This window comes from Lampetra planeri, chromosome 3 (genome assembly GCF_965212315.1).
Source record: "Lampetra planeri chromosome 3, kcLamPlan1.2.h2, whole genome shotgun sequence".
In the NCBI taxonomy this organism is placed as follows: domain Eukaryota; kingdom Metazoa; phylum Chordata; class Hyperoartia; order Petromyzontiformes; family Petromyzontidae; genus Lampetra; species Lampetra planeri.
Genome location: NC_136109.1, coordinates 2,858,774 through 2,982,950, shown reverse-complemented (window position 1 = coordinate 2,982,950; position 124,177 = coordinate 2,858,774). Strand labels below are relative to the sequence as shown.

General features: G+C 42.5%; 2 protein-coding genes across 3 annotated transcripts; both read left to right on the top strand.

Annotated features, from left to right (window-relative positions):
* The first annotated feature begins 19,769 nt into the window (after positions 1–19,769).
* LOC144736445 (WD repeat-containing protein 7-like) lies at positions 19,770–96,807 on the top strand. Its single transcript, XM_078619025.1, has 29 exons — positions 19,770–19,891; positions 38,728–38,898; positions 44,927–45,033; positions 46,357–46,435; positions 47,285–47,459; positions 50,504–50,580; positions 51,162–51,281; positions 54,917–55,062; positions 56,921–57,023; positions 59,100–59,238; positions 60,154–60,402; positions 62,329–62,549; positions 63,629–63,824; positions 65,082–65,296; positions 66,392–66,680; positions 68,677–68,976; positions 70,127–70,280; positions 72,935–73,023; positions 77,745–77,863; positions 80,026–80,149; positions 80,235–80,348; positions 82,742–82,978; positions 84,114–84,297; positions 85,260–85,377; positions 87,588–87,734; positions 91,253–91,335; positions 91,648–91,747; positions 93,662–93,766; positions 94,548–96,807. Exons 2-29 carry the CDS (start codon positions 38,740–38,742, stop codon positions 94,749–94,751), a joined length of 4,353 nt encoding a protein of 1,450 aa, XP_078475151.1. The 5' UTR covers positions 19,770–19,891; positions 38,728–38,739; the 3' UTR covers positions 94,752–96,807.
* Positions 96,808–99,669: 2,862 nt separating this feature from the next.
* On the top strand, positions 99,670–118,433 carry LOC144736419 (meiosis-specific nuclear structural protein 1-like). Of its 2 annotated transcripts, none has more exons than XM_078619023.1 (10): positions 99,670–99,722; positions 102,550–102,767; positions 106,270–106,397; positions 107,933–108,035; positions 110,090–110,319; positions 111,310–111,526; positions 113,683–113,790; positions 114,330–114,587; positions 115,797–115,922; positions 118,021–118,433. In XM_078619023.1, the coding sequence occupies exons 2-10, from the start codon at positions 102,552–102,554 to the stop codon at positions 118,126–118,128; spliced, it is 1,494 nt and encodes a 497-aa protein (XP_078475149.1). In that variant the 5' UTR covers positions 99,670–99,722; positions 102,550–102,551; the 3' UTR covers positions 118,129–118,433. The 2 variants fall into 2 exon arrangements, with proteins under 2 accessions (XP_078475149.1, XP_078475150.1); XM_078619024.1 differs by having other exon boundaries at positions 99,712–99,797.
* Positions 118,434–124,177: the final 5,744 nt, after the last annotated feature.

Genomic DNA, 124,177 nt, shown 5'->3' with positions numbered 1-124,177 from the left:
ATAGCCTTAGCAGTCTATTGCAATTTGTGCAATAGACATGAAAGCAAACATGGTTACATGAGGGGTTGGTGTGGCTATAACCAAGCCCAGCCGCCTTTGTCTCCCCACTGCTGATGCGTACGTTCTTTGACACACGCACACTGAGATGAGAGACGGTGTGTTCTTATTCGGAGCCATTCCACATTCACCTTGGGGTGTGATAGGGATGTCCTCTGGCTCCTACATTATGTAACAGTGCACATGTGGTGTTTAGCATTTGTTGACAATGTACCTCTCAAGGAAATGGCGTTTAGTCTTCGTTTACAACTGGAGGCATTTGTGGGATACTTGTTGAAGAGATGCTCAGAAGGGGTCCATGAATAAGAGAGGGTCCAGCAGGAGCAAGAGCCCGGGGAGCCATCCCTAGTGGAAGGGCATCACGGATAGAGGAGGACCAACAGCTGCAAGAACACATCGACTGGGTTGAGCCACTCCCGACCGACAGTTTCAACGGCGGAGACGTTGCTCAGCTTGAGGGGAGGCTTAGCCAGGTGGCAGAGGCTCTGGCGGAGCAAGAACAACAACGTGTGATGAGTTTCTGCAGAAATTGAAGGTCCAGGCAGTTCAACCACTGCCATCATTCCGGGAGCGAGGCTGAGCCACCGGGCGCTACAGCCCACCGAGTGGAGCGAGGCGAGAACACCTCCATGGCTACTGAGCTCAGCGGAGACCTCCACAACTCCGAGAGCCGCTGGAGCAGGGATGACTCATCCCGCAGCAGCCAATTCGCCTTTGAGCAGAAGCAGAGGAGACCAGATTAAAGGCAGCTATGTCGCCTTAGGCTGGCTGAGAAGTTCACAGCCGTGGTTCCGGTGGTAGTCTTCTGGGAGTGGACGATGGAGAAAGCCATGCGAGCTCTTCCCAAGCTCTGGGAACCTTCGCTATTGCCAAGGAGAATCAAACCACCCTCTTAAGCGGTGTATCTGGTTTTGGCGGAGGTTAACGATCCACCGTCCGGCGCAGTGCAGAGGCTCAAAGATCGAGGCGTGCTGTTAATGTGAGGAAGAAGCGCTTTCCCGAAACTGGATGCGGAGGCATGCTGGTGACTCAGCGACTCGCCACTTAAGCTTGTCTGGGTGAGATTGTGCTACTAGTGGTGGAAGGGGGTGCGCAAACTTTTCTGCGGGTCGCGTGAAGCATCCCTTGCGTATGAAGAGTTTCAGGGCCCAGCATGGATCATGGCACGGGTGATCGAACAGACGAAAGAGTCAGCTGAACCACAGACATCCACGGGGGCATGTGCTGATGGTGACAGAGACACCGAAGGCAACACTCAACCATGTCGTTTTGGCCATCCAGGGGCTGATGAAGGTACGTCTGGGGGGTGCAACATTTTGGGGTCCCCCCGAGATGTGCCTTCCTCACACGACTGTGTTCTGCCACTGCTGTGGACAGGAGGGCCACATCACGCAAGGATGCTGCAAAGGATGGAGCATGCCTCATCCGGGGTTCTGAACTTCAGCTTCCAGCAACAGGCAGGCGAACGAGCAGACCCCAGTCACCAAAGTGGCGAGACCCTTTGTCTCACTGCATCCTCACCTCTTCCTCACCACCTCCTGTCTATGCATCCCAAGGCAAATCACGCATTTTCTTATACTTGTTTGCTACTGCTCACCGAGTCACTGCCTGATTAGTGACCCAACTCGACGGCACTGTGGTGCAAATTAGCTAGGCAGGTGGTAGATGTCGCATCGGGCATCGGTGCTGATGGGGACGACCGGGGACATCAAGGCAAGGGTTTTAGTCAACATGGGGTTCCTCGGCTAATATCATTTCCCATACTCTGCACAATAATTTTCAGAAACAATACCGCTGCTTTCTCTCAATGTTCGTTACGTGGCAGAAATAGTGTTCACCGACCTTCAGTGGGAGAATAAAAAAAAAATCTGAATGTCATTATTTTCGGCCAAACTTTTGAGGAGCATTGGGGTTGCTTGCAATTCATCCTCTTGCGGTTGCAGAAGGCAAATTTTAAACTGAAGTCCGCAAAGTCCCGTTGATTGCAGTCTGCGGTGTGTTATCTGGGGCACGTGGTCTCTGAATTAGGTGTAGCCACGGATCACAAAAAAACGCAGTGTGTACGGACGTTGCCTGCCCCTATGAATGTGTCCGAGGTCTTCCTAATGTAACGACCGTAATTCTGGAGCAACTTCATCTAAAGCAAATGTGCTGCCAAACAGACTTCCAGGAGGTAGGCGAAGGCCTCCTATTGGTCGGGGGGGGGGGGGGCAAAGCTTGAAGGAATTGGAGAAGAGGTTCAACTCAAATAAGGTGGGAAGCGGAGGTTGAACGTTGAGGCGACAGTTGAGAACCATTGAGGTGATGAGGAAGACATTAATTTGGGTCTTTCGGTAAAGTCACGTAGATAGGTTCAAAACTAATCAAATCAACAACAAAACTACGACGTTTCGATAGTCGAAGTTTGTTTTTCACCTGATGACGGTCGCTTGTGTTGCGATCGAAACGTCGTAGTTTGTATTTCAATCCTTTTTTACATATCTACGTGACTTTACCTAAAGACCCAAAGACATGAATTCCTGCAATCACGAAAGCTTTAAGTCAAGATGTGAGGAGGAGGACGGGGATTGGCCTGAGAAAAGACAAGAGAATGTTTGAGAGAAATGGCTCTAAAGGGTTAAAAGGGGGAGAGCAACAAGGGGAGGACGCGGGACGTTCGGGAGAGGGTTACGAGCGTCAAGCCACAAGCAAGAAGCCGGGCCTTGTCTTGGTGCTGTTTCAAAATAAAGACGCTCCGAGTACAGCGCGTGTCGGTGTCGTTACACGACTGCCAGTTCATCACAGATGTTGCGTCCATTGTAAAGTCATTGCACATTGTCGTGGGGGATTAAATTCAAGAGAAGCTCCTTTCGTTCTAGATTTGAAGCTTTTGTGACTGCAATAATTCATACTCTTTGGTTTTTTCGGTAAAGTCACGTAGGTAAAAAATAAATAAAAACAACTAAATAAAATCACGACGTTTCGGAGGCAACACAAGTCAATACAAGTCAAGTGACTTGATACAGCAATTTTGCTGTGACGGTTTCCACCTGAAGACGGAAGCTTGTGTTGCCTCCGAAACGTCGTGATTTAATTTAGTTGTTTTTATTTATTTTTTACCTACGTGACTTTACCTAAAAAAAACAAAGAGTATAGCTCCTTTCGTGTCGCTGCGTTCACGTCTTAACTGGCATATCCTGAATTCATATTTACGTTTACGGACGCTAACGACGTTGGAATAGGTCGCGTGCTATCACAGGTTCAGCAAGGACGAGACGTGGTCGTCGCCTGTGGCAGGCAGGCGGTGGCTTTCCTCGACAGAAGTGTTCCTAAATTGAAAACTAATTTCTTTAGAACTGCTCTTTTTGTCATTTAGTTTGTCCTCCCCCCTCACTTCCGATTAACACGGTTGGCTAAGTACGGTGCGAAAGAAGTTTAACATACATACCGTGTGATCTGCAGAGAGCTATTGGCCATAAATCAGTTTGTGGGGGCGATATACTCGCAAATAGGAGCAAATGTGCCGCGCACCATTGCGAGTGTGACCTACATTTAAGGACAGGAACACAACTGTGGAGATGGCAGCTGCCCTAGCTTCTCATGCCACCCGGAGCTCATTCACCTGTCATGCGGGGGGGGCGTCCGTGCCGTACAGCAGAACACCGATTTGAGTATCGTGCCCAAGTAGCGAGCCCAGTGTTATGTGTGTTGAACTCAAGGCCGTAATTATAATGTATATTGAGGGGGGGGCACATCCCCCCAATATATTGCTCTAAAATAGATTTCTGTTGATATTATTGTGGCTATGGTTGTACTTTATTAATCCCTAATATCTGCCATTACATACAATGAAACAAGAAAAGGTTAAAAAGAGAAAACAGAGAAAACAATACACTAATAGACATTATTGTAAAAAATAAATAAAGTCCATCCGGTGTGTTAGCGAATTTTTTTATATTTAGGCAGGAAATTCTTTTCAAATCTAGATATTTTTTCTGGGGGGGGGGACCCCAGACCCCCTGGAAGATTTGGTCCCCCCAATGTTGACTCCATGGCTACGGCCTTGGTTGAACTTATTTCGCGTGTTCTCAACAAGGGGAAAATCACTGTCAGCTGAACCCATTTCGCTGTGGCGCTTCACTGTTCCGCCTGGCTGCTGCCGATTTTCATAAACTGACTTTCATTATTTTGTGTCTCGCTGAAATAATTATTAAAGTGTCACGCAGTATTTAAAATTATTTTAAGTCTATAAAATTACGATTTACAAATCGCTATGTCATTTACTGACAGTTGATGTAGTAAAAATGAATAATACCTTAATATACCTTTAGTTTAGCACGTGATTTATCAATGCAACGTGGCTTCAAAAGCCAGGCGAATGTAAACCTCGTGCATAGTTGACACACCCACGTCACTCTCCCTCTTGCATCTCACCCCTCTCCTCCTGCTGTGTGTGTGTACTCCCCTCTTCTCTCGCGTTCGGATTTCTGCTCGACTCTCCCAGAGGAGGAGGGGGAGGCTTTGGTGGGGGGGGGTGCTGAAATTGGAGAGAGGTGATGGATGGGAATGGACGTAGGGGGGGTTTATTGGGAGGCGAGAGGTGGGGGAATAGTTGGAAGGGGGGAAACGAGGGGATGAGAGAGGGGGCAAGAAGAGAGGCTTTGATTGGGGGTGGGAGTAGAGAGCAGGAGGAAGTCTTGTGTGTAGAGGAGGATGAATGGTGATGGAAAAGTAATATTTAAAAATACTTTTTTTTTAAACACACTTTAATGAAATGTACCGTACTCGTAATGGCAAAACTCCACGACTCCAGGAAGTGGCCCCGAAGCTTGCCATAACGTAAGGGGCCGTGGCCAATTATAGCCAACGTTAGTTGACCGTGGACAATTAGACCCAAGCCGAAAAATAACATATAAAATAGAATGTTAAAATTTTTTTATTTTGTATGATAGAATATAGTATTGTCATCACTAAGACATAAGTATACCAAGTTTGCAGTCGATACCACATTGAGAAGTGGGTTAAAATTGAGTTACAAGATTTGAGGATACGACAACAACAACAGAGTGAGTTAATAGAAAGCGTGTAAAGTGAGGAAGTTGAGTAACATTCGGGGTAAGTTGTAAAGGAGGCAGGGAAGATAGTTTCAATGGGAGGTGTTTACAATTAAACAAGGAGGGTGGGCAAAGACAGCTGATGGGGGAGGGCAGATGAGCAGGGAGGCTCGTTAAGATAGGAGGGATATTGAGTGACGGAATATTTGGGCGGAGGATGGAAGATTGGTGGGGGGGGGGGCACGGGGCGAGAGGAAAGTGATACAAGATGGGATGTGAATACGTGCACACACACGGGCACACAACGACACCCTATGTCAATTGACAAGAGCAAGTAGAGATACAACACGCAGAGAGAACACGTACCAGTGTGATCGTATGCTGTACAGCCCCTTGTAATTCACTGCTGGATGAATGACTCCCCAAAATAGATCAGCAGATAATTATTGATTCTGTTGCGGATGTGCTGCATAAAAAAGTAGCTTGACTCGAAAATGTAGAGGGAGTTGGACGTGGTGGGGTGGCTTGATGAGGATCTGATACAGCTGGAACAACAAACGAGTTGAGGAAGAGGCCAATGAAACGATGACACCGCCACAAATATGCATTTGCATTCACCGCTACAAGGAGCTGTACCAGCAGAATAAAGAAAATGTTGTCCAGCTAGAAGGTCCAGAGTCGAGTCAAGAATGGGAGCCAGCTTCTTCTTGTGAATATCCCTGTGGCTTTAGCTTCATTGTTAGATGAGGGGGGGCAGTTGATCCAAACTCCACCACCGCTGCTCACCCATATTATTACAAATTCATGTTATTTTATAATCGGATGCATTTTTGTACACTCCATGACATTTAGTCACATTTCCCCCCCCATAAATGTTGGTTAAGAATGCAACCCCTGATTTTAACATGACGATTATGGGAAATTAAAGTTCGCTTTAAGTCATTTCGAGTTAAGTATAATTTCTCAGGAAGGCATCCCCTTACGTATAGCGGGGGATTCCTGTAGGGGGAGAGGTTTTTTTCCACAGTGATTAGTGCACTGCGCTGTGAACCCAATCACCTCGGATAGATTTCTGTCCATGGCTAACATCAGAGGTGAATGATATCCAACCCGGTCCTGAACCCCCCCTCCCTCCCTTTCATCAACCTGCACTGACGAACGTGGTGATGTATAGTTAAATAACCTCTATGACCAACAGAGCATAGGGCATCATTCATCAAAGTAGTGGATTGTTTTATTTTCATCATTATGTGCACGCATCTCGAAGACTTTTGCAGCAGGATTCTCAATCGGTGCGTTTTGGCAATTCAATGTGAATGAGTGTTTGGGCATGTAGGAGGGAATCAAGAGAGTACACAGAGAAAACGCACACGTACAATCGATAACACTCGAGGCAGCTCTGCAGACACATTCCTGGATCGTACGCTGTATTGTCATCTCGGGCCTACAACACCTGGTGTCTGCGGGTGGTGTCCCATCCAACTACTAACCAGGCGCGTGACTGCTTAGCTTTCTGAGTTGTGACGGGATCCGGAACATGCAGGGTTATTTGGTCACAGTCAAATTCGACGGAATCATCTTAAACGCGGGTTTACATTGCCCAAGTACCACGCCCAAGTGTGAACAGTGTTGAAAATAAAAGTGGCATTGAATACAAGTCAGGAATTAGCCATCAGTCTTCCCATACTCGATTAAATCCTACCCTCTGCAGCATACGTTTGGATTTGTTGACACCTTAAAACTCAAAGATCTGTGTATGATTTGTTGTTCATTATCAACGTCAGGGCCGGATTAAGGTTATGAGTCGCCTAAGACGAAAAGGAGGGAAGGGCCAAAGTATGTATTACATATTGCAAAAAAATGTATGAAGTCATTAAACATGTATTCACCTATTTAAAATTAAAAAATGTATTCGACTCAAGGTAAATTCATTAAACATATTATTCATTTTCCCCATTTCTTCAAACAAACATTTTCCCCCTTATTTTAGCCTTCTGGCAAAGTTGTGAATTATTTAATCGTAATTCAAGATATACACGTGTCCCATGGTGCATCGTACTTTCTCATTATGTACTGAAAACTGAAATTATCTCTATGAATACTCACTGCAGTATATTAATAAAAGGAAGCTATCTCGATTTAATGATTGTAGGTATTGCTCGCAAATATATTTTAAATTATGTACACAAAATAAGTTGAAACAATCAAATGTTAAGTCATGGGCGATACAGGTGTTATGCACAGAGCTATGAAAAAATGTTTTGAAAAATGTTATTCCGACAAAAATATTAAATATCGTCAAAAATAAAAGTTCACAAAATCCCCAACTTTTGTTCATAGCATTTTCTGGCAATTTTGTTGTTAGAAAATAATGTAAATTTTATTTATATTTTTTAAAAATCATGACACTAAAAATAAAAAATGGTTTATAATAGTAATGTTGACTTTTGACATAAATTAATCGAAAATATTAAAATACACAACATAAAAACGCGTAAATTGACCTTGCTTTCCGAAGAAATCGATTCGTCTGGCTACAAGGTAAAATAATTATTAACACAAATACTGTATGGTTAAATAAAATCTTTAGAATGTATACTGTACAAACAATAAACTCTGAATATCAGCACTATATACAGTGGACAATGAGGCAAGCAGTCGCGATTGCTAAAATGAAAAAAATATGCAGGATTCGAGATTTTATTTACTTGAAAAATGGGTTTCTGCCTCAGAGACGGTGTTCATCTAAGGAAGGCTGAAGACGAGATGGTGCTACAATTCGTGTTGCTAATGCCAATTTTTGACTAAGCAGCATCTAATGAGACAAAACATTTTTGATGGCTGCGCTACCAACTCCCAGCTGTTACTACAATATGGAATGGAAGGCCCAAAGCAGGGCCTACAAAATATGGGCTAATCCGGTCACGATAAGCGAAACGGAACATTTACAGTGACGATTGTGTTCAGGAAATGCTTTTATAATGCTGAATACGTGTGAACTTGTGAGCGTGCACAGATCCACCTCATGAGCTTGAAACCATTTCATGAGACCATGTTTCATTATAACATTGGTCCACATAAAGGAAAACTTGTGGCAGAAAAAGAGGCATTTCGTATTTTACTCAATGTGGCTCACAGTAAAGTTATGAAAGTACTATAAACAGCATTTCCTCTTGTCAACTGGACTATATCAGTATGGTATAAGTCATGTAAAGTATCGAATGAATCCCATAATATATTACCCATGGCACTCTTGCTTTCAACAAACAGGATATATAGATACTGTACATGATTAATTACACAATTGACTGTAATGCACAACTCTCCTGACTATGACACGTTAAAACAAACTAGGTTGAAGTATGCGCCTTGAAATCCATGCACTTAAATAATCCTCGTGTCCTCAAGGCTTAACAGCAGTGGTGCACCGACGCAGAGTCCCATCAGCGCCCGTATATCCCTTCCTTGTGCCGTCTTGTGTATAACACTCATTCGTTAAAATAAGCCACAGCCCAAACAACGCAGGTGCTTTGTCTTATTTAAATGTTACCTCAATGCTCAGTAAATGACATGGCGGTGGAACAGATTATTCCAGCTAAAAGAACAGCGACAATACAGTCAACCACCATGCACGACTTTGCAGTTCATGGTCGAGCTTTGAGTGGCTCCCACAATGCATTGCATTTCCCGACTTCACTGGAGTACAATAGATCTTGGTTTATGAGCCGAAGTTTCTCCCTGGGTTTCCACCATAGAACTGCACGGTTGAAATGTTTCAGAGTACTTTTATGCCAAAGTCTGTTAAACTGAAAAGCTCAAGTGATCTTCAACAGCACATAACAGACGCATTGGAATAAATCACTCGTGTGATGTAATCACACACCCGGGACTCTCTAAAGTCTTGATACGTGTGCCATTAATGCCATAGCAGACATGTGAACGTTAAAATGAATGCAACTCATGATAAAATATTCATACTATCGTAGTTGTATCGATAGAGCTCAAACTGCTAACTATAATCTCTCTATGGATGATACCTCTATGAGCACCCTGTATTTTTGTGTCACCCCACCTGTCAGAGTGTGTGGCGGTGACAAGGAGCCACCTGAGGACGTCTTGCTCAATCAACCGAGCTGGCAGATCGTCTGGAGAATCCAAGGACGGCCCAGCTTGAATCTATAACACATGAGCACACTCCCTCTCATCTGTGTGAATTGGAGCAGTTTAACTTTAATTTTGTGAAACTGCAAAGACGTTTATAGGGATAAAAGTGAGATTAAAGTATACATAAAATTGCACTTAAATAGCAAGAGGGTTAAATATGCTATTCTTGCATATAGCAATATGTTCTGGAGCTAAATGCGAATGTCAAGGTCATGTGGTTTTGACATTGCTCTTCCTCCACTGAAGGAGCACAGAATACAGTGGTTTACTATATAGTCCATAAATTGGCCACAATTGCACTGTGGCTTTTCTTTAATTTTCAATGTGTAGTGTAATTGCGCTGGCTGATGACCAGCAGCGGCAACTGCGGTAGACAAACAGTACACACGCCGGTGAGCATATACACGGGTGTGTCGGCAGGGCGGAGGAACTGGGGCAAGGATCATAGAGGGCTCCATCTGGAAGCCCCTGGAACCTGCTGTTGGGTTCAAGAAGGGAGGCGCGGCCAGGACATAGCCAGGCCACGCTGGTAGCATTAAAGGAGCCGAGAGCGGTAGTTCAAGGCTGCCGGTTTTGGGATTGTATCGTCTCGTCGCCATCGTCACTGCCGTCTTCGCTCGGTATTGCGCTGCTATATAGCCTGTTAGCTGTCTCCGTCAGCGGCGTCGGTGTTAGACGGCGAGTGTTGTGTCATAGGCTAGTGACTGTGGAGTGAGTGCAGGCGAGATCGTGTGTGTTCAATAAAGGTGACTCTACAAACCTCGTCTCCAAAGTCACTACACTACACATGTGTAGGGGAGTCCAACTGAGTCGCAGACGTTATTCTTTGGAGGCAACACATTTATTGTAACACGTATATACAAAGGGGTAACTGCCCCTTTACCAGATACAGCCTGGGGTGGTGACCACCCAGCTAACTACACTATATGTAGGAGTTACAGCTACGAAGGGTCGGACCCTCACTCAGGTCCTGGCCACGTTTTGATGCCTTGTAGGACATAGAGCTTCCAGCTTGTAGACGTGGAGCTTCCTGCTTGTAGAACGAAGCGACCCCGGTCCCTCTCAGGGACCCACCTTATATCCCCCTGGGTCGGGGCCTGCTCCTCCCTCGGCCCCGCCCGCCTTCTCGAGCCTTCTAGCTCCCTCCCGATCCCTCTCGAGAGCTCTCCCTGGACACGTGATCACCCCCTAGCCCCCCCCCCCACCTGGGGCCTCCTCTGTGGACACTCCAGATCACGTGTCTACGGGGTCAACCAGAGTGTCATGGCACGGGGCAACCCTGCCCTTGGGCTGACACTCTCCCGCTCCCCCTTGTGGGAGCCCGCACTACACGATATGCGTGGTGCTCGCGCTATCCCAGCACTCACCAAGCCCCGCCAGGGCTGGTACTACACCCACCTACGGGGTGTATGCGATGATGGTGCATCGCACGCCGTGCTGTGGTAGAGCCGGCCTCACACAGCAACCCACCCCGGTGCTGTTCGCGGCATAAGTCCATCGCACGCCACGGCCCTCCCGCGCCGGCACCATACAGTGACATCCCTGATGTCACTACACTTGTATGCAGGAGATGTGCACATCGACCTGTGGGAGACGGTAGCCTTCTTGCGGCCCACCTGTTACGTGCATTTACATTACCTTGAATATAATTAACGTCATCTAGACAACATTTATGTCGTTGATTCAAATCCACAGTTCGTATTACATTGCAGAGCCAGGAATTAGATGCAGGGATTAGAGGAAGATTTGAAAAATTATTCAAAAGTGGTCGATAATGTAATACGATACAAATACACGTTTCTTGAGTCAAATAAATCTGAGCAGTAATGTGCCAGATAATGCCGCAACTTATACTCATCTGTTCATACTCTTAATTGTCAAGGACCTCCTCTTCCGCCTCCTCCCCTTCTTTTTTTCTCTTCTTCCTCGACCCCGTCCTCGTCTGACGGAGCCTGCTTCTCATTCTGCTCCAAGATCTGGGAAGCAGCAAACCGAGTGACAAGCAAACACACTTAGCACAACGCAGTGGGGGCTACCTGCACTACACAATGAGCTTGAGGGTCCCAGAACTCCACCACAAACCCGGAATGTAGCGCCATCCTCCCCACTTGCAAACAAAATGACAGCCGCCTGCCTGTTCGTCTTGGCTTTGTCCTCAGTAAGAGGGATGAGGTTGAGCAGTCATCACTCCACAGATGTTTTTATTTTATTAATTCCTGAAACAATGTTCTGTATAATTTGGACTTGGGATGGCAAAGTGGTGCACCGATTTTCACACTGCGCTATTCTGAGTGTGATTTGGGGCCACGACTAACAACAGTGGTGAATGAGTTATCCCAGGGCCACCCCTTCACCAAGCTGCACTCACCAGTTTGGTGAAGTGTGGGCAAACAACCTCCACTACTTGCACAGGTTTGGAAAGCCATCAACCAACAGTGAATTAACAAGAGGCAGTAAATTATGATTATGAATACAGCTCTCATCTTGTAGACTTGCATGTCCCTAAGCTTCGTATCCTTAGGCTACCCAATTTGAATTTGGAGCTGCATGAATGAGATATGTTTAATTTTGTGGTCACGTGCACCACAATTTGGCCTACTCTTCTACACTGGCCAGATGTCTTGGAAAAAGGCGGGAGTGTATTCGTGTAAGTCATATCATATCGTCAAAGACAGCTTCTCAATCTGTTGGTTCCGATTGCCTGTTTAGGGCCAGTGGTTGTGCGCCTCCGTGATTATTGCTGCTATTGTAGAAACGTTGATGAGGAAGCATTATGTGCCTACTTCTGTGCCGCCCCCAATCACCGGACCAGTGGGGGAAGAGGAATGCTGTTAGAGCACACTTCCAAAACAAACCTGTGTTTTAACCTACACCCTATTGCTCAGCTCCAATAGATTATCCATGTCACATCAATCGCCCTTGAAACGGAAGGTTCGTGGATTTTGATTCCGATTTTTATGTGAGGTCACAATATATGACCCAAAATGTCGCCCAGATGAGATCAATTGCAATGCTACACAAAAAAGTTATTCTTTCTGGTAAGCCTTTTACTAAGTCAAAATATGTCATGTTTGTACCATTTAATATCACATTTTATTTTGACCACTCTCTGAAAATGCTCTTGAGCATTTGTGTGACTTCTTATGAAAGTTGCTGTAGCTCCTCGTGGGTAAACACAGATTACTGGTTGAGAACCGCTGATGTGTAACCACCAGGTGGGTTTCTGTAGAACGAACATTAACCCATGTTAGTGCATGTGGTAATCCTACGTTGCATTTCAAATCTATAATGTAGCAAATCCTATTCTATGACATCCATTGACCATATACAGAAAGTGCCATAACTGCAGGTAACTAAAACATTTGTGTTGGGTGCACGATTCCTTCGAGAGAAGATGAATGCAACAAGGAACCATTTTACTTATAAGCTGTGTGCGTTTTTGTTTTCTTTTGTGACTTGTTTAAGTCAAAGTGATTTTCTGCTTAAATTAGCATAGTACAGCCTTGAGCCAAAGGTGTAAATTCTATATTCATATGGTGGGGGAGAGTCTGTCCACAGGACCACTACTGTTGACTTTCCCACAAAATGATACTAATTTTTATCAGCCCCGGAGGGATGATGGGCTTAGTCAACCCCCAAATCAGAATTTGAATTTGCAACCGTCCAAATACATGGCACTTGCTCTACTTTTGTTGTCACCTGGGTGGAGACCTTTTGTAATCACTTAGAAATACATCTTTCTGATTTAAATAAGCAGCCATATTCAACTTAAGACAGGAATTGCCGTGAATGTAATGGATGCTATATCCACATTCTCTAGCATTCCCACATTTTCTGCTTCTGAGGATGTTAGAGAAAATAAAATCATGAGTATAAGTGCTGCAACCGTAATTTTCTCCACTATAATGTGAAAATATGTTAAAGGTTCTAGGGCATGTTTAATAAGGAATGGATACACATTTGGCAGGAGTTCTGTGATATGGAATATAAGATTACGGTACTTTTTGCTCAAAGTAGGTCCTTATATGAAAATAATTGGCTAATTTGGAAACTCAATAAATGACATTTTTGAAGATTAAAAAATGTGTTCTGCTAGGTAGAATCCCATCTGTAGGTCTACACAGCAGACTGGTCAGGATACAGCAAAAATCAACCTTGACCTCCACCAATTAAAGGAGGGAATTATTGCAGAATTATTGCAGAAGTTTCGGGCGCCTGCAAACTTCTTCTCCAATTGAAATTCCACTTTTATTTATTTATTGACATGGGGTGGAGCAGCGATGCAGCGGATAACGCACCATGCTCTCTACCCTGCAACCGAATTTGAGTCCAGTAAATGGCTAACCTCACTGGCAAATGATATCTGAGCTAGCAATGGGCCTTCCAACCTGCACTGAGCAGTGTGGTTAACTATGGCCAAACAACCCCACGTGCAACACGTTATGGGCTGGACTTCATTTGTAAATGCAGCGGATACCTGAACTTTCGTCCACTTGACTTTCGTCGCTTCGCTCTTGAGGCCGCTTTCAATTAAAACCACTTTTAAAAGTTCGTCCACGCGGCTTTCCTCTTTCGCCCGATCTCATCCGAGACCTTCCACGACGTTTGCGCCACGCGCCGTTTTTTTCGTTCAATCTTTGACTAGAAGTCGTTCAGTGAGCATCTCTGATATTTGTGTTTATTCATATATTGTTAATACTGTACTTATTTATGTGATTATATTGTAAACAATTCGTAGTTATTTTTGTGATAACATTATACTACATTGTTTATAGTTATTTTCGTGATTGTAAAACACGTGTACAGTATTCATACTGTGCTTATTTCTGTAATTACTGTAAAATACTTATTTTTGTGATTCAATATATTCATAATAGGTGTCGTGATAGTAAAGCTAAAAGAACCCATAAAGTTATCAATTTGCAAGAAAAGCTTGACGTAATCAAACTTAATGAGCCCAGGCATGTCCCATGCTGATAACACATTCCTGCGGAGGGAACTGGTAGGAACGTTGGGTTGCTCGGTCAATGGCCAGGGTCAACGGCGGCGTGGTGTATTCCGCAAATATGCCCGACTGTGAGGGTGGGCACAAGCCGGCGTGAGTAGGTTAAACGTTGAATTTCATAAGGGCACCACGGGGTGACCAGCCCCTCCCCACCCAGCCACACCCCCCCACCCAGCCCCACCCAGCCCCTCCCCACCCTCCCCTCCCCACCCAGCCCCTCCCTCTCCACCCAGCCCCTCCCCACCCTCCCCTTATCCACCCAGTCCCACCCCTCCCATTTTTGGATGCACGACGGACAGACGGACACAATAATCCCCTGTGGGCTGGTGGAACCAGGTGGTTCCTACCAGTATAAGTCGCAAGCTAGGCGTACCTCGCACAACAATTAGCACCGGACAAAATACATTTGCAAGCTAAATAAAGGCCCTGCTTTGACATTCGTCCATGCTCTGGTCCCCTAACCAGACGAAAGTGCAAGGTATTCCTGTGTATCGATTGCGCTGAAAATTATCCCCAATTATTATTACTAAAATAGAAATGAATGTCATATCTAGAACACTGGACTTACAATCCGCAGGTCGCTGGTTCAGTTTTCTAATATTAGTCGATTGGTAGGTGGGGTAAAGTGTGGGTACTACCACCTCTTCCAAAGTGTCTGGCCAGCGTGGAAGAGTAGGCCGAATTGCCCTCTAGGCCAGGAGTCGGCCACATGCGGCTTAACGTTATTCATTCAGGACCATCTTGCAATCACATGCATTGCAGCTCTTTAAATATTGAGTTTTTTTTACCGAATTCGAAAAAAAGGTCGCTTCTTGTTACTTTTATTGCCAACTCTGCATGAGGCGGATTTCTAAAGTTCCCTCTAGTAGAGGACCTTCCACCAGCAGTAGCGTGCAGGGCTGCACTTAAAAAAAATGCATGCGATGTCGCAGTAAATCATGTATCCGCTCAATGCAGGACACGTTTTGTCCGTGACAGGCACGTTGATGAGGACCAGGATAAGCAGCAATGGCTGGACAGTAATTGTATATTACATTGGGTGCAATGATCCCATGCACGCCGAAAAAAACAGCGACCAGGTGAGATTAGCTGAACATGCAGTGATGTGACGCAGCTTGCGTGGCACACAAACCACCTGCCGAGGAAGTGTGGTATTGCATGTATGAGTTGGCACGCAGTTGGTTTGTGAAAGACTGTTTTGAGTACTCTTAGTTCTTTCGGTAAAGTCACGTAGGTAAAAAATGAAATTAATAAAAATAAACAATAAAAATCACGACGTTTCGGAGGCAACACAAGTCTCCGACATCAGGTGGGACCGTCACAGCCAGATTTGCTGCATCAAGTGAGGCAAGGATTCAAGATGTAAGCCCTTAAAAGCAGGTTGAGGGGGGAGGAGAGGGGGAGCTAATCAGAATGTGGTAGCCAGTGAATGGAACGTATCGGGAGGGAGGGGGGCGGGGCCAAAAGAATGCACGAAGTGGTACGCGAGAGTCGACGACGTGGACGTGGTTGTGCGCAAGCAACTATTGTTGCACACGCCAACGTATTGGAAGGAGAGGGGGAGGGGGGGCCAAACGAGAGTGTGGGGTGCAAGTGTACGTGGACATGTGTAAGTACAAGCACCTGTTGATACACATGATAGAAAAGAACGGAAATGCCCACCAGTGCTGGCTGAACAATAAAGAGAGTACTGTTAAACACTGGGGATGGTAACACTCGGTAAAGTAAAGTAAAATAGTGCCTGTCAGATAAGATGGTCCAAAAATGTGTAATTCAGTCTTTTTTTTGCATGGTTGATAACATCTTTCCAATGATTACTAAGTTTGTACCCATCATCACGGTTGAAATTATGTCATCACGGTTGAAATTATCTGACATAATTTCAACCGTGATGATGGGTACAAACTTAGTAATCATTGGAAAGATGTTAACCAGGTAGAACCTTAGCTGCGTTATAGTTTGCCTTCATATCCGCATCTCCAGTTTCTTACGCCCAGCCCTCCTTACTCCCACCACTTGTAAACGTGCAGTGCATGTCGAGCTTGCAGCTTTCCACTCCCCCCCCACCCTCTCTATCCCTGGCTCCTCCCCCCTCCCTTATCTATATAACCCCTTGTTACAAGCAGCTCTTTTGTCTACTTCAGCGATTGTTTCTTGCTGTGGTTGTCCCACCTGATGATGGACGCTTGTGTTGCGCCTGAAACGTCGTGATTTAATTTATTTTATATTTGAAACCTACGTGATTTTACCAAAAGAACCAAAGAGTATGTTTGAGTGTTCCCTACATGCGGGCATGGGACGTGTCCTCTGACATGCAAAAATACTAATTTAGAAATTGGCAAAGTATTCCAACAAAGGATGCTACTAAACAGGAGTAGATACTCAGTGGAACTTTCATGGATAATGTATTAGAGAACTCAAGGCCGTAATTATAATATATATTTGGGGGGACACATCCCCCCAATAATTAAATATTCTCAAAATGTCCCCCCCAATATATTGCTATGAAATAGATTTCTGTGTATATGATTGTGGTTATGGTTGTACTTTATGAATCCCTAATCTCTGCCATTGCATACAATGAAACAAGAAAAGGTAAAAAAGAAAAAAACTGAGCAATGTGACTCAATACACTATTAGACATTATTGTACAAAATGAAGAAAAAGTCCATTCCTATGTGTTAGTGATTTTTTTTTATATTTTAGGCAGGAAATGGCAGGAAATGATTTAAAAAATGTAGATTTTTTTTTTGGGGGGGGGGGAACCCAGACCCCCTGGAAGATTTGGTCCCCCCCAATGTTGACTCCATGTCTGCGGCCTTGAGAGAACTATTCACGAGATTACTGGTAGTTAAATGTGATACATAGTTGGGCTTTGAATAGAGAATAAGGAGCATTAAGTTAGTTGCTAAATTGTCTACACGTTTACTGCCATAATCATCCCAATAATGCTAATAACAATAATCTTTATCCTGGGATATATGAATTATGATATACTTGTACATACTCCCCGGCTTATGATGGGAGTGATGTTAGTGATGTTTCAGACAAGCACACTTCAGGAAGTTACCACTATCCTTAATGTGGACATGACGCACAGGGACTTAATGCAACAACAGCAATGTTGTTGGTGTAGTCGGAGTGATGACAATCCATAGCAACCGCTGTACGGCTGTGATGCGCACAAATACTGTGCATTGTGCACGAAACATTTTGGTGTGTAGGCAAATGGCTGCCTGGTAGGAGGATTAACAGGGTTTTTGTTTGTGCTCGGGCTCAGATTATCACAGTGGAAGAGCTGTTGCACAACTGCGGACATGCAAGAAAGCGCGCCCCATATTGTTTGGGTAAAAACAAACAAAATCCAACGAGGTTTCTATTCAAGATTCCATAAGCTATTCTACAACACACAATAAGGGTATACACCGCTGCAAGATATCTGAATGGATACTTTGCCTACAAAATACATCTAAAGGCAGCGTAATCCGAATAACACTGAGAAAATAAATGTGCAAAAAAAAGTGGGATATTGACATGGGCCAGCGGTAGTGTGTTTGCTACTTGCTGCGGAGATTTGCAGTTCGAATTCAGCAGTTTAACACGTGTGAGGCTTTCGCGACCAATATTATTCATAATAAACGTTTTTTGGGTGAGATCGCGTTATTTATAAATGTGTCGTAACCCTCCACCACCCGATACGGCCAATCAGTAATAAATGTGTCACGTTGACAAAAGACAAATAGTTCACTACTTTAGTGAACTATTTGTCTTTTTAAATATTTTATATTAAGTTCACTTGCTTGCTTGCTTGCGCGCTTACGACCGTGCAAATCTTTCGGGAGTTTTTTAACCCACTTCCCGTGATCCAATCGAGCTGGCATTTTGCACACAGACTCGTTGTGCGTGACAATTTATGAATAATACAATAAAACCGATGCCACGCATATAAAGGATTTAAAGTGAAAAACTTTGTTTTTACGGGTTAATTTTTTTTTAGGACGACGTTTCGCTGGTAATCACATCCATCATCATCGGGCAAATTTGCCATAATGGTTGAAGCCCTCCACTTGCTCCCGGTCTTAAATAGAGCAGCAGCAGGGTGACGTCATCGTTTAACCCAGCAGACCGCCTTGGGTAATACTGCGAGTGTATCAATCAATCAATCAATGCGCGGCCTCTCCTACAGTGGATGCTAACGATCATGTGAAGTCATTTTAAGAAGAGTAGACCACGGTCCACATTTGAACATTTACTCTCAAATTACTTGATCGGGAAACATTGCGATCGTTGTGGAAAAAAGACAATTGGCAGGATCCTCCTCTTGGACACGTCTCGAGACTTCGTGAAGCTCTTCTCGATAAAAACAACTTCCAGTTTTACTTTTAATTAGAGTTTGGGGCCGTCCATAAATGACGTCACGCGATTTTGGACGATTTTTGACCCCCCCCCCCCCATTCGTCACACGGCGTCACAAAAGTCCGACCCCCCTCAAATAAGACGTCACAAAGCTCTGCCCCCCCCCCCAAATAAAAAAACATTGCTTCAAATCGCTTTAAACTATTGTCATTGTAGTGCATATTTAATGTGGCGCTGCACGCTGATGTTGTAGGAGAAAAGATGTATTAAAAAGTCTATTTAATTAAGTAGAACGTGTTGTTTATATCTATTGATATTTGCGCATTTTGATGTGACGTCACATTTCTCAACCCCCCCCCCCCCATCGTCACACATCGTCACAAATGTCTGACACCCCCCCCCCCAGGTGCGTGACGCCCCCCCCCCTTTCCCCCCACCCCCCCACAGCCCCCTCCCCCGCCTGCCCAACCCTCCGTTCCGCCCCCCCCTCCCCCGACCCCTCCCCGCTCATCCTCCCCCCCCCCACGGCTTGGCTGCTCGCACCGCGCATGCGCAGCCCGATCTCGTCCCTTGCGAGCCGGAACGTCTAGAGACGCATCGCCGGGTGACGCCACCGCGTTTTCTGACGTCACCGCGTTTTCTGACGTCAACGCGTTTTCTGACGCCACCGCGTTTTCCGACGTCACCGCGTTTTCTGACGTCAACGCGTTTTCGTACGTCACCGCGTTTTGTACGTCACCGCGTTTTCCGACGTCACCGCGTTTTAGTTCGTCACCGCGTTTATGTACGTCACCGCGTTTTCCGACGTCACCGTGTTTTCGTACGTCACCGCGTTTTCTGACGTCACCGCGTTTTCCAACGTCACCGCGTTTTTTGACGTCAACGCGTTTTCTGACGTCACCGCGTTTTCGTACGTCACCGCGTTTTTGACGTCACCGCGTTTTCTGACGTCACCGCGTTTTCTGACGCCACCGCGTTTTCTGACGTCACCGCGTTTTTGACGTCACCGCGTTTTCGGACGTCACCGCGTTTTCCGACGTCACCGCGTTTTCCGACGTCACCGCGTTTTCCGACGTCACCGCGTTTTCCGACGTCACCGCGTTTTCGTACGTCAGACGTCACCGCGTTTTCCTGACGTCACGCACCCGCGCAAGCATCGCGAGTTTTGATTGGCCAGCTGAGTTCGCTGCGGACCACAGGGAGCGCTGCTCTTGGGTGGCGCAGGAAGCGCAGGGGACGCGGTGAGGGAGACTCCGTCGCTGCGCTCGCGCACCCCGTGAGTAGCCCCCCCCCCAACCCGTGAGAGCCCCCCCCGTGAGAGCCCCCCCCAACCCACCCGTGAGAGTCTCACGTACGTGAGTGTCCCCACCCGTGAATGTCTCACGCTCGAATTTGCCCCCCACCCGTGAATGTCTCACGCCTTGAATGCCCCCCACCCCCGTGAATGCCCCCCACCCCCATGAATGCCCCCCACCCCCATGAATGCCCCCCACCCCCGTGAATGCCCCCCCAACCCCTGAGAGTCTCACCCCCGTGAGTGTCTCACGCCCTGAGTCTCTATTATTGCCCGTGAGCGACTTGCCCTCCAGAGTTGTCTTCTCGCCCGTGTATCCCACCCGTCTCGTCCCACCGCGTCTACCCCCCCCCCTCGTTTACCCCCCCCCCTCGTTTACCCCCCCTTGTCTCCCCCCCTTGTCTCCCCCCCTCGTCTACCCCCCCCTCGTCTACCCCCCCCTCTACCCCCCCCTCGTCTACCCCCCCCTCGTCTCCTCCCCCTCGTCTCCCCCCCCCTCTACCCCCCCTCGTCTACCCCCCCTCGTCTACCCCCCCTCGTCTACCCCCCCCCTCGTCTCCCCCCCCTCTACCCCCCCCTCTACCCCCCCCTCGTCTACCCCCCCTCGTCTACCCCCCCTCGTCTCCCCCCCCTCTACCCCCCCCCCCTCGTCTACCCCCCCCCTCGTCTCCCCCCCCCTCGTCTACCCCCCCTCGTCTCCCTTCCCTCGTCTCCCCCCCCTCTACCCCCCCTCTACCCCCCCTCTACCCCCCCTCGTCTACCCCCCCTCGTCCCCCCCCCCTCGTCTACCCCCCCTCGTCTACCCCCCCTCGTCTCACCCCCCTCGTCTACCCCCCCTTGTACCCCCCCCTCGTCTACCCCCCCTTGTACCCCCCCTTGTCTCCCCCCCCTCTACCCCCCCCCCCCTCGTCTACCCCCCCCTCGTCTACCCCCCCCTCGTCTCCCACCCCTCCGTGTGATGAGTGTTGGTTAGAGGCGCTCCAAGCGCCTCTGTCCTTGGGGCCCGTCGCCTCTTCCCCCCCACGACTGTCGTGTGGCTGTCTGTGCGGGTACCCGTCTCGCACTCCCACACACACAGTACAGATATTGTACACACAGTACATGCACTGTACACACAGCACAGGGACTGTACATACAGTACACGCACTGTACACAGCACAGGTACTGTACACACACAGCACAGCTACTGTACACACACACAGGTACTGTACACACACAGTACATGTACTGTACACACAGTACAGGTACTGTATATACAGTGCATGGACTGTGCACAGCACAGTACACATACACATGTACTGTACACACACATGTACTGTACACACAGTACAGGTACTGTACACACAGTACATGTACTGTGCACACAGCACAGGTACTGTACACATACACAGGCCCTGGTTCTCTCTCTCCCATGCATTCTCACCTCTTGGGTACCGCTGTACCTCAACGCTTACACGAAACATATTCAAATATCCGCTCTAGCCTTTAACAGACTTGAGGCAAGTGCTGTTAGCGATCATCTATTAGGGTTTTGCCTAAACGGTGCTGATGTTCACGTAATACTGTACTCATTTAAGGCTGAGTCAACCTAGGGAAGGGCCAGGACCCATTCAGACATTCGTTTGCCGATGTTGGCTGAGCGGAAATCCGAGTTGGGTTTGCTGGGTTCAGAGGGCAACGTGCTCACCATAACACTACCGCTCCCCATACTCTTATATCCTACACACTACACACATCCTACACACTACACATATGCTACACACTGCACGTATATCCTACACACCACATATGCTACACACTGCACGTGTATCCTACACAACACTGCTTACACTTTCTGGACCACAGGAACCATTTTACAATTTGATGATCAGTACTGTGCACTCCATGTGAGCACACAGTGCATTGTGCACTGCATAAGCACGATGTATAAATATGCACGTAAATTACGATATGCGTCAATGTTAAATACGTGCACGCGCGGAGAAATATCCATGTGTTGGAAAATAAATGCAGGGAATCCTCGCCGAACGTGTGGGGGCTACGTTGCCGTGTTGTGCAACACTGTCCGAGTAATAATAACAGACCTTATGGGTTTTAAATAATTATCACCACCTCCCTCTGTTTACTTCTAGATGCTTTACCCCTAATGGGTTTGACATAACAAATCAAAGATACGTAATACTGCACGTGTGAATTGAATGAAATATTAAGCCTTATAATTAAATAAGTGAAATATTTTTTTCGATGCATGATGATGGTTAAGATGGTGGGGTTGTTATTTTATTTTCGATTAATTTACACTTTAGTACCTTCCAATAGATGCAGCACTCGCCTCTCTGCTCGTCGAGCTAACAACTGCACTCCTACACAACAGTAGTAATCACTTTTCTCTGTTTATTCTCACTGCAATCACCACCAACCACTTAACTTACGCTTAGGGTTCATGATTATAAAGGGAGTCATTAGTGTTTGGGAGGGGAATATGGGAACGAGACATTCATCCTCGACATATACACTACTCTACAGTACAGGTAGTCTCTACTTACGATGGAGATGCGTTACGACGACCACATCATAAGTCAAAAATATCGTAAGTCGAAGATGGCCTAGCCTACCCAGGAGTCTTAAAGAATGGTGATAATTTAGCAAAACAGCGCAATTTACAGTACCGTACTGTATAAACGATATACTGTATGTATTTATTAATTACAATACTCTATTGCACAGTAAAATGTAATGTAAAAAAAACCAAGATTATTTCTCAGCCTAACTATATGAACTGCAATTTAATAGAAAGTTTTTTCAGGAAACAATCCCGGCAGCATCCTAACGCACAGTATCGTACCTCGTACGCTGCTGCGTTTGCTTGCTGCGCGAAATTTAAAATATTTAAGAATTTTGTCGTATCGCTATCGCCATCGTAAGATCGAAATATCGTAAATCGGACCATCGTACCGCGGGGACTATCTGTACAAGTGGGACCCTACAGCATAATCCAATACAAATGGACCATGCAGCGTAAACAATCCAAGCGGACCGTGCACGACATTTTGACGCAGGAGATGAGAATATTAGCAGGACAAAACTGTGTATCGCCAAAACACCCCCCCTCGTGTTTTGGAAAACAGGCCTCATTAAGTAAACCGTTTATACATGAAACACGCATTTGATAAAACCGCGTTTCGCGAGGTTTACCCATACACCAGATGGCAGCCCTTCTTTTGGATGGGGTGAATATTCCGCCATCAACCTCACTCCCTCCCCTGTTGGCCCTTCGCAGTTGGCCTGCCCTTCCACTGTCAATTCCACCTTTTCCGCGATCTTCCACTGTTGCTCACGTCACTCACCGGACACTCACCTTATGCGACCACCTGACACCAGCCAATATTCACACTTAAAGACTCACCTTGGCACCAATACAAAGTCACATGACACTCACCTGCCCCTCACCACCATATGACACTATCCCACAGTTATTTAGTAACACTCAACTATAGCACAGACTCACCACTCGCCCAACATTAATAACCGCTTACCACTCACCAGGCGCTTAACTGACACGTGTTACACACACACAGCAAACAGACTAAACAAGCACCACTCGTACAAACTCACCAGACATGCAAAAATTACTGTACAATTAAGAGTCGGCAGTACAGGTTGCACTGTGGTGCTGTAGATGCGCGTGTGCGTACTGCAAATAGAGCAATTATCCAGCACGGAGAGCATCAACAATTGCGATGAATGGTTTGTCATGGCTTTTTGACCTAGATCATAGGTCATATGTGCTCCGAATTCACTCGCATAGGTTACTTCGATTTTTACAATTCGTAAGAGTCCTCATTGTACGCTTTATAATGAGAATTACAGTCCTCGAGTGTATGCTGCGAAAACAGACTGACGGATGAATGAACGAATTAAGCTGCATATATTTTCCGATGCAATTGGCACTGAAATACACAGCATTGCTCTTAAAGATGGACCGAAATAAAATAATTAAATGAAGAGAAGGGGGGCACGTTGAAGTGTTTTGAAAGCTGAACTTGATGAGTAGAAGTAATATACCAACGTTCGTACTGATGAACCTTGTAATCAGTGCGCACTAATAGCTATGGAGTGTGGTTCAGAATTGTTTTCAATTAAATAATGGAGTACAAGCCCGAAGTAATCCTGATTTGAAGCTTTTTAAGATTTTATGGCCTTCCAAAAATCCATTAAGAAGGTACTCCACTCCATCCTATCGTATCCACCATGAACTCACCTGCCTACAAACTGGCCCGATTTCTATTTGAGACCCTGCTTCCATTCACAGGCAAGACCACCTCAGCTGTACTTAACTCAGCTCACTTGGTTTCTCTAATCAATGACATCTCACTATCTTCAGATGATTTGCTTGTCAGTTTCGATGTAGTCTCTCTGTTCACCAAGGTACCTGTGCCTGACACCATTGCAATCATTGAAGACTTGGTCCAACAGGGACTGAATCCTGATGTACCAACTTTGGTGAGGCACTGCCTTACTAACACTTACTTCACCTGGAATGGTACATTCTACAAACAAAATGAAGGTACCCCTATGGGTTCTCCCTTATCACCAGTGGTAGCGAATGCCTTCATAGAGAAATTTGAAACAGATGCCATCCTGACATCCACCCTACGTCCTTCCTTGTGGAAGAGATACGTGGATGACACGTTCGTCATCTGGCCACATGGCCTGTCAGCACTGAACCAATTTTTCAACCACATCAATTCCATACACCCATCCATCAAATTCACCATGGAAGTGGAAAATGATGGCAAGCTATCCTTCCTGGATGTTTTGATTGAGAAGAGACCTGATGGCTCGTTGGGACATTCTGTCTACAATAAAGCCACCCACATGGATTTCTATCTAAAGCTTGACTCCCACCACCATTCAGCCCAGAATAATTCCCTCATCAAAACATGACACCGACCAGCACCACTTAGCCAGTGAGCTTGAGCACGTACACCAAGCCCTCAAGATGAATGGATATTCAGACCGCACAATTCGCAAAGATGTATCCCCAACCATGGGGAGGCAACCATCTGAGGACCCAATCAAAATCATCACCTTGCCATACATAGCAGGTGTTACCAAAACGATTTCCAAAATCTTGAACAAACACAAGATCCAGGTTCGATTCAACACAGTACACAAAATCCGTGATTTGATCCCATCTGTGAAGGATGTGATTCTTGACATGCAATACCCTGGTGTCTACAAACTAAACTCTAGATTGTCTACAAACTAATTGTCTACAAATCTAGATAGTCTAAAAAACTAAGTTGTGTCTGTGGTAGCAGTTACATTGGGGAAACGAAGCGACATGTCTTGGACCGTGTCCGCGAACACAAGGCAGATTTGAAACACGGCAGAACCAACACCTCAGCCGTGGCTGATCACTGTTTTAACGCGGTGGGCTCACATGATATTGTTTTTTTTCGAGACCAAGGTACTCTGCAAACCTTCGGGCTACCATCAAAGATTTGTCCATGAAGCCATCCAGATATATAAAGACACAGACGCAATTTCAACTGAGCCTGATGACGGACACCTGTGTTGCGTCCAAAACGTCGTGACCTATTATTTTTTCTACCTACGTGACTTTACCAAAAGACCCAAAGAGTACTAAAATTCCAAGCGCTCAGGAACAAACAGCTTTGTTAAAGGTGTAATAGGAGTTAATAACTTCACAAATATGGTCATTAAGTAATTAAAAAAATGTGAAAACTGTTGAAAGAAGCATAGAGAGTTACATTGGGAGAAAGAAAAAGGAACATGGTTTAGAAGACATACACAGAATAATTACATAATGCAACATGTTCAAAACATAAGTTGGCTTGGGCAGGACATGTCAGTCAAGGAATGATAGCCAATGGTCAATAATAATCTTGGAGTGGTACCTAAGGAGTGGAATGCTTCCAACAGTAGGTCCTCAAATTAGATGGAGTGATGGAATTTACGAGTTTCTACTCTTGCGTATGTAATACGTTCAGGAGATAAATGTAAATGTTGAGGTCTGCTTGCCATGAGACGGCTTCAGGAGACAGTTGGAGTAGTTTTGCTATTCCTTCGTTAAAGGAACGCAGACTACAATGGTTTCTTATATGGTCTATAGTTCTGGCTTGCCTTTATATTTCCATTCATAAACTAGATGTGATTACACCATGGGCTTCGAGGAATGCCAAAGCCAGTAGGTGTGATTGTTCTTCCTCGAAAAAGGTGTTTATTCTGGATGGCTATATTCTTCCAGTGCGTTCATCCAAATTTGGGTTACATCCTAGAACGGTAACAGCACCATCCTAGAAGGGGGATCATGTGCGGATCGTGTGCGGGTGCTAATTAGATTATTACATTGCAGGTACACAAGAGGAAGTGCCAGGCTTTCATCCAGCAGTTATTGACCATGCCTGATCTATTAATACAATTAAAAATGTTTGTGGCTAAGAGGATTTGAGCAGTACATTACTACAAATATCCACATTGCCGAAGATAAGAGGAACTGTCCTGTATACTTTCTGAAAGCGGTAATACAATGCCCTGTGTATTCATACTCTTAGTTCTTTCGGTGTATTCGTTTTGATGACTTTGCAAATAGAAAATAACAATTACCTATTTAGCCAAAGCATTTTACTCAATTATGTCCAAACACGTAATTAGTAGTAAATGGCAGTTGCGGTTGACAGGTGCCTTCCTTGACAATAAATAAGCTCATGTGCTTCCCTTGGCAATCGCTTTGCTGCTGTTCGTGAGGCTGTGTGACAGCATGCCATGTCATAGCTACATGGAGCAGCATTCTGAGATCTTTATGTTTACGATTTCTTGACTTTGTGTGGTTTGCAAAGTCATCCTTATTTTTAAAAATATAATTTTTGTTATTAATCTTTTTTGTAAAGGGGTGGAAATTCATTTTGATGGTTCATATTTTGTCCCTTGTATGTTATAAGTTGATGCTGAATCTGATCAAGCTGCTTAAACACAAACATGACTAGATTTGAATAATTGTATTGGTGCCAGGCACAATAACAACTTCATGGCCTCCACACAGCTATGAGCCCTAAACACAAAAAGCAGTTTTAAAGAAAATTCGTCTTCAATGGAGATTTTAAAGTCCATAGCTTCAGTGGCTTCCTAATAGCAGTGTTTCAGACAGCCACACATTTGAAATGGCGAAATGCAGGACTCGTTTTTGTTTGATGGCTAGCCAAAAGCTTTTGCGAGGATGACCGGAGTTCACGTGATGGTGTTTATGCTTCTTGACGAGATGAGCAAGGTATTGTGGGTCATTTCTGGCAAGCACTTTATTTGTAATGAGTTATTAGTACATTCTATTCCACTCACCACTCTCTTTCGAGTTTGGTGATTAATGATGCTGCAATTTGAGAATTAAGTTGGTTTAACCAATGGGAAAAATAATATAATTTTAGAATGTTTTTTTTAGTGTTGCGTTTTCATTAGGCACAATAATACCAAGTAACAATCACCTTACCCAATAGACTGTATTGAATTAGTCATGTGTTTAAACTTTAGTGGTTTACGTTTTTATATAATTAGTTGTTATTAGGGTTTCAATATATTATATTTGTATTAAAACCTCTGCTCACCCTTATTATAGAGCCACGCCTGTGCCTCTATAACGCTTCAGTATCCCTGGGTGGAATCTCTGGGTTGTGAATTAACCTTGCGAAAAAAATAAGTGACATTGGTTATATGTGTGCTGGTTTAATGATTAGCTGATACAATAGTTTGGGTCCATGACTCTGTGCCCACATGACATCCCCAAGTAAAGCGATCGCTTAAAGGTGCACAACACATTCGACTCTGACATTCTTCACAGGTAAGCAGTAACACTAGGTTTTTGGTGTTTGTATTCATGTTTTTTTTTACCTTTGCCATCCCTGCCTCAATTACCCCAGACAATCAGGAGTTGACCAGATAGAGTTTTGTACATCTTTGTACAGTATTGAAAATGTAAATACATGATCCATGATCATGAAAATCAACATAACAGTATGCTTAAATAATAACAATTTTAAATTAATTAATATTACTTGCTGTGTGACATGGATCATAAATGTGAACTTTGAAAAACAAAATGCGATGAAAAAGTTTAAAGGAGCTTTTGTGGTGCTTGCATGGAATACATGGATTGGAGTGCATGCAAGTAAAAAACATCACATTGACTAAGAAAATTAAGTGAGTTTGAGCAGATCATGTTGCTTGTAGGAATGATGTCTGGTGGTTGAGACTAATGACAGAATAGCAGTCAAAGGGAGGAAAAGCTCGAGAGGATATCCACTACATAGGTGGTGGCGTGATGTCCTCAGCTCCTATGCAGGTGCTAAATGGCGTGTTGCATTCTTTGTTGGACAGTGATGGCTTTGGGAGGCATTTATCCGGCAGTGGTTTAATCATGGCTGATGATAAAAATTCACAAGTTGTATGCAATTGTATAATGCATCAATAAAATGTGACTTTTGTGCCAAACTATACATGCATTAAATCACCTGACACATGTACACGTAAAAAAAACATTTAAAAATATTACATTTTTTGCGAGGTATAGTTTTACAATGCACATCACACTGCAGTCTAACACTCAAATACATGCATAATTACTGTAATTAAATTTTCCAATTCGTATAAAATGTTATCTATCTATAATTGCAGTTGTGCGAATCACTTTTAATTAAAAACTTGAATGAGTTGAGCCTGGCGGCACATTTAATTGTCTGGTAGATCGTTCCATGTTAATGTAGCGCTGTGTCTGTGCAAGATTTTTCCTGTTCAAGTTTTATTCGAGGGACACTAAAACTTTAATGATTTTCGGACTGAAAAGCTAAGTTATTGTTGGAGTTAAATTGGTAGTTGAGTTAAAAAGTCCAGTGAGCCAATCTTCCATTGTCGAGGGAATGCCATGTCAAGCTCTTGTGCATGTGGCAGTCTTCCATTCTGTAATTGCGCTGCAAAATAGTTCTTTAGAGATATCTAGCTACGTACTCTTAGTTTTTTTCGGTCAAGTCACGTAGGTAAATTTTTTAAATTAAATAAATTAAATCACGACGTTTCGGGCACAACACAAGCATCCGTCATCAGGTGGGACAACCGCAGCAAGAAACATTTGCTTGTGTTGCGCCCGAAACGTCGTGATTTAATTTCTTTTATTTTCTACCTACGTGACTTTACCGAAAGAACCAAAGAGCATGGATCCCTGCAGTCACGAAAACTTCTAATCTAGACAGTATCTAGCTGTTTAAGGAAAGTCTGAGATGCAGTAGAATACGTTGAATCAGTTTTAAAGTTTAATTGGAAATGTAGTATCACCCCAACTCAAGTGGGTGATACTACATTGTACAAACAAATAAAAAAATCTGATAAAAATTGACTTAAGGGAAAGCAATGAGGAAGTAGTGATTCTTGCATTCCCTCAACACGCTACTGCAGCCGGCAAGGCATTCCAGGTCCTAGGAGCGGCACTCAAGAAGACCCAGCTTCCCAGCAACAGGGGCAAGTCTCGTGGCTAGGTAAATCGCCCCTCTTCGACGATTGCAGCACATAGCTCCCAGTCACAAAAGGGACCAACCAGCCAGCTGATACTGGATACAGAAGCATAATGGAAGCCAGCGCAGATCATAGAGAGTGGACGTAATATGCTCGAAATAGGCGCCACGGCTTTTGAGCCACCGCGTTCTGCATGCGCTGAAGCTTCTGCACCAGGACACGTGGAAGCTCTGCATATATGGGATTACCATAATCAAGATGCATCGATATAAACAAATGGGTCACAAACCCTATCGTTGGTAAAGATGAAAATAAACAGATTTGACTACAGCTGCCACCTGCGCATGTATGTTCAGGCTGCAGGTTGATGTTCACCAGCAGCTGCACATACACACAGAAAAGCAGTGGCGGCAATACAGACCCCTGCAGGACCCCAAAGGGGACAGGCCCCTTGAGTGAAAAGATACATTTTTAGAAGTTTCTGAAAGATATTTGAAATTTTCTCGGCACGCAGTTTGCTGGGAAGTGAGCTCCACGAATTCCTGCCAGCTCCTGCAGGCGCTGCAGCAAAACTTCACTATCAATTTTGTCGAAGTACACTGAGATGTCCAGCATGACAAGGACGGATGTTATAGCCCTTATCCCCTATCCATGGACTTAAGAAGATCGTATCTGCCACACACGAGAATGTTCTCCGTGTTTTGCCACACACGAGAATGTTCTCCGTGTTTTGTCCGGCTCGAAAACTGGATTTGGTGACCTCGAAGAATCTGCCGTTCTCAAGACAATCTTCCAGCTGGGATGTGACCAACTTCTCCAACAATTATAGGATGTTGGAGATTGGGAATACAGGCATTCCTCGATTACGGATAGGATCCACTCCTGAAGAATGGTGCATCAATTATAAGTTTGTTCATTTTGACCTTTATTATAGAGGTCAACATTTGTATCTTTGTTATGAACTTAAGGATACGTTCTCAATGCAAGATAAATTCTACTTTCCCTTTACAATAATGTAAACATAATCAATAATACTTTACTGTTCAAATACAACTCACAATTCCTATGAGCAGCGTAGCGTGTTTAGATGAGTGAGTGGGGAGGACGAGAAGTAACGGGTTACTGGCTATCTTGGGGCTGTGTTAGGATTCTTGGCTGGGTGATGGAGTTTGTGGCATAGATGATGGGTGAGGTTCAAAGGCGGAGTTTTCAGAAGTTCTTGCTATATGAGGCCTGAAGAAAGGGAAGAAGCACTCCTAACAAGCTTAATAAAGCACCCAATCTCAAGTAGACAAGTACTTTTGAAGGGAGAAAGTCCCTAGCCCTGACTCTTCCTGGTCTCTGAGGGATCAACAGGCAGGCTCACTCACCACCACAGCCAACTGGTGTGTTGTACAGCAGGCCTCTCTCACCAGAATAAATAACGCCTGCATATTCCAGAACAGGCAGCAAAAGCTGGACAACCTGTGGACCATAATTGAAACACAGTTACTATTTTGATATGCACCAAGTCTACATTCATTTATCACATATAGTCAGCCAAGGACCGTTGCACCAAACGTGTGACCTCTTTCGACAGCATTTGCATGAACTTCTCTGGCTGCCATACCAGTGTCTTGAGTAGTGTTTGATCTATGCATCACGGGGGTGGCCACGGGGAAGGCACAATCTCTTTGAGGGTAGCAGTCCACTTTGAACGTCAACCGCCAACTGAAGTGCACAATTTTCTGGAGTTTGCACATCAAGAAGGGCGACTTGTCCACAAAGTGGCAGCTGTCTCCCTCGAATTAAGCTCTCAATCTCTATGAGACAGGCCGTAGATGCAATGGTGACATCTCTGACGAAGTCGAACCATTGGATGCCAAGAAGGCTTCTTTGGCATCACATGTGGAACCGATCCAAATCAGCTTGAAGCAATGTCCAGGCCTCTGCACCATTCAACAAAACTGACAACACAGCACTGGAAGACTCAATTTGGTGCCCAGACACTTAAACGTTTCTCGGATTAAATGCCATTTAAGTCTAGAGGTGATATTTATATTAGTCTGTTTAATGTGGATACTAAAAGAGCTAAGGATTATTCCAGGCATGGATATTTAAGTCACTGATATTTTTGCGACGTGTAATGTTAATGAGTGAAATTCTGTATTGGCCACTCGCGGATGCCAGCCTTTGCCTTGTACCCAAAGACCATGCAGACGGTTTTCTTACCATTGAGAATTAGATTATCTGTTAGCCACTTTTGTATTTTATTCAAATCTGTTGTAGTTTAACCATCAAATTTCTAACTGTTTTTGCACTGTCGTAGAGGATTGCATCATCGGCATACAGATTAATATTTGAAAAGTTAGGCATTTAATTTATGAGAAGAGAGACCAAAATGGCCCCAGAATAAAGCACTTGAGGGAACTCCATTTATAATTTCAGAACATTACGAATGGGAACATTTTTTTGATTTAAGAGTTTTTTTCCTGTCAGTTTTTTTTACATTTTTGATTTATTTCACCCTTAAAAATCGTTGATTAAAGGAAAGTTCAGTGACTGAAACGAAACGTAGCAGAAAGGTCGTTAATCTATTCAGTCCAAATACGCCGAGCATTCTGAATAGAAGCAGTCCTCGACTTGAGAACACAATTTGTTCCTGAGACTCGTCGTGAAATTTGTTACGGTTCAACAAAAAAGGGAAGCAATTAAACTCAAATAATAATAAAAACATTGTACACTTGCATGTAATACTGCAATAAATACCGTATAGAAAATAAACAAAGTGACAAATAGAAAACAATTATGCTTTGTTTTAAGTGACCTAGAGTCTTGATGGAGCAATGAGTCCCCAAGATTGCACGCACACACACAGACACACCAAAGACAAAAATCGCCATATAGCCTTAACAGCCAGATTTGTGGCTGGCTGTCGCCTGAAAAAGCTGGCTGTAATTACTGGCAAAACCTTGTACTCGAATTGTGAATGTTGTGGGTTTACTCTGCAGCACACCGGGTGTGCTGTTCTAGTAACGAATTGGCAATTTTTGTTTACGTGACAAACCTTACTAATTGGAGGTGTCGGGTGGTGGCGGGTTTAACGACATATTTATATTTACGAGATCTAAGCTAAAAACCTCTTTTGAACTATTATTGTACTTTGTAAATGGTTGGTAGTTGATTAAATATGCTATTTGTATTCATATGTATAAAAGTTGCACGTCGGAGCCTTGGTCGGAAATGTAGCCCTCTATTATATCATTGTTTCTCTGGGGCAATCGGTCTCGACTTGCATCGTTTCGACTTACCTTTTTTTTGGAACATAACCTGACATAGGTCCGAGGACTGCCAGTATATATATATTTATGATGTGCTAGATTCAACAGGGTGGTTATTGTAAAATTCTTGAGGTGAAACCCAGACGGAAACTGCTTTTTAAATGAACGTTTAGCATAGAATAATGTACACTTCTCCCCAGCACACGAAGCTTGGTTAATAATTAAAAGTCGAAAATTTGTTTTATTTTTGTAAATAGGAAGAATAACCTTTGCAGTGTCCAGGCAGCTGGAAATGACTTAAGATTTCCATTGAAATTAGTAAATATTTAACCGAACGATTGTTTTATATCTTCCAAAGGTTGTCAAACACAGGTTGCTTATTCAGGCACATGATCTGCTTGGCCTCGTGACCTGGTCTTGAAATGAGTCGTGACATTTGAAGCATGTTGCGATATGATTGGGTGTAACAATATAGTAGATGTGTTTAGCTTTTTTGTCTCAATATTCCAATTGTGCAATTAACCTCATCCCATTCGTTTAGTTCCATTGGAAACTCTCACAGAGCACCCCCATGTGAGAGAATAGCCTCTGGTAGCTGCCCTGCTATAAAGGCGTTTATCATTTTTATGCTTGTTTACCCATGAAAACCTCAATTAGTTTCATGACTCTTTTTCAGGAGGGTCCTGCCAAGGTTTTTCCATGGGGGGGCAATTCTTTCTGTGTATATCCTTATAGAATAATTTTCAGATACATCTTGGAACTTGGCAGATGTGGACCCTGACGTGAGCACACAATGACCTCTTATAAATGATATCAGGGGATATTTAACGACCACTGGTGAAGCAGACCGCTTATGGATACGGTTATCACACCTGGAGTAATAGTCATGGTGACCACTAGATGCGGACCATGAACCTCTGCAACTAGCAGGGAACGTGCTACAACTGGGCCATGTTGGTTGATTGACAATCAAACTGAAATTATTTTAGTCTTGACAGCTGGCAATATACCAGATAAAAACAAAATGTTATAAGGGAAACAAATACCAATGAATAACAATGGAATGATTACCAAGCTATATAATTACAATACCCTCCCCCTCTTTGCCTCGAATCACTGCACCAGATTGAATTAAATGATGACGTCACCCTGATGCTGCTCTGTTTAAGACCAGGAGCAACAGGAGAGCTTCACCATTCTTGCCCGATGAAGCTGATTGTAATTACCAGCGAAACGTTGTACTCAAATTTTAAAATGCTGTTGATTCTCTCTTCAACACACCGGTGGGCTAAAGAAGTGCATTATTTTGTCCTTTCAAAAACGTGACACATTTTTTACTATTTGGCCGTGTCAGGTGGTGGAGGGTTACGACACATTTATAAATAACACGATCTGACTCAAATCTATATTATGAAAAACTAAATGTTATGGTTTTTTGCATCTTTTTTAATCTGAGCTGATGCTGGCATCTCACTACCTTTGAGAAACTCGTTTCATCACATGTATTCCAATGTATGATATTAGTGGTACTGCCTCTGTACTCTGACATAGTTATATCCCCCAGAGTTAGTAGGCTGCCTCCATTGCAAAATGCATTTTTTTCATGAGAATTCAAATATTGCAAATAGTGCAATTTTTCTCCAGTAAAAGCCCAGAATAGTTGTGGGGGCGGGGAAACTCATCAAGATAGCTGAATGGACCAGTTTGCCACAACTTAAATTACAACCAACGTAAAAACAACAGCAACCCCCTGTAATGTACATCATATGATATATTTGTGTTGTGTATGTATGTGTTAGTGCACAAACCAAATATCATCTTATAAAAAAAATACAGCTTGTGTGTACTGTGCACTGTGCTGTATGGAATATTAGATAATAGAAAGAATAGGGCCTGCTGATTTTAGATTTCATTGACCACACAGCTGCTGCGGATAATAGCAGTCGTGTATGATAGGGCCACCGATAAGTGTTCTATATATTTAAATATTTTTACTTGTTTTTTTTTACGATTTGTTTGTTCACATCGTCTTGAGCGGACCACATTTCCTTACCTAGATCCCTCCTGCTAATTCAAGTCAGCTTTGCAGGCGTAGTTGTGTAGTTTAGATGTCAGCAGGGTGTACGCTTTGACTATTCAAGTTTCTGCTGTATTGCTTAAAGATCTGAATGCTTTTAGTGGCTCAACAATATACAATAGTTTTGAAAAACACAAGTAATATAATTTCAGTGTTTAATAACATTTGCTTTCAGAAACACTTGAGGAATACAACAAAGGTGCTCCGTTTTTTAAATCCTTTATATTAAATTCGCGTGCTTGCTTGCTTACGACCGTGCAAATCTTTCGGTCGTTTTTTAACCCACTTCCCATGATCCAATCGAGCTGACATTTTGCACACAGACTCGTTGTGCGAGACAATTAATGTTCTTGAAAATTTTTTTCAAAAATTGTACACTTTTTAGGCAAAAATGTTTTATTTTACATTTATTCAAATAGAACTCATTCATGGCTTTGGCTGAACGTCACAGTGTAGGAGCCCAGAGTGTAACCCCTCCACAGGCCGTGGCGGAGTAGCGCAGTTGGTAGCGCCCTCGCTTCCCATGCCAAAGGTAGCGGGATCGATCCCCGCATCCTCCACAGGCGAATATATTTTTAAATCCTTTATATTAAGTTCGCTTGCTTGCTTAGGACTGTGCAAATCTTTCGCTCGTTTTTTAACCCACTTCCCGTGATCCAATCGAGCTGACATTTTCCACACAGACTCGTTGTGTGTGACAATTAATTTTCGTGAAAAATAATTTCCAAAATTTTACACTGTTTAGGGAAAACAAATTAAATATCTAATTACAAATTGCTTAATACTGGCAGACAATATAAAGGATTTAGAGTGAAACACTTTGTTTTTACGGGTTTACTTGTTTATCTATCGTGTTTTGGGATAAACATTATTCTATATATCAGAGTGGGTAGGAAAGTGCTGCTCCCTATTGTGTCGACATGAGGTCACTTGAAGTAATCTTTTGCTATGCAAGAGTTCTGAATGGATTTTGCTTCTCTTGAAACAACACCTATTGCACAATTCAAATATAATTGGGGAAAGGATAAAACAAAAACAAGTGATATTTCTTTTGGATATTTAATTTGTATTGTTTTAGCTTATACATATTGATCTCAATTTGTCTAAATGTTACATTGTTTGCAGGAAATTTGTATAAACCATAATAGATTATTACACTGGTCAACAACAAAAAAATTCTGGCCTGGACTTTTGCAGCTGTTCTAGACTAATTTCAGGGTGCTGATTCCAAATCTGATCTCAGATTTGCTCTATCACATCTCATTTTTATGCTATCGGCATACCCCATTTTCATTGAGTTTACCCAAAATTAACTGTCACTTATGATTGCAAGTTGTTGTGAGTCAGTGACTGCTTTAGTGTTAAAATATGGTGCTGTATTTTTAGGATAGTGTGTTTATAATATCATTTCATGTAGATATCCACATTTATTTAATATTTTTCTTCTGCAGTTTTTATTGAAAATGCAATATTTGATATCTCAAAAACCTGATGTGATAGACAAAAACTGATGCCAGATTTGGAATCAGCACCCCAAAATTACCTTAAAACCGTTGGAATACCGTATGCCAGAAAAAGTGTGTTGACCAGTGTTATCTACAACATTCAATGCATATGTAGGGGTGTTAGAGAGAGAGCCGTTATGCATGGCAGCTTATGGGAAACAAACACAGTGGGCGGGGCTACGTGAGTGCACGGGGGGGGGGGGTGCTCTCAACGACGTCCGCACCAGGCAGCCCGGGGCCCCACCCCTCAGCGGGGGTGGAGTATAAAGGGGGATGTGTCAGAGGGCTCGGGGCAGAATGTTAAAGCTAAACCAGTGAAGACCGAAGATCGTCTAGCTAGAGCACTGGACTCCCCTGGGACGCCGCCCTTGTCAGGGCCGCGCAGGACCGAGCCAGCGGCGTGGTCCCGAGAACCAGAGCTAGTGCTCTGGGACTCCGGGTACCGTAGCCCGACTTACCAGTGTCGGGCCAGACAGCCTCCCCTAGCCCGTTAGTGGAGGACTAGGAGGTAGGTCAGAGATAGCTAGCAGTGTATTCCCAGCTAGCCGGGTGAGGGGGCCGATACCCCCTCTAGTATTGTATGTCCACAGTTGTGACTACTTGTACGGAATAAATACGTGTGCCTCACCAACGGTGTCCAAGAGTCATCAACGGTACTTCACATATATTGAGTGAATTAATACATTTTAATTACATGTCTAATAGCCACAAAACTACTGAGCATCCTCTTCATACTGCTAATTCCTAATTTCTTTATGAACCCTGTTTTTTTATTTTCACCTTTTTATTGCTCCAGAACCTAGGCCTTCTTTTTGGATATTTCTACACACAGAATCTCTGGAAAACAATACATATTATGCCATACTAGTTTAGTGGCTATCCTGCTATTTATTTAAAATATGATGTTATCTGCATAAGGGGCCATCCATTAATGACGTCACGCACATAGAGGGGGGGGGGGGTTGAGAAATCTGACTTCACATCAAATCGCGCCACTTTAAATAAATATAGACAACGCGTTCTTCTACTTTATTAAATAGACTTTTTAATAAATGTTTTCTCCTACATCATCACTACAATTACAATAGTTGAAAGCGATTTGAAGCATGTTTTATTTTAGGGGGGGGGGCGGCAGAGCTTTGTGACGTCATATTTGAGGGGGGGGTCTGACTTTTTGTGTGACGAAAGGGGGGGGGGTCAAAAATTGTCCAAAATCGTGTGACGTCATTTATGGACGGCCCCTAACCTATTCATACCTCCAATGTAAAAAAACTTTTTATAGAGCTATACTAAATCTTGACATAAAGCTTGTGACCGCCTGATGATGATCAGTTTAACACACTACCGCTTGTGTTGTGATCGAAACGCCGTAGTTTTTTGTTTATTTTATTTTTTATTAATTCGAACCTATCTACGTAACTTTACCGAAAAACCCAAAGAATAGAGCTATACTGTTCTCCCAAGCTTTCAGAGCAGGTGTGTTGTACATTGGAGCAGATGTGCATGTAAAGCTGCAAACTGGTAATTTTAATTTTCTTTCTAAATACTCCCGATTAGGCATGCTTTTGGGTTATGCCATTATAATTGGATATGCCTTTATGAGAATGGTGGTAATGTCAGACTCCACTTTATCGGGTGATGGACTTTTGTCATTTGACAGCTGCTAAGGAAGATGATCCTTTTTCTACACTAGATCATGTGGCTTACACATGAATGGTAAGCCGTGACAAAGCATTTATTGTAAATTATACCATATGGATTCGCCAAGGTTCTATACCCCATAGTCTAATGATACAATTGTTCTGTTGTCACCTGCCTAAACTATACTTTAGTAATCGGAGGCCAAACCCTTATGTAAAATGGGTACCGCTGAAATGGTAGAACAAGGTGGGGCATTGAAGCTGAGGTTTCATGGGATGAAGAGTATTGTATTTTGGAAGTATCTTTGGAAGATTGTGGCTCAATGTGATTGTTTTGTGGTGATACGTGAGTCTCTCATCAACAAGGACCTGGGTTCAATTCCTGACTCTGAGTTTGAAGTTTGTATCTTCTTGTCCTTTCCTGCATGGGTCGTCTCCTTTGAGTTCTCTGGTTTCCTCCGATAGCTTAAAACATCAAATGTATACTCTTTGGTTCTTTCGGTAAAATCACGTAGGCGCAACACAAGCGTCCATCATCAGGTGGAAAAGCTTGACTTTACCGAAAGAACCAAAGAGTATGGATTCCTGCAGTCACAAAGCTTTAAATCAAGACATCAAATGTAATCGATGTTGGCCAGACATCCCAATGCAGGACCCTCCTGCAAAAAAGTATTTTCACTCTGTGTGGCTTTCCTGGGTAAATATGTAATTATTGTTAAAGTTATAACCTCTTCGCTTTCGTGTTGAGAAACGTATTATTATTTTCAGAATCGTGAATATTAATTTGGAATTTGTTTTTCTTTCTTTCCACCAGGCGGAGGCAGTAATGAGTGGACAAACCCTGGTGATTCCCATTGTGCTCTGGGGCAGACAGGCACCTACGCACTGCATCTCTACCCTTCTACTTACTGAAGACCACAAGACATTGGTCACAGGTTGCTATGATGGTCAGGTCTGCCTCTGGGATGTTACCCCAGACTTACAGGTATGTCTTTCAATCACTTGATAATGTAGTATGTCATGGGACCTCCTTTGCCAGTACCAAAATATGAGAATACGTTTTCCCCCTTTTTTTCTGGCAACAAAACAGATGTTAAGATGTTAAAACAATAAACTGAAACCTTATACAAGGAATCATGTCTGTATTAACCACAATACTTGTGGTCATTACTCTGATAGTGCATTGTCTTTGTGCTGTACGCCTTTTGGCGTCCTCTGGTCTAACACCTTTTGAGACTAGGCTCCAAAGAAAGCTGTCTCTGGTGTGGACCAATCAGTTTCAAAGCCAATGCATATGTTATCAGAGTGTTTTTTTGCATTCTGACCACAAGTATTGTGGTTAATGCAGACATGATTCCTTGTATAAGGTTTCAGTTTGGTGTTTTAACATCTTAACACCTGTTTTGTTGCCAGAAAAAAGGGGTAAACCTATTCTCAATGTAGTATGTATGTCAGCACTTAAGCTAATTCATTTGCAGGTATCAGTTTAATAATATGTATTTCAACATTCCTATAATACAGGGTTTTTTTGGGGTTAGGTCGCATAAATATATAAATGTGTCGTTTAACCGCCACCACCCGACACATCCAATTAGTAAGGTTTGTCACGTAAACAGAGCATTCAAATTCGTTACTAGTACAGCACACCAGTGTGTTGAAGAGCAAAGCCGCAACATTTACAATCTGAGAACGACGTTTCACCAGTAATTACAACTAGCTTCATCAGGCGAGGAAGCTAGTTGTTTCGTTCTCTAAATAGATGGGTAGATGTGATGGCATCACTTGTGAGCACTTCTTGAGCAATGTGGGGGGAGGGATTAATTAAGGCATATAAATGACAATGGGATATCCATTACCGGTTGGGTTATTTATATGGTACTCTTAGGTTTTTTCGGTAAAGTCATGTACGTGACTTTATATATATATATTTTTTTTTTACCTACGTGACTTTACCGAAAAAAACCTAAGAGTATGATTCCTTGCAGTCACGAAAGCTTCAAATATAGAATTATTTATATGGTAATCAACATACATTATGCATGCACATTATGCGAGCCCATTGTTCTTGTATCTCCTGTCGATTGTGTGTACTTAAAATATCCATACCAATGGTAATCCCTATTGAAGTATAGGGCATGCATTTAGACAATGCATTATTTGATGATTCGCTTCCAAGCAGCACTAAGTCTGTAGATATCCGAACGATTCAAATTATTTTTATTTCTCGGAATTTCAATAGATTATCTGATTATCCCTGGCCAGTAACAACTAGTTTTTCACAGAACTTCAACACTATCCAAATCAATTGAGTGTCCTTGTTGGCACGCATGTTTTGCCATTACTGACAGTTGTATTTGGAAGTATTTAATATTTATTTGGTGTTCTTTTAGTCTCGTGCTGATCATTCGTCCTGTTTGCCCCACATAGCATTTGCCAAAAGTGCAATTAATTTTCTATTTATAGCTTTGGTAATACATCTTTAGTACCAGTTATTTCTATATTTTATGTACCGTGCCAAATTTGACTCTGATGTTTTGTTTTTCCAAACATCTGGATGGTTTTATCACCCCAACCATGTACGGTATTTTAATAATTATTATTACTTGCTCAGTTTCAACCCTCGTGTTATTTGATTTGGTTTTGGCATTCAATGCTCTGTTGATTTGTGCATCATAACCATAAAATTGGAGCGCTTCTTTAACAGGTTTAATTTCACTTCTCAGACTATCACCATCTGACACTTTCTTAACCCGTTGTATGAGCATCTTGATGAGAGAGAATTTCTGTGCATTCCCATATAAGTGGGGATTTAAATTTAAAGGAATGTAATTACTACGCAGTCAATGTATGACCCATGTCTTCTATGTGAGCATTTTACATATGACATTTAAGTTGAAGCAAAATATATATTTAAGGTAACAATATTTTATATTTAGGACCAATGATAATGTAAATATCAGCCTGAAAGACTACATGTGGATTCATGCTTTTACCTTTAGTTTTGGACATTAATTCATATTTTACTTATTAGATTTATTTGAAGAAAATTAGTGAGATAAGGTTCCCTAACCCTAAGATCTAAATGCCCTCCCCCTAAAAAAACCTGATAGCTAGGTAAAAAAAAATGTTCTGGTAATATGAATAATTTTCTATTACTGGTATTTAAGGATAAGTGAGTACATTTAGTCACCAGAGATGGGGGACTGCGTGGTTCCCGGAAATGTTTGCATCGGCTGAGTCGTCTGCAGGCCAAAAAAGTTTGAGTAAAGCTGTCCTAGATGGATGCTGTACTATTTCTGTCTGCTACAGCAGTGGTTTAAGGATTTCAACATGATCTATATATTTACTTTATTGATCTGGTTAAGGCTTGGGATATAATTATGAGGCCAGAGTTTTTTTTATTGTTCTCCACGCTTTAGAGGTCCGTGATTTTCATATAATTATTAAGCACTCTTATGATGATGGACAGACCAGTTCAAACTGCATGGCCAGGCCTTGGAGCGATTTTTGTTCATCATGGGGTGCAACAGAGATGTCCAATTAAAAAAAATTTTGGCTGTGTAGTTTGCGAATCCTTCTTTGGCTTTAACAATTGAATATACATCTGGTAGAGATACAATATCAGTGTAATTCCTCCATCTCCTACCTGCCTACCAGGTAGGGTGCCCTCTAGCCAGTAGGGCATTGAGGCAGGAGGAGTGGGGTCCATGGGCATGAAGAAAGCTGCCACTGAGCACTGAGTGCTAGCAGGCACTGGTCTACATCAGGGTACCACTCTCACACAAACACTATGGTAAAAATGGAACTCAATCTTACCTAATTTATCCGTTTCTCTCTGCATCTATCCATTTATCTCAGCATTTCCTTTTTATCCATCTCCGTTTGTCTCTGTATCTCTGCTTTTTTCTTTAGCTCTGAAAGAGATGTGGAGCTCAGCATTAAATATTGCACATTAGCAATGTATTTCAAAAAGCGAATCCCCAGCTAAACTTAAGAGATGCAATCCTGGAAAAATTCTCCTTCACTGAAAATTACTTAAAACGATCTCTAATTTCCCGTATAAATAATGTCAAAATCAGGGGTTGCATTCCTAGCTGACATTTCTGGAAAAATGTTTTGTTACTAAATGTCATAAAGCGTACAGAAATGCATACGATAAAAAGTTGACGTACATTTTCACTTATAATAAGTAGAAATAATTGGATTAAACTTACCAGAGATGGTTTAAAAGCTTTCTGATCAAGGCCTCTCGGGGTTTAGCAGTGGTGGAGTTATGCAAACAAAGTGGCAGGATCAACTGCCTCTTCATCTGACAATGAAGCTGGAGCTTCAGGAATGTTCACCAGAGGAACCCGGCTTGCTTCTGGGCTCTTCGAACCTTCTGGCTTGATAGCAGAGCATTTCAAAAATCTGTCTTAAAGACACCTGGACATAATTTTTCTTATTCTTGGTTCTTTCGGTAAAGTCACATAGAAGGGAAACAATAAAATAATAAAAATATAAAACAATATTGTTTTATATATATATTTTTTATTGTTTCCCTTCTACGTGACTTTACCTAAAGAACCAAGAATATGAATCCCTGCAGTCACGAAAGCTTTAAATCAAAATATTTTTTTTTCTTCTTCTGCTGGTACAGCTCCTTGTAGCAGTAAATGCCAGGTATTTATTTTGGTATTGGTGACGGTGGTTGAGTTTTCATTTCATTGCCCTCTTCCTCTGCTCGTTGTTCTTCCAGCTGCATCGGATTCTCATTAGACAGGTCCTCACCATGGGACTCGAGCAACTCCACCACATTCGACTCCTCCACATTGTCAGTCCACTTATTTTGCAATGTAGTACTGTTTGTGAAATAACACAATGGCAACAACTTAGAGCTGGTCATTCATATAGAGCAAATCAAAGAGCTCTCGTATAGCCTACAATTTATTTAGAACATTTATTTCACTAATATTTAAATTTAAACCAGTTTAAATTGGGTTTTATCAAGTGTGTAACTGCAACTGAACCTTATGTGACCATTTTGAACTGATGGAACTGTCACCAGTTAAATTGGTGTTGGGGTAACCTAAACTATACCCGGAAATCAGTCGACTTTCTACTTCTGTGACTCTTGCACACACATGCGGTTCGCCCCCACAAATAGCCATCAACACCGAGACGGTACTCAGAAAATAATTTCAACGGCGACAGAGAAAGCCAGGAAAGACACTGTCGACTTTTTGTATGACCCGGCTAGCTCTGACCTGTCGGGTGTACAATGACCCAAGTGAAGCAGCAGTGGAGACCATAGTGGTGACGAGATGGGGGGGGGGCGTGGGTTAAATCCCGGCCCTGGCGCCTGCATATTTGGAGTTTGCATGTTCTCCCCATGGTCGCGTGGGTTTTTCTCCAGGTCCTCTGGTTTTTCCGTCCCCCTTTAGAATCATGCGTTTCGAGTATTTGGCTGCGATACAATTCCACATTATAAGCCACTTCGTTGAGTTATCATTTATTGCCAGGTCGCTTCTGAAAAAGAGCTATATAGCTCAATGGGCCTTACCTGGTTAAATAAAAAAGAGTTTAGTTGAGTAACTCCCCAGGTTGTGGAAGATCTGACTCTCGGAAATTTTCCCATAAATCATGTAAAAGAAAATGCATACATTTTTGTGTTATTTATGTAAGCGCAAATAGCGCAGCGCGGCGAGGTTGCGGATGAATACCGTGGCGAGAGACGTAAGGCAGGTCGCCTTACCCCTCGCTCCACCAAAACGCCGCCATCACCTAGCCCAAGCTTTACTAGGATTAAGCAATAAGAATTGTTTTGTAGCGTCACGTAATTCTCTTCATTTTGTAGCATTACGTAATTGTTTTCTATGCTTAGAACTATATATTTTTCCCCATGGCTCTGTTGCTAGTTTTCTAGCCTAATGCACGGTAAACGAACATTTGGAAGTAAAATTGGAATCATCAAGAGTATTTTATATGAATAAAGCGCTCTACCTAGCATTTACCTGTTATAAAAAATTTTCATGTGTAGTACCCCAGTAATTACCCTGTAATCGGGTAATTTTGTATGGGGTAAGGGTAAAAGGTAGGGTAAAGGTAGGCTCTTTGTTTTTACCTTTTACCTTACCTTGCCGAGGCCTACTGGGAGCACAGCAGCTCCTACAACCTCGTCTCCCACCGCTGCCTTATAGTGGTATATAATGACCCTCTGTGCGCTGGTTCGATTAGCGCTCACTTCTCCAGCAACGCATCTTGAGTGCTAATTAAGGTCTGCCTGTACTGGTCTGTGTTAAAGGATTTGTTGTACTTTTTAGAATATAAATCATGCTAAATCTTCCCTGCTGAAAAATTCAAACCAGCACATCTAGGCTGTTCTGATGCAAAACAAAAAATAAAAATTTCTACCACATTTCCCAGCAGTTCCGCATTAGCCCCACCCGATTCAGCGCATCGTGATTTGCAGACCACGATGCATTTTAAATCTGCCGCATTTCACCGAGCTTTCTGCAAACCCATTTATTTATTGATGAAAGTACTCTGTATTGCAAAGAGGCCCCATGGCTTCGCAATGCGAACCCTGTAAAATGTCAAAATAACGGTGCTGCATATAGAATCTCGCGGAGCTGCAAAGAGAAATGTGAAATGTCTGGGATTAAAAATCATTCTCAGACATTACACTTCCATTGGAGCTTCAGGAAACTGAGGTAAGATTTCTATTTTTGATTTTCTATTTTTTTTTTGCATCAGAATAGCTGTGTGCTGATCTGATTTGTTTCAGAAGAGAATAATTTAGCATTTTTTAGACATGTAAAAAAAGCGAATTTCAGGATCAACTGTCTCGCTGATTTGGGGGGAACTTCTGGTAAGTCTCGAGTTGTGAGAATTTGCGGATCATTGGAGTGCGGATATTAGAAATCTTGTATGTGTTTTTGTGTTTTATTAAAAAAAAATATACATCGGTAATACATTGGTCTCGTAAAGTGGCAATGCATTTGTTGTTTACGTTGTTTTTGTCCAACCTACAGATCAGTCCACGAGCCTTGCTGTTTGGTCACTCTTCAGCCATCACTTGTCTCAGCAGGGCGAGTGATGGGCCTGAAGAGGTCTACATCGTCAGTGCATCTGAAAATGGGTCAGTAGCAGTCATGCCAATCTTATCCACAGCACTTGAACATAAACACATTCCTGCAGAGGGAGCTGGTAGGAACGTTGGGTTGCTCGGTCAATGGCCAGGGTCAACGGCGGCGTGGTGTATTCCGCAAATATGTCCGACTGTGAGGGCGGGCACAAGCCGGCGTGAGTAGGTTAAACGTTGAGTTTTATAAGGGCACCACGGGGTGACCAGCCTCTCCCCACCCAGCCCCACCCCTCCCACCCCCCACCCAGCCCCACCCAGCCCCACCCTCCCCACCCTCCCCACCTAGCCCCTCCCCCACCCTCCCCACCCAGCCCCTCCCCACCCTCCCCTCCCCACCCAGCCTCACCCTCCCCACCCAGCCCCTCCCCACCCAGCCCCTCCCTGCACGACGGACGGATGAACACAATAATCCCCTGTGGGCTGGTGTAACCAGGAGGTTCCTACCAGTATTACTTGTGTATCACAGCCGGTCATAAACCTTAATATCTATGAATAATATGTAAACAGTTCACTCTCAATTATCGCTTGGCAGATTATCCAGGTAGGGGATTAACCATATTTCTCCGCATCCTTTAATGCACACCTTGGTTCTAGTCACTGCCCCTCACTCGTTGCTGGTCAGTGAGTTGGTGCCTCCATCGGCAAGTAAACCTATGAGTTTGAGAAACATTTAAAATTGATGACGCATTCTACGTCTTTAATTGGCTTCCATTCTACGGAGGTAAATAAACACGTTTTGCCGTCTAATTTACATGGATTTAGCATTATCCGTGTGTTTATTTTATCCGAACCACTCGTATGCAATATTACCCGCTTGCCTGTAATGAATGGAAACCCAATTAATGTGCTAATGGTATGAGGAGGAACGGTTTGAATTTATATTTTTAACTTTCTGTATTGCAAAAATAAGGTCGCAGATGATCCGCCAGTGAAATTATTGACCCACAATGGTCGGCTATTTAATCAAGCAATTGAATAGTAATAGTGATTGTGTTGAAAGTTGTATGCATGATTTCATGCTTAGTGGGAGACTGGTGTAGTAGCTGCAATTGGTACAATTGATCATATTTGTCAGTAGGTTTTGTCCATAAAAAATGCGTTTGCACTTCAAAAAAATATGAACATGCATGCACACATCAACACATAATCAGATATTTTTGTAAACTCATTAGGTGGGTTTGAAAAGCTGGTTGGAATTGCCCACGTGGTAGATGATTGATGTGGAGCAGTTGTTACTCTAAAGCCTGCCCTCCACATGCCACCCTTAGCTGTGTAGAATGGCTAACATGTTCACAATTATTAACTTGTTTCTTTCAGAGAAATGTGTCTAAGTGATGTAAGTGATGGACGTTGCCTTGAGTTCACGAAGCTTGCCTGCTCTCACATAGCAATCCACGTGAGTATCACTCGTCTTGGACATTGCACACTGACCAAAGAAGTCTGGACATTGGTTGTGACACCTTAATATTTTTTGCACCTTTTTTAAAATATATATCTTGATGGAAATGTAATTGTGATATGTACAACACATTTGTATTCATTGATTATTGTTAGGAATGTTTTAATTTCTGAATATTTCATGATATTCATATGTGAACACTTACCCGTTAATGGAGTTACATACAGCATGAGACACAACACCTTGTAATCCATAGAGGTAACATAAGCATCATTTGGGCTCTCGTAGGTTTTAAATGGACTTGCACAGTGTGGTGTTGTTGTGATACATAAGAGCCCTTGATGTAACTTGTCAAATTACCACAGCCATGAGGACGTGAGCCAGCCCAGTTCACAAACAGGGAAGCTGTGTTCAGCGTGGATTCGCAGAGCAACTTACAGGAGTCACATGACTCAAGTGCCAGATCACATGACTCGCAGCCAGAAGTCTTCACATAGACATTGGCACCCGAGCCATCCTCGGAACCAGTCCATGATGCTACTGGATAACGTAGACGAGAGATTCACATTCCTGATTTTATTTTGAAAAATGCCCAAGCCTAGGTTAAGCCTTGTGAAATATTGCTTTGTGAAGCTGCACAGGAGGACTGGAACAAGAAACAAGTTGTGTTGGGGCATTCTTAGAAAATCCCAGAATAGTTTGGGCCCAATGTTTTAATGACCGTGGAAACTTAGCATAATATGACTGAATCTTTTCTGTAATTATGTTATCATGTGACCGCCCATACTATCTTGCCATAAATCATTAACATGTTGTGTGCTCTGTGCATATTCTCTGTTTTTTCAGTATTATAAGAGCACAAGCAGACACACACAAATAGGCAGATTGTTGTGTTATGGCCACTATCCAGAAATCCTTGTCATGGATGCCAGTAGTCTGAACATACTCTTCACCCTCGTTTCCAAGATTTCTCCAGACTGGATCAGTGCTATGACAATGGCTTTCTCTTCACAAGCACAAGGTTGGTAAAATATCTCCATATATATAAAAGGCAAAGTTTTGAAAATGTGTGTGTCCAAAATGTTTAGCGTGCTTCCCGACATGCAACAAACTGGAAATTTGCCATGTGGGTACTTTCCAGACTGTACACCATGCAAAAATTATAAAAATACACTTTAGTTTTTTTTCTTGGGGGGGAGCTCAATAATGCAGAAATTGTTTGCACGGCAAGTGAGCTGTGACGTCAAATCTGTCACGTGACCCGCGCATGTGGAAGCATAACGCAGTGTAGCGTAGCGGTTAGCGCGCTGCGCTACGAACCCGGCGACCCGAGCTCGATTCCCGCTCACGGCCACCACCGGTGACGATTATTTTAACCGCTCCTGGGCCTCCCCTACGTCGACTCAGCCTCAAACGAGTAACTGGTGTGGTGTGTGAACATCGCCGCTGGGGAGACAAAGGCGGCCGGGCGTCGTGAATCCAAGTCCTGGGCTAAGCCGGGTAGTACAGCTAGTTATGTATAAACTGTCCAGTATTCCCTCGTTATTTGCGAGGGATGCATTCCGGAGATACTCGTGAATAGCAACTTTTGCGTATAATAATATTGGGCAACAAAATTGTACACGCAACATCCGCAGATGCTTCTAAAGCTTCGAGAAGTTTTCTCCCTCACCCCTTTAGCTCATCAACTTTCTGACATCACATTCTATCACATCACGTTCTATTAGTTCACTTGATCTCTCATCACTTTAGCTCATCACATTCGTGCATCGCATTCTTGCTCATCACTTTTTCTCTCATCACTTCATCTGTCATCTCTTTATCTGTCATCACTTTCTATCATCATCACTTTCTTTATAAAGTTCCACATGCGATTCGCGGACAGCAAGTTCGTGAATAATGAGGGAATACTCGATGTGAAAAAGAATGCACACATTTGACCATTACTTGCTGTATCCCAGTGGCTATGAGGTTTGAACACACATGGTCAACAGCATCATTTGTACGTATGTTTTTTTGTATATATGCATCTATCTTTGCTTGGAGAAATTATCTTACTGTTCTGCCAATTTCATTGAATGAGTTGTCACTAGAACCTTAAACCCAATCGTTCAGATTCTTAGCCTGGGTGCTGCCTACGCACTCTACCATTTAAAATGATGATGCATCTCACAGCCGCATTAACAAATCGTACAACAGATGGGTGTCTAGCATTGGAGAGGGGGCTACACGCTCTATTTCATGAACGAGTTGTCGGTGATGGTCAGGTTATGATTCATAATTGGTTACTTTTGGGTTAGGTGGTGTGAAAATGTGTCGTAAACCCTCCTTCACCTCACACAGCCAATTAATGAAAGTGTCACGGGAACAAAGTTGCCAAATGTATTGCAGCTGCAGCAGAACACTAACCTATATGTTGGGGATGTAATTTAATAATGACAGTGGATTAATATTTGATGGTTTGCAATTGGCAGGTCAGGTAAGTGTCATAAAGTGAATGTTTAGCCATACTCTTTGGTTCTTTCCGTAAAGTCACGTAGGTATAAAATATAATAAATCACATATTTAGCCAATTGTGAAAATAGGATATCCTTAAATATGTTAAAGGTTAATTGAGTTAAATAATATTATGGGAATTAGCACTGAGGAATTAGTGATAAAAACAAATGGTTGGGGTACTAATTGGTTACATTATTTAAATTATTGATTAAGCCTAAATGGCTAAGAGCAATCAACTCTAATGATTCAATTAGACCAAGTGGTGTAACTGTGTCGATGCCTTCATGGCATCTACTTAAGGGCCTGGATCATGAAGCGCTTTCACCCGAGATCTGAGCTCCTGTTAACAGCCTGATGAGGCTGGATGTAATCTCCAGCATAACGTCGTTACCTATGTCAATGTTGTGAGATTATTCTACACATCAGCGGTGATGTGAGCGGTAGTATATTTGACGTGTTTTATTTAAGAGACATTTTTTTTATCATCTATATATATGTAAAAGGGAAATTTGTGATTATGTGTGTCTGTTCAAAATGTTTAGCGTACTTCCCGACATGCAACAAACTTGAAATTGGCCATGTGGGTACATTCCAGACTGTACACCATGCAAAAATTATAAAAATACACTTTTGTATTTTTTTTGGGGGGGGGGGGTGGGTGCAGTAATGCCTATATTTTGCACGGCAAGTGAGCGGTGACATCACATCTGTCATGTGACCCGCGCATGCGCAGTGGTTCGCGCTACGCTGCGCTACGAACCCGGCGACCCGAGTTCGATTCCCGCTCACGGCCACCACCGGTGACGATTATTTCAACTGCTCCTGGGCCTCCCCTAGGTCGACTCAGCCTCAAACGAGTAACTGGTGTGTTGTGAACATCGCCACTAGGGAGACAAAGGCGGCCGGGCGTGGTGAATCCAAGTCCCGGGGGAAGCCGGGTAGTCATGCTTGTCAATAATATATGGTCGCGAAAGCCCTACGTGTTCAACTGACATTTTTATTAGTTGGCTGTGTCGGATGTGGGAGGGTTTTACACATTCTTGCACAGTTTTACACGAAAGAAACCAATTATGCATCGTAATATTGGTCGTGAAAGCCTGCATGTGAAACGGTCAAGTTAGTTGACGACTCGTGAGTGTTGTAACAAGAGTGGTGAATATCTACCCACATTCCCAATTTATGTAGCACTCTACTTCCCCCCCTCCCAGGCCCGTTCCCAGCGCCGGCATTGTGTCTGACCAGCCGTGTCTCAACAGGAGTCACTCTCCCCCCCCCCCTACTCCACACTCTGCGCCCCCTGCATCTCTCCTCCCCCCTCTTACCTTATATAATCGCTTGCCCACTGCAGTCATTTTTGTTTCTTGCTGTGTTTGTCCTACCTGATGACGGAGGCTTGTGTTGCTTCCGAAACGTCGTGATTTAATTAAATTTTTTATATTTTAAATTTTTAGTCTTAATTTTATTTTTATTTTTTCACCTGCGTGACTTTACCGAAAGAACCAAAGAGTATGGTTTAAAATAATTCTATTTGCCTATATTTATTTGTCCGCTGTGAATATATTACAGGGGACAAAGTGATCGCTGTGTCCGTTTCCGGAAATCTTAAAGTCTGGAATCTGAAAAACATTTCTAATAAGTTGCAGGTGAGTACAACGGTGAACTTTAAGTGTTTTAATCGTTACAATATATTACGCACTTTATTATGTAATGTTAATCGTAATGACTAGGGCTTTTAAATAGTGCATGCACTAAATGATCCAGATATTTTAAACATAATATCTGGATTATGCAAATATCAGAAGTTGAAAAACAATCAAGGTTGGTATAGTCCTTATCTGCCATGTGAAGGGTGTGATTTTGTAGGAATGGTTATCGTGGTTATATTAACTATACTTTTGCACCATGCATCCCAACAAATGTGGACCTCACCCGTTCTGTCTGTGTTGGATAGTGTTGGACCCCTCACATGCGTGGGCTTTCTACAGGGGCTTTTATTTCCACCAAGATATAAACACTCATTAATTGACCCATAACACCTTAATAATCACGCTGACTCTACTTTGTAATTGACATAATTACAGTTAAATAGACTCTCTACAGATTATATTATAGAATGATTTTGCAATTGAAAGAATACAAAAATGTTCTCATTCTTAACTAAAGAACACTTACGTGCTTATGTGTACATAAATGTGTTTTCCCAAGATGTTGTTTGTTGTTCCAGATAGGAGAGATATTGCACGAGGAAGAATCAAAGCCAATTCACTGCACCGACTGCCAAGACATCTGTTTCTGCTCCTTCACATGCCGATCGTTGTTGCTGGTCTCCACATCATGTTGGATGGTAACAGTTTTCAACGTTAAACTTTTATTTTGCAAGTAATGGCATCCATAACGTTTTTTTTTCTTCATACATTTCTTGTGTAACAGATCATTGCTGTATGGTAAAACCTCTGGGAAGCTGGATTAAATGGGGTAAGAGCATCTCTGGTGATGGGGGGTGTCTGGCATACTGCAGTTGATTAGCTTTTTTCAGAATTCATCATCATCAGCCATGATCAGTCCTCTCCAAGCTGCTGCCACATCTCAGTCTTGCAGTCGCAATCTCTCCTGCGCGTGAACTACTTTTATCCCTCCAGCTGCTCAGTGGACATCCTCTCAGAATTGTTCAATTCCTTAGCTGCTGCTCCGTTATCATTTAAAAGTTGTCATGTAAAGCAACCATAAACACATGAAAAGACATAGGGTCATAATTTTTTGAGTAAAACTCTACTATATACACAATATACATAGACGTAAAATGTAAAAGCGTAAATATCTTGGGAACAGTAGCCAATTGGCCGGTTTAATTGTCATATTTGAATTTAGCACCTCAATCCATAATAAAGCGCATTTCATCTCTGAAGCAGACGACATCTAAAAAATTGTCGACCAGTTTTATTGTTCCTCACCTCGGAGCATCATCCCTCGTCCTGGCTATCCCTGCCCCAAGCCCACTTGTCATAATAGTTTAAATTGTGTCATTAACCTTGAGTATAGTCCGCACCTCCGATTAGCACGGTTGGATATGCATGGTGCAAAATAAGTTCACTAGACATTCCCTTATCCATATTTTCCTCTTTCTACCTCTGTAATTTCAAGCATGCATCTCCATGCTTTGCACACCGTTATCTTGTTGATATATGAACCATATGTGATAACCGGTAGAACATACTGATTAAAACCATTCTTCTCAATGCACATTGGGAAAAATTACATGTATTATCAAGTGTCGCTTTACAAAACGAAAGCATTTAAACCTGCTCTCATCCATTTCTTTGTTTCACCATTTTGATATTAGTCAGCCTTCATCAGGTGAGTGCCAGTTGGGGGACTTGTAGCGATTTGGGGTGCTTGGGAAGCCTCCCCACCAAGCTTCGCTGCCTCCTTGCTCCCTTTGCCATGGGAGCACTCCGCTGGCCAGCCCCGGCGATTACCAGGTGCCATAGGTCGACTGTCTGAGATGACTGGCCGATGCAACACCTGTGCCCCCCCTACTGTGCCAACTTTCTGCTTTAGCCGCCCAGCGCTCCGCACGTTGTTGTGAGTGTTGCTCCACTGCCCTCTGTTGTTGTTGGAGGGCTACTGCCTCCAACTGCCCAATAGCCTCCTTCATGAGCCTCATCCACAGAGGCCGATCTTAACATCGCTGGTACTACCCATCGGCAAGTCCACTCAGCTCCACATCCTCTTTTACCATATCACTCCATCTCTTGTCTAGCCCGTACCGCTCCTTTTTAGCCCCCTCTATCGGGCTGAACAAAAGCTGTTTAGGCATGCGGTGGCTGGGCACGCGGGCTACATGACCCACCCAACTCAGCCTTGCCTGGCGGAGGAGCTCCCCGATGGGACTTTGTCTGTATCTTTCAAGGATTTGTGAGCTCAAACAATCCAGCCTGGTTAAACCCAGGATGGATCATAGACAGGCCAGCCTAAATGTTTTTAACCGAGGAAGATGTTCTATTAGGGGGGTCCAAGGTTTTGCAAGCGAAGAGAATGGAGGGCATGATGGTGGCCGAGAAGACCTGAAGCTTCGTGTGGAGCGACAGATCAGGTAGCGTCCACGCAGCGTTATGCAACTGATGAAAAGATAATGCCACTCGACTGATTCAGAGTGAGACCTCTGCTGTCAAACTGGAGCCGGTCATGAGCACACTGCCCAGGTGTGTGAAACACTCCACTCTGTCCACAACTGCCCTATCACCAAATTGGGAGTTGTGGGGGTTGAGTGTCTGATGGTACAAAATACCCAGGCAGGTGCTTAGTTTTGGTGGGGCTGATGGTCAGGCTGATGGTAAGGTCCAGGTTCGGCAGCAGCGCCTTCAAACTCCTCCTCTACCCACCACCACAGCCATCACATCCAGCATTAAAGTAGAAAAACAAAGATCTGCTCTGTATCCGCATTCGGTGAAATGACGCTGTTTTGAATCAATTCAACTGTAACTGATCTCTGCCTCTGTGTCACATATAACTGGGTATCGTCTCTATAGCAGTGTACACTCAGTCGATACCACCTTGTAATGTCTCCCAACGGTAGCGTGTGTACTGTGGAGAGCATGGGTGATATAACGAAGCCCTTCGACACCCCACAAAGAATCAGCTGAGGAATAAATTGCATTCACTGCCCTCTTCAGACCTACCTGTAAGGAAAGAATGGAACCATCTAAGAGATGTTCCAAACCATCTACAAATCAGCTTTAGGCAGCATGATCCACCACGGCAAAATCTGCAGAGAGAATGAAGCAGAACCAAAAATGGGAATGGATTTTCCGATAGCTTGCTATGAGGAGGCTATTCGTCACCCTGAACTCGAGCTTTCTTAGGAATATGCCTCTTCCGAAGTCCTGCCAGTTTCAGCGTAACGACCTCATGAACCTTACCTGTGGAGGCAAGGCGAGAGACGGGTCTGTAGTTAGCAGGACAGTTCAGGTCAAGAGAAGGTTACTTACTTTTTTAAAATGTTTAGCTCGTTTAAAGGTTTTAAGGGTTATGAATATTTCTCTTGTATAAAATGGTTATTTTGTTACTTCAACATTTAATCATTTGAATTGTCAAACATTTACTCAAGCTTCACTATAATTTACGTACTATTTTACAAATATTGCTAAAGTGTTTTTTGGGGAAGTTGTTTGCATTGCAAACGTTGTTATTATATTGACTTGTATTGCAGTAGATTGGATAGTAATGCGGTATTTCAGGTATTATCATGTGGTGTAATATGAAAACTAAATTTGAAGCATCAGTCTAGTATTTCAGTCATGAAGTCTACGCTATTGGGGAGGAGTCCTACAGTAAAACCTCTTCATTTGCGAATTTTTCTTTCGCGAAATTCGATTCTTTGCGATTTTATATTTGTGTACCAGTTTAACGTTCGTGCCTTATTCCTTCAGCTATTCACGATTTTGGCAACCTCGTCATGGGAAGGGGTGTTTTTGCAGCACAGTATATAAGTGTCTTTTTAAATTTCAATCATGGGGTCTAAGCGTCAAGTGAGTGGAGGAAATGAGAGCAAGAGTAAAAGGCAGAAAAAGTTAAAACTTTAGTTCATATAGTCAATTTGTTGCATAGACTTGTTCGGGGTGATAGTGCATCTGCTGACCATCATCATCACATCCCCATCATCCAAAGTAATTAAGTGCCAAATTTAATGTATAATTTATTGATGTATTTTATTTACTCTATTTTGTTGTATTATTTGTGTTATCTATTTTTATTGTACAATTTTATTAAATATATGGATGTTATTTATGCGTACAGTACAGGATAGTGTATGTTCAGTCAGATATGGAAACCTAATTCCCTTTTTCCCATATAAACACGGCATCTTCAGTTGCGAAAGCCTTACCTTATTAGCGAAACCATATTCTCAATGATATTTCAATTAAGCTGTCTTCCCGAGGTGGTACATGCTCAGAGTTCTAAATACATTTTTTTTGCCAGGTGTTTGACGCAGGTGATTTTTCAGTCCTTTGCTCGGTGTGCTCCGAAAAAGGAGAGCGGTGGTCAGGAGGAAAGTTTTTAACTGCAGATAGTGTAATCATCTGGACAGAGGAAGGAGCAGCATCTGTCTACTGCCTGCCACCCAGGTGAGCTCCCAACAACTTTGCATGCACCATGTGCCATATTGCCTTCCACGCCTAACACTGGGCATACATTAATTTGCAAAACTATTTGAGTTTTTAGTTATGTAACTTAAAAACTCCGAAAAACAATGTCTCTGTGCTTCCGTGTCTCTTTTTCCATGCCTTTGTGTTGCTTGATTTTCGGCGTGATTTCAAGGCATGTGCCATCCATGGCAAATGCTTCATTGCATATTTTTTTGGAGTTTTTATTGCAGCGTTTCACAGACTTTTAAGATCTCCAAACAGTACACCCACATCAACACATATTTTTGCCATTTCACTGTACTGTAATAGTTATGAAGTGTAATTGATTGAATACAGTAGTTACTGTTTTAATTTGGTCAAAGATAGAGAATATGTGTGTGCGTATCTACAGTATGCCAGTACTGTACGTTTGTATATGTGCCTTTGTCTTTTAGTCAAGTAACTTTCGAAAGTAGCTTACCGAGTAGTAACTTTTAAAAGTAACCTAAGTACTTTAGAAAGTTTTCACAACTAATATAAAGTGACATTTCAGCAGCAAACATTACTTTTTTGGTACATAATTTTTAATTTTTCAAAGTTACTATGTTTTTTACGTAACTTTCCCCACATTGCTTGGGGGTCAAGCCAGTTGCACTTACACATGGGCACAACGTGTTGCTTGTATCTTGTAACTGGGATACTCTTGACGCTGTTGCCAGAAGTAAGGAATCCCATCCACTGCTCATGGGACCCTTACCTTGCGCGCTGTGTGTACAATATGTACACAGGTACTAACATGATCCAACGGTAGTGCATTCGCGGTTGAGATCCGGCAGGCCGCCCTGGTTAATACTGCAGGTGTCACTGGATGTTAAAGATCTGGTGATGTTTTTTGAAAATAATAGGACAGTTTGTTCCAGCATTATGGTGCAAACATGCCAAATTTGAAAATGTACTTGAAAATTACTTAATGGGGAATGCACATCAACCCCCTACTGTAAAACTTCTGCAGACTGTAAAAGCATCACACCTTTTTGGATAACCCTACGCCATGAGAATTATATGTGTGTTTTTATTTTATTTTATGTCAGACCCAACATTAGTGCAGTGTAAAATAGAGGTTCTGTTTTGCTTACAAATCAAAGCCTGCATGTTTTTTTTTAATTAACTGAATTGAATGTATTTTGTAGGCCTACTTTTCTACACATACCCATGGGTATATTGTTATAGTTGTATACCTCCGTTAAAGAGGCTCACATTATTAATACCAGTAATGAATTCAATGATAAGTAAAATATCTTGTTACTTTTTGGAAAAATGTGAAGATATCCCAATGTTATTATTCAACGTGGTTAGTTGCTCTGCTGAACGTTGTGTAAATATTCATGAATCTTATAAATACTAGGCAATGTTTAAAGTGAGCACCTCTGCTTTTGTAATGTTCATTCGAATTTTTGATCGTTTCTGAGTTTACATCTCACATTGCAAGTCAAATACATTTTATTAGGCAGTGTGGCATTAATTGTGTATATACTCTCTGTATCACATGTCTCTATTTAGTCAGTTCACAAGAGCATTTTGCATTAGTTTTTCGGGCAATATGGTTCTATGGATAATTTGGCTTAAGATATAGAAATATACACCTAAGAACGTTGAGTGTAAGTTGCATTTTCTAAATCTTATGTATACTGCACATTCATGTTTAAGTTTATCTGTGCCTCATTACTTGACATAGCTGACTAATCTGTTTGTGTTCATCTGCTTGTTTGCATTATCATTTGGCCTTATTGAATGTGTAATACGGTGTGCCGTGGTTTTAACAATACTTTTCAAATGACAACGCTTCCTATTTTTGCAGTTGCCTTCCGGATAGTAAACACTTCCGCAGTGACGTTGGGAAGGTCATCGACAGTTCACCCCCCAAGCGGCTTTATCGGATCACCTGCCCTCCGGATGAACAGGTTATCATTGCTCTTTCACTTATTACAGTGAATTTGGCTGTAACGGTTCCACCTGAAGACGGAAGCTTGTGTTGGCCTCCGAAACGTCGTGATTTAATTTAGTAGGCATTTATATATATTATTAGTATTTTATATATATTTATTTGGATGATTGGTTCAAGACAAAATTGTGGAAGATTTTTTAAAATTTATGTTCTCTAATTCACAAAAGGTGAATATGGGCATTCAGCTAAAAATCATATACAGTAAAACCTTGGATTGCGAGCATAATTCGTTCCAGAAATCCAAAGCACTCGTATATCAAAGCGAATTTCCCCATAAGAAATAATGGAAACTCAGATGATTCGTTCCACAACCCAAAAATACTGTTTTCATATAAAAATGATTAATACAAAATACCTTTTTATATTTTTATTATTTAAATGTAATATCAAGTAATCAAATTTATTAAATAAATGTAATCGTGGCTGGTGTGAGGGAGACGAGAGAGAGGAGAGGAGGGTTATTGTGTAGGATGACTTTCACTTGCAGTAAAGTTACTAAAGAACAGTTAACTACACTTGGACACAAAATTAAATAAATGCTTTACGCACACACACGTGGTCACAACACTTTAGTAAACAGTATACGCTCGCACGGATGTTGATTATACGAGTGAGGCACGTTGACTAAGACCGAGCACGGGAGACGATTACCCACAATCCCGCAGCGAGAGAGCGAGAAGAACCATTGGCTCAGTTGTGATCACGTGACGCTCGGCAGACAAAGCGTATACTGTACGTACAACAGTGCTCGAATTGCAAGACTCGCTCGTTTATCAAATTAATATTTATTTAAAAATTTTGCTCGTCTTGCAAAACACTCGCAAACCAAGTTACTCGCAATCCAAGGTTTTACTGTATCTATGTACAGGTGGTCTCCGGTTTACAACGGTCTGATTCACGATGATCCACATTTACGACGTTTCTATAATGCCACAATGGATCGTTTTAAGACACAGAAACTTGATTTACACCACATCTCCCGACATGAATTCGAACACTTTTGAACAGAGTCTGTCTGGTTTCCGATGTCACTTGGCGTGGAGATGTTGTTATTCTCAAGTGTTTATGGGGATTTTTGCCTCTTAAACCCTGTTAAATATGACTGATAAAACGACAAAAACACATGGGCAAGTCATGTTTCTACTGTCTGGGAAAATAGGGTCTAATTTACGACGATCTGATTCATGATGGGGTTTTCAGGGATGCATTGTGTCGTAAAAGAGAGGACCGCTTGCATTTTCTCATTGTTTATTTGGCTGAAAGAGCTAATGATGTGATCTTTAACAGGACGTTGCAATCCATTGGCTCCTATAATGACTATCATCAGCAAATCTGAACTGTTTAAGCCAATCTCCATTTCTGTTTTTCTTTAATTCCTCCTATCCATATTCTTGGTTCTTTCGGTAAAGTCACGTAAAAGGGAAATAATAAAATAATAAAAATATTACATTTCCCTTCTACGTGACTTTACCGAAAGAACCAATAATATTAATCCCTGTCGTCACGAAAGCTTTACATCGAAAAAAAGTCCTATCCAATTAAATATCTGTTTAATATTCAAATGTGTTTTGTTTATTTTATTTTACCTGTGGTAGGGCCCATTGAGCTAAGAAGCTTTTAACCCTGGCAAGGGTATCTCCTGCCCCGACTCCTCTTCTAAATTATCCAATAAATTGGAGATCAGAGTTAAAATGGATAGCCACAGGTTTCTAAATGATCTGTACAGGTTTAAGTTGTGTGGGATTTTTCTAGGTATTTATTTTCTTTAAATACTCAAATGAGTTAGTCCTACGCTTTAAATGTAATCCTTTGTAATAACACTTGCTTTTTCTGAGAACATTTCATATTATTGTTCTTAAATTCATTGCACGTACATGTATGCATAACAATGTGTAACGTACCATTTGTAAATAGTTTTCTAATGATGTATTTTGGGGGATATGAATGTAATGAATGGACACCAGCATATACCTTCATTTATGGACACCTGTTTATTGATGCTTTTTTTTTACACTTGTATATTTGTGATCAGCCATTAATCTGCCTGCCAGTCGTGAAGTATTTCCATGGAAAGCCGTCGTCGTCGTCGTCACGGCTACTTGTGCAAGGCGACTCTATGGGCCAGTTGACAGTTTGGCGCATACCGGCAGAACAAACGCAACATCAAAGTGGTCAGTATTTCAGCATCTTGCATAATAAGCCTTGATATCCATGAATGTTGTTCTTCTTCCAGAAGCCTCACAAACGTGTTTTAAAATTAAAAATATATGTGCAACAATTAGAATCCACCAAAATTATGACCAATGCATTTCTTCATAAACTTTCATGAAAATGGATTTTGCACTCTCCAGATGGAAGCACACAGTGGGAGATTAATTGCATTTTGGTTAAGAACAGATTCCAGTGCAGTATATATCTATCCAAGGTAAAATGCAAGTATAGTGCAGATTTCGCCATGGTAGGAAGATATCACATCCTTCATGAGGCATCTGGATTGCCATTCAAATTCACGGAGTAGGCATATCACGAGGGTGCTTCACACGTGCTGATGCATCCCAAGGTAGGCGTCAAATTAATGTAATTTGTCTCAGAAACAGAATCACATGGTTGCAGAGAGTGAGCATATAAAGTACGGAGTTTGCAGAGTGGATTAACCGCACACATTATCAATCCCTTCTGTAAGTGGCATAACGAGAGTGCAGTGGACACTCCTGTCATACACACATACAGTCCGTCAATGTTAAGAAGTCATCCAGGCCACGGCCATGAATTCTATTACACCTCGCCATTGCTTTGGTATGTCCGCCAGATCCAGCAACTTTAGCACACCTTGCTCAGCTATTGTACAGCTAGCTACACACCTCCAACATGTATTGCAGCATCGGCCTCAGCTTGTCCGTAATGCTGGCCCCACCACTTCTTTAAACACCTCTGTCCTGCTGTACGTAATGGGTGCTCACGAATAACACATTGTTCCTCTATATGTGATATGTGCTTGCAAAGACAAACATATTAATATTTTACGTAATATATGTGGCATAATAGGAAATAAAATTGATTAATAACATTTCTTTTTTTTCTTCCAGATTTGGACATGACCAGACGGGTGAGTTTGAAGTCTCACTTTGAGGTGGCCGTGCCTCGTCCAGCAGGTGTCATAGATCAGTTGAGTGTGGTTCCAGGATGCAGCAAACCTCTGCTGGTGATGTCCAGCATTTACATTCCTGCCAGTGGACAGCTCGTGTGTGGCCGTGAAGACGGGAGTATTATCATTGTACCTGCAACGCAGACTGCAGCTGTACAGCTGCTGCACGGCGAACATGCATCACGCAGAGGTAACCACATCCTCTACACATAAAGAGGCAGCCGTTCAAACCGGAGTGAGACATTTCTTCGCAATACGTGGCAGTTTAGTGTAAGGATACTTAAAGGACAAAACTTAATAACTATTTCAGATTGTTATATTTCTGTAAAAATGTAATTTCTTCACTTAACTTTCCCCCATCACTTCTTCGCCGACGACACCCAGATTTTCTTTTTCTTACCTTCCTTTACCCCCGACAAATGCCTCCCATATTTCAGACTGATTCATCACTCTCTAATCCTGGATGTTGCACACGGGGCCCACAATCCACCACTGTGCCAGTACCTCTCTGTAACGATGCCATGTTGCCAAATCACGAATAGTCAAGGGAAAAAGGCGTGAAACTTGAACTGGTATATAAATATAAAATCGCGAATAAACGAATTTTGCAAAAGAAAAACGTGTGTGAATGAAGATGCTTGACTGTATTATATACAGGTAGTTCTCTACTTACGATGGAGATGCATTACGACGACCCCATCGTAAGTCAAAAATTTCGTAAGTCGAAGATGGTCTAGCCTACCCATGAGTCTTAAAGAATGGTGATAATTTAGCAAAACAGCAATTTACAGTACCGTACTGTATAAACTGTTTATATTTATTAATTACAATACTGTATTGCACAGCAAAATGTAAAGTAAAAAACCAAGGTAAATTCTTATCCTACCTATATGAACTGAAATTGAATAGAAAGTTTTTTCAGGAAACAATCCTATCTGCTATAAAAAATATTAACATGCATTGATCGTATCGTGGTAACCCTAAAATGAAATTGCTAAAGCTACGTATCATACATGCATTGAACATATCGTAACATATCATATTGTACTGTACTTACCAAGATTCGTACGCTGCTGCGTTTGCCTGCTGCGCGAAATTTAAAATATTTTACAAGTTTGTCGTATCGTCCTCGTAAGATCAAAATATCGTAAGTCGGACCATCGTAACTCGGGGACTCTCTGTATGCAGTGGACTGTTTATCAGTTACATACTAGTAAGATCATTGTTATGGCTACTGTCTTAGAAGTGACATTGTTTTTATAAGATCTGACTCATTTTAAGCAACAGCCTGGGATATACAGCTAGGTACAGGCAGTCCTCGACTTACAAATGGGTTGCGTTCCTGAGACCTGTTCTTAAGTCGATTTGTTCATATCTCGGAACTCAATATTTAATTGTACAGTGCATACGGTCAGTGTAATAATATGGGTTATGGTTCAACAAATAAGGGAAGCAATTGTTAACCTCATAAATCAGAAAAAATATTGTACATTTGCATATAATACTGTAATAGATATTTTATAGTAAATCAAACCTAAAATAAAGTAATATGAAAAGAAACAAAAAATATTTTTTATTTTCACTTACCTCGAGTCCTGATGCTGGCTTGCTTGTCAGAAGGGGCGGGATGCTGGGACTCATTACAATTTCATGGAGCATCGCTTCGCCAAACAAAATAGTTCCGCGGTTCGGTTTGTAACTACGACCGATCGTTTGCAAGTCGGATGGTTAAAAATGATATCTTATGGACGTTCATGAGTGTGGATGATCGTAAGTCGGACGTTTGTATCTCGGGGACTGCTGTACCCATGAAGTGAGAGTTTTTAATATTTTGGGTTGCATTTTTAAGGTTTTTATCATTATAGTTGAAATTTCAGTGGTATAATTCTACATATGTCATGAGCAATATGTTGACACACCGACTTGTCATCTTTTTCACTTTATAACAGCTGGCTTATTGTAATATAGCAAAAGCATAACTCTATTTAGACTCGTTAGTCCAGGTTTTTTTGTGATCTGTGTTGTGAATATGTAAAACTGCGCAGAGAGAAAGTCTCGTTACTTTGTTTCATGCCCTGTAAATATGTGATTTACCCATCGTGTCGCGCGAGATTAGGCTGGCCACCCCACCGTACACTACGTGGACACGAAGGCAAAGTGAGCAGCCTGCTTTACCCATATCAGCTGTCCCCTCGCTACGACCAACGTTGGCTGCTCTCTGGGGGTGTGGACTTCTCTGTGATCCTTTGGGATATCATCTCTGGAGAAATGTTGCACACCTTCTGCATCCACGGTGGCGAGATCCTACAGCTGCTCGTTCCTCCAGAAGGATGCAGTGTAAGTTCACGACACTTAAAACACTAATCATGTACTTTTTCATTAAAATCCATACAGTTTTTTTTTATCAGCTGCATGAGCCATGGTTTGATATTATTTTGATAATGGGACAAAATAACCAATTGTTTTTTTTATTGTGTCTTTGTTAATATATCACCGTGATAATGCATTATATTTTGAAATATACACTTCACATTTTATAGAATATACAAAGGTGATTAAATATTGTGTAAGAATGTACATTTTGGCCATCATCGACACACTTGATTTTAAGTAATGAGTCTGTACAAAGCACTTGTCCTCCCACGAAGTTTTATTTTTGGTTTGTTGGAACACCATAAGCATATTATTTTGTGTAATAAAGTTTATTTAAACAATTTTCCAATACGACTAAGCTAACCATTCCATAACTGAAAAATAAGTATTATGTATGTATGTTGAACTTGTTTCGCACCGTACACAGCTTACGATGTTAATCGGACGTGTGGGAGAAAGACGACAAACTAAACACAAAAAGCAGTTTGTTCAACCAGTGTGATTCACAGAGGGGCATGGACTGGAGCTATACTTTTGATTTAAAGCTTTCGTGACTGCAGGGATTCATATTCTTGGTTCTTTCGGTAAAGTCACGTGGAAGGAAAACAATAAAATAATAAAAATATAAAACAATACAATTATCACGACGTTTCGACTGCAACACAAGCAATCGTCATCAGGTGTGAAAAACACAGCAAGAAAAATTGAAAAAAGTGGCGTTTTTTTCTTATCGTTATGGACTTATCCATCTGAACAACTGCCAAAATCGCTGTCCGTGGTGCTAACGTTTAGAAAAAAACGCCACTTTTTTCAAGTTTCCTTGCTGTGTTTTTCACACCAGATGATGATTGCTTGTGTTGCAGTCGAAACGTCGTGAGAATTTAATCTTTTATATTTTTCTTATTTTATTGTTTCCCTTCTACGTGACTTTACCGAAAGAACCAAGAATATGGAGCTATACTTTTAAAGTGTTTCAGATGTACAAAGGTTTTCCACCGTGTGTGTTAATTCCCGTTGTTGTCCTTGTGTTCTTGATGAGACAGCCGCGTGTGCAGCACTGTGTGTGTTCAGTGGCAAGTGACCACTCGGTGGCCTTGTTGAGCCTCAAGGAAAGACGCTGCATCATGTTGGCGTCACGCCACCTCTTCCCTGTGCATACCGTCAAGTGGCGTCCCCTTGACGACTACCTGGTGGTCGGCTGCTCAGATGGGTCCGTCTATGTGTGGCAAATGGAGAATGGTGAGACCTTGCAACTGTTTTATAACTTAAGTGCGATAATGAGCAACTACCCAATGGGAACCTCATTTGCCAGAAAAAATATGATAATTGGTTTTTTACCCTTCTATCTGGCAACAAAACTGACACCTTTTTACAAGGAGTCATGTTTGCATAGACCACAATACCTGCAGTCATAATGCAAACAAAAAACATAACTCTGATAATGTGCACTGTCCTTGAAGTTGAGCAACTACATTTGTGAGTGCGTTTTCCGAACACGTCGGTTTAAATGCACTATATCCCCTACGGCCTACACAACCACATGATGTTCAATGATCTCCTCAACACCAACCACAGACTTGAGTTATTATCCTAAATATTGAAAATGTTGAGTTATTTTACAATGTCTTGGAAACATTTAGATTATGTAAAATTTTAGGGACTTTGTTAGCAGTGGTGCATAAGTATAAACACAATAATACCCATGGCATGTTTCAATATCATCATCTTATAATTAACTACTATATTTACCCAAGAATGTCACTCCACGTTGACCAGCCCCCCTCATTAATAATCATGAGCAGGTGACATCACTCCACATTGAACAGCCCCCCTCATGAATAATCATGAGCAGGTGACGTCCTCCAAATGGACACTCCCTCCATTAATAATAATTAGCAGGTGACGTCACTCCACATGGGGGGGCGAGGCGCCTCCTCCCCCCTCCTCAGCGTCAACTTACAACCCTCACTACAAAGGCAGAACCCTCACGTCACGCGATCTCCGTCACGCTATTGAGACATCGAAGTAAAAAGGTCGTCATGATGAACAAGGGATTATGACATTTAAATGAAATAAGTCTGTGTCACCGCGGCCTTACAAATCGCACACGAATTGATGCAATGAATATATCACGTCGCGGTCTGCTTTTTGCTTGCAAGTTTTAGATTTACTGCAATACACCCGTCCTTGGACGGGCAAAAGGCTAGTAGAGTATAGAGTAGGCCATTCCTTCACATCAGAGAGAAAAGGCAGAGCGATTGGCTGATGTGCAGTTGGAGGTTTAATATATTGGGCGAAGTGATAAGGATGGCCTTTTAAATGGTCCTGGGATATTATATTTGGGTTTCTGACAAGCATGTTCAATTAATATTGACTACCGGGTGTTGTATAGCTGTTGGAACAACAATGCTAGGCTAAGATTTTCTTTGTTCTTAAATCTCCAAGAGGCCTTTAGATTCTAATAAAAGGGTGCCTTTCTATATCCTTTGTGTGCAGGAGCATTGGATCGGTGTGTAATGGGCATCAGTGCAGTGCAGATATTGCAAGGTTGTGATGAAGCTGTTCCAGCAGCCTTAGAGAGTGCGAGCCATCCAGCAGTAAACCTGAAGCAGGCCATGGCTCGACGCAGCTTGGCCGCTCTCAAACACGCAGCCCACCACAAGCTTCACAGCCTGGCCACCAACCTGCTTGCATCCGATGTCAATGACAAGGTATTTAACATAAAACATGTTGACATCTCTTTAACATGCGTTTGGCATACTCATTTGTAAGTTTAAACTAGACAAAACACATTTGCCTTTCACGAAAAAACTACGAATGAGTGCCTAATTATTTGACGATTGAATTAAAGTTGAATTCACAAGTTACTGATTTATTACATTCTCATTTAACAATGGTTACATTTAATGAGTGAATACTGCCTGCTATGACATGGTCCAGTAGCATGGTCATTCATGAAAAAAGTGCACGGAGAAACGTGGAGAAATTAGTTGATCGGAATAACACCTAGACAGAAATAGGCACAAATGGTTAATGGCATCATTCAAACTGTAAACAAAAGTGGGCCTGGGAAGCTTGATGAGATGATGGCTGATGGTTAAAAATCATGGCAAAGTGACAGATAATACATTTTACGCATCTGAGAGAACAAGGAAATGGAGCGTTGAAATCGGTTATTTGTGGGCGCTGCACTGGCAAGATGTTAACTCCTTCACCTGGTGTGCAGGAGGTCGTCGGTTCGATCCCGACCCTGATTGATAACTGCGTATTTGAAGTTAGCTTGTTCTCCCCCTGGTCACGTGGGATTTTCTCCAGGTCCTCTGGTTTTTCCCTCCACATTTAGAAACATGCGTTTAGAGTATTTGGCTGCGATCAATTTCCATATGATAAGCCAATTCATAGAGCTATCGTTTGTGGCCAGATCGCTTCTGAAAAAGAACTGTATAGCTCAGTGGGCTTTACTTGGTAAAATAAAAAATAGATTAGTTTGTTGTTTATTTTTAGATTATTGCATTATTGTGAGATATGGCAGTAGCTTGGGGAGGATTTTATTCAGCAGTGGTTCACCATGGCTGTTAATGATAATTTAATTTTATCATCTGTGAATACCATCATCTTATTATCCATTTATAAATCTAGTCCAAAGGATTTTAGGTTTTTTTCCATATTTAGACATGTTTCAGGAGGAAGGTTTAATTTGTCTGCACACTCGGATAGTTGATGGTAAATGTTGTCTACCTTTTTAGGATTCAAGTAAAAAACATTCACCTTTTAACTTGACGTGTTATCTTTCTGTTTTGTTGCAGGATGCGCTCCCGAAACACTCCAACACGGCACTGCTAGTTCAGGCCCTTCGCATGAGTTTGGGAGATCCGGACATCCATGTGCTATTTTTTGACGTGGAGGCTTTGGTTGTACAGTTGCTGACAGAAGAGGCATCACGCCCAGTACCTGCGCTTATTTCTCCAGACACCCTACGTAGGCCGTCCAGTTTCTTGGACCGTGGAGGTTTGGCAACATCCTCTTTTCTTGCTGGGAAGAAGGCCGGTGACATATTTCAGCAGGTCAAAGATACTATCAAGGAAAATATCAAAGGTAACTACGTAGTTTATCTTGGTTTGTGTGGCAAAATAGCATCCCTAAATACGTGTTTACTTCATTTAGGAATATTAAGTATTATTTTTACAGTATAACACCTTCTTTGTACACCCCCCTCGCTCTGTACAGACGATGCATTCGGGGAAAAGGCCATGCAGAGTGAATCCATGCAGAGGGAACCCAGTTTTACAGAGTAGCCAAATTAGTAACAACCATTTCATGATAGGTCAGATGAATGGGTACACTGGATAAAAAGATCATTGAATACCAGCTCGCTCTGCGGTATTCATCTGCAACCTCACCACGCTGCACTATTTGTGCTTGCGTAACTAACGCAAACATTTCCGCACGTTGAATTTTTTACATGATTTCCGTAAAGTTGGATATCCGTAACTCGGATCTTCTGCATCTCGGGAACTTACTGTATGCATGTAATTTGAACTTTCGCACCGTATGTAGCCAATAGTGCTAAGCGGAGGTGCAGGGGAAGGACAACGAACTAAACACAAAAGCATTGTCAAAGAAATGAGTCAACTGCTATAGATTTAAAAGTACATAGCTCCAATGGCTTCCTAATACCGGATGCAAGAGCATTCCAGACGGCTATAGAAGCCCATCTGGTGATGGAAGAAACTGTTTAATTTACAGCCTTACATAATAGTCTCAGTGACTGGGTTTTTGTCACCCTAATCAAAATGGAATTCTAGTCCGTTGTGATAGTTAAGGACAGTATCTCCATGTTTAGTAGGTAAATGTCTCTCACTTTCACCTCATGCAATTAAATTTGTATGATACAAGAAGTGTCTTTATCATCTGCAACATTTTTGAGTTGCAGGGTGTGTGAAAATTCATGTCTGCGATTTTCCTTAATTTGCCTTCCTGCTTTGTGGAATGACTTCCTATTCACTGACAAAAAATGCATGAATGAGAGACACGTGGAAATGACGCTCTATTTACCGGCGGGTTATCAGCGACTTTTTAAACGTGGTGCCAAAAATACATTTTCAGTACCGGAAAAGATATACGGGAGACCCTTGCATATCGCGGGGGTTACGTTGTTTGAAAGTGCCACGAAAGCCAAAACCGCGCAATACAATACTTCAGCCTTGCATAAATAATGGGGTTAGGTACAAGGCAGCCAAACATAAACACGCAAAAACATTATACAATAAATATTCCAAGACAATAAATAGTATAAATCCTGTACTTATGATCCAAAGCAGGTGTGTGTGTTTGTGGGGAGTGGTCGCGCTATGAACTCGGTGACTCGAGTTAAATTCCTGCTCACGCCCAACACCAGTGACGATTATCTGAATCGTTCCTGGGCCCTCCCCTAGGTTGACTCGGCCTCACATGAGTGCCTGGTATGATGTGTAAACATCATCACTGGGGAGACAAAGGCGGCCAGGCATGATGCTGGCCACCCACCTCCTCGTGTGTTGTGCCGGCCTTCATAGGTGCTCGCTAATAGCACTTGCCCCAACAGTTGGTTAAGGCTACGCTGTGGATCTTTGTCTTTGTCCGCGAGGTACTTGCACGGCAAAGATCGAGGTACCACTGACAGCCTTGCGTCCCTCGCTAGCACCACGGTGTCAGTCAATGATGCAGTTCTTCCGGGTACACTAGAACCACGACAGGCCAAAACTAACCACCGTGGTAGCTACAATAGTTCAAAATCGCAAAAGACAAACCTGCCGATATTCACGGGTTTCCTGTATCCACAAATTGAGGTCTTCCATCTGGTCGTCCATTTAGAGATATTTAATCTCCATTCGGATGCTAAGGATTAAGCACTGTTGTGGACGTTACAGCTAAACTCCCCTTAATCTGGAATAATAATTAGAATGCTCCTGAAACATGTATGTGTTACATTTTTAAGCTTGCGTGTTTAGACACAGACATTGGTAAACTATGATATCAATCCTTATTGTATTTTGATGCTTGCTGAGGACAGTTATTCACCGTACTTTATCCTCCATACTTTATCCTCCAGAGCATCTGTTGGATGATGATGACGATGAGGACGAGCAAGATCAAAGTCACGATGGAAATGTGGAACGCCGGTCTCACCACTCCAAGCCTCTCACTCTACAAGGCGCAAATCTGACCATGGAAACAGCGAAGCTGTTCATGTCCTGTCTGCACACTTGGGGACTCGATCAAGCACTTGATGAGATCTGTCTCTCCAGGCTTGGCTTGCTGAAACCTCACTGCCCTGTCTCATTTGGACTGGTTTCACGTGGGGGGCACATGTCTCTCATGCTACCTGGCTGGAGGCGTCACCATGCTTCAAGTGTGTAAAATGAAATTTAATTCTCTAATCATTGTGTTGTTGCTATGACAAATGACAGTTTTTGTACGTTTGATAAGTCCTTCCAATATCTTATTGGTTTCATAGCATCTTAATATGAGTGAAAGTAAGTATATTTTGTATGTTATAAATATAATAACTTGTGCTCAATGTCAAGAGGTGATCGCGGTCATTGCAGTTGATGTCACCACACCTCACCCACCACTCCTTTCGATTAAATCTCACAGCTTTTGCAAAGTTTGCACGTGACGTCGAAGGTCTACCCTCCACAGGGCATACCACTCTGCATCTAACGATCCATCAATCTAGTAGAATTAAATTATTGCACTCGTGATAATTGGATCAGACCATGGTTATAAGAAGCATTGATTTGCACTTCATGTAGATTAAATACAAGTGATATGTTTATGCTATATTTAGGATAATGGTTAACTCGGTTTTGTTGACTATGAAAACAAATATTTCTTTTCTCTTTTGTTAAGGCATTATGGTTCTTTATTTCTATCCTGAGTCAAAGCCATTACTTTATTTTTTTCTCCTCTCTCCATCTAGCTTCCATCCTCTCGTGTTGTTCTGCAGTAGTTTTTTCATTTTATTTTTTCATTTATTTGGTAGAGCCCTGTGAGCCATTCGACTCTTAAATCAGTAGTAGTATCCCCAAGCATCGTTTACGTTTTCTGCGGTTATGCATGGCCTCGCCACTTTAACATTCCTCCACTTTCCTTTATTAATCTCGGGCCTAGCCCCTCTGTATGTCATTCACCTGCCGTAGGGTTCCATCGACCTGCTACTTACGAGCCTGCACGCCATGTTTGCATGAAATTCCTTTCACACTTGCGACTCTTCAAAGTTTCTGTGACAAATTATCCACCCACCTCTCACTGAATTTTACCTCCCCAACATCATACCTGGACAATAAGTAGATTCCGATTCGATCCTATTTCTTCATCCGTGTAGTCTTGCACATGACTAGCCGATGTTTGTTAAACGTCTATTCCATGTGTAAATCGACCCCTGGGTATATTAATTCATTCAGCATTTCTCTACAATTTACATCTCGTGAAATATAATACGAGTGTGAAATAAGCTGTCGGGAGATTAAAGATTACATGTTATTGTGTTTTGCCCTCAGATATTGAGCAGGAGAAGACTTTAAATAGCACCCTTGGTGTTTCAAAAGCTGTAACCACACAGCATCTGCTCTCCATCATCTCACTGTCCAACACCCTCATGAGCATGACCAATGCCACATTCAAAGACAGCACCAGCAAGAAGCTGCTTCACAAGTGAGTAAAATAGCAATGGTATATTTTAAATAGTTATTTAATGCATTCATCTAATTTCCATCAAATATTGCATTAATTTGCTACTCATGCAATAACGGAACATACGACAATTGGTAGCAGATTAGGTATCAAAACACAAGGGCAGCAGGTAGATATTTAATAAATACATATTCGAAGGGGAGTAGGCCTCGGTAACACTTTTGTCAATGTTATTCATGGCGACATGAAGATTTATATTCGGAAAATGGTATTCGATTTGCTGACAACACGGCCGTGATAGCATCCAATGGCCATGAGCTACTGGATACACGACAGTAACTTAAGGATGATGGCTGCAATGCTCGACTCAAGATAAATATGAGAAAAACTTGTTTAGTTTCAAATGTATTCTGGTTCTTTCGGTAAAGTCACGTAGGTATAAAATAAATTAAATCACGACGTTTCGATTGCAACACAAGCAATCATCATCAGGTGGGAAAACCACAGCAAGAATTTTTTTTGCTGAAGTGGGAGAGAGAGTTGCCGTGGTAAAAAAAATGTTGCTGTGGTTTTCCCACCTGATGATGATTGCTTGTGTTGTGCCCGAAACGTCGTGATTTAATTTAAAAAAAATGTTTTATACCTACGTGACTTTACCGAAAGAACCAAAGAGTATGGATCCCTGCAGTCACGAAAACTTCAAATCTAGATTAGTTTCAAATGTATTTTGTTGAACCAGGTGAGAACTCAAATCTAAATCACATACAACAAATTCACTCAACGAGAGATATATGTCGGAGGGACACAATGACATTAGACTGTGCATACTTAGGGCCCGCTACCAAGGTGGAACACGATCAAATAGTTAAAATAATATGCAGAAGAGAAACTGAACTCGATAGGGAAAGCATCATAGCAATGTGTCTAATAAAGAAAGTTTTTAATCATCAAGTACCACCTATGACATCTGAAGACAAGCTTAGGCAGGACATATCACAAGGAGGGATGATAGCTTGTTGGTGAGAATAATGACTGAATGGCAGTCAAAGGAAAGAATGAGCCCACTGTGGAGATGGAGTGAAACGTTTGTCTGCTGTGCAAGTGATGGGGGGATTGTCGCATCGCGGAACTGTTAAAAATGTCAGCGGCTTGGGAAGGCTTTCATTCAGCAAGTTGACTGATTGTGGATGATAAGTTAATATTCCACAGTCTTCTAAAAATTTTCATTTCAATTCATAAATACAGCAAAACTTCGGTTATTCGGGGTCGGTCGAGCATTCATTTTATTTTGCAATTATCTGGCCGCTGTTTACATATGGTTATCTGATGTTTTTACTCCAAATAACTGGAGTTTTGCAAGTGAGGACTCCGGGGAGATGAGCTGTGATGAGTTGTAGACGTGTGTTTTGTGAAAACCAAGTGAAACCTCGGATAGCTCACATGGATATGTGTATCCCACATTACCCTGGATAACTCGAGATTTGTATAGAGATGAGTGAGGTCTCAGCCTTACATGGCAGCTGTGAGAGAGGGATTTGCTGGCAATACAGACACGATGCGTATTGTATTAAAGATTCTTACGAGTCAGTATTTTTATTCAACAATTGTAAAGTATAGATTAAATAAATGGCATACTAGAGATGTGTTTTCCATAATGTAACCCAATTCTTACGATTGCTTTAAAAAAATGTAATGACAACAAAACCCATAAAAACAGAAACCCAGTTGAGGAGAATTGTTACAATTTCGGGTCATGATATGATTTAAAATAGATATATTTTGTATGTATATACTAGTAACCCGACCGTCCATCTACGTGCCCCCCCCCCCCCCCCCATGATCCAATCGAAATCCCTAATTTCGATCGGATCATTGGGGTTTATTAGTAATAAGTCGGCATTTTGCGACCCCCACTGCCACTGTGTAGCAGATTATTATGTGCCAGGGACTCTATGAGATGATAGGACAATAGTCTGAGTCCATAATTGGCAATAAGTAACGGCAAAGCGGTTATAAGTGACTCACAGAATTGTGCGCAGTTGCGTCTACAGGACACGACTTCCCTAAAGGCAATCACCTTCAGCGAGCGCGATGCCGATCACACGCGGTTCGAATTCGACCCTCGATCGATGGCTGCGTCATCGCCGCACACGCGTCTAATTAAAAGCAAGGGACAAGTCCTTACTAACAACTCCTATCATTATTCATTGCTGGAGGGGTTGCCCACCCCTACCTGAAAATCCTGGCTCCGCCATTGCCTGCAACCCAGCACTGTGGAGGCGAGGGTTGTTGGGTCACACAAATGTTGTGAAACTCCCTTCCCGTCGACGTCAAGAGTTGCCATACCCTTACTCGCCAGGAGATGGCGGTAGAGAAAATGTGGACCCCATATTTTGTATATGTATCGGATGGAATGTCGCCCCCTTGTTTTGGTTTTCTCCACGTAACTCATTAATTTTTGGAATTTGGTGCTGGTTCGCCATGTGACTGTCTTTTCCTTGCACTTCTGGGTCATTCTTTCTCTTCGAAAGTGAGCTCGTACTGTGTGGCGCATTATACCTTGAAATTATTATACCGTGAGAGCCATATTTAAGTTGATTTACTAGCGAATCAAATGAACATGAATGTGTGCTTTTGTAATGTTTCCACATTTTTAATAGTTAGTTTCCTTCTAGGCCTCACAGACAGGGAAGCCATGATGGGGTGAAGACCAAGGATGACAGTCCTGCTATCAACCCAGTCATCCAAGGACAAATTAAACAAGGTATTAACTTGCAAAAATTCCCGTGGCCTTTAAATACATCTTTCGGTTATTGTCAGAAGTATTGACATTGGCAAATATCACACCACCACAATTGTGCAGTTTACCGTATGGAGAACTCATGCTTAGAATGGCACCGAGAGGAGGGGGCATGAGTCAGAAGCATCTCATTATTGACTCATGGAAGCTAAGTGAGCGTCCTGAACAAGGATGTTCGGCTAGAGCAGGGGTGGGGAACCTTCTTTCTGCCAGGAGCCATTTGGATATTTATAACATCGTTCGCGGGCCATACAAAATTATCAACTTAAAAATTAGCCCGTTGTTATATTTGGTCAAACATTTAATTAACTCACCCCTAATGCGATGGCTGGAACTGCTTCTCTTTGGCGAGGCGTGTGATGTTAGCTGGTATTAATGATGTTGCTAGTCGCAACTGCGGTTGCCTTGGCAAGGCCAGACATTCCCCACCCCTGGGCTAAAGGATGATGGCCAATACTGGTAATTGACACCAAACAGAGAAAAAAACGTGCCTCAGAGGATGACAATTTCAGAGGCTGCGAGATCAGTTTGTGCAAGATTGCGATGGTTTCTGTCATTTTAAGACCAGGAGGGAGAACGACAAAATGGGGAGGCCTTCATCCAGCAGTGGATAGAAAATGTCTGTTTATACCTAAGCTTAGGCTGCTCCCGTATAAATTTAGTTTTGAGTTTGACAGATGAAATTATATTTTCATGTGGATACACATGCTGAAGGAGCGACTGTCGCCTAATGGCTATCAGACCGTATTTGCAATCCGGATCGATTTCATTTTCCAGTGCGGAAGTTGAAACAATGTGGGAAGTTTGTCAATTCCTGCTCCGTCTGTCTGCCAGCGGCAGTACAAATGGCTTCAGCAAAGTCGATGAACAGGTTGCTTTAGCAAACAGTTGCAGGGCTGCACCTCTACATTCTTATACACGCTTACCTATGACCAAGTAGTTTTATTCCAGGCGCATCAATGCATTAATATGTGCTTTTTCGGTGTGGACGCTCAAATCCACAGTCCACATACAACTCGCGCATTTGCACAAAATGAGTTTTTGTTCCACTTTTATCTTGCTGCATTATGTTATACAAGTGAAGTATTGGAAATGACGGCAGGAAACTCCTTGACGGGTAACACACTTCTTTTATTAAATCTTCACTTATCTCGATACAACGTGTGGTCTCTATTCTTCCGAGTACGGTCACCATACACCGGTACAACTCGTAACCTCTATTCTTCTTATAGCACACTGTACTTGACTCGTGTAGACCCTCTGCCTCCGTCTACACTCTTCACTCGTCTCGTGTAGACTCTAGGCCTCTGGCTACACACACATCACTCGTCTCGTGTAGACTCGTCTCGTGTAGACCCTATGCCTCCGGCTACACACACATCACTCGTCTCGTGTAGACTCGTCTCGTGTAGACCCTATGCCTCTGGCTACACACACATCACTCGTCTCGTGTAGACTTGTCTCGTGTAGACCCTATGCCTCTGGCTACACACACATCACTCGTCTCGTGTAGACTCGTCTCGTGTAGACCCTATGCCTCTGGCTACACACTCTGCATGCTGACACTGCATGCTCACCCTACACTCCGCCTCTGGGTTACACAGAGTCCCGGTCCTCACAGGACTGCGGGACTAGGTACCGCAGGGCCCTATCTCTTCCTCTCCGTCTTCAGTCTTCGCTGGTTACACTCTCCCCGTGCGCATCACCTTATATAGTCCCTCCTCCCGGGAGACAGAGCGGATGCGGACCTCGAAGTGAGCATCGCTCCTTAGTGAACCAATCACAACGCGCTATCTCTACAATCCTCTTTCCCCCAGCGCGTGTTTCCACTCACCAACCAATCACGCCGCGCTGCCACCCGATCACTCCCACACCAGCGCGTCACCGGCACCCAGCCAATCAGCACCACACAACCCACGATCCCGCGCTGACCCCTGATCCCTCACCGTCAGCGCGCGTCACCACACACACATCCAATCACGACGCGCTGGCACCTGATCGCTACCCCAGCGCGTATCACCACTACACAAGTACTAGTTGTCTGCAATTATTTATTCCGTTGATTATGTATTCCTTTTTTTAAACGTTTTATTTACTTTCTGAAGCAGCTTTTAAATTAAATTTGTAAACATAAAAGTTATATCACAGTTCTACAAATGAAAGGGTTTCACATAATGACCGGTATATGCAGTGTTCACATTTTATGGAAAAAGTACTGTTGGTGAGCTTGGAGAAACATGAATCAAATAATCTCCTTCACTGATGTAATTCCACATAGAAATACAAGATAATAATGTTTAGTTTTATATTACATCGTCGTTCGTGCAATTTGCGTCTCGCATTCGTTGAGGAACCACAGAGAAATGGGAAGGCGGCCAGGCGGACAGCGGGCACCAACAATTGCCCAAGTTCTGCAGTCCTCAATATATTGAGATAACATCAGCCGATGAACAAGTGCTTATGCATGTGGGAGGAAACGGGAGCACCTGCAGAAACCCTACGCATGCAAGGGGTGGCAACATTCCATCCCATTACAAGCCTGCACTTTGCGTTACGGTCAGCCAGGGAATTGCACCTCAATGCCCATGGTGCTGGATTACAGGCATACATAGCTAACACTGCTCAGATTATAGTTTGCCTATTGGCCCTCTACACTTATATTACCCTGCAGCATTTGTTTAAATGTGCGAACTCTTTACCAGATTTTTTTTCTGGTAAGTTCCCCCCCTCTATACTATTGGTAGCAGGTCTGGAATGCCGGTAGGCCAATATCCTCAAAGGTACTTTTGAATGTTGACATATGGAATGGAAGGTTATTTCATGTATAACCCAGAACCTTTGTGATCACACTTGGCATCTTCCCTTCATTCTGGATTGACTCTGCATGCTGCTTATTCTATTTAGCGGAACCTACAAATGTCATTGCTAGTCGTCATAATTTTTGCAAGAAGGGTAGGAGAATTACAAGCCTTTAGACAAATTACAAGCCTTGAGCTTACATGATATTCTACAAGACGAAGTCGTTATTTGCCCAAGCCCTATTTTTTTAAATCTTTTATAAATGAATGTCAGTGTTGAGTGTGTTGGTGATGATGACATTAAGTATGGGGAGAGGGTGAAGGGAAGAAAGGATGGGTACACATCAGTAGGTGCAGTTCAGTGAGAGAGTTGTAATAAAAGCTAATATATTGGGATTGATTTGGCCTTCCTTACACATTCCTGAATTTGGTCATTACTGCTTAAGTAAATAGTCTACCAGATCGATAGCAAATGTGAAAACCTGCTAACATTTTCTCTCTAAATCATGTGCTATATTTTGTCTGCTAAATACCTTTCTTCCTGCATCTTTGCAAGCTGATCTTTCTGAGGCTTCAAACTATGGCTTGGCAGTGCATAGCTCCGTGCCAGTCAAAGAAGGTATTGTGTTTGCATGCGCTCTTTGGCTTCTGCACCTTTATTTGTATAATTGTTTGCACTGTACTTTATGAACGAATAAACTGGCATGTGTATTGTGCTTTATCATGTAACGGAATATCTCACAGCACAGATCCCCCGTGTTGTCAGCTGTCCCTGTGTGGAACAATTATTCTTGCCAGTAGAGGGTGATGATTGATTTCTATGCAAGTAATTTGTGGGTTATTTTGCTAATTCTGAACCGCACTTGACGTTGCAGATGTTGATGTTGTGTAGAACAGAGCGAGAAATATACAAATGCCACGCAGAAAGGTGTCCCAGTTGTGGAATCGAACCCAAGCCCTTCTTACTGACCCTTCTGCCCCACCGTAAATTGGCAACAGTGATTATGTACTTAGGGCAGTTATTGTAACTGGACCGAGATAAAAAAAATAAAAACAATTTAAAAGATACATTTCACTACGTCAAAAAAAAACGGAACAATCAAGGTGATACCTGCTATGACATGCATTGGAAACAGAATATCGAACAAAAGCTAAAATATGTGCAAATACTTTTGGAGAGATGCATGCTGGTGATGACATTGAGAGAGAACATCAAGTTGAGCATAATGACATAATTAAACTGTAATGAAAAGTTCATGGGCTTTGGCAGGACACGCTCGAAGGAATTGATGGCTGATGTTCAAGATTAATGAACGTGTCTGATAGGATGTCCATTGAGGTGATTGAGTAATAGGTTTGTGTGCAATTGCCAAGTAGATTATTACATTCCAGAATCATAAGGTGGTGGTGGCGTTTTAAGGCCTTAATCTAATAGTGGATAGAGCATGGCTGACGATTATTATTTTTAAGGTTATTTTTAATAAGGTACACAGATAGCACCCTCACATTGGCATGGATAAGAGTAGTGATGTATCAGGCTTTTATAACGTCTTACTACAAGTATTGAATGTGTTCACTCAGATCAGTTATCAGCATATTGGAGGATAGTCCTACATCCTTGTTTTTGGTGGAATATATTGAGATTTAGACTACCATCCCACTGGAGCCCTAAATTAATATTACTTCGGTTTGATGTAGAGATGTATCCCCATCATGGTAATGTGGAAATTATACCGTTTAGTCCAATACTTATTTGTATAAAGGGGCACAGATTTATTTTACTGTAAGTGACAGTATCAACATGTTTGAGTACAATCGACAAACGTGTAATGCCTTGTGTGATTTGGTCAGATACAAATGCATTTTGATGATGGTGCGTGACTCTAGGGTGGAGTCAACTGGCAGCCCTGCACTGTGTAATGTTGCCAGAACTACTGGGGCCTGGGAGTTTCAGGCCACCGATGCTTGAAATGCTGGTGAATAGGTGGCAAGATCGTTGTTTGGAGGTAAGCGACTGCTTTAGACAAGGAGCTTGAAACAACGGATGAGAGATTCTCTCTACAATATTATGAATTGTCACGGTTACAATTAATTCCACAGAGCACTTACAGAATCTTTATACAAAGTAAATGTAAACATTGTTTTGAACAATGTTTGCTATAGAGCCATGTATTGTTGCAGCTTTTTTAATGGCGCCACTTTAACTACAATATTGTTGTGTCGCGGTGTATCTTACGACGCAGAGGCAGGTAAGTTGTATGGGCTCACGCCAAGTTTATTAGGGGCTTCCGCCTAACTGGGTTACAGGCTTACGCCTAACACCTAACACCCTAGCCTATAACTCCCCAGAGGACAGGGTACTGGGGATCCTACTACCCCGGCTCTCTGGGCTCTCCTCCCTGCACCGGCCGAGGGCTCAACCAACTCCGGCCGGTCGGGTGAAGTAGCCACCCTTAGCCTCCTGTGAGGATAACCGACCCCGGGTCCCAACCTTCACCCCCTCTCGTTCCCGGCTCCCACGACGACCCCGCTTACGTCACGGGCTTCCCCTTGAGTAGCACCTTGGGACATGACGTCACCGTCCCCCAAGGGCTGCCTGACGACGTCACTCCCCGCGACATCACTCACTACTCCTCTGCATAAGTAACATGGCAACAATAAAATGTCATTGTTAATTGCAGCTGTACATTATCAGAATCGAAATCTTCATTTAGATTGAAGGAATCCATTGAGCGATTAAGCCGTTGTTCACGGATGTCCAGTATGGGTGCATCAAAATATAAATCGTACACCATATTGGGGGAAGCTTAGAATGGGTGGTTGAACGAGAGAGTTTAACACCTGTAAAAAATGTTCTGTGGATTAGTAGAAGCCACCAAACTTAAGTTTAGCAGTAACAAGTTACTATTATTTACACATACTTGTGAAAGTGCTAAACTGCCTGTGCCCTCTCCTCTTGGCTATAGTGACTCTATGCTGAAGATCCTGATTTTTATCCTCCTTAATGTCACCTTAGACCTCCCCATTACTGCTTTCATGCCCCCATGGCATATAGATGCCATCAATATCTTATAATGTAGGTGACACTCATTTTATTTCATGATTAGCTGAACACTTTCTAAATGAAGTAAATTCTCATTCACACTCACATTTTCGCTTTAACGCAGTTTTCTTTTATGGAATGTTTTTCCGCTTAACTTGCACTGTGCCCGCTATAACGCGAGTTTAGTGCGTGGCGGACTACTTTTCTGAGTGGCATGGGTGCTGGAAGCATTGTTCAGTGATGCTGGGAGCTGGTACTTCACTGATGCGCGCTGTGATGCGTGGCGTGCCTTCATTTTCCTCAGTCTCTGTTCCAGCATCTTCTGTGTGCGTAGCGTCATCCCACGCGCTTATCATTTTCACTTGCCTGTCTCTTGCTGTCACACACAACATATTTACAGAAATGCTATATAAACACAACACATTTAAAAACAAAGAAGTGTATTGTACTGTGAAATATAAACAAGAAAATTATGGGCTGGAACGTCACCCCCAACTTTTTCATTATTCCCTATGAGAAAATGACCTCCGCTTCTTACGAATTCACTTTCCGTAGAAATTTTCAGAAATACAACACCCGCATTAAGCGAGGACTTGCTGTATATCACTTTACAAAGTGGTGTAATGGTCAGCTTTGTAATTTATTAAAAGAGTTATGTTTTGTTTGGATTAATATTTCTTCTGAAATGTGAAATTTGCTGCATTCATATTGTTATACATCATTGCTTATGGGAATGTATAAATGCAACATTTTACATTCTGCAATAATTTTTTACCAACAAAAAGTGTTTAAGTCACTTGAGAAATATGACTAGTAGGTACGCAAATGCATTACTTGAACTATCACATTTTAGTTGTTTACGGTGTAAATGCTTCATTCATTAATATGTCCTTAATGTATTCGTATAAAGTACTCTAATTGATTTTGCTCCTGCTTTTGTGTTAAAAAAATATCGGTCAATTTTTACATTTTATAATGTTTTCAATTTATTTGCCCTTTGTAGTATGTATGTAGATTTTTTTTGTACGTATGCCAAATGTATATTTTTACTGTGTCATTATTCAAATCCTTATTGTTGTAGAAACCATAGCTTAAATGTATCTATCGTCTCTGGGTTTTGTGCAGGTTCGAGAGGCAGCCCAGGCACTTTTATTGGCAGAGCTTCGTCGTATTGGCCATGAAGGGAGGAAGGAGGCAATCGACACGTGGGCTCCACACCTTCCGCAGTATGCCGAGAACCTTCACTCGCGTAAGTATGATTACACAATCGGGAAAACATCATCTTCTCGCTCGACTGCATCTCAACTTCCTTCCCACGTTTTGTTATTTCACAGCAGGACAAACGGGAGAAGTTGCCCCAAGTGCATTGAATAGTCCTGAGCCTCTAGGAATGGATCTCAAGGGGATCGAGGAAGAGCCCGACCTCGGTGATGAAGAAGTATCTGCAGGTAAGCTTGCAACATTGCAAGCTGACAATTGATACTGGGGTGTATTTGCAATGCTGTAATTTTCCATAAAACATTGTCACTGTCCACATGGTTCTTTTAACACATGCAAGACACAACTTTGTTTAAATTCTGATTGAAATTAGTTTTGTTGCTTATGTAAAAAATGCACTGATTGACCGATGGGGTCATGCGGTAATTATCAATCAGATAACAAGATTAATTTTTATAAAGGATACTTGGCTATTGTCATTACATTTAATTCTTTGAACTTGCTTAAAATGTAGTTTTGTTCATAGGCCTTGCTATCCCCTACTTTATCCCCCAGGCCAGACCGTCCAGGCAAGATAGGAGGGCTGAGGTCAGGCCTCCTATCATTCGCTGTATTAATTATGATAAACATAGGCAGGAGTTAAGTTTTAAATGGCTCGGTAATCCACAAAAGTGCCGCAAAACAGAAAAAATGAAGTTATGTTAAACGGGAAGTTGCACAACACGATTGCAACAAATATGAGAAGTAAATAACACAAAATAGGAAAATATAAGAAAAATAACTTAGGAGTGTTAATTACACCGGACAGATTATTTTATTTTTATCATTAAACAACTCCTAGCCATCATGCACATCACAAAGTCGGCAACCGTTTGTACAAAGTTGCGAGGTGAAAACCTGCTTCATCTTCATTTCGCCATTGCTGCACACATTAAATAGAAGAGCATAAACATCATTTTTGCGAGCAACTTTATTGTAGTTTAACACGTTAGGCTTTCGCGACCAATATTATTCATAATAAACGTTTTTGGGTGAGATCGCGTTATTTATAAATGTGTCGTAACCCTTCACCACCCGACACGGCCAATCAGCAAAAAAGTGTCACGTTGACAAAAAGACAAAATTCTCGATTTGAAGTTTTCGTGACTACAAGGATCCATAATTTTTGTTTTTTTTGGTAAAGTCACGTAGGTAAAAAATATAATAAATTAAAATGAAAACAAAAAATAAATTATTTATTCACGACAGTCATTTTGCTGTGGCGGTTCCACCTGAAGACGGAGGCTTGTGTTGCTTCCGAAACGTCGTGATTTAATTTACTTGTTTTCATTTTAATTTATTTTATTTTTTACCTACGTGACTTTACCGAAAAAAACTAAAAGTATAAAAAACAAATAGTTCACTACTTTAGCCCACCGGTGTGTTGAAGAGTGAATCCACGACATTTACAGTTTTTGAGTACAACGTTTCGCTAGGAATTACATCCAGCCTCATCGGACAATTCGCCAGAATGGTGAAGCCCTCAATTGCTCCCGGTCTTAAACAGAACAGCAGCAGGGTGACGTCATCATTTAACTCATTCAAACTAAATCTTTAACGTTGTGTATGTATATTTGTACTTGTTTTAATGTACCTGTATTGTATGTCACATAAACAAATTATAAACTTCAATCTCTATATGATCTCTCAATTCCAATTTATTTTTTATCCATTAACCCCATGTCTCTCTTATCCATCGACCCCATTCCTTACATGATCCAGCGACCTAAAACCCTATTGATCCCCTCGCACAAATAAAAACACGAGCCACAGACCCCAATCTCTACAAAATCCATCAACACAAATCTCTTCTTGATCTATCACCCGTAATGGATGTGAAACCCCCCCCTAATATTTTTGTTATCCACCTATACAAATGTTCAGGCCCTTTGTCTTTTACCGTACTAGTGGGGAGCCCTGTGAGAATAAATGTTAATACAATACTTACAGGGGGTTTATTCAACCACTGATGGTTAATTGAATTTAAACTTTCAAATTATTTTGACTGCAATTACACAATAATGCAATAATTATTGTGTTATAACAAGAATAAAAACACATCCACATTTAGCTAAATAATGTTTAAAAGTAGGTTCTCGAGGCGATGATGTTGCAGTCTTTGACAGTTGCGGTGTGAAAGGCAAAGTGATGCCGACTTCGTTACAGGATGACATTACACTGCACGTGGGTGCGTGCATTTGCAGGTGATAATCATACTCTGGGTTGCGCCCGTCTCTTTTATGATTTGATTAATTACACTCGCGGTGTTGCCATGCCTCCTGCTATGATAAATATACTCGATAAGCAGATCTGGGACCAATAAGCCTAATTATCTGAATTAATTAAGTCAAAAGTAAAACATTTTAATGTAGTCTGCGTGAACTTCACTTCATTAGCTTGCAAATGAAACTCGGTCATCGGGATTGGTCGAGCGTTCGAGGAGGATATACGCACAATGATATTATCCACTTATGTAGATTTCTTTTTTTAAACAAGAACATGTCACATGGGTAATTTTATCCATGCTATCAAAATGTCACATCTCCTGCAAGTAATTTGTTTGCATATTTGTGTCTTTAAACAGGTTTTCCTTCAAATGCAAGTTCTCAATTGCGAAAAGCACCAGCATCATACGAGGAGCGGAGAAAACAGGCAACTGCAATTGTATTGCTGGGTGTGATTGGAGCAGAATTTGGAGCTGAAATCGAGCCTGCCAAGCTTCAACCAGGCAAAGATTCACGGCCAAGGTCCAGCAGCCAAGTTCCTGAAGGCTTTGGGCCTACCACGTCAGGAACAAACAACTCCCTCGCTCGTCATACATGTATGTCGTAGTTACATGCTCCTAGATTAGTTCCTGAAAGGATGAGTGGTTTATGTTGCCTATAGAGGCTTCAGCAAAATGTAGGTTTGCACACTGTAGTTTCATAATTTAGAGGATAACTACCCTGGCGGTTGTTAATGATATAACTCCTGTTACCCACAGGGTAAAACATATTGGGTAATTATTTGGAGTAATTTGCTGTGCGGCGACTCTCATCCGGGGAAACATCGTGATTAATAGGAAGCTGATTCACTGTGCATTATGGGTAAAGTAGCGGATAATATGAAGAAATCGAGTCACGATGTCTTCATGGACCCTACAGCTGCCGTGGATGTGGGTAATTAGGCTGCAGATGAGAGGAGTTGTGTATTTAAACCTTGTTTGGCTCATTTTATAAATGTGTATTTGCATTACACATAATTAAATACGTCTACTCAAATAGTAAATACTAGTTGAAGATGGCAGGAAGCTTAATCTGCACTATAGTATGTTTTCTTTGACTTATCATTACATTATTAGCAGTGATCTAATAATGCAATCACAACATTCACGTAGAAGGGAAATAATAAAAATAAAACAATAAAATTCTCACGACGTTTCGATTGCAACACAAGCAATCATCATCTGGTGTGAAAACTACAGCAAGAAAATTTTAGCTGAAGTGCAAAAAAAATACGAGGTGGAACTTTGTAAATGCCTTAAATTTGCTAGAAAATTATTTGCGAATATATGCTAAATGAAGTTAAACAAAGCATTAAATATTCAGTTACAAAAGCCTTTCTTTTCAAGAAAATTACGTATTGTTTGAGTCCAAAGAGTTTGAGTTGGACGCCTTTTGGCTTCCTCTGGTCTAACACCGTTTTGAGACGAGGCTCAAAAGAAAGATGTCTCTGGTGTCGACCAATCAGTTTCAAAGACAATGCATATATTATCTGAGTGATTTTTGTTAGCATTCTGACCACAAGTATTGTGGTTAATACAGACATGATTCCTTGTAAAAGGTTTCAGTTTTGTGTTGTAACATCCTTAACACCTGTTTTGTTGCCAGAAAAAAAGGGGAAAACCTATTCTCATATTTACATTGAATGTTACAACCAAACGATTCACCTCATTGTGCCTGGTTATGTTCTTGTAGGTAAGGCGTTGACTCATCTACTAAAACCAGCGAACATGAAGCTGTCTGCACACACGCCTATCAGACGTGCAGCTATCGACCTGATCGGCCGTGGCTTTACTGTGTGGGAGCCATACATGGATGTGTCAGCTGTTCTTCTAGGTCTGCTGGAACTTAGTGCAGATAGTGACAAGCATCTTGGCAAGTAAGTAATTTTTGGTTATTTCCCCAGTTGTGGGTGTTACGTTTTTAATTTGTAAGTACAACTTTTACTTAGTGGTGCTCTGTGGCAGTTGTTCTCAGCCGGTGGTTCGCACATAACCCCAGGGGACATGCGAGACTGTTCCACGTAATGGTGGTGGTCGCAGGATACTGTCACTTCGGGTCCCGAGGCAGTGTTGCTGTATCTGCATTCTAAATTATCAAGCTCTCTATTAAATCCCTTATATGGAACAAGCTTGTTTGCCTGTCCAAGGACGGGTGTATATTGCAGTAAATCTGAAATATTCAATAGAAAAATAGTTCAACTCATGATTATTAATGAAGGAGGGTGGGTGTTGCCCCATGTGGAGTGACGTCACCCGCTAATGGTTATTGGGGAGGGGTGTGGCATGTGGAGTGACGTCACCCCCTCAGGGTTATTGGGGAGGGGTGCCCCATGTTGAGTGACGTCACGCGCGGGACACACATTCTTGGCTCACTATATTCGTAATTTGGTGAACCCATATACTTGGGACGCTTTGGCGTTCTGCTAGGGCTCTTTTCCTTTAGATTTATTTTACAAATGCACAAAGTAATTGCTCAATACTGTCACAAGATTTATTTTCTTCCACATCTCACTGCTTTCTGGTGAATGCAAGTGACTGATGAAACTGCAGTAATTTGTTGAAATTTGAATCTGTAAATATCTAGTGAAGTATTCTATTGTTAACTACATTTCGTAGATGTTAATTGCATGTAAATTGTAAATCTCATGTGTTAAACAATTATTGTATTATTCGCAGTATTGTGTATGGTGGGAGGGGGTACCCAATAGATCTGGTACATGACAAGCAAAATGTTGGGAACCACCAGTCTATGGCATAAGCTGATATAAACACTATTTGAGACTTATGATTTATTGCTATTAATTAATGTATGTCGTTATGTTTTCTCGTTTGCCACCAGCGCAATGAGTGGATTTCCACTGACAGCAGCTGCAGACACTTGCAGATCAGCACGGCATGCCCTGTCCCTCATCGCCACAGCACGGCCTCCAGCCTTTATCACCACCATTGCCAGGGAGGTAAGCTGTTGTTCCTTGTATTCATCACCATTTAGCACACATTAACATATTCCTGCTGAGGGAGCTGGTAGGAACGTTGGGTTGCTCGGTCAATGGCCAGGGTCAACGACAGCGTGGTGTATTCCGCAAATATGGCTGACTGTGAGGGCGGGCACAAGCCGGCGTGAGTAGGTTAAACGTTGAGTTTTATAATGGCACCACGGGGTGACCAGCCCCTCCCCACCCAGCCCCACCCCTCCCACCCCCCTCCCCACCCAGCCCCACCCCTCCCACCCCCCCTCCCACCCCCCACCCAGCCCCACCTTCCCCACCCAGCCCCTTTCCACCCTCCCCTCTCCACCCAGCTCCACCCCTCCCATTTTTCGATGCACGACGGACGGACACAATAATCCCGTGGGCTGGTGTAACCAGGAGGTTCCTACCAGTATAAGTGTCTCCATATTACTATAACCTAATTAACAAGCATGTTTTATTTTTTCACAAACCATTGCCTGAATATGTGATAAACAAATAATGCATACAAATCATTGGTAGAAAATATCTGTATTTTAATTACTACACCCGAGTCTTAATATAATATACCATGAGTTTTCACTGAGATCAAAACACAATCTTCATGGAGTGCATCATAAGGTGCAGCATCTTGCTGTGCAGAATATTGGATGCTTTGTGTTTATTTACATATTCATGCTTATGTATATAAACCACTGTAAACTCTCTTGTCCAAAAATCTCCATGTTGCACTACTGCTGTATAAAGCAACACTCCCCCATTTTGAATGTGTTAAATTTAGCTGAATGTTGTCAGTTAGAGCATGTCATATTTAATTCATTTTAATTCCAAAAACTATTTTTAGTCCCATATTACTCCAGCAAATCTAAGCCCAGACATCTTCCATCCATGGCAATTTTTATGCTTAACAACCTAAGTTGAAGGGTCAATACATTAGCTGTCTGCTGCCCGTCTGTCCATTTGCGTGGGGCAAGGGGCTCTATATCCCTCACAAAGACATAAATAAGGCAGATGATCAGCTAAGCAGCACCACAGCCCCGCAAAATTTGTAACAACGTCACACAATACAAAGATGTCATGCTGTAATGCAATGACGTACTAACAACGTCACCGTGCTTACCTTAACACCGCGCTTACCCGTAGATACAAATATTTCCAGGACGCGGTTGGTAAATTGGTATACTGTACAAATTATATCGTGAGACGGAGTGTGAATCTGACCGATCACGGAGGTAGCGCAAGGTGTAGAAGACAGAGGATTGGGTAGCTACAGACCCAGGGATGCCTCGCGTCTCGAAGGAGTCTGCGAGATAACACACGGCAATGCTCATTTTGATTTCACTACCTGGCAAGACCCGCGATTCGCGTGTACTCAAACCGAGATGCTCGCGGTTGGCAAACAGGTATACAGAAGTAAATCCACGTATATTCAAATCTTGCGATTGGAAAGGGATTACTGTAATGATATTTAAATATAAATCTTAAAAAAAAGTAATCATAGAAAAAATTACTTAAATGTAATAGTTATTTCAATTTTTTTTTTATTGACAACTACAATGGAATAATTGTTTGAATGATTCTTAATATTTTATTGTAAAATGCTATTGTGTATATATTGTATATGTCCTTTGTCTAAGAAAGCCTGAGTATGTATAAATATTCTCTTATCAGGAGGGTGCTGTGATAAATTATTTGGCATATCGCTTCGAATTCATTTCAAATAGTCAAATGACCTTAACAGCCAACATAGCGTGGGGAGGTTTTCATCCATAATTGGGTGGCAAGGGGTGGAAAACGATAAAGTCAAGTCATGTTTAATCACACAGCAGAATAACGGTTTGGATTTAAGAAAAACCCAAAATGTATTTCAGAATATATAACAGGTGATGTTTCAGGAAATGTCCCTGCTGTATAGCACATAACTCGTAGTCTGTGCTCTCCTGACCACTCTTATAAACCCAGGATCTGTTCCAGTTGATGTTCAGATAGTGTTAAATTGGAAATAGAAGCATCATATTTGTGAGAAATAGGGGCTTTTTCACATGTCCCTCAATTTAAACTCGAACTGAATTGCATTTTGTGATTGATTAATACTCTGTCATATAAAGTATGCCCATTTATATTATTGTTGTCTCCCCCCACCCCCCCCCAATGTATATCCTTCATGTAATTCATACAATGCTTAAACTGTCTTGTAGGTGCACAAGCATACAGCATTAGCAGCCAACTCGCAAGCCCAGCCACCCGTCCATAGTGGCCTATCTCGAGCAAAAAGTGAGATCCTCAGAGTCATGGAGATCCTCGTAGAAAAGATGCCAAATGATGTGGCTGATCTTCTGGTGGAGGTACGAATAATCCTTCTATGTGACATTGATGAATGTGATCATTTTCATGTTTTTTTTTTATGCAAGAGCATTTACCACGTAACACAATATGTAAACAAAACCGAAAACAAGTCTTCGTTGTTGAATACACCAAAACCTTGCCCATCGCGGGGATGTTTTTTAAAATAGCCATAATCAGCAAATCTGTGATACGCAAACAGGGATATTAGGAAAACAGGGTTTGGTTCAGTTGATAATATGAGCACCTCTGATTGTGTATTGTTACCCTACATTAGCCCAAACATGAAATACGTCTCTTTAATGTCAAATATGATTCATATTTTCGATAGTGTTAAACATAAATTGTACCGTATATGTGTAGAATTTTATAAACATGTTGTGTGCGGTATTGCTGCGTGCATGTTTATGTAATAATATTCATGAAAATAAAGATTAATGACATATACGGTAAATATTATGCAGTTTAAAAAGGACAAACAAACTTTTACTAACTGTGATTAATGATGATGCGTGTGTATTCTGCCGTGGCAGCATCAGTACGAGCAGAGTGCAGTTCTAATATCGTGGTCTGCCACAAATGTTTGAACTACAGGAACGTGATCGGCAAACTATACCACAATTTGACATGTTCACATCCGCGATGGAAAATTCCATGATGGGCACCGTTTGGGTTTACTTTCATACGTCTTCTCATACGTCTTGGCTTTGTTGTAGCTAAATTGTTGTCTTGATATTGAATACGATCCATAATAGAGGTTTTTGGGTTAGATCGTGTAAATATATAAATCTGTCGTTAAAACCCGCCACCACCCGACACAGCCAACTAGTAAGGGTTGTCACGTAAACAGAATGTGGCCAATTCGTCACTAGTACAGCACACCGGTGTGTTGGAGAGCCAAGCCTGGTCGCGAAAGCCTACGTGTTAAATTTAATGCTATGTTTATTGTTCTACTGCATCCTATAGAACGTGCACATGTTCACTAGTTTCCTTTAAATTAAAAAGTGATATTGTCTCGCCGATTATCAAGCCGTTGGGACAGTGGTTTGTGAGTGTGGCTCTTAATTGGAAAGTTCAAATCCCACTTGGGGTTGACTCAGCCCTTCAATCTGCCAAGGTCCATAAAATGAACATCACTTTGTCAGGAGTCGACAATAGTTCACCAGAATTTGGGATTTTGCTCCGTTAGCTCAGGAATGTAAACAGGAAGTAAGTTCCACCTGATTCTTGATTGTCAAAGGAACCACTTTTTTACTGATTGAATCAGTTTCAGAATCAGAATATTTATTTAGACTGGAAGAATCCGATGAGCTATGAAGTTCTTTATCACAGATGTCCAGTTTGAAACTCTGAGATGTAATGCCCTGTTCTCAAGGGGGACAATAATTATGATGCCAAATTATTAGTTTGTTAAAATTTTCAAACAAACATAGAGCAATCCACATCTTCATTGGCAGCCCTGACTCACTCATATCGATTACACATTTCTGTGGTGGAGGTCAGTGTTTATCACAAGACCTCTGACTTGTAACAAGAGGTACTTGTTTTTAGCATCCTTAGTGGGGTGGGTGCGGGAAAGAATGGTCTGATTCAGCTCGCAACCATAATTTTCATACCAGACTTTTCGATTGCGAAGAATTGATTGCGCACAATTGTTTTACTAGTCCTTCCAGTCAGCAGTTATGTTTACTTTGTACTGTTTATTGTTTTACACTTGTACACGGCAGAACTTGTAAAAGTGAATTTATTCGTTTTTTTAGTTAGTCTAATATGATAATAGTTGCCGCGCATTTGTGCGGGATACACGGCCTACTCGGAGGGGGTTGCGTGACGTCAGCAGGCACACTGCGTAACGCTGCCGCATGCGGGTGACGTCACAGATGTCACAGATGTGACGTCACCGCTCACTTGCCGTGCAATATATTATATTCCCCCCCCTAGATACAAAAGTATATGTTTATACTTTTTACATTGTGTACAGTATTGAAGCTACCCACATGCCAAATTTAAAGTTTGTAGCTTGTTGGGAAGTATGCTAAACATTTCGAATAGAATCACACACATATCCACAAATTTCCCTTTTATATATATAGAAGAAGATTAGTAATTCGCCATGAGCCGAATTGCCGTACCTAATGGTCCAATTTCGGCATACACTTTGAGTGACGCCACACGCCACGACCAAAACAACGACTCAAGTCGTCTAGTGGCGGCGCGCATGGCGAGCGTTAGTGCAGACCCGTTGCTTTCGACTACCTTGTTTATACACTCGGTGCAAGCCAACTCTCTACATCAAGAAGTAATACAAAGAGAGTGAAGTATAAATCCCTTGGTCTGTGACACAAATCCAAAGTTTTGTATGGAATTGATACAGGTGTGTCAATGTGTATGATGTGTGAGGAGTTTTGAAAACTAATTTGGATTTTTGTTTTATTGGGGCAGGAGGCACTGGGGAGTACCATTGTACATAATTCGGAATATTGGATAATTCGTCAAGGCCAGAGCCCTATATGTGTCAAATGAAAAGGGGTTTACTGTATTGGAAAACCTCTTCGCACCCCGGTTTTATCGAATGTGTGTTTTGGCTCTCCATGGTTTATTTAACGAGGTCTGTTTTCCGGAACACGGAGGTAATGTTTTAGCTGTGCGCTTGTTTTAAATTGCTAAGATTGTTGCCAAGATAGTTATTAGCCTTGCGAGAGGTGAGATTGCTACATCCGTTGAAAGGTTCGATTTGTCGGGCTGGCAATTCAGTGTCAGGGGAAAGAGTTGGGCGTGAGTACCCCTCAGTGTTTGGGGGGTTTTGGTTGAGGTGAAATTAGAAGAGTTTATACAAATAGAGATCAACTCACTATCCTATGTCACGATAAAACGGGTCTAAATAATGTCTAATTATTGAAACAAAGAGGTAGGGGGTAATAAATTCGGACCCAGGAACACAATCCTATCTTTCCCTTGCCTATTACCTGTCGAACGCAGTTTTTCCCAACATGCTATTTTCCAGGAATGTACCACCCACGTTCGGGGAGGTTTTCCTGTACTTTGTTTTATAACAGTTATTATTCAAATACATATTTACTAGTAATATATACAAATGTGTGTCCCAGCCACCTTGCTGGTTCACATCAAACATGTGTAAGAATTAATAGATAAGGGCCCAATAACCTGCTAGGCTTCTATATCATTTATGTCCTGTGATGATAGAAATGGTCTTAGTTATGGTCATGGTTTCATAGGTTGCAGGAGTAGGGAACCGGTAAAAAAAATGCTGTACTGTTAGCATTTACCAATTTCCTCATTATATATTTTATATAGATTCTGATTTTGTATTGCCCCTCCTCTGTACTCTGCACCACTGGAAAGTGAGAGACTGTTTGCTGTATTGGTCTTCGATATTGTCAGGTTAAGACAATTTTATTTTTGTTTACATAAGTGGTGCCTTTCTGGTACGAATCTGCTCAGTCGGCTTTGGTTCGTGGTCATTCCAGTTTACTTAATTTCATTAAATTGTGTTTCACAGGTCATGGACATCATAATGTATTGTTTGGATGCGTCTACATTAAAGAAGAAGGGCTTGCAGGAGTGTTTTCCATCTATTTGCAAGTATGCGTTTTGCTACATTGTGCATTTGCTGTGACACTGCTGTATTTTCCACAATCACTTTTTAATTTTACTCATTGATATGCTCCTGTTTTTATATCGAGTTGAGTAATCTCCACCTGAAACTAATTAAAGTGTAAATCTTGACTTAAAGCTTTCGTGACTGCAGGAATTAATATTCTTTGGGTCTTTCAAGAAAGCCACGTGGATAGAAAAAATTAATTCACCATGGAAATGGAATATTTTTTTTTCTATCTACGTGGCTTTATCGAAAGATCTCAAGAAAATTAAAGTGTGTTCTAACATCTCCTTCAGGTTCAACATGGTCAGCTACTGCAGCACCAGCTACCGCATGGCTGTTGGCGCACGACACGGCTCTGTGGCACTCTACGATATCCGCACGGGAAAGTGCCAGGTGAGATTGCGTAGCATTTCATTCGTTAGATTAATGCTGTCATAATTCCACAGATTGTCTAATATGCACAGGTCCCATTACTCATCAAAACACAACAAATCCTTTAACAATACACACACAGGGTCGCCCATTACAATACCTTAAATATGGATAATAGTAAAGAGTTTTTTAAATAAGATGCTGAAATGCCACAGCATCTCAGTGCCGTATGTCTCATGTCAATCATTTGATATAAATCCCCCCGTAGCAGCTGTCCGTGTGGCACAAGATGACTCAGCACTGGCTTGCAATTGGCCATTAGACTGCCAGTAAGGGGCGATGATTGCTGATAACTTTAATCCTAATTGAGTGATTTGCTACATATGACATGGGGGGCAGATATGGTTTATAGCCCCCCCTGCCTTCTGATTATTTACTATTTGCTTCTCCCCTTCGGTCTTTATTTTTTGACTAATCGTGTTAAATTGCTTCTCAACTTTCCTATTGTTTTACCTGTATCACTCACATTGCCTTTTTTAAATTATTTTAAAATCGTTTCCTTAACTTTGAAAAAAAAATCCAAATTCCCTATCTTCCCAATGTTTTATTGGCATCTATTTTAACGCTAGAGTAAGTGCTATTTTTTGCAAATCTCATTAACATATTTTCCTTTGATGCCCAGTTTCACGAAGAGATTGCGATTTGCATATGCCATGGTAACCACGATTTTGGTTTGAGAATGATCTCAAACCATCAATTACGCTCAATCTATCAGGCAGTTGTGCTGACTACATTTCTCTGCAGCTGCAGGAGCCAGGCACTCCATAAATGAAATCCACATGACACCTAAGAATATAGTAACCTGGTTTTTCATACTCTTTGGTTTTTTCGGTAAAGTCACGTAGGTAAAAAATAAAATAAATGAAAACAACTAAATTAAATCACGACGTTTTGGGCGCAACACAAGCGTCCATCATCAGGTGGGAAAGCATGGCCTACTGCTGATGTAGACCCTTTAAAACAGTCTACATCAGCAGTAGGCCATGCTTTCCCACCTTACCTACGTGACTTTACCGAAAAAACCAAAGAATATGAATCCTTGCAGTCACGAAAGCTTCAAATATAGAAACCTGATTTATCATGTTTAACTGAAATCTTAATTCAAACTCAGGATATCAGCAAGACATGAATTTTCATCTTTGGGCAAACACTTTTATTTATTTCACCGATTATTGTTTTTCTTGTGGTTGCTAGGTTACAAAATCGTTTAACAGTGCACATCTATTGTTTACAGCCATCATGGCTAATAAACACACAATACAGTAAATGTTGCACACACTGACTCACTTATCATACATTCACTCATACAACCACTAACTCACTCATCATACGCTGACTCGCACATCATACACTCACTCACACTACCACTGACTCACTCACACATCATACACTGGGAGTGTCGTGCTGCCAGCTATGGCTGCAAGTCTGGTCGTACGTGCTATGTATATCGTTTATTGTAAAATTTTGAATCACAGTTCCTATGATTGTTACAATGTTTTTATAGCTTTAATTTTGTGATTCGAAAACATATGGTTAATCTAAATTGTCTTATGGTTGTTATTGTTGACTTGCACCACATTGGGATTTTTGCACACAGCGTTTTAATACGTTTTTTTTATATTTGCTCGTTTATTCCAGGATGTTTCTGTTACGCGTCGTCGCTTTAAGATGTTCTGTGTTCATTTTTTTTTGTTGCGTTTGCACCCGACTCAAGAGCCCCATGGCTCACAGGGCTATACCTAATAAATGAAACTTTAAACTTGAACATTTCAGTTAGTAGATGGAAGGTGATTGGCATTTTGTGTCCATTAGACTGTACCATTCACGAACCTCAACTAAAATCATTTCCGTCCTTTACACTTTCTTTCAACTTAGATGATTCAGGGTCACAAAGGACCAATCACTGCACTGGCGTTTGCTCCAGACGGCCGTTACTTGGCAACTTACTCCAGCACCGACAATAGACTGGCCTTCTGGCAGGTAAGGCCACAGGGACAGGAATGATGGGTTTGGGGATAAACAACTTTGGTCAAACTATTTTTGCTTAAAAGTTATTATGTTGAGAAAATTAATTATATCAGGCTATATCATTAAATAGGTTTTTTTATGGCTGGCTGAAGTGCGGGTGGGTGAGCAAGTGCACAGATGGTTGACATCACTGCACACATTTGCATGATGATGGCACCCGCATTCCCACAGCGTTGAGCCGTGTTACTGCGTTCTGCTGACCACTGACGTTACACTTGCCCCCCATGACGGCCATGTATCCCACGCAAATGCACGGGCAGTGCTAGTTAATTACAAAAACAATTACTTTTATTGTGTTTGGTAAAGGCAGTGCTCAAAAAATATCTGTGCAAGAGTACCAAACGATTGCATTTTATAAATACGAGACAACTGGTAATCATAGACCCGCCCATGTGTTCTGTAATGTTTGCATCATTGTGGTGTGTGTCTAGGAAGTTGATAAAAGTGGACTAAAATAACTTAAACCAAATGAGTCAAGTTTTAAAAGCTACAGAGCAAAATAAAATTAGCATGTCAGTTGCCTAACAATCAAAGTAGTCTTGACATTGTACTTTAAATATACAAAGGGAAGTTCGAATATGACAAAAACATCAGATATATGGCCGTTTGGCAATGTACCCCTAATATAAATAAGAATATTGAACGTATAATTTCTCATGGTTGTATCATACTTTTGCATGCAAATGTAAATGTTTTAATTTTATGTGTGTGTTTGTAAACTGTGTTTGCGTAGATGAACACCTCTCTTCTCGGCAGCTTGGGCATGCTCAACTCGGCACCACAGCTGCGATGTATCAAAGCAATGGAGGTTCCACCCTTGCAGCCAATTTCTCCAGGACCAATGAGTGCGCTCAAGCTGGCTCGCCTCATATGGACCACCAACCGCAACCTCATACTCATGGCCCACGATGGCAAAGAGCACCGCTTCCAAGTGTAACCTTCACTCTTCTAACTGACTTAACAATCTTGTGTCAGGACTGCAGTTGATATAGTTTAGTAGGGGTATTGTACCCTATGCACTGATTCATGTACAATCTCAAAGCATTACAACTTTTGTTGAGAATGCTGCCACAACCATTTTTGTACATTCCAAAATGCAGTGGCTTGTGTTCTTGTCAGATTTCCCCTTTTACAGACGAGCTCTGCTTGTTAAGGCTGATTATGACATTTACACAATGTTAAGACAACACACACTCAAGTGTAGCCACAAGATCAGTGTGTTTGAAAAGTATGTTTTTTGCACAATGTTTCATGGAAAAGGACTAATTTCTCTAAATAAGTTGGTTCTTTTTGCTTAAAATTGAGTAAAAAATGCCTTATCTCCACAACAGAAATTAGAGTCTGTTAAGTTTCTAGAACATTATCAAAAATCCTAATATGCTGGTCGTCTTTGGCTGTGTCCCATTTGTCTTTATTCTTGGTGGTAAAATAGTGCAAGCATTATGATTACAATATGCCTCGTGTCCCTCTTAAATAACTAATTGACATACAATGATCTTTTCAGAATAGTTTTTTTTTTATAATTTTAAATGACTTGTAATTTAGTCATTTAATGATACGAATATTATCAGATTCAAAATGTTTAATTTAAGGTATTATGTTAACTAATAGTGAATGTGCTAAGCTCTGTCAGTTGGCACACAAGTTGATCATTACTGTCATAAAGTAGTTTTACATTTGTTGGTTCTTTTGGCAACAGATTATTAATATTTGGCACTGGATGAACAGAGAAAAAAATATTGACGTCTAAACATGTAATGTTACCCAAGTTTCAGCAACGCAGTGTTTGGGCCGCCGTAATTTGTAGCTTCCCCTGATATTTCGCAGAAAATGGCTGAAACTTCGATATTTTTACTGCCAACTTTGCAGTTTTTGTTACGAAAACTCGACTCAATTTCCCATCTAGAAACACATGATGAAGGGGGTTCTCCGTGTCATGTTAAAAACAGTAGAATAGTTACAGTTTTCAATTGTTTGCATGAAAAAATACCTTTAAAAAATAATTTAATCTTTATGTACCTTGCTTAGTTTGTAAAGTTTCCTGCCTTTTGGGTGCTTGTGAAGGTTTAATATTAACTGTCTTACCTCGAGCATTGCTCGTACAAATTTTCAAATATATATTTATTATTTCCCTTCATTTTCACATTCTTTCTCAATGTATCACTCCTGGAAGTTATTTTCTCTTGTTGGATACCCATGACAAAAGATTTGAATCTTAAAATATATATATATAAAGGTCTTCTCGAAGCTGGGGGACTTGTTCAGTCTTCATTAAGTTTGTTCTCCCAACCGTTTGCGTTTGTTTTGTAATACTGGCAAGCTTTAAAGCAGCTTTAAAATTTTGGTGGAGGATTTTAGTCGAGTGTGAATGTAAACATTCCAATAGTTAGGATCATCAATGAATATTTATTTTAAAAAATACATTCGGCGACAGTGACCTTCATGTGTATCGAGCTGAATGCAAATTGTTGCTACCATGTAATTGCATCAGCCCACTGTGTACATTTACTTCGAACACCCGTTTTCTGCAGTTGGATGTGAATATTTTGTTGGCAATATGCTTTCTTTGCTGCTGCTGTAATGCTACTAAGCACACAGGCACTGGTCTGCTTACAGACCTTTGCCTACTGTAGTGTATGTGATTCATATATACACCACATCATAAAATGTCAAGAAGCTGCATATTGTACAGAGTACAATATACCGGTGTGCTTGCATGCATGCATGTAAGCTACAGTGATGGAATATATTTTTTGCGTACGATTTATGTCAGTGCTGTAGTGTCACAGTTAGGAGGTTCTGGAAGCCAATTCATTTTACGGTCATGTACTTTTTGGAAGTGTGTTTGTGGGCATAACTGCTTTAACAACAGTTGGTAAATGTCCTTGCCAGTATTTATTCATGCAATTATTGAGGTGTAAGGAGTTCTGTTACACTTTTTGAAGTGTAAAATAATAAAATTACATGAATTACAATAAAGTGATTGAAAGTAATATCACGCAAAGCTTGTTGTACAGGTTTTTTATGGCGTTAATTTCATTTTAATCGTGCTGTCAGCATGATAGAAAAATAAATCCCTGCAGTTCCCTTTGACAAGATGCATGTCACACATGAGAAAAACCTGAATGCTTCATCATAGACTAGTTGACACCCTTCAAGGACTTCTAGAATCTAGGGCCTAGATTCTAGGCTATGCTGTATAAAACCAAGTGATGCTCAGAGCTGGGGAAGACCAACGTCACCATCAGCAGCCATTGTCCACTGTTGGATGAATGCCTCGTCACATCACCATCCCTCATGGTTCAATGTTTCTCCCCTCCATCTCGGTCCGTTACAATAATTGAGCTCAGCTCCATCTCCCGAGTGGTCCTCTTAACTGTGTTCTCTCATTTTGTTTCCACTAAATTACACTTTGCAAAGACAATAAGCTGTGATCGTGGCGGAGCTAATTTTGTTTTTTTAAGTATTGCATTTTCTTAAGTGGAATTTTTCTTTGTCTGGGTGTGTTTTTGCCATGTTAGGGGGACACCGAGGTCAGAATCGGGATGCATTTGGGTCAAAGTTCACCTTTTTTTTGGTTGGCGAGTAGGATCCGTGTAGCAATTTAAATAAGGCGGCGGTGGCACTGATCTCATCAATACGCTTATCTACTCAGGAACGCCTTGGCCAGTCCCATGCTTCATTCAGGAGGGTCCTGCAAAAGTTTTGCAGTCGGCAGCGATCATTGCTATTACACTACAGTACATTGTATTCTAATTGATTCCGGCGCTTGCTTTCAAGAGAGTCTTTACCAGTTACAAAGCAACGTTGGCCCGACATTCCACATACTAGTTTCCGCCTGCCGGCATTTGGGATCCGTCGGCCAATATTATTAATAGGCGATGCTGATGTATTCTTGAATAGAGCACTGCACAGGTCCTGTGCGAACCAAGGCCGTAGCCATGGAGTCAACATTGGGGGGGACCAAATCTTCCAGGGGGTCTGGGGGTCCCCCCCGCAGGAAAAAAAAATCTAAATTTGAAAACGAATTTCCTGCCTAAAATATAAAAAATTAACTAACACATAGGATGGACTTTTAATTTATTTTTTACAAACAGGACCCTGCGGGGTGGGCTGGTAGGAACGAATAACCAAAGAATATAAACAATGTATTATTACACTTGTTTATCCAGGAAAGCCCCACTGAGTCTAAAGGTTTTTGTAGGGTCCTGTCAAGTGTTTGCAGTAGGGGGCGATGTTGCTACACCTAATCGGACGATCCGAAGGGAGATTTTGAGGCCTAGTTCTAGGCTTTAGGCCTAGCTGTAGGCTTTAGGGCGCTGTGAGTTAATTTTTAATTTAAATGTTTTAATTAATAATGTATAATTTAAATGTTATAATTATTAATGTAAAAGCTTTAAATGTAAATGTTTCTATTTTAAAACATCAGGGAATGTAACATTGTTAAACATTAACTCCCTTTCACACACGCGGGGGTACGATACGAAGGGAGACTTTGAGGCCTAGTTCTAGGCTTTAGGCCTAGCTGTAGGCTTTAGGGCGCTGTGAGTTTTTTATTTAATTTCAAAGTTTTAATTAAAAGCTATCTCGGGGAATTATAAGGGAAGGTTACACGTGTTTAGCCAGGAAAGCCTCATTAATTTAAATGTTTTAATTAAAAGCTATCTGAGGGAATTATAAGAAAATGCTACACTTGTTTAGCCAGAAAAGCCTCACAGAGTCTAAAGGTTTTTGTAGGGTCATGCCAAGTGTTTGCAGTAGGGGGCGATGTTGCTACACGTAATCGGACGGACGGACAATATAATCTATTGTAGGCTGGTCCACTTCGTTCCTACCAGTATAATTGTTTCATTGTATGTAATGGCAGAGATTCGGGATTAATAAAGTACAACCATAACCACAATCATATAAACAGAAATCTATTTTATAGCAATGTTTTGGGGGGGACATTTTGAGCATATTTGGGGGGGGGGAGATGTGTCCCCCCCCCCCAATATGGTCCCCCCCCCAATATATATTATAATTACAGCCTTGGTGCGAACCAAGATTGGCGTGAAGAGAGGACACCGCCACATTCTGCCAGCATTGAAGCTGGTGCTGCCGAGCTCTGTGTGCACAAGAAGTTGATGGCCTGTGGGTCCAGAGCAGCATGCTGCACTTGGGGGCCGTCCATAAATGACGTCACGCGATTTTGGACGGTTTTTTACCCCCCACCCCAAATCGTCACACGGCATCAAACCCCCTCAAAATATGACGTCACAAAGCTCTGCCCCTCCTCCCCAAAAATAAAACTTGCTTCAAATCGCTTTAAACTATTGTCATTGTTGTGCGTGTTTAATGTGCCGCTGCATTCTGATATAGGAGAAAACGTTTATCAAAAAGTCTATTTAATTAAGTAGAACGTGTTGTCTATATTTATTTAAAGTTGCGCATTTTGATGGGACGTCACATTTCTCACCCCCCCGTCATCACACATCGTCACAAATGTCTGACCCCCCCCCCCCCCCCCCAGGTGCGTGACGTCATTTATGGACGGTCCCTTTACACACAAAACTCAAACACACTTGTAAACAACACCGCCCCAAAAGGAATAACAATAAAGGTAACGTTTCGGCAAATGACCCCCCCGACCTTCCCCCCCCCCATAGTACGCGAATTTGCGTGCTATGAGGACGATGCATTCTGTGCTGTGGGATTGGTGGAGGGCCACATCCCGAAACGTCGCCTGCACCACGAGGCGTGGAAACCCGAACGCGGTTGGAGTCGTCGAACCCCCCCACCCCCTCCCCGCGCCCCTCGCTCCCATCACCACAGCCAATGGGAGGCGCTGTTTAAGGTGGGGGGCGGGGCCGCGTCAGCTGTTGTGGGCGTCGCCATGGAGACGGCGAGGGGAGAGGGCCGAGGTGAGGTGAGTGGAGGTGGTGGAGGCGGCGAGAGGTGGACGCGCGGTTGTGGCCGGGGGCTTTGTGATCGTGGAAAGAAGGTCGGAGAGTTGCGTGGGTGTTTGCAATGAAGGTGGAGCCGAGTTGTGGTTTGGTTTGAGAGGGTGGAAGTTTGTGCTAGAGGGTGAATTGTTACCTGGGGGGAGCTGAGTGGACTTGCCGATGATTGGTACCAGCGGTGTCAAGATTGGCCTCTGTGGAGGAGGAGGAGGCTCGTGAAGGACGCTGTTCCTGGGTAGTTCCAGGCTAGGTGCACCGTGATGCTGCTAGGCAGGTGGAGGCAGTCGCCCTCCAACAACAGCGGAGGGGCGACGCTCACAACAACGAGCGGAGCGCCGGGTGGCTAAAGCACAGCAAGTTGCCACAGTAGGGGGGGGGGCACAGGTGGTGCATCAGCCAGTCATCTCGGTCATCTCAGTCAGTCGACCCGTGGCACCTGCTGGGTCTGCCCCGTGACCTCCTGCCAGCGGGCGTTCGACACTTCACGTGATAGCCTCAAGGTGCACCTAGCCTGGCACAAGCGTCGTGGTGACGTCACCGCCACTTAGTGTCGAATGGTGGTCGGTGTTGTTGTTATTGTCGAGTTGAGAGGTGGTCTGGGTGGAGAGAGGGGTAAGGTTGGAGTTGTTGCTTTTGCGGAGTTGAGCGAAAGTCATGAGGGTGAGGTGATGGTGGAGTTGTGTGTGGGGTGATGGAGCGGGTGTGAGGGTGGAACGTTCATGGTGGAGTTGTGATGATGCCACGGGCAGGGTTAGAGAGGTCACGGTGGAGTTTGAGTGAAGAGTTGAGGTGAGGTTTTTTTTATTATCCTATTCCGCTGGTTTTCCGAGGAAAGCCTAAATGAGTCTCGTTACGCTTTAAGGAGGGTCATGTAAGTTTTTCCCAGTAGGGGGCGATGGTTTGCGATGTTAAAACCCACAGTAATTTGCGGGTACAGGATTTAGTTTGAACCATGACGTCGGCACACAAAGGCCTCACTCTTGCAAATTGACCTCCCTGGATCTTTAACGTCCACCGTGAAGCAGACGGCGCTTATTTGTTTAATGATAATTTCACGCGCAGTATTAAGGCGGCCGCTATGATCGAACCGTGACCCTGAGCAACAAGCGACCATGTCACAGCTCCTGAGGGTGACGGTGGAGTTGACAGGGTTTTTAGTGGGATAATGATGGTGTGGGGTTGAGGGAGTAGAGTGGGATCATGGTGGTGTCAGGTTGAGGGGTTAGAGTGGGGTCATGATGGTGTGGGGTTTGAGGGGTTAGAGTGGGATCATGATGGTGTGGGGTTGAGGGGTTATAGTGGGATCGTGTTGGTGTGGAGTTGACAGGGTTTTTAGTGGGATCATGATAGTGTGGGGTTGAGGGGTTGGAGTGGGGTCATGATGGTGTGGGGTTGAGGGGTTTTAGTGGGATCATGATGGTGTGGGGTTGAGGGGTTGGAGTGGGATCATGATGGTGTGGAGTTGAGGGGCTTTAGTGGGATCATGATGGTGTGGGGTTGAGGGGTTAGGGTGGGATCATGATGGTGTGGGGTTGAGGGAGGGCAGTGGGCTCATGATGGAGTGGGGTTGAGGGGTTTTAGCGGGATCATGGTGGTGTCGGGTTGAGGGAGTAGAGTGGGATCATGATGGTGTGGGGTTGAGGGGTTAGAGTGGGGTCATGATGGTGTGGGGTTGAGGGGTTAGAGTGGGATCATGATGGTGTGGGGTTGAGGGAGTAGAGTGGGATCATGATGGTGTAGAGTTGAGGGGTGATAGTGGGATCATGATGGTGTTGGGTTGAGGGGTTACAGTGGGATCATGATGGTGTGGGGTTGAGGGGTTTTAGTGGGATCGTGATGGTGTGGGGTTGAGGGGTCAGAGTGGGATCATGGTGGTGTGTGGTTGAGGGGTTTTAGTGGGATCGTGATGGTGTGGAGTTGAGGGGTTATAGTGGGATCATGATGGTGTGGGGTTGAGGGGTTTTAGTGGGATCGTGATGGTGTGGGGTTGAGGGGTCAGAGTGGGATCATGGTGGTGTGTGGTTGAGGGGTTTTAGTGGGATCATGGTGGTGTGGAGTTGAGGGGTTATAGTGGGATCATGGTGGTGTGGGGTTGAGGGATTAGGGTGGGATCATGATGGTGTGGGGTTGAGGGAGGGGAGTGGGATCGTGATGGTGTCGGGTTGAGGGAGGAGAGTGGGGTTGCGATGTGGAGTCGTGAGTGTGGAAAGCTGAGTGTGAACTTGTGAGTTTGAAAGAATGGACGTGGATTTGTGATGGTGTAGTTGATGGGGTGCAGAACTAAACATGGTGTTGCGTGACAGTGATGGTGGAGTTGTAATACGTTTAACATCGAGAATCACGCCTTTGCTGTCTGTCCTTCTAACTGTTAGCATTGTTCATCTTCCCTGCCTGCTTCTGCCAGTAAGTACATTAGTCATATCCTGTGCCAGTTTAACTCTGCTTTCCTTCATGTGCTTTCTCAACTTCACCTGCATCATACTCTGCTCCTCACGAAGCAATGTCTATTTCACTTCCATAAGCCATCTCGTATATTTATTCTTGTAATTAGTCATATTTATGGCAGATACATAACCAGATGAGGCATAGTTCTATATTTTAGAGTTCAGAGCAAGTTTCTTAGGCTTATAGAACTGGATTAAGTCGTCCAAGGTAACACTTTTAGAGTATTGGTTGATCTCTCATTAAAATATAAATCACAGGCTCATAAAAATCTGGTGAACCAGTTTGTCAAATTGTCTATTGCGAACCATGACTTTTGTATATCATCCGTTATTGACACATGTTTTGCAGTCATGTCTGGGCGTAAGAACCAAGGACGTTGTCACCAAAGGGCTTTAGTACATGCCCGTCAAGTAGAAACTCAACGAGAAGAGCAGAAGAAGTGGTTATCAGAAGACAAGCAGTTTGCTGCCAGTTTAAGGAGCGAAGAGCAGCAGGAGACCCGACGAGGAATACGCAGCCTCCAGCAAGAACAACATGAGCAGCAGCAGAAGGAAGCCCAATTAAAGGTGAGACCAAGTGGAGTAATGTATTCTAGATTTGAAGCTTTTGTGACTGCAAAGATTCATACTCTTAGGTTTTTTCGGTAAAGTCACGTGACTTTACCAAAAAAACCTAAGGGTATGGATTAATGTAATATTATAGTTTCACATGTAGGCTTTCACGACCAATATCATCCAAAATATATGTTTTGGGTTAGATCGCGTAAATATGTAGTGACATCGCGGGATGTCACTGTACAGTGCCGGGCCGAGAGAGGCACGGCGTGCGATGTAACGACAGCGCGGACACCACTATGATGTGGGTGTAGTACTGGCCTTAGAGAGGCTCGGTGAGCGCTGGTCGACAGCGCTGGATGGCATCACGCTTGGCGTGCAGCGCGAGCCCTACAGGATAGGGTGTGGGAGTGCCGGCTGTAGGAATGAGGTTACTGGCACTCTGGTTGACCCGAGAGGACACGTGACCGGTTAAGTCTACAAAAGGGCCCCCAGTGGGGGCTAGGGGTGGTCACGTGGTCGGGGTCCAGATCCTGCTCGAGGATCCTGGAAGGTGGTCGTGGCCAAGGGCGGAGCCGGCCACGCCGCAGAGAATCTAAAATCCGGGTCCCCCAGAGGGACCGACGTTGTTGTTCATCCTGAAGAAACCTTCGGTTACGTTCTCCGTTCTACCGAGTCTCAAACACGTGGACCTGGACCTGAGCTGTGGTCCGGTCCATAGTAGCCAGTTACGTTGTAATTAGTGTGGTATGCCTGGTCGTCACCGCCATAGGTTGTTATTCTGTTAAGGGGCAGTTACTCCATGTGTTGGTGTTAAATAAATGTGTTGCCTCCAAGAGTACGTCTGCGACTCAGTTGAACTCACTACATATATATAAATGTGTCGTTAAATCTGCCACCCCCCCCCCCCCCCAGTGTGGTCACCACATCTCCGCCTCTGTAAGGAACGAAACAGGTGGACTTCTCCACAAATCTGGCTGTCGCCTGATGAAGCTAGTTGTGATTACTGGCGAAACGTCGTACTCAGATTGTAAATGTTTTGGCTTGGCTCTCCAACACACCGGTGTGCTGTACTAGTGACGAATTGGCATGTTCTGTTTACATGACAACCCTTACTAGTTGGCTGTGTCGGGTAGTGGCGGGTTTAAGGAATAATTTATATATTTACGCGATCTAACCCAAAACCTCTATTATGGATAATATTACAGTACTTGCAGGAAACCGCAGAACTTCCGCGAGGATTTCGGCAGTCCCCAATTTAAGAAGGGGGCCTGTTCCGAAGACATACACACTGACTTTCACACCTGTACACACAAAGATCCCCAGTATAGCCTTAATAGACTGTTGGGGCAAGTGCTGATAGCCAGCGGCACATCTGAAGACCGGAACGGCACACAAGGGGGTCATTGCCCAGCACCACGCCCTGCCGCCTTTGTCTCCCCAGTGGTGTTATTTAAAAACTGCACCAGGTACACATTTGAGGCTAAGTCGACCTAGTTCCTAGGGGATAATCAGCAGAGCTGTTAAGGCACACACTTTCACATGCACACAATGACAAAAGAACCCCCGTATTCTAGATTTGAAGCTTTCGTGACTGCAATGATTCATATTCTTAGGTTTCTTCGGTAAAGTCACATCGGTAAAAACATTAAAAAGTAAAATAAAATAAAAATCACGACGTTTCGGAGGCAACACAAGCTTCTGTCTTCAGGTGGTACCGTCACAGCCACGACAGCTGTATCAAGTAAATGAGAGATTTCAGGAGCTACCACTCCGTTTATATAATGGTTGGAGAAGGTGGTGGGGCAAGGGCCGCATACTTTTTATTAATATGGTAAGGTGAGGCTTAAGACTAAGAATAGACTGCATAACAAAGGCTGAGCCTTTGTTATGGAGAGGTGCGGTTTGTGACTCAACCTGTAACAGGGAGACCACCACCAAACATGTGTGTAAAACTGTGATGGTTGTCTGTCAGACTGTTGGGGCAAGTGCTATTAGTGCTATTAGCGAGTAGTACCTAATGAAGGTCGGCACGGCAGACAAGAGGGTGGGTGGCCAGAACCACGCCCGACCACCTTTGTCTCCCTAGTGGCGATGCTTTACTACACACCACACCAGATACTCATTTGAGGCTGAGTCAACCTAGGGGAGGCCCAGGAGCGGTTCTAATTATCGTCACTGGGGTTGGACAGCGTGCTAACCGCTACACTCCCGCTACTGACACACACACTCCCAGCGTTGATGTGACTCATTACAGCTGGTGGAGGATCGCTCCGCCAAACGAAATAGTTCGGCGGCTCGTTTGGCCAGTGCGAGTAGGAGTTTGCAAGTTGTATTGAAACAGTTTTTTTTATTTCACGGAATGTGTTACTACCTCCGTGTTGTTGTAAGTGGGGCTTTCGTGCGTCGACTTGCGATTAGTTGGACCAGTGACGGTGAGTTGCAAATAACGTAACATTTTTGCAGCACAGGTTTATTAACTATTGTTGCATGGATAGGGTGTCTCACCTTTATTTTATTAACGGAAGTTTGTATCATCGCGTTTACAGGTAATTGATACGTGCGGTAACGCTCAGCAAACAGCCAGTCAGCCTGTGCGACCGTGCCAAGTATAAAATTATGTTAATGTGTCCCGTTGCACACGCCGATTGTTTTCCGTTTGTGACGTCTAAGTAACCAAACAGTCAACCAGAGGGGTAGAATGTAAGGAAAAAAGTGTGCGCATTATATAAGATAAGATATATGACATTATTACTGTTGTAAATATTTTATTTGCTGTAAGTCAGTCGTTAACTCAAATTTGTAGAAACTTGTTAATTTCAGTTGCTTGGTAACATCAGCATCCTAACAAAATGGCTCTGGCCACGTGGCAATGGAGTTAGAGCTTCACTTGCCTGCCTTGATGTAAAAAAAAAGAGTTTGAGAGCATAAAGGCCCATGGAGCTTTACTAGATAGGCCCACCCATACTGATCAGCTACTTGATAAGAGATGAGACAATGTTCTCCGATCCCCAATCCATGACCAGCGTGATGTAAAGTGCAGTGAAACAACCCCATGACCAATCTACCTAAACCATTTCCCTTAGATACGAGCAGCTCTGGATCTGCCAGGCATGGTATAAATTGCAATAGTTTGAATAAGAAAACAAACACAATGTTTGCCTCATATAGAACAGCCATTAAAATATGCTAACTTTAATATATGCATGCTTAAAGCAGTTAATTGAACCATGAGTGGAAATGAATAAGAAAATTAAAAAAGCACCCATACTACGGTTCCTATACGTTTTTTTTTGTAAGGTGAGTTTTATGTGTATTTTCCACCATCAGTATACTTTAGGGACCTTCCCATGTTGCACCCCACAGTGAAACATTGGAACATTTTTGTAGGGAACATTGGACTTTTTCATTCAATTTAGTAGCGTTGCAAAAACATAACACGTATTGTTGACTTGGAATAGATTTGATTAAAGAAATTGTTCATGCAATTGCTGTCTTATGGTTGTTTGTTCAGGCTGAAGAAATGAAACTTCTGAGGGAGCAGCGGTTGGAGCAAGAAGAAAGGATTGCTCGTGAAATGGAAAAAATCAGGCTTGATCAAATCAGGGACGAGAAAATGAGGTTGCAAATAAGAGAAAATAGGTAACATGGTACATTTTTTAATACAAATATTCAATGTCTATAAAACATGGAACATCCATAATGCACCAGATTCCCCCCCCCCCCAATGGGTTGTGCATATTTCCTTTCATATGAACCCTTCAAGAACATCTGAATGTGGAAAATAAATTAAGCATCAGTTAGACATTTGCAGCATGTGAGGTTTCATGGTCAAGATTATATTATGGCGGTGCTTTTCTTCTCATTGTTGCTACGCACATGTCCAAGTGCCCAACAGGTAAATCTGTTAGTCACAAACTTTTCATAAAGTTAACACTAGATTTGAAATTTTTGTGACTGCAGGAATTACTCTTTGGTTCTTTCGGTAAAGTCATGTAGAAATAAAATACATTAAATAATAGAGTACAACGTTTCGATTGCAACACAAGCAACTCTCATCAGGTAGAACTAAATTTGAGAGGGAGACAAGACACGGAGACACACAGACACACAAGCAGAGAGAGACACAGAGACAGAGAGAGACACAACATAGAGACACACTCTGTGTGTCTCTGTGTTGTGTCTCTCTGCTTGTGTGTCTGTTTGTGTGTCTATGTTGTGTGTCTCTCTCTGTGTGTCTGTGTTGTCTCGCTCTGCTTGTGTCTGTGCTGTGTGTCTCTCTCTGTGCGTCTGTCTGTGTGTCTCCGTGTCTGTGTTTTCTCTCTCAAATTTAGTTCTACCTGATGACGGTTGCTTGTGTTGCAATCGAAACGTCGTACTCTATTATTTAATTTATTTTCTTTCTACGTGACTTTACCGAAAGAACCAAAGAGTAAAGTTAACACTTTTTGGAATGGAGCAAGGTTATGAGGATTTGGAAAAGGAGATGACTGGATGGAATTATGTCTAGCAGGGTGAGGGAAAGAGAATAAATAGAAGTGCTTTTATCAGCATTGTGGTAATTGAATAGAGTGATTTCGATGAAACGGTCCTCTACATTTGTGGAGAAATCAATGGTTGAAGTTGATGGGAACAGTAACCATGGAAGTCGTGATAGAGTGGAAAAAGCTTTTGGGTTCAAATCCCCACTCTTTGTGCCTTTCTTTGTGGAGTCTATGTTTTCCCATATTTTGGATGGGTTTCCTCTGGGTTTTTTGATTTCCTGCAAAAGCACAAAATATACCTGGTATTCATCTTCTTGGTTTTTTTCGGTAAAGTCACGTAGAAGGGAAGTAATAAAATAATAAAAATAAAACATAATAAAATTAAACAATTCTCACGACGTTTCGGCCACAACGCAAGCCTGGTATTGGCCATACATCCAATTTCAAAAACAACCCTGAAAATTACGCATACACATAGCAAGGTCACCTCCTTAAAGGAAACTTGGTAGAACCCTCCTGAAAAAGAGCATTGATTTTGTGAGGTTTTCCCTGATTAAACAAGCATACTAATAATGATGAGACTGACCACAGCTGTGAGTGCTTAATGATGACAATATTCGATTATGTTATTGCATTAAATTGTGTTAATTATGTTTGATGTTATGCCATAACTGGTTGCTGTGTGCATTTTAGCCTGGAGTTGAGAGAGCTGGAGGCAAAGCTCAAGGCTGGCTACACTCAACGTGAATGGGCAGCACAGATTGCAGAGAAACGTACTACGCTTCTTGATACAATGGTAAATCTATACATCTCTTCATTTGTGTGTTCTTTATAGCACAGGGGAAATCCAAAAATCATTGGTGATGTGGGGGGACCGACCAGCAGATCCTGTAATTCGCGATACACCGTGAAACAAAAATCTAAGAATTAATCTGTGATGACAAAATTCCTGCCATCACGGTGCTCAAATTTTAGGAGGATTTTAGCTGCGTGACTCCATTAACTCATGGGAATAATGTGGATTATAGGAATTTTGTCCTATATGTCTGTATAAAAATGTGTGATTATAGGGGTTCTGTCCTGGGTCTATGTGAAAACATGAATTTTAGGAGTTCTATATTATTTTTAATTGAGACTTATTGGGCTAGTCTAAAAAATGCAAAAATCACTTAGCACTCAAGAGATCATGTCAACACAGTTAATCTGTGTGACGTCAACAAGAAAGGTAAAACAAATGATGCACCTCCATTTGCCCCTCTGCAGCTGCGTTTGTTTCTCTGCAGCTCATTTTATCTCTCTGCAGCTCAATTTGTCTACGTTGCCCCCTTTTCTTTCTCTAGTTCCGTTGCCTCTGTAGTTCTGTTTGTCTCTCCGTAGTTGTGTTTGTCTCTGTGCACCTTCGTTTGTCTCTACCACTCCGTTTACGTCTCTATATACTCTTTGGTTCTTTCGGTAAGGTCACGTAGGTAGAAAAATTATAATAAAAAATAATATATCACGACGTTTCGATCGCAACACAAGCGGTTGTCCTCAGGCGGAAAAAAGAATCCAGCAGTGGAACTGCTGAACTAGGAAGAACAGCGAGAGAGCTGTTACAACAAGAGGTTTTTAATGAACTGCCCTTCACATATATGGATTATTTTTTCCGCCTGAGGACGACCGCTTGTGTTGCGATCGAAACGTCGTGATATTTTTTTTTTATACCTACGTGACTTTACCGAAATAACTAAAAAGAGTATGGATTCCTGCAGTCACGGAAGCTTCAAATCAAGATTATGTCTCTATATCTCTGTCTTCCTGCAGCTCAATTTGTATCTTTGCAGCTCCGTTTTATCCCTCTCTACTTTTGTGTCCATGTATCTGTCTTAATGTATCTCCGTTTGGCTCTGTTTTATTATTAGAAGAATATTGGAGGGTGGATTATATTGGAGCTCTCCTGTGATATATACACATTTACACAAAATGGTTATTTAAGTTTCATTAAAAAAAAATTATTTTATTTGAAACCTACGATTTGTTCACTTGCCTATCTGATAATGATGAATTGAGGGCAAGTTACTGAGACGACATTGGAGTGGACACCCAGAGGCTAGCGACTTAGAGGAAACCTAAAGCTAGACCAGTGCATTACTGTAGGCGCAAGAGATAATCTTGGAGGTCAGGTGCCAACTCTAAACAGCTGATGTATTTAACAAATGGAAAGAAGCAATAGACTGATGTTGTGGCAATGACTGATGATCTCTTGACCTTGATTACATGTACTACATTAAGTTGCTGGTTTTCCTGGTAAACCTTCCTGGTTATCAAGACGTAATTAACTTGATTAAAATGTTTTTCATGTACATTACCTAAATCATTTATATTTTTAATTTTAAAATAAAAATAACCCTTTAATTAAAATTGGTTTATTAAATGCATTCATATTTAATGTTTAATATTGTTTATAATTCCTCTCACTTTCAATATTTTTGTTATTTTTTGTTGCTATGTAAAAAAAACAACAACTTGGTTTCCTTTTCGGTATTTATAATGCAATGAAATAACGGTGAGATAACAAGCCTCGTTTGGGAGAGAAATCTGCACTAAAACTAGTGACGTAAAGCTGCATAATTAGAGGAAATTATAAATGAGGTACATGTATTGCATGGCCTACTAGTTCATTCGGTGGCAACCCCTGATATATTACAGTATATCACGAAAGAATGTGTGTTATTGGGGCTTTGTTGATATATTTTTCCCCATGTTGGTAACTTTTTTGTTGTTTTATTGAGCCTGAGTAGGCGTGTTTCATGATTACTGTGAGAATGTGATTTGTATGTGATTTTGTGATGTTGTCTGAATTCCTAATAGAGGCATGAGGCAGAGAGTGCTCGACAAATGAGAGAGGAGTACGAACGTGAGAGCCAAGTGGAGCAGAAAAAGGCACATTTGCGCTGGGAGCAGACCGTGAGATACCAGCAGGACCTGGAGCAGCAGCTGGAGGAAAAGGAGCGACGCAAGCAGGAGGGTTATGAGGAGTTCCTTCGGGAAAAGCTCATGGTTGATGAGATCGTCCGGAAGATATATGAGGAGGATCAAAGGTAATATTGGGCCATCATTACCCTACGTTATCAATATGAGCACTTTCATTCGTTTAAGTTCACTATTTCCTACTTTTATGTTTCAAATATATTTTATGCAGTACAGGAGACCGTTAAATATCGTGGGTTTATCGTTGGCAGTTTCGACCTATCGTGGGCAACCTGTTTGTATACGGATTTAGCTATTGCGGGGGTTATGGCATTTCATAGGTATGGCTGATACTGCTAGGCGGGGCGGGTAAGGGACGCGAGGTAGTCAGTGGCACATCAACCTTTGCCATGCAAGCATCTCGCGGACAAAGACCCCCGAATAGCCTATTAACAGACTGTTGGGGCAAGTGCTGTCAGCAAGCACCTATGAAGGCTGGCACGGCACACGAGGGGGTGGGTGGCGATGATTACACAATGCACCAGGTACTCATTTGAGGCTGAGTCAACTTAGCAGAGGCCCAGGACCGATTCAGATAATCGTCACTGGGGTTGGGTGTGAGCGGGAATCAAACTCGGGCCACCGGTTCGTAGAGCAGGGTGCTACCGCTCCCCACTCACGGACAAGCACACCTGCTTTGGATCACCATCATCGGTAAGTACAGTATTTAGTATTTATATGACTATTTATTGTCTAGGAATGTGTTTTGCTTAGGGGTTCTACATGTTTATTTCAATTTAGTTTTTTTAGTTTATTTGGCATCCAGTACAATACTTATTTCAATTGTGATGTATCCATTTTTGGATGCAGTGTACCTCACCCCATTATTTACGTACGGCTTAAGTATTGAATATCGCGGGTTTGGCATTCTCGGAACTTTTCCAAGAACATAACCCCCGAGATATTCAAGGGTCTCCTGTATGTCATCTTTTCATGTAAAATGTTACTGAGATATGAAAAGATTTCGTAGTTGCTTATGTATAGCTTATCAAAGCATGTTAATGATCGGCAATTATATGTTGATGTTTCCATTTGCAATGAATTGTTGTGCCTACTCACAGAGAGATAGAACTGCGACTGGAAAAGCAACGGGCAACACAGCATTACATCCAGGAGTTCCGCGAAAAACGAGAAGAATGGAAAAAAATGGAGCAGGATAAAATGGAAGAGGAAAATCGAAAGCTCATGGAGTTTGCACATCTTCAGGAAAGACGTAGGGAGGACCATATGGCCCAAATACGGGAGAGAGAGGCTCTCAAGGATGTGCTGCATCAGCAGGTATGCATGCCATCACCTTCAGTTATCTTCTATGTACTGCTGATATAGGCCTCCCCATGTTTTTTTCCATTCCTCACGAACCTGCAATAACAATCCATCTGCATACCAGCTAATCCCGTTGCTCAGTGCTTGGTGGTCAACCGCCTTTGGCTGCCAATCATTCACCATTCTCTCCCATGGACTATACTTCTTGGAATGTGAACTACCCATACTTCATTTTTGAATCGTCAATATATTTATAATTTGTGTTTGTTCTCTCAAACCAAGCATTCCTTTTTCATGTAATCCCTAGCATGTAGTAGTCTCTTCACATTTGTGCAAACTTGTTCTATTTTCTTTGCCAGTGTCTATAAGTATGATTCATATGTCACTTCAGTTAATATGCACTGAATGAAAAATTATATTTCGGCAAAGTGGCATGTTGCTTTTCATTATCAGATAACATTTTCTAAAAGGGACTATACAACCTGTTCTTGCCTCATGAGTTAATTCCTCTGATCAGGGTTCACCTGAATTAATTTGCTTCCATATGCAATTGTGTCCTTAAAAAAATTATATTATTATGTTCAGCAAACAAATTATATTGCACTTTACAAGACAATTTTGAAGGTCAATATTGGTCGCTTTTCGCCAAGTAACTCAAATATACAGAATATGGTACAATTACTTTGTTTTTCCAGCCAGCTAACTTACCAAAGCAAATTACATGGCTTGGTATCATCACACTTTTTCACACCTTGTGTAGGCATATAATTTGCACATGCAGATTTTACAACTATATATTTTTAATCATGCTTGGAATATGCTTTTTGGATCTTGAAGATAAACACAAGCACAATAAGTAAAAAATCTTACACGTACTTATCTGAATAAAACATCTATACTTAATTTTTACATCGGTGATAATTGTTATTATATTACACGGGAAACGTTATAACTACATTGCAATGCTCTGGGCACCATATTACAGTTGCAGCTAATTAGCGTTCTTTAGTGCAATGTTGTGTGTGTGTGTTGCATTGGAATTAATGCAGTTTACTACTCAATATTGACTACTTTTTTTCCATTCATCATCACGGTCCATGGGCAGAGAGCCCGTAGGTGTCGACTGCACATATCGTCATTTGTTTCCACTTTCCTCTGTCTTGTGGCAATATGCTCAAGTAGCACCACATCTTTATGGCACCAATCTCTGATGTCGTCATCAAGGGATTATCCGTTAGGTATTCCTCTCTTTCTGGTTCCTTCCATTTTCCCGAACAACACACTTTTAATGTTGCTGTTGTGGTCCATATTACATATGTGTCCAAATACTGTAGTTCCAGTTTCCTTCTCATCGCTGCCTGCATCAGGTCTTCTATGTGCAAACTTTTTCTTACTTCTATGTTAGTCACTCTTTGGGGCCTAGTTTGGATGCAGTATCCTCTAGCAATACATTTCGAATGCCAATATCTTCTCTCCGTCAGTCTTGTTCAATTTCCAAACTCTCGCAGCCATACAAAGGCTGTAATGAACACGCATGTTCTTAAGATGTTCAGTTTGGTCCTATAGCCGTTTTGCTTGCTTCTCCAGGTGTTATTGAATCCTGCCATTACTCCTTTTGCCTTTGCGATCCTCGTTCTTATGCCTTTCGTGCAGTCATTGTCCCATATCAGTCGACTTCCCAAGTATACAGATTCCCTTACATTCACAATCTTGCTGATTTATGTTATTACTTCTTTCTCAATGTCCTCCCGAACACCATTGCTTTCGTTCCTCCACGTTAATCCTCAGTCCTGCATCCTTTCCTGACTTATTCAGTGCATGAACACTTTCCTGCAGTACTACACAGCTTTCTTCCATGAGATCTATGTCGTCCACGAATCTCAGGTTATTGATTCTTTATCTTTATTCATGTTAATGTGAGAGCCCCTTTTTGGAATAACAAGCATCTCACGATGCCATCACTGCTCGTCATATGTATCTCCAGGTTTGAAACTAAAACCTGCAACATTGCCTAAACGTTACACTCCAAATTGTGTATCGTGACTTGGCCTAATATGATATTTGTCAAGTTCATTATTAAACTACCATTTAAAATAAAACTCTTAACTCCACAGTCTCAAGTTTACAAAAGTGATTACGTAACTTTATTGACACATGTATGTTATGTTCAGCTTGCAGAGAGAATTGTCACTGAGAAACAGGAGCGTGAAGAGCTCGAACAAATACGGGAGGAGCTCCTGCTCGAAGAGCAAGAGGAGGCTGCACGTCAGAAGGAAATTGTATGCAGCTGTTTTACTCCTATTCCAAAGTTGGCACTGTGTTTGTACTTTGCATGTTTGTATGGTAAACATATATTTAGTAACAATATACATTTGTTAGAGAGGATATGTTCCTGCTAATAAAACGCTTGTTCATTTAATTAGTGTGTTATGGACAACAATCCACGTAAAACACACGATGCATTTGTTATATGAAAGGTATATCGTCGAAATTAAAATAAACCGGAATTTTTATAAAGCACCGGTAGTTATTTTCCACCAACTTCTGTTTAAATGATGAGGTGACAAGTTCACTTGTGGTGCTTTATGCAAAGTCACTGTTGTGGTCAGTAGACCTTATTTCAAAGATCAAAACAATGTTATCCTTAACACACAACCTACTGCTAATCATTCAATTTGACTAAATATAATGAATGATCAGTTACTGCAATGTTTTAAAATAATGTACTAAATCTTGTACAAGTTATTATATAACATTTAGTACAGTTCGTACACCACTGTGTCATTTATGGGATTAAATGCATGTAAATGTGTTACAGGCCGAATTGGAGAAAAAGATAAGACAGCGTTTGGAGTGGCAACACACGTATCAGGAGGCTTTGGCGCTAAAGCAGCTACATCTGCAAGCACAGCATGAAGAGGAGGAACACTTCAGGCAGCAGATGCTGGTGAAGTTTGCTGAAGATGATCGTATTGAGCAGATGAATGTTCAGAAGAAGCGCATGAAACAACTTGAGCACCGTCGTGCTGTTCAAAACCTGATTGAAGAGAGACGAAAACTTTCTCAGGCTGAGCAGGTAAGGTTTATTTTAAGTTTCACTGTAATGTAGTTGTATGTGCTTCGTATAAATACGAGTGGGAAGCCTCTCCTACCGACAGGGTGAATATTACTCTTTGGTTCTTTCGGTAAAGTCACGTAGGTATAAAATAAATTAAATCACGACGTTTCGGGCGCAACACAAGCGACCGTCATCAGGTGGGACAACCACAGCAAGAAACAATTGCTGAAGTGGGCAAAAGGGCTGCTGTAACAACAGGCTATATAGGAGTGAATATTTCCATCAGCTTCGCCCCTTTTGGCCCTGCCCTTCCCTCCCCTTGTTGACCCAATACTTTGTATTAATTAAACATTTTATTAAGGTACGTGTTGGATGAGTGTTTTAATATTTTTGCAAATAACAAGGTTTGATTTTAGTGAAGACTACGGAGAGGTATAAACCATGCACTACTGAACTATGCTAACTATTACTGGGGGCAAGTCCACATGGACTTGAAAGATACACTCTTATGTGTCAAAAGGATTGTTTCACATTCATCTATGTTAAACAGTACAGCTAATGGTTGGTTTGATCACTCTAGAATATTCTGAAATTGATTGTGCACATCAGATTACTTTTGTGCCAAGTTGGACACAATGCACATAGAAGGCCTAAATATTTGTAATGTGTCAGTTATAACTCTTGAATTGCAACCCAACACTTTGCAGACTATGTTATTTACTCCTCTTGGCCTCTTTATAGATGGGCCACACATTTTAATGTTTGGCAAAGCAATAGTATTTGCAAACAACATTGAGGTCATGACACCAGAAGTCTACCAGACAGTGGTAGTGGACTTCCCAGCCTCTGGTTAACATGTGAATATATTAATTATATTGTATAATATAATTAGCTGGCCTAATTGCAACCCCACATGGATGAATTTGCAGCCTTTGACTAGGAGGTCAGGACAGTCTGAATGATGTTGACTAATCGTTGCATGTCACGTCAGTAGTGGTCTAAAATAAGCAATGTGCTTTTTGTCTCATCAAGTAACTATAAACAAAAATTCAACATTGCTAGTTTTATGTTAATTATGTGTAGTAATTGAAGTTATACCAAGTTAACACGAAGTATTCTCCAATACCATACTCTGTGGTGTTAATTTACGCAGTGATGCAATGTTTGAATGACAAATCACTTCTCCAAGTGTATTACAACATGTCTGCATGGCATTGCCTTTAACAGGAACGTGAGTTGAAGGCTCAGAAAGAGGCTGATCAGGTTGAGATGATGCGTCGAGCCATCATTGAAGAGGAGAGACAAAAACTGCTTAAGGAACATGCAGCTAAACTTCTTGGATTTTTACCCAAGGTTTGTACAAATTTCACAATTCACCTTATACCACGTTTTTACATGTAAATTTGACATTTAGAGTGGAAGAAAATATGCAATGTTTTTAATCACATTTTTTTTTAAAATAACGTTGAAATTTCATTTGATGTATCTCTTACAAACCTGTCATGTAAATTGACATGGTGGAATAAATCAATACTGCAGTACATACTTCAGAAAAGTATATATTTAAAAGTAGAATTAGTGATTCAGCTATTTCCACATTCTACCTGTTTTTTTACACGCTTTCTATTAACTAACTCTGTTGTTGTTGTCGTTGTATCCTCAAATCTTGTAACTCAATTTTAATCCACTTCCCAATGTGGTATCGACTGCAAACTTGATATACTTATGTCATACTGATGACAATACTATATTCTATCATAAAAAAAATTAAACAATCTTTTTTTATATGTTATGTTTCGGCTTGGCTCTAATTGTCCACGGTAAACTCACGTTGGCTGTAATTGACCGAGGTCTCTTACATTATGGCAAGCTTTGGGGCCACTTCTTGGGGTCGTGGAGTTCTTCCATTCCTAGTACGGTACATTTCATTAAAGCGTATTAAAAAACAAGTTTTTTAAATACTACTTATTTAAGTATAAATATGAGTACAGCTCTATTTTCTCATTGTCCCAATGAGAGGACAAGATGTAGCAGTGATTTCTCTGCTCTGAGATGCTCTATTTAAATTCCCACTTACCATGGAGCCCACCCCCTCCCCCATGCTCTCACTGGTGGCACTGCCCAAAGCTGACCCATTGCTATGATGATGAGAATGCTGTGCTGTTGTTGATAATACTGTTGATCATGGTGATGATTTTTATAATCGTAATAATAACAACGATAATGTTTCTGCTGATTTAATGATAATGCCGCTGCTGGTGATGCTGATTACGAATACGATTAACAAATACAGGCACTCCTTGAAAAACGTGTTCCTGGAAAAGCACGGTATCTCAAAATCACATATTTCAAAAGCAATTTTCCCATAAGAAATCATAGAAAAGGAGGGGGTTATGGGATTTTACTCAGACTCGCAGACATAATCGCCTGTATTATCCAAGCATTTATCAATACAATACATGTACACATAATATAATACTTACAATGAAAAAGAAAATCACGTAAACTATATACTTCATATAATATATAAATTAAAATAAAGAAATACAATGTTACAAAGGGAAGAGTGCTGCGAGATTATGTATAGTTTAGCACACTCGTTATCGTACCACACTGACACTGGCTGCTGGCAACGCCATTGGGTCGCGGTGCCAGGCTAGGGTGGCGTATGTCACGTTGCAGGTTACGTTATTCCTAAAATTGCCTCGCGTATGTCAATAAATTGTCTAAATACAAAACACGCATTATTTCAAAATGGAATTCCACAAAAAGATGTAAACCGAGGATTGCCTGTATGGTGTTACTATGATTGTGATCCTTCTGTTGATGACGATTCTGCTGCTGTTGATGATGATGGCAGGTAATTACATTTTTTAATGATCCCCTCATATCCATGGGGTTTTTTTGCAGCCATATGTACAGCAATACGGTACAGGTAGCAATTGAAAACGGACGACAGCGTGATATAGTACTGAGATAACGAACTAGTAATTGGGTAGAGGAGGCACAACTATTTCCGGCTATGGGATTCATTTTGGGGGAAAATTGTTCAGTTTACGACATACAGTAAATTCTGGTTGCGGATCTTTCTCGGGAACCTAACCCTTACGTAACCCGGGGACTGCCTGTAATAGCACCACTTGTGTTCTTACAATGCTGTGTAATATGGGTGGCAGTAGGGATTTTTTTTATGGAGAAGCTATTTTGACCAAAAATGTGTAATAAATTGTGCATCGGTCATCTTTAAAGGTATACCTTTTCATGTAGATGGAAATGTTGTCAGTGGCAGATGGAGATTTGTTTGGTATTATATAAATGTGTATTTATTAACTCGTGAAAGAAAACTTTGGTTATGTTAATCATGTCTTGCAAATGTTTATCTTTTATGGTAATTACTAGGGTATCATGTATATCGTTTTTCATGTTCATTATGTTCTTTTTCTGTGATCAGGGTGTATTTAAAGATGACAAAGATCTGGAATTATTCGATGAGAAGTTCAAACAAACATACCGCAAGCAAGAGGAAAATCAAGTTTCAGATGACAGCTTTCATTTCTAAAAACTATAGAACACAATGGCAAACTTATAGCTCTCATTCAATATATCAGTAATAATCAGAAAATTCACATACAGTATACAACGTTAAGAATTCTGCAATGTTTGATTATTTAAGGTAACAGTTATATTTTCATGTTATTCTTTCGAAATGTGTAATTTTAATATTCGTATTTGTATCTTAAATGGTGTGCTTTTTTTGTTCATAATTATCTGTGATAAAGCCGTTAAGGTTATTTTATGAATTCAAACTTAAAAGATTAAAACAAATTGAGAGTAGATAAAATTAGCATGTGTATGTATGCCTAACATGAGAACCCTCTGGTTGATTCTAGATTTGAAGCTTTTGTGACTGCAAGGATTCATACTCTTAGGTTTTTTCGGTAAAGTCACGTAGGTAAAAAAATAATAAAAATAGAAATAATAGAAATAAAATAATAAATCACGACGTTTCGGAGGCAACACAAGTCTCCGTCATCAGGTGGGACCGTCACAGCTAAATTTACTGTATCAAGTGAGGCAAAATTCCAAGAGACAAGCTCTTAAATACAAGTTAAGGGGGAGGGGGGGAGGGGCTTTACCGAAAACACCTAAGAGTATGAATCCTCTGGTTGATTTTGAACATTACAAATACTGTTGTGTATATCAGACCAAACACTCGATCCAATATATAACCCTAAGTTAAAATTTGTTGAGAAAAATATTTACCATTACACAACAATATTATCAAAATCCAGTTAGATGACGTAACTTATTTTGAAAGAAAAACCTGAAATCTAATTATCTTGAGGTGGTGATCCACATTGCTGACGTGAAGCCGATAAGCGGTGCGGGCAATTTTTAATGCTTTCCAAATAAAGTTGAAAGCATCAATACAGCTCTGCCCATCTGTTTGTTCATTTGGCTGTCTTTTTAAAAGCACGGTTTCTGAGCACATGCTAAAAGGATCAAAACCCCAAGTGGCCAACAACAAACATTATTGGAGTTGTATTAGATAAGAGTGAAAACGATTCTTTCATTGAGCAAAGTAAAAAGTACTTTGGAAAAATGACAATGTAGACAATTCTCAAGTCCACCTGTGTAAGAAGCACAGAACATAGTCTTAACCTGCAGTATGGTAGTTGAATAAATGATGGACGGGACGAAGAATCTAAAACAAATTGTAACAAGTACACAGATGTATACTGGAAATTACAATGAGACACCGATCAGAGAGATATTACACCGCGGAAGCAAGATGTTATCTCCCTCACCTAATATGCAGGAGGTTGTGAGTTCGATCCCAACGCCTATATATTTGGAATTTGCGTATTCTCTCTCCTTGTGGTGGTTGTGTGGATTTTTTTCGGATCCTGTGTTGCCCTCCACATTTAAATTGTTTTGGCTGTTACGATATTCACAAATACGATAGGCCACTTCAATGGGCTATCAAGTGTGGCCAGGTTGTCTCTGAATAAAGCAAATAGAATAATATGGGTTTTTCCCATTTTTTCTGGCAACAAAACTGAAATATTTTTTACAAGGAATCATGTGTGAATTAACCACAATGCTTGTGGTCACAATGCAAACACACTGACATTTTGATCACAAGTATTGTGGTTAATGCACACATGATTCCTTGTAAAAAGATTTAAGTTTTGTTACCAGAAAAAGGGAAAACCCCTATTATATTTTGGTACTGGCAAAGGAGGTCTAATGATGTAGAGCAAATAACACCGTGGGATTTACCTGGTAAAATATTTTAGTTTTTCGTTGACATTGCTCATTAAGAAACATAAGTGGCACCTCCGCGGGAAACATTGCTAAAATGGATGGCCAATGGATGTGACTGGTGATGGATTGGCAGCCAATCGAGGGAACACGCCACCCGAGAATGCAACCACCGCATTCGGAGTGACGTGCGGATCGAGATGACAGAGTGTGGCATGTCAGGACTGAGGGATGGCGACCACGTGCAGAGTAAGTCTTCATCTGCTCCGAGATGGATTATGGCTGATGATGAATATATAAAACTTCTAACATCTCCATATACTCTAGCTACCTCTGTATCATCTCAATAACGTACATACCAAGTGTCTTTAACACACATGTCACGTCTCTTAATATCTCAATATGCAATATATAAGAACAGTCGGTGGGTTATGCATAATGTAATGACGTGAGGTTATAATACATCTGAAATATTGTCCCACAAAGTTTTGAGTAATAACATTTCCAGTTTTTTTTATGTTTCAACATAGACTTAATCACTTAAATAAACGTTCAATTAAACAGGGTGTCAGTAAACTGCAGCGGTGGCCAAACTCATCTGGCAAGTATAAAGCCTCTCCCTTCTCAAAGTTGAAACCACAGCGTCCTTTATTGTCAAAGTTATTTATGGCACTCGTATTATTGCCACGTTTCTCAACCAAATAGTCTTCGACTCCGGCACGCTTGGCTACGTGCGGTGCGAAAGAAGTTCGACACACGTCCAGGTGCGTTGGCTCTGCGTTACTATGAGCGTGACGTCACTATCGGGGGGCGGGGCGGTGGGGGCTGTGGGGGCTGTGGGGGCGGTGGGGGCTGTGGGGGCGGTGGGGGCTGTGGGGGCGGTGGGGGCTGTGGGGGCGGTGGGGGCGGTGGGGGCGGTGGGGGCTGTGGGGGCTGTGGGGGCGGTGGGGGCTGTGGGGGCGGTGGGGGCTGTGGGGGCTGTGGGGGCGGTGGGGGCTGTGGGGGCTGTGGGGGCGGTGGGGGCGGTGGGGGCTGTGGGGGCGGTGGGGGCTGTGGGGGCGGTGGGGGCTGTGGGGGCGGTGGGGGCTGTGGGGGCTGTGGGGGCGGTGGGGGCGGTGGGGGCGGTGGGGGCTGTGGGGGCGGTGGGGGCTGTGGGGGCGGTGGGGGCTGTGGGGGCGGTGGGGGCTGTGGGGGCGGTGGGGGCTGTGGGGGCGGTGGGGGCTGTGGGGGCGGTGGGGGCTGTGGGGGCGGTGGGGGCTGTGGGGGCGGTGGGGGCTGTGGGGGCGGTGGGGGCTGTGGGGGCGGTGGGGGCTGTGGGGGCGGTGGGGGCTGTGGGGGCGGTGGGGGCTGTGGGGGCGGTGGGGGCTGTGGGGGCGGTGGGGGCTGTGGGGGCGGTGGGGGCTGTGGGGGCGGTGGGGGCTGTGGGGGCGGTGGGGGCTGTGGGGGCGGTGGGGGCTGTGGGGGCGGTGGGGGCGGTGGGGGCTGTGGGGGCGGTGGGGGCTGTGGGGGCTGTGGGGGCGGTGGGGGCTGTGGGGGCGGTGGGGGCTGTGGGGGCTGTGGGGGCGGTGGGGGCTGTGGGGGCGGTGGGGGCTGTGGGGGCTGTGGGGGCGGTGGGGGCTGTGGGGGCGGTGGGGGCTGTGGGGGCAGCGGCAACCGCCGTCGGCCATGGCGGCATCCGTGAAGCGTTCGTGAGTCCGTGAGGTGAGTGGGTCGTGAGGTGAGGAGAGTCGTGAGGTGACGGTGGTCGTGAGGTGAGGGGAGTCGTGAGGTGAGGGGGGCCCGTGAGGTGAGGGGGGTCCGTGAGGTGAGGGGGGCCCGTGAGTCCGTGAGGGGGTCGTGAGGTGAGGGGGTTCGTGAGGTGAGGGGGGGTCCGTGAGGTGAGGGGGGGTCCGTGAGGTGAGTGGGATCGTGAGGTGAGGGGAGTCGTGAGGTGAGGGGAGTCGTGAGGTGAGGGGGGGTCGTGAGGTGAGGGGGGGTCCGTGAGGTGAGTGGGATCGTGAGGTGAGGGGGTTCGTGAGGTGAGGGGGGTCCGTGAGGTGAGGGGGGGTCCGTGAGGTGAGTGGGATCGTGAGGTGAGGGGGGTCGTGAGGTGAGGGGGGCCCGTGAGGTGAGGGGGGCCCGTGAGTCCGTGAGGGGGTCGTGAGGTGAGGGGGGTCCGTGAGGTGAGGGGGGCCCGTGAGGTGAGGGGGGCCCGTGAGGTGAGGGGGTTCGTGAGGTGAGGGGGCCCCGTGAGGTGAGGGGGGTTTGTGAGGTGTAAGGAGTCATTGACTGTTGCTTTAGTCGTGTATCCAGATGAGAGAGATTTATCCCTCCCCCCCACCTCTACTTTATGTAAACGCTTAATTTGGCGAGGTTATAAACACAGTACAGGAGTTATGGTAAATTACGCAATTTTCTAATCAGATGTACATTTATTCATAACAGTTAAACATTTGATTTGCATGAGCGCACCGTCAATATCTCTGCACAGCTCAAATCTGTCGGCTGCATTGCGGAACATTTTGTAGCATCTGTGGAGTTATTTTTGTAACTGCATGCCGCTTTATGATCTGTAACTCTTGTTTGATATACCTCTGACTTGATAAAGTCCAATGCAAAGACATCCAAATGCAAACAATCCCGAGATTCAGCTGTCCAGGGCCAATCCAGCGATTTGGAACACGTTCATTCAAGTCCTCCAGAACGATGTTTTGCGCAATATTAATAGGGTCCCAAAAAATGAATATATACAGGTATTCCCCGATTAAAGCGAGTCCGTTTGGGACGAATCCGTGTTTGCACGACTTACAATAGCATAGGGCAAGACTCCGGTTAACAGGCTCGACTTATCACGATTTTAGTGGAATTTTTAAGAATTGTCCGGAACCCAAGCGTGAAGCAACGCGTGTGTCGCGGGCGGCAGCAGCAGCGAGCCACCTCGTTCTGCCTCACACTGGCTCAGATGTGTGCGCCTTTTAAACTCACCATTTTATACCTCTTTTAATATTCAAAATAGTGTGTTCATAATGAGAAGCATCGTGGTGATGCTTCTAGTTGGTAGTGAAGATGTAGGGGTGTTAGGGGAAGGATTCCCACCAATAGGAGGGGGAGTAGGACGGGGACAGAAGGGGGAGGAGCAGGTGAGGAGATATAAGGGAGAGAACGGGCGGGAAGAGGGGGTCGTTGGCGGGAATAAGATTGGGACGGCTGGGGACAGGTATGGATGGGAGGAAAGGAATAAAAGACGAACCCCCTACAACCTTGTGTCGGCTCTCCTTTACATCTGGTGGCAGCGGTGGGATCTACAATGGCTATGAGGAAGAATCCCCGCGGAAGAGAGCCAACAGAAGAGGAAGCAGGGGCTGGGGATCCTCCGCATCCAGGGCAACAAGAGGGCCCGCTACCAGGAGCAGCAGCAGGGGGCCTGGACCCCATGGAGGACCCCATGGAGGACCGCATGGCCCGCGTGGATAGGGCACTCCAGGGGCTACTGCGGCGGCTCCCTATGGGGGGCCCACCAGCACCGGGACCCCCTCTCCCACACATACTACGGGAGGAGGTGCCACGGGACCCGGAGGCCGACCAGCCAGCCGGGCAGGAGCCGCAACCAGCCTTGTCACGCCAGCCGCCGCCGCCACTCCCGCCAAAACCGCCAGGGCTAAACACCCAACGCGGGGAGCAGGTGGCAGGACGAGCGCGCCGGCTGGGGTCCGTCGAAACTTTTGTGGCTGAGGGAGGGGATTGGGAGGCGTTTGTCTGCCGATTCGAGGCTGCCTTCCACGCTCTCGAGTGGTCGGACGAAGAGGCGCTACGAGCGTTGCCATCCGTTCTGGACGACGATGCGCTCGCATCTTACACCTCCCTTCCCACGCACAGCAAGACCACGCTACAGGCGGCCCACAAGGCTTTGGGGGAGATTTACTGTCCAGCTGAGAGCGCCTGTAGATGGTTCCAGGACCGCCAGCAGGGGGCTAGAGAGTCCCCTTTAGCCTACAGGGGTGCCCTGCTCGTATTGGCGAGGAGGGCTTTCCCTCGCCTGGCTGACGAGGCGCTCGAGAACCTCGTGGTCGAGCACCTCATCGCTTACGCTTGCCGTGCCGGCGTTGTAATGCCGGTGGTGACGACGGAGGAATGCACCTCGCTGTGGGCCGCCCGGATCCTCTAAGCCCATGAACAGGTCATGGGCCGGGCGCTACCCGTGGGCCAGGTGGCTGGCGCGGCAGGGGGGAGCAGTCGAGCCGTTGCCGCGGCAATACTGGGACCAGCGACACCAACCGCCGAACCTGCACCGTCGCCGCCGGCCTGCCTATGTGGCAGCTGGGAACGGACCTCCGGCGTCTGAGCCGGAGCCATCGCTGCGGGAG

Bases quoted from the DNA above. Each gene is read 5' to 3' on its own strand.
- LOC144736445 (XM_078619025.1), top strand. From the start codon at position 38,740: ATGAGTGGACAAACCCTGGTGATTCCCATTGTGCTCTGGGGCAGACAG. The intron at 38,899-44,926 runs GTATGTCTTTCA...TCCAACCTACAG, and splicing joins ATGTTACCCCAGACTTACAG to ATCAGTCCACGAGCCTTGCT. The intron at 63,825-65,081 runs GTGAGACCTTGC...CTTTGTGTGCAG, and splicing joins TGTGTGGCAAATGGAGAATG to GAGCATTGGATCGGTGTGTA.
- LOC144736419 (XM_078619023.1), top strand. From the start codon at position 102,552: ATGTCTGGGCGTAAGAACCAAGGACGTTGTCACCAAAGGGCTTTAGTA. The intron at 108,036-110,089 runs GTAAATCTATAC...AATTCCTAATAG, and splicing joins CTACGCTTCTTGATACAATG to AGGCATGAGGCAGAGAGTGC. The intron at 110,320-111,309 runs GTAATATTGGGC...GCCTACTCACAG, and splicing joins ATATATGAGGAGGATCAAAG to AGAGATAGAACTGCGACTGG.